General features: G+C 40.2%; 3 protein-coding genes and 1 long non-coding RNA gene across 11 annotated transcripts in view; 3 read left to right on the forward strand and 1 right to left on the reverse strand.

Moving 5' to 3' along the window:
- CCDC83 (coiled-coil domain containing 83) overlaps positions 1–634 on the forward strand; it is a 21,212-nt gene extending 20,578 nt beyond the window's left edge. For 3 of the 4 annotated variants that reach the window (XM_075742497.1, XM_075742499.1, XM_075742498.1), the window contains exon 12: positions 1–627. This exon is cut by the window's left edge and continues 89 nt beyond it. In XM_075742497.1, the coding sequence (XP_075598612.1) occupies positions 1–97 (97 nt within the window). In that variant the 3' untranslated portion in view covers positions 98–627. The other variant, XM_075742500.1, reaches the window with a different exon arrangement.
- Positions 635–6,403: 5,769 nt separating this feature from the next.
- Positions 6,404–78,969, reverse strand: PICALM (phosphatidylinositol binding clathrin assembly protein). 4 transcript variants are annotated; one of them, XM_075742483.1, is made up of 21 exons: positions 78,553–78,969; positions 46,395–46,537; positions 44,120–44,195; positions 43,067–43,169; positions 40,748–40,841; positions 40,121–40,232; positions 38,663–38,769; positions 37,419–37,460; positions 36,678–36,763; positions 35,313–35,436; positions 34,824–34,960; positions 32,208–32,308; positions 22,400–22,507; positions 21,336–21,467; positions 21,220–21,250; positions 20,283–20,382; positions 18,838–18,861; positions 16,739–16,798; positions 14,987–15,091; positions 8,747–8,849; positions 6,404–7,784 (listed from the first exon to the last, which is right to left on the reverse strand). In XM_075742483.1, exons 1-20 carry the CDS (start codon positions 78,680–78,682, stop codon positions 8,757–8,759), a joined length of 1,908 nt encoding a protein of 635 aa, XP_075598598.1. In that variant the 5' UTR covers positions 78,683–78,969; the 3' UTR covers positions 6,404–7,784; positions 8,747–8,756. The 4 variants fall into 4 exon arrangements, with proteins under 4 accessions (XP_075598598.1, XP_075598599.1, XP_075598600.1 ...); XM_075742484.1 differs by lacking the exon at positions 18,838–18,861; XM_075742485.1 differs by lacking the exon at positions 8,747–8,849.
- A 2,276-nt stretch (positions 78,970–81,245) lies between these two features.
- Positions 81,246–86,691, forward strand: LOC142599946 (uncharacterized). The gene is made up of 3 exons (XR_012833445.1): positions 81,246–81,382; positions 83,899–84,016; positions 86,609–86,691. It is a non-coding gene; the product is annotated as an uncharacterized LOC142599946 (long non-coding RNA).
- A 45,623-nt stretch (positions 86,692–132,314) lies between these two features.
- EED (embryonic ectoderm development) overlaps positions 132,315–144,179 on the forward strand; it is a 16,834-nt gene continuing 4,969 nt past the window's right edge. For both annotated transcript variants that reach the window (XM_075742437.1, XM_075742436.1), the window contains exons 1-6: positions 132,315–132,459; positions 135,169–135,321; positions 140,676–140,768; positions 141,676–141,741; positions 142,462–142,587; positions 142,706–142,787. In XM_075742437.1, the coding sequence (XP_075598552.1) occupies positions 132,331–132,459; positions 135,169–135,321; positions 140,676–140,768; positions 141,676–141,741; positions 142,462–142,587; positions 142,706–142,787 (649 nt within the window). In that variant the 5' untranslated portion in view covers positions 132,315–132,330. The remainder of the gene's footprint in view (positions 132,460–135,168; positions 135,322–140,675; positions 140,769–141,675; positions 141,742–142,461; positions 142,588–142,705; positions 142,788–144,179) is intronic.

The raw sequence follows: 144,179 nt of genomic DNA on the forward strand, positions 1-144,179 counted from the left end.
AAGCAGGAGCCACAAAGAAGATGGCATGATTGGTAAATCAGACGGGCACATCACAGCTCAGATGATCAAGGCCTTATCTAAAGAAAAGGTTGGTTAAAAATAGGCAAGCTGTGCTGTTAACACAGAAATGTAACATTCTCAGTTCATTAAATATTTGCTCTGTTCTTCAAGGAGCATGTGGCACTGTGCTTTGTGGAAACTGTTTCTGAGTGCGTGAATAGTGATTTACGAGTTTAATGAGAGGTATGTCGGCGTGCAGATGGCTAATTGAAAGGTTCCTTTCCTCACCACTGTGAGAACTTGTGCGCTTTTTGGGCTTCTCAGTCCATGTAGCTGCACATATATCTAATAAAGGATCCAAGTTAATATTTAGTTTTTGTGGTTCCCGCTTGCAGACTATCAAATGTGGAATTCCCTCTTGATCAGACACTGAATGGGTAGATGCAGGTTGCTATGAAATGTAGAACTGTTACAAAATACTTATGACTCTCCTAAAGCAGAACCTAATTTATCCAAGCATAATTCCACTATTGCTAGAAATTGAATGTTTGAATGCATTTTATCTGTCACCATAAAACCCCAATTTAAATGTATTGAAATAACCAAACATTAATTGAAAAATAAAAAAAAAAAAGCATAAAAATCATCAAAGTCTTAATTTTTTTTTAATTTTTTTAAATTTTTTTATTTTTTTTTAGAATTGGCCAAATATGTTGTGTAACCCTGTATCTTTGGTTTGTGGCTAGTCTCAGTGAATGTGTATCTTTTAGTGCATTGGTTCAGTGCGGGGGGGGGTTTCCGCTCTCATTGCCCATCCTGGACACCCTGCCAGGAGCACACAATGCAGTTACTCCCCACAGGCACAAGTAGGTTTCTGACCTATGCATTTCCTGTTTAGAAACTTGTGAAAGATTTGAATAAGCTGATTTAAACCCTTTATGGGTTCATCAGCTGTTTGGAAAAAAACTTCAAACATTGTAAACAACTTGTATCTATGCAGTGTCTCATCTTATCCTGTACTTCAGCACAAAAAAATTTTCATTTTTTCAAGCAAGCTCAGATATTCCTGCACAGCACGTGTCTCGACTTGCAGGCGAGTTGAACTGTTCTCTGGGCTCCACTGACTACAGCTCCTCAGAAACTGGGCTCACAAGGAGACATGTAAAGGTAGGAGCCTTAATCTCAGAGTAAATCTCACTTGCGTTGCCATGTAGTAAAGTTACATGAGTTTGGACGTGTCTCTGTTACAACCCAGCTGAGTTATGGCAAAGACTGAGGTGACTCTGAGCGTTAAGAGAATGGGGATCTGTACTTGCGAGATGGTAATGTTTTCAGCACAAGAGAAGCCTCCTCTTGGCGACACTGGCTTTCTTTGAGTGACCTGCGCTTCCCATGAAATGGCTTACGTGAGAGAGAGATTAGTTCTGCTCAGTGATTAGCTTTTCATTTAGTCGCAGAATTAGAATATGGTTTAAGCCGAACAGCTTCTCAGTTAAAGAAAGGCCTCTCCCCACCGCTCCCCAAAGGGCATTTACATTTCCTAGCAATGTAAATGTAGGGCCCATCTCTCAGCTTCTCTTTGCTTATGCCCATAACACATACCAACACGTGTATGATACGTGGCAGGACAACATCAACTTGTACCTTGGAAAAAAGAAACTTTGCCTCTTTGAGTCACTGTTTAGCCTTTTTACCAGAACTGCCTGTGTGGGTGAGAGGGAGTTAAAAAGAAAGCTGAAACATGCTAATTAGTGTTCAAGCCACAGGCAGCCTGCGCAAGCCAGAAGCAACAGCCTGTAGTGAAACATATTTAGTGAAGTGTCCCAAATGCCCTTGATTTCTATAGGATTAGTATTAAGGCCAGCATGAGGCTTTTATATGGAGAAGGCTAGGTTTTTGGCAAATGAGGCATCTGGATTTGACAATTTTGTTACTGGCAAAACCTCTGAGAAATGAGCAACATGTTGTAAAACAGAGGGCTGGTCTGTCTGCTTTCTGGTAGTAAGGCCAATGCTTCCAACTCCTGCTTAAACAACAGGAGTCAGGATTCACTACTCCAGTTAGGACAAATTTACAGGAGTCACCCTTAAATTCCCAGCATTATGAAATACCTTTTCTTTACTGTGCTTCTGTTGCACAAGACAACGATAGGACACTAGTTAGGCTACAAGATGCGGAAAAACAGCCACATGTCCCCACAACTATAATCCAAGCAAATCCTCAGTTGAGCTACAGTTAGGTATTTAACTGTCACACAACTCCTAAGAAACTTGACATTTCAGAGGAAAAAAGCCTCACAAGTGCTCACTGGAAATTCAAAGTTAAAGAAATATAAACATCGCCCAAGTTGCATGTAATTGTGTGGTAATAAAAGCCATTTTAATAGAACTGAGAAACATCAAATGTATAAAAATCACCATGGAGTGGGGTGGGCTGTACTGCTGGCCTGCACCAAGCGATCAAAGGAGCTGCTTACCTCAGCACGCTGCTGTTAGAACCCTCACTCGGCAATTCCCCTGTAGAATCGAGCAACTGGGTTATATTGCTCTATAGTCTGGCTGTGCAAGTATGATCTCTCCCCAGCCTGAGCTGCAGGGGAACGTAGGTTACTTTTTATTTAACTTTTGGTCTGGTTTTCAAGAGGTTTGCAGCCTCTGATGCAGCTAGGTTATATAACATGGCAATGTTTACACAGGTCCAGACCTGCATGTTTTGGGTAAATGAGGGTAGGAGACTTGTTCTGCAGCATTTGTTCTTGTTTGGCTGCTTTCTGAGGGAGAAGTTCTTAAACGTTCTGCTTCTGTGGGTTAAAAGGAGTTTGCCAGAGTAAGGTCAAGGCAGAAGCTAATGGACTAAAAAGTTACACTGCAGTGACAAGCCAGGAACGGAGAACCTCATGGCATTAGAGTCTTAAGCCACTGATGTTTTGCAGCTGGATGTTCCTCTGAAAAAGACCTTCCCTCCGATTTTGAGTCCAGGGTAGGAGAAAAGATGTTTCTCTGTAATAGGACACTTCAGAACTCATGTTCTGCAGACTACTGCAAACACGATGTTAGTTTAGGACAAGATGTGGAACTGAGATGCCAACAACCGTTCCCATGTGTGACCCATAGAACATCTCCACTGAGCCATGGAAAACGGATTTGACGTGGTGCTGGATCTTTTCCTCACTTTTAGTGATTAAAGTGCAGCAGGAGGCTAAAATTGTATCAAATAATGCTTTTCTAGACAAATAATACTTAGACAATTGCTGTAGCTGGCCTGGGGAAGTTCAGCAGAGAGCTATGCTATAAAAATAAACCCCAGACCTTAGCTCTCCTTGTATACTGCTGCTGCCGGATACCCAGAGCAATACGCTTGCATCCAGCACCTTTCAGTGGCATTATCGGCTCACACAACAGAACTCTTAAGGAAGTTGGCTGTTTGTTTTAAGGCTCTTTGATCTTTGCCTCGGGAAATTTCATCAGCAGAGAAACAAGAAAAGAAGTATGTTTTACTCAACTCATAGACTGATTTGTTATCTTGGGCAAGTCACTTCCCAGAAGTGAAATGGATATAGTATTTACTCAACCTTCAGCTACAGAAGGGTGCCAAGTGGGTGGCAGTGATGTTACACCTTCAGGAGAACTTGCTCAGGGCTCTCTCCTCCTCCTCACTCATTCTCCCGTTCCAGCCAGGACATAGCGTACTGATTGGCCAAGTCCCTTCAGCCTGCAGCTGGAACACGGAAAATATCAGTAACTCATCGATTTTTCTTGTTGGGCAAATTCAGCAAAAGATGTCAAGGCTGTTTCTGCTCGCCCCTGCAGTGGGAGCTGCAAAGGTCAAGTCAAAAGCTTGCCAGTAGGCCAAGGAGAAAGCTCTTAGTTTACGGACGCTCCCATTGACATTGCTTTTTCTTTTGTACTCAGCACATTTCTTCACAACCCCTTGTATTATCTTCCCAATCTTCTGCTCCCATCAGCATTTCCTATCTTTCCCAGTATTTTTGCTACCCAATTGTCCTTTTTCTACCACAATCTTTATCTCAATTATGTCACGGCCTTCAAGTTGCAATTCACTTATGTCGCTACAAAATCTATACCCAGCTCTGAAATCAGGCGCGTTGTGTGTAGTGAAAGCCGCATGTTTCGCCCTGTCCCTTCTTGCCAACGGGCTGTCTGGCAGCTGGGAGAGCCTGTAACTTACTCCAGCAGCTGGTTGAATGGACCAACTGATGTCATGTAAAACCTGTGTTTAAACACTTCTTTCCCGAGGTACTGTCAGTGTTAATTGATTGCATATCACAGTTCAGTTCATAACTTTGCAACAAAGAACAGAAACAGCAAAAGAATTTAGATATTTCTTCAGATGAAGCTTCTACTTTTGGGCTCTTAGAAAACACATAAAGTTACTAGCTGTTCAGGGTCTTGTTCTGGCAGGAGTAATTGTCTCAAGAGGTAAATCCAGTTGTTTTAAATCCTCCCATGAATAACAGGTCGAGGGAGGTGATTCTCCCCCTCTACTCTGCTCTTGTGAGACCCCACCTGCTCTGGGGTCCCCAGGACAAGAAGGACATGGAGCTGTTGGAGCGAATCCAGAGGAGGCCACGAAGATGATCAGAGGGCTGGAGCAGCTCTGCTATGAGGACAGGCTGAGAGAGTTGGGGTTGTTCAGCCTGGAGAAGAGAAGGGAGACCTTAGAGCAGCCTTCCAGTACCTGAAGGGGCCCACAGGAAAGCTGGAGAGGGACTGGTGACAAGGGCATGGAGTGACAGGACAAGGGGGAATGGGTTTAAGCTGAAGAAGGGTCGATTTAGATTAGATCTGAGGAAGCAATTCTTCCCTGTGAGGGTGGTGAGGCACTGGCACAGGTTTGCAAGAGAAGCTGTGGATGCCCCTGGATCCCTGGAAATGTTCAAGGCCAGGCTGGATGAGGCTTTAGGCAACCTGGTTTAGTGGAGGGTGTCCCTGCCCATGGCAGGGGGTTGGATCTAGATGGGCTTTGAGGTCCCTTCCAACCCAAACCATTCTATGAATTATGGAATTCTCTGATTAAAAGAAAATTAAAAACCATTGTGATGACTCTGACCCACCACTTTCCTTCACAAAGCTCTAAAAGGAACAGCAGCTCTCTAACAAAGCACTACATCCTCCACTGCTTGCAGGAGCAGGCAGCTTTCCTAGACAGAATTTGGTCTTCTAGATTAAACAACCTTTGAACTCAATTTTGAGGAGAACCAGGTTTTCACAATCCCCCATTACTGAAAATGGCCAGTGATTCAAAAAAAAACATGTCTATGAGCTGTGCTTTTTAAATTAAGCTCCAACTGAGTGTTATTCCAGCAATACGGAAAGCAAACATATTTATTAGAAACAAAGTAAATGGGAAAATAGTCCTCAGGAGAATTCTCAAGCCCGTTTGAAGACTAAACCAAAAGCAAGGTTTATTAGCAAGGCTGAACCTGCAGAGGAGTAAGTGTGAGTGAGCACCACAGACCTGAAAAGGCAGAGCACCAGGCAAGGCAAGCGGCTGGTTTTATCACAGCCCAGCACACTGGACAATGCAGGAGCAGGAAAGGCTGCTTTCATTTTTCATACAAGATACGGCTTGTGTTTCAGAATAATTTGTATCGCGGTAGTTACCGATTTAGCCAACAGGCCACAAATGTGCATCTTTTTTTCCAGCTGACCCCAACAATTCACATTTTTGATGTTCTGAGTGCAAGCAGAAACTAAAAAGAAGTTGTTCTCTGGTGGCACAGCGCCCCATTGGAATTCTCAGTTGTAAGAAGGTAAAGATTTAAGTAAACTGTATATGAAACTCCCCAGGCCTGGGCACATGGCATTATATGCACTGAAAGTAACAGGTTCAGGGTTTTTTTTTTTTTATTCATGCTTTTAGAAAGGAATTTTAAATGTACTGATCTGTACCCATCATTTCATGATGTAACACCCTTTAGTAAGAGCCTCAGGTAGCTGAGAAAAGTTCCACTTCTATCCAATCTCCCTGATGAAAACTAGTGTCTACAGATGATGTTCAAAGCTTCTCTGGCATTACCTTCTGCCAGAAGATGGGGGAAGATACCCAAATCATTTCTTTGGGGCATATCAACAGTACAAGTTTATTGCAATGAATATTTTGAAAAATTAGAAGATTGTGAACTATCATATTAAGTAAGGAATTCAGCTCTTCATCAGCCAACTCATCACAGCGGACCTAAGGCTGCCGACTGCAGCAGCACCGGGAAGATGAGGTATAGATCACCTCATTCATGGACGCGTGGTGCTGCACCTCCTGTAATACGATATGCACATATGAAACACATTTGGTATTTTATTAAGTAAACAAAGCAATTACCAGTGCACATTTTAACCAGCAAAAAGAAAAAAAAGCACCTCAGACTTTCATACCGTAACAAAAGTTCTGTGGAAGCTGCATTTTATTTGAAAATCCACCCATTTTTGCGAACATACATTTTAATATTTTAAACAAAAATAGAATCTGCAGAGACAATGCAGCAAGTATGCTTAATTCATGTACAGAATTGCTTTCATATCATTGACTATCCTTCCGAAGGCCCCACTCCACCCAAAAGTTATGATGTATTTACACAAAGCACCGATCAACAGTGCTACTTTAATTCTTCGTTAACTAAATACCCACTAGATGTATGCAAGGAAACTACTTCCCCTTTTTTACTTTTAAAAGGTACGTGATCATAAACATGGCGCTAGCCAAATGAAAAGGCTTCCCCCCCCAGCACACACCACCTCGATTTTATTTATTTATTTTTTTTTTTTTTTACAGAAAAGAAGGAAAGTCTTAAAGTGAAAGCAATTCCTCACATTCATTTTGGAAAGGCCTTATAATGTCAAATGTAAAAATAATGACATGCCAAGCACAAAGCAATAAAGTTCCTTCCCAACGCACTAATGCTGAATTAAAAATGTAGTGCTTCTTCTAGTCAGTTAACTGTTCCCTTGCAAAATCCTAGGCACAGAATTGACTATAAGGATTAATGCATTTTACAGCTCTTCCCTAATTCCCATATATACTGAGAATTCATTAGATTCAGACCTTTAAAATATTTAGTGCTCTGTATGTCAGCTGAAAAGCATTCTGAATCAGATTCATTCTTTGTGGATAAAAATCAGACATACTGTATACATCCATACTCATTTTCATAAGGAGTGTTTTTTGATACAATATTAATGTTAAATTGATAATCATAAATAAATACAAACAATAATACATAAGGAATGTCTACTGCAAACTGAATATATCTTTTTTTTTTAAAAAAAAAAAAGTTAATTTCCATTACTGCTGTGCCTACATTTGTGAGGACTGAAGAAAAGGTAACTGCAGAATTAAGAGTTAGGACTTGACCCTCCCCTGCCCAAAGTCTTGTTTCGAGTTACGGTAAAGGACACGTCTCCATTCCAGACAGCATTTCCAAACACCAATCTCGATTTCCAGAATAAAGGCTTCTCTTTGTGTGTTACCGATTATGGATATCATTAGAAGCTGAAAGTATTGACATGTTAGTCACCAGGACAAAAAAAAGGAGATCTTAAGTCTTAATTCATGGCAATTCTTGGCTTTGCATTGTATATTGATGTTTTCTTATGGAGATGTCCCAGGTTCCTTCATTGGTCTTCATCATTTCACTGCATCATTTAATGGAAGAGGAGAGTTTGAGAGACTGAAGTTCATTTTTTCCTGGAAGTGGGGGTTTACTGGTGAGCACATCTTTTTGGAAATGTTCCTTTCTCTTCCATCTAACACAGTTACATAAACTGAATCTGGAAAGATTAAAAACCCTCGTGTTAACATCCAACAGAAATAGGACTTCACTATAAACCTGTGTTTTCTTCAAATATTTCCATTCTTCAAATGCCCAACCTACCCCAACATCTGCAGTTTTAAACAGAAACAAAAATTTTACAAAATCGGGGCCAGAAGACCACCAAACGCCATCCGGATGTTTTTCCGACTACGGCAGCCTTTGGAACATCCCTTTGCATTAAGCTGGTCTAACCAACAATAAACCCCTCCTTATCCCTGCTATAGTGTCACCACCACCAGCGTAACACAGACCAACGTCATGAGGAACAGAATTCAAGGTCACTTTTCTCGCTGAACCAGAGGAAGCGCACAAAGAAAAGCAGAAGCCGTGTGCAATAAAGCCTACTCTTTCTTTACGCCACATATGCTTCAATTTTTTCATGTTTTCACTCAGTTTAGTATTTAATTCCCATCCGCCCCGATTGATAAAAAGGAACAGAAGAACTCCAGCGACCGTCTGTACCAAAATTTCACCCTCACACACATGAAACCAAGTATCTCCTCCTGCATCAAGTGACCTCTTGGGCCAAGCACTCTGGTGAAGCGTGGGAGCAGACTGCCAGCAGCAGTCAGGTGTCTGCCGATAACCACGAACCCCAAACGGTAAATACTGGGTAGCACCGGTTCCTTCTCCCCGGCTGCAGCAAAGTACCACGTGTGCTGGCTCCTGCAGTTCTGCAAGGAACTATCAAACTTTATTTCCAATGGACTGAAGCAAAATGACTTCATCGGGCCTTTAAACTGCTGCAGTTAAGTATACCAAGTTTCCACATCACTTCCACAATGCTTCCAACTCAACATGACTTGTTTCTATTTTCTTCAGAAACACTTCTAGTCACGTTAATAAAACTTGAATTAGAACTTTAATTTTGTTCTATATCACAAAAAACCAGCATCTCCCCAGAATAATGGACAATACCTAAGTTGTTCTACAAGAAATCCTGGAGAGAGAGCTCTGCAAAGGGATCCTTTCCTGAGGCTCTGTGAGGACTCTGACTGGAAGGGCTGGATGCTGCAGACAGCTAGTAGGAAAGACGACAGAGAAAGGGAAAGAAAAAGAAAAAAGATCTCAGAATGACAGAATATGAAAGCTGAACGTGTAATGAAAGGACAAGGGGAGGTTAAGAGGCAAACTTGGCAGAAATCAACTATTAGAGCAAGGTGTTTGGTCACATGGAAAACAGAAAGCCTCTTCAATGGTTGGTGTAATGCAGAAACAAGCTGGACACGACCCTCCAGAAAGGGAACTGTAGCTGGCATTTGCCGAATAAGCAGACAACAACCTCACACTGTCACAGCGGCGTTCTTCTGGAGATACAAACCACGAAGCCTGACACTCCTGTGAGCAGGTTAGCGCTCTCCCTGCTTTATTGGCAAAACTATGTACTGGCAGGGAGAGACAAGGCTGGGGGTCTGGCCAAGCGTGGCAGCTCTCCAGATGCCTTCTCCAGAAGAAATAGCTCTCAGCATCTTTTCCCTCTCAAAACAGGATGTGTATAAAAAGAAGCTGGAGAGCAGACAATGAGTAATTGTCAATTTGGGGCCTAGAAGGAGAACATGGGACATATTCTGGAGCTAGGGGGGAAAAAAAAAAAAAATATGAGAGTTTATCAGTTGCTGCCATTTTAGGTGAGAACTGAAGGCCAAGACGGATAGTCTATACTATCTATACTAACAAAAATCATCTTATAGCCACGTATTTAAAGCACCACACTACAAATTCAGCCATATAAAGCATATCATTTACAAGTAGGTAATGCTGGCATTCCAGCTGCTGCTGCTGCTGGAAGAGACCAATAATCTGCTGGCTGTAATTGCAGGACTATCTGCTATTTGTCAATTTATTTATTTTTTAGTCCTTTTCCTTCTTTGTTGGTGCTTTCCCAGTTCTAAATGGTGCTTTATTCAACTCTGTTTGCCCTCCTCCCTCATAGAGCTTGCATGGTTTTGCAGTTACAAATAAAACAGTCAACGTTCTCCATTTCAGATTCCATCACTGTACCAATTTACTCCTAATTGAGTCACTAATCACCAGTGCGTACTTGCACTTCATGCCCATTGCAAAAAAAACACATCGTAAGAAGATGTATTTCCTTTGGAAACACTGAATGCCTGCACACCTACGCATGACAGGGAACGTGCTTATGGGAACTGCTTGCACAAGTGCCCAGAATGTAAATATTGCCATAGCAAACTTAAGTTTTTCACATTAATGTTTATCGCTGAAACCAGGTGGGGAGGAAGAATTCTTTTAGGATCAATACTGGGTTAGAATCTTTCTCCCCCGAAACCCCACTCCCAGTATGGCACTCAGATCCAGTCCCCATAAACAGATCATGGAAGAGTCATGAGACGGAATGGGAAGTGCTTGAGAAGCAGTTTCAGGATGTCAGAATTCCCCTTTTAAACTCAGTTCTTCCCTTTGGAAAGCCACAGCTCACACATCCCACCACTCTCCAGGATTTGAGCCAGACTAAAAATAAAGTCCAACAGAGGCCTGACTGCAGCAAGGCACGCCTGCTCCAACATGGTTTCATGAGACATTCCCCCTCTCCATGGTCAAATGGCTCGAAGTCACGTATTTAAAGTCCCATTCAATTGAGCTGGTGAATCTCCAATTGGTATCAAGTCCAAAGCAACGTCCCAGTTTGAAAGCAGTGTGGAAGACCGGTAGGTTTAGAGCTCTGTCATTTGTGCATCATCAGCACAAAACCAGAAACAGAGGTAAAATTTCAGGAAGCCTGTTCAGGTTAAATACCAGGGGAAAAAAAACCCCAAAACTTGACAATGCTACTTCCTAGATACCACAGCCAAATTCAGACAAGACACAGTATCTGACAGTAAGATAGCTATTTTAACAAGATTCCTCTAATATATTAAAAAGGAGGCCTGTAAAAAAATGTGGAAAATATGGTTAGACAGTTTCCTACACAGCATCTATCCAGAATACCACTTATATCTGAAAACCAGAGCCTACCGTAGCAGTTTCTAAGCAGCATTTAAAACAGCAGCAGCGGCCATCAGTTTTTCTTGTGCTAATACATATAGAACCATGGATTTAGCCTCCTGACTGCCCAGCACTCGTGTGATCTGAAATGCAACGTACCGTGCTGGATCAGGCCCAAAGCTTAGCCTCACCCCACCGGCAGTCGTCACTTCTTGCTGTTTCCAGAGACAAAACCTCCCCAGCGTCACGGTAAGACAGGACTCACCCACAAGTGAGTGCTGTGCCGATTCCCATCGTTACCTAGATACTGGTTTCTCATTAAACAAGTCTGTCAAGCTGGTTTAGCATATATTTTAGGATTAATGTGCCAAAAGGAGCACCTGTATAATCTACCTTCTGGCATAAGGCTGTCCTGAACTTCATAGCCTGTTCTTCCACAGTTTCAAATAAAAAACCCCAAACAAAGCCCAAAACCAAACCACCCCCTCCGCCCCCCCGAACCAACATACTTCTTTGCACATTTACTTATTCTTCATCATCACCAGGCCATCGCTCCTACTACTTTTTCTGTACAGTTCAGTGCCGTTAACAACTGCAGTGGTACAATGCCAGCAATAGGCAGAGTAATTTCTTTATTCTGTTTTAAATCTTCAAATTTTCACTACTGAGCTGCTTCCCCTCCTACAGCTACGTCCTTTTGGGGGCAATCAGACCAGAATATGTAACACAAAGGCACACCATGGATTTGTCAGTATTGTACCATTTTGTATTAGCCAAAAAAGAGAATGGTTTTGGTGGCGGTGAACATTCAAGCACTGCTGTTGCGCATGACGACACTCAGGTCTTACAATGGGTAGTTACTGTACAGCATTCAGATCTGGCTTGTCTGAAGTGTTTTGCGGTTGCTGTATTGCATCGCTCTGGCTACTCTTTAACCTCATCTGGACCATTGATTCAGCCCATCCCTTCCTCACACGCACACACACACACTCTCCTTCCCGACAGCTAAAATGTAATCGCACAACTCCGACCATTCTCACTGTTATGGTACATACTGTTTTGCAGTGAGGAAAGCCTGCTATTTTATCATGATGAAAACTATTCTTTTCCTTTCTCAAGCAGGAAATACTGACCCTAATGCAAGATAAGGGATTTCAAAGAAAAAAAGGTACACACTAGTTTCTTTTAAAACTATGAAAAATTTCTGCACCTAGATTTTCAAAGAAGCATCTGCTCTAGTTTCACCCTCGATTGTTGCAAATTACTTTGCCATTAAAAAAAACCCCAAACTACCCTTGCTTTTGATAGCAACAATTAGAAATAAAGTTGCATGCATGTAAACAGAACACTTGAAAGAAGCAAAACAGGTATGTCTAGAGGTAGGGAAAGTATATTTATAAAGACAAATCCTTAAGAGTATCAAGTTAGGAAACACCAGTTTAAATTACAAAGAAACTGGACAACATTGGGATGCCTACTGTGCCAGTCCCTATACAAAGTAGGAGTTCCCAACATGCTACAACTCCACAATATAATTTTTTGGCAACACCTCCTTATCTGTCATTATGCTTTTAAGTACCTTCCAGTTTCTTTGCTGTAGACAGCCACCAAACTCTATCAGGAGACTTGAGGTAATTGATATAACCTGATACTTTAAACATAAATATTAAGAACAGTTTACTGTTTGGCAGTGATGACATCATGGACAAAAGTTGTGTTAGAATAGTGGTATTGAGTGATCCACGTGGGATGTAGGCACTTTGAATTGGGTGCCTTTCAGACAATCGTTACTCATTCTTTAAGATTTGTTTACTTACCCCAAGAACACACATTTTTATTTCTTTATTTCCATTTATGGCACAACAGGAGTATGAACTAAACCTAAACAGACAACTATGCTCTCAGGCATACGGTAAATTTAGTGTAGTAATACTGTAATTCCCCTCCGTGGCTGTAAGTTAAATGCCATCTCCACTGCACACAGGGAAGAAGCTCTTGCATGCAGCCTTTGTTTCATTTAAGTTGCTTTATTGATGTCAGAGCCCTAAAAACTCAACACCTGCAAGCAACGCAGACTGCGTGTGTCAGGGAAAACCCTTCCTGGTCACACAGCAAATGCTGACTCAAAGAGTGTTTTCTCTATCAAATTAAGTCTCACAGGAGCCAAACTTCTTATGAGATAAGCACAACAAACAGAGCTCTCCACACCTCACTTGTGACTATTTCCTCTTTCTCCTGTTATGACAGCAGCTGGGATTCTACCGAGACCAAGCCCTGCAATGTCAAATGGAGCAGAAAGTCTCACCTAGCTATTCAGACCTACCTACATCTGTTTATAACTGAATTAGGCAGGCTGGTGGATTTATTATTTTTTAAAAAGGAAAATTCAAAATAGATATTTTGGGAATTGCAGAAAAAAACTCCTCCTAAGGATCCTTTAACTTGTTCTGTATTTAAGAAGTGTCATAAACACATTTTTCCCCTTGAAATAGCATCAAACCCATGTGAAAGACACCGAATCACTTGTCTTAAATGACAGTGAATGTCCAAAGCAGCTCTCAGAAGTCCAGGAGAAAGTAAACTGAAAACTGCATTTCTAGCTAAAGAAATCTAACAGCGTCCTTTTCAGATAAAGTCTTTAAAAAAAATAATATCTATTTTAGCAAAGAGAGTGGACATACCACTTGCTAGCAGCACACAACAGAGCCTCTCCTGTTAAAGCATCAGATTCAGGCACTGGAGAAAGGTTTGAAGCTCTTTTCCTTTCCAAGCTACTGCCGAATTCTTTTCCCTCCACACTCCAGTCCCAAAAACACACTTACACCAACACATACTTAAATGAATGTATACATCTGCGTTTTTAAACAGTCACCTATAAAGACTGTTTATACTCTTTACAGTAAGTTCAAAATACAGTCCTAATATATGATATTTTTCTAGTAAAGTCACAATGTACAGTGTAAACTTTGACAAAGAAACATTTGACTACTAAGTTAAACCACACAGTTAACACTGGAGTCCCAATCTGCCAGCTGAACTTGGCTCTGCCTCTACATACAGTTTGCAAACTCAAAGTCTTAATGATCTCAGTATTTTCTGAAAATCGTATGGAGGTGTTCAAGGTTGTCCATCCCCTCTCCTCCCTTTTTTTTTTTTTTAATGTTTTTCGTACTGCAAAAAACTCTCTTCAGATGGCTACTGGGTTAAAAGAGTGAGTTTAGATAGAAATTTCCCAGTGACAGAGGTTTTCAAAACAAACAATAAAAGGCACATATTTAACTCCAGTATTGACAAAGGTAGTTCTTCTCAATGTTCAGAGTAACCCTTCAGCGCACTCTTTTATTCTGGTACATTAGGTAACGAATCTATACACGACATAGCACGAGAAGCAGAAAAGCAGGTGATTTAAGGAACGCTCCATTTAACATAACACCTTCCTTAACAGGGAAAGGCCAGCGAGATTTCTATAGCTACGGAGTATCTTCACTATGCTGTAAATATCATCTGCCGCAAAAACTTGGAGGAATGCAAAGACCTTTGGAGAACACGACAGTTAGAACTAGGTGAATGTGCCGTGTGCCTCCCGCAGAGTGGTCAGCACTAACAACCAGGTGTTGGGTTGAAGTTTCACCAAGCTTGATACCAAGTTCTTTTCAAACTCATCCATGACGGTCACAGACTTAAAGGCTTAAACACCCTGTTTGTCCCCTGCTACATGCTGTCATCTAAGCACAGGCTTTGCACTTAGAAGAGTTTACAGCTCCTGCCAGGCTGGGTTACTTTATAATCTAACACTTTTAAGTGTAACAGGTCATAGTACAGTGCCACGTGTACTCAGGGAAAAGCCGTAACAGCGCAATCTCACGCAGCCATGCTTGAAGGTAAAGCAGCAGAGAACATGAACTTTGGGGAAGAAGCCTGTCTTCAGCAAACAGCACAGATATTAACTATTCCCATCCTTTCCCTGAAGCGTTGAGGATAACCTAGTCATACTCCCAGAAAATCAATGCCTTAAAATGCTCTCCTCTGCTTCTGTAAAACAAACCTGATGCTGCCAGCCTGGATATAAGAAGCCAGGAAGAAGCAATCCTCACATGAACTACTGGGCTTGTGTAATACATTTGTCCAACACAAGGAAATATTAAAATACTTTTACAGAAACCAAGCCAGCTGTAATTTGTTCCTAGCACCAACTATTCTGAATGTACCCACCTGTGCTCCCGGTACAGGGCCAAAAGGGTTTGGTGGCCTCATGACTGGCTGACTGTATATTAAAGTTGGCTGTGTCATTACTGGTATGCCTCCCATCTGCGATGGCTGAAAAAAATCCAGACAACATCAAATCACACACGGCATTACTTCATTACATATATTTAAATAAATTAAATTAGTAAATTTTGGTCACATTTGATATATGCAATCATGTAAGTTCTTTCCACAGTTTTCTCAAATAAAGGTTATGAGAGAGGAACATTAAAGCCTTTTCGAGGAATATTCTAGATAACAACTGAGCCCATTTAATCTCTTGCTGCAGAGATCAGAAACACTAAAATACTTGTTTAAGCACAAGCATTTGTGCTGGTCCTCCAGCACCCAAAACTGAAGTCTGACAGTATTTCCCTGTCTGCCCTCAAAAGCACGAGAACAGTTTTACAGATATCAACGCAGACCTGACAGTTCGAGAAAAACTGAAAACTATACGTACAGTTAATGTTAAGTCATCATGCAATCAAAGTCTAGAACATTACTAACACTCTGGCTAAGCCAAGTTAAGAGTTTAACATATATTGATGGTCTTAAAAGTCAGGTTTTATTTATTTTACGTAGACGCCCATCTCTGGCGCTGTTTTTGGCGCTCCCCTCAGGCTTGGGTTGACACCCAGCAGCAGTTGTGCTGAAGCAATCTCCATTCCAAGCAGCTTTTCCCTGACTAATCCTGGTGGTACTCCTATCATAGCAACCAGCTGGTTGGGCAATCGCACAGCAAACCCGTTCAAGAAACCGACCCTGATGAAAGCACTCTACAAAAAAGTTAAAAATAACTGCTGGTGCAATGAAGCAGCCAAGGAATGCTGAGGTACTCACGAAATTGTGAGTCCCAGTATCTATAGTACCTACTACAGCTTTACTAAAGGTAGTTTAACCACAATGACTTTGCACAGAACATACTACAGGAGTTCATGGATAGGTAATGGGAAACATGATACTCTCTCGAAAGACCCTCAGGAACACAGTTGGTCTATCTGCAATTCACTTATTGAGCATATACAAATTATAAATCATTACTCTTATTTGATCATATGAGGATACATTTAGCTTATTTTTGTTACACTAATCCATGAGCCATTTAACAGAATAATTGTTCTCTCTCCTTTTATTCACCCAGTAAAGCTGTGCTACATCAAAACCATACTAATAAAGAAGAGTTAAGCCATATCATTTTGGAAATATTATAAAACTTGAGATAGAAACAAAAATTTCAACAACTTTTCGGAGCAACGAGCAGCAGGTCAAGTTTATGTCAAAAGCCTTCCCGTACTGGTGTGTCACTAATAGAATCAATTCTCAACCAACACTGCAACACATGGCATCGACCATTACAGATACCTTTTGCTGAGGCTAGGAACAAATATTTAAAGGAAGGTTTCTCTCCACCAATAAAACATTCCTGTGGTGAATCTACTTGCATGACACTTATTTCTACACCAATAAAGCCCACTAAGAATTAACAGTCTTAATTTTAAAGTTTATGAAAAACTAAGGTAAGAAAGGGCAGACTTAATTCCAGACAAAAACTAGTGAAGTAGTTCAGAAAACCAGGACTTAATGATCTGGTGAAAAATAACCCAATAGAAGCTGAAATTGAGTCTTCAGTAAAATAGGTCAGAAAACAACTGCTACCAAACTATAAGCAATCAAACGGTATACGGCATCTGACTTCCGAGTTGCAGGAGTTCCACTCACCATCCCGTAGCCCATCATTCCCGTTGGCGTCGTGGCAGGATACGCCATTACAGGTGGTGCCTGGTGCGAAAAACAGGAGTGAACTTAGAGGAGAAGAGATCAGCTGCACACTGGTAAGACATTGCCTTCTAAGGGTCAACTGCGGCATTTTGCTTGTTATGAATATAGTGAAGAATAAATAGGACTTGCAGTCTTGTGTTAAGAGCGTATCCAAATTATTTCAGATGGAATACAATACCTAGGCTGAAGGTTCTAGGCGATCTTGGCAAATCTGTAATTACATATTTGCTTTTAACCTGTTAGGATTCTGGCTGACTAAACTAAACTGCAAATATCGTTCTCTCAGCATCCTGTTTAAAGAAGAGAGTATGAGACACAGAGAAGTGAGAGAGAACATTCAGGAAGGAGAAGCTTTTTTTTTTAATCCTGTGAAGAATATACTTGTATTTCAAAATCAGAAGTAATGGTACACAAGGATTCTTAAGAGAGAATTTTAATGACTGAAAGACCAAATTACCATTGCTTCTGCTGATATTACCGGAATTCTCTTCTCTTTAGCCAGGATGTACACACTATGGGGATTCTCCTACCATGCTTCAATCCAAATTCAACTCTGACATGAGTATCCAACTTGCATTCCCTCTCACTCATCCACTCAGTACAGTGAATTTGAACAGGCTAAAAGTCCTCTTAGTACTTTTCAGATACATTTATATTACCCTTAACCTAAGTTAACTTTTATGAAGTTCCAGTAAGATTGCTGTCAACAGACAAAACCTGGGGTGAAGCTACGTTTTGTAAAAAACTTGGCAACACATACATAGAAAAACAGCTGATAACTCTTAGAAAGAAGAGTATATTAAAGACAGTTCTTCATACCCCTACTGTATTCTTTGTTCTACATTTTCATTATGTACTTTCTAATTTAGTATTAACTCTTACAAGGATATAAAAAGGGATTTTTTTTTTCAGACTATAAATTGGTGCTTATAAATATTTAGATAACTTGCTGTCTATTCACTCCGCCTCCTATTAGTCTCTCCTTTAAGAAAAAAGTCTAATTTTCATGCTGTTGCTGTGGGGATTACTATTCACGACAAGACAAAGACCATACACATTTCTTGGTACACAGAGATAATTGATACAGAAAAAGAGGGAAGTGACAAAATATTAATACTGGATTAATTAAAGGAGATAAACTGTAACATCAAGAATAGGACAGCTGCAAAGCTGCTTCTGAATTCAGTTCTAAGGTATCAGCTGCCTTTTCATAGGTAGTAGCCAGTGGCAGTGGCATTTCAATTGCCATCAGATGAGATTTCCCTGGTCAAGCATTATCTAGACTGTGTACTGTCTACAAAACTGGCAAAACTATCCTGAAAATCACTTTTTTTTGTTTTGCTTGTGTATCCGCACCTACACACACACAAACATGCTGACTATATTTTTGAGTGCTCAAGTATGGACCTATCATCCTTTAGTTAGAGTTATCCTGCAATAAAAACAGAATCCAGGGAAAGACCAATATCACTGTTGACATAAAGGAAAAAATCCTTTGAAATGAAAGACTGCATTCCTCAGACAGCAAGCGCAGGTTACTGCTTGCCCTTTGTAAACTGTCAGCATGGATTTTCTTTTTTCATATGAGTATTAATGACATATTGGTCTCTACCCACTAAAAAAAAAAAGTTTAAAAAAAAAAATCAAGATCTACCGTAAACGTGGATAAAGTGCCAAGTATCACAGAAGCCCGTGAGGTTTCATGCAGTTATTCAAACACAAACATTTTTATCTTCATTCAAAATTCACCAAGTGCATTAAAGGCAGCACAGACACACACCCCAGCTCTCTGGCAGCAAATGGTACAGTTTAAAGCAAGGAAAAATAATCTTGGTATTTCCCATGCCATCATTCGAGTCAAGAGCCTGCAGACCACCTATGAAGTTCATATATGCTAGGAAAAGCTCAATTTTTGGCACACCAAAGATTTTAAAATGAGAAATGTGTAAATAGCAAGAAGGTTATGAGATTCTGCAACAGCAGTGGTTAATATCAGCATGCCAGTCGATTGCAAAAAGGCTGTGGGTTGTTTCACTTACGTATTGTGGAAAATGCATGCCATTCTGTATTTCCCAGGGAGAACAATTACATAATGCAATAACACTGGATTAGAAGCAAATACTTACACAACAGAATATACACAGATAGCATTTTAGTTCACAAATACATTAAATGTTTCCCCCAACACATTCTTGTAATTCAAGTCATTTACTGAGACAACATACACCTGCGATACTGTCATCATTGTGAGGTTTGTAATTGTTTTGCATAGTCCATTTATTTGGTATATGCCTTTTTTTCCAAAGACAAGAAAGCCTTACTTTCAAAGGCATATTTATTTAGCAAGCAGCAGCAACAATAAATAGACCAGCAGAGGAAAACAAACTCCCACCCCCACCCCTGATTATTTCCGTTTCAAGGTTTTCATGTTAATAGAACAGTTTCACAGGAGGAGAAGTGTCTCAACAGTTTCTCTAAGTAATAAAAGCTGTTAAATGTAATGACTTATCACAAGAAGACGTATATACAAGACATGAGTTATTAAACAGATTCAAGCACACAAGTAAACTCAAACCACCAGTATTAAAGCAGGTGAGTAGTTACAGTTTCTTCAATATCTACACACCCTCCAGAAAGGTCCAGAAACATTTCTCCCTACATAAATGTAACGAGTTTCTAAGGGACATGCAGCAGGGAAGAGGTGGTGGATCCAGGGAGACAAGCTCTCTCTTTCCAAATCCACAACATTGTATTGTTACTCTGTAGATTCAACCTCCTCCCGTCAGTTACAACGTCAGATGCAATAAATCCTCGGGGGGCAGTTTGTTACCTGATCTGTCCATGTACAATTCTCCAGGTCATTGGTAAAAGCGTGAGTAGGATTCACATGCAAAAGTGTTCTGTTAGCATGGTGAAAGCTACTCATGTAAAGTCTTAACTTTTTTTTTTTTGACCTGTAATTGAGGGCCCTCGCTCTACACGCTGCCCCAAAATCCTTGCCAATACTACCTGCTACAGCAGACACTGAAGTTGATCACCAAAACTGACACGCATTAAAAACAATTGCACACATCAGGGCAGGAAAGCAGTAGTTACATACATTAAGAAACCTATAGCCCACATCACTGCACAGATACCTCTGCGAGTATCGAGAGGATTAATCTCTCGGCCCGTTCTTGCCCCCCGAGCAGGCTGAGTTGAAATGTACACATACGTGATGTGACTTGCCATGAGAGAGGCTGGTCAAACACTACTGACCTGGTTTACGCTAAACCTGCATGGGTCACATCACAAACTATTTACTAGAGCCACACAGCTAAGGAAAACAAATACAAGCAGTACACATCTCAACCTAACCACTTCTTCAGTTCTCTCCTACCCTTTTACTGCAACTGTAGATCACTTTCAAATTTCCCCATTATACATCAGCCTGCATATCTTATGTTTCAGGGAACTCACTATTTTAAAATGAATGTTTGCTTACCAACGTCGGTGCATTCCATGCAGTTGTAGGTGCAATCTTGGGTTGCCAGTTGGAACCACCTGTCAGCTTCTTTTCACCTGGCTGAGTCCAGTTTACATCACTTCAAATAAATTTTTTTAAGAGTTGTTAGAAAACATTGGGGTTTTTGTTTGGTTTTTTGTGGTTGGTTGTTTTTTTGTTTTTTTACAAAACTCCCTAAGGTAAACAATGTTTCCTCTTGGAAATGTGGCTTCTTTTTTCAGTGAAGAAGCTCATTTAGCAAAGGAGTTGATAAAAGGTGTCTGACAGCTTGTTTTGGCTAAGGAAAGTACGGTAAGATGTTCAACACGAGCCACCTCACTTTATCTAATCTCAGTCAAGTTCCCCAGTATAGGTAAGTTAGTCTAGCTGACTTTCCTTGGGTCAAGATAGTTTAGTTAGGATAACTGCATACTAGATTTCTGAATTATTTCAGAGTTGGCACAGATTGTCCCGGTAAGCCTGAAATTTGCTAATCGCATTCTCAGCTTTGTCGCTATTCTAGAATACGCCCTGCTTTAAAATTCACTTCTCTAAAGGTCAACCACAAGTCAGAGGTTGTAGTTTCACAATTTTTAATACAGCCCTGCACACACTCAGATCACACAAAGTATTTATGAACTGTGCTAAGATCACCTACAAAGAAACATTTTGATGAACTCATTTCCTAAAAATATACAAAGCTTAAAAGGAATCAGAGACAGGAGGACATCTTGCCTGCTGTTATCACTGTCACTACCACTCAGTCTACAACCACCTTCCAACAGATCTCAACAACCTTGTATGAGAAACAAAGTACAATCCAAACGCACTCTGAAGGTTAACATTGTGTTGGTACGCACAGGTTAGAACCTCTACTTTCATAAAAATTCACTATCAAGAAAATCAAAATGCTCAACGTTTGATTAAGCATACTTACTTTTTAGTAGTTCCATTTCCAATGCCCAAATCTGACAAAGAGTAAAAAAAGGTATTATTGACATTCTAGTCATTTAAAAGAATTAAGTGTTTACATGTTAGTGGTTCAATACTTACTGCCTACAAGGTTGGCTAAAGATGAATCCAAATCATCTGATACTAATTTGTTAGGTGGTACTTTGGCAACTGGAAGACTCTGGTTTTGAGAGGCCACTGTTGGTTTCAGGAGACCACCTAGTTCATCAAAGCCTTGGAATGATAAACACAAAAGAAGTGATTTGAATCACAGGCCTCCCATGAATGTTGTGACATTCAATTAAACAAACAGCAAGTTCAACACAATGGTTAAAATACAAAATTTAACCTAGTGATGCTACACTATACAAGAAGGATAAAACTTATCATGCCTCTTAATAAAGGACATAGTTACCACACAAAGGAGGTTTCACTTTACTAGTTTAACCTACGTGGCATCCATTTTACATGGAACAGATTTGCAATGACAGCAAAGCAATGAAAATGTAAACCAAAATAAAGAATAAATATCTGAAGTATTTCAATCTTATAAAAACACTTATGTATTTGCTTTTAGTGGATCACTGCTTTGCCCAAAAAGAATCTGATGTCAGGAGTCCAATATCAAAAGAACAGAAAGTATTTAACTTTCCAGATGCTGAAAAGAACAGGAAGAGTAATAACTATGATTACAATCCAAATTAACTGTGTACGTTTTGATAATTTATCATTTTTTGAAATAACCTTAACATCAAAAGAGTAACATGTAGACAAAGTAGTGCCAAAAATGAGTTGCAGAGATATATAAAATTAAGATGCAATTTATCTCTTCTGACCATACTCTACAAATACAGATTTAATCTCAGTTGACAGCATGTAAAAGTAAAGGCTGTTCACTGTGTGAAGATTTAATGCACAAAATATTTAAAGTGAAGGAAATCAATGTAAACACTTCAGCAGGATGCACAAAGAAATAGTATGTAAGGAAAAATTATTTGATTAATAAAGAAAATCTGGATTACGAACGCCGGTATTGACCTTTTAAAGTCAGCTTTCTTTTCTTCAGCTGGAACACTGTCACAGCAGTACAAGTAAATACAGATTAAGAAATTTATACTTCAAGAAGTTCAAAGGACATATGTCATCTATTTTAGTAAGTGTCTTACCACCAGAATCTAGGACAACATTAGAAGATTTGTTTCCAAACACAGACTCAAAGTCAACATTAAGGCCAGCTGATGGCTGTGGTTGAGCAACAGGAGATGGAGTGAACCCTGTGGGGAAAAAGAAAGAAGTTGAATGTTTCCATACAGCATTTCCCATGAATCCACCTTCTTTATGCAAGACAAGCCAAATAAATACGTAGATTATTTAAGTACTTGCAGAAAGACTAGGAATACCTCAAAGGTCCAGATTACACCCTGACACTGGAAAAACATGTAAGAGAAACAGCTGGAGGCAGTTTATTTGAAATTTATTTGGAGTTACTCCTCCAAAGAAAGGTTTCATCTCAAAAACTGGACAGACAGGCCATAAAAGACACTCCTGCCTCCAGCTGCTAAATCTCTGGACTAACCATTCACATCTTCCTTATTCTTTTACCAAATACTTACAATATAATTATTGAAGAAATAATCCCCAGGCTTCTCCAGGAAAAGAAGCTGGTTGGGTACAGAATCTGTTGCCAGATTGCCTGCCTGAAGATTATTCCCTCCATGTTTTATATTAGTTGAGCAGTTCTCTTAGATACAACTAGAGTAAGAACCAAACTATCCCAAGGTGCCTGACCGGTAACGCCTTTGATTAGACTTTTAATACCAATAATTTTTATAGTGCTTGCTTAGTTATTTGTGAACACACATTTTGCAGGTGACCATGTTTTGCAGATAAATTTCTAGTAATTATGGCAAGATACAGGCAGTTAAAGCCAAGTTTCAACTCCTATTCCTGTCTGAACTTACTTCATTTGTCTCCTATGTATCTGTAAAGCAGTGTCTCCAAACGCACAATTTTTTTCAGTACTGTGAAAATTTATTGCAGTACAAAGCATTGCATATGATGTTCGGCAGTATTGATAGTTCAGTAATATGGAAGCGAATACTGATTTGTTTCTAAAATTGTATTTTACATATCATCACACACACAAGCGTGCATGCACATGTTGATATTCAGGCAATTACAGAAGTAATTATCACTTCATACGAAAAGCACCAAAAAATGCAATGCCGTCTTGAAAACTAGCTCTTCTGGTTTCTAAGAGAAATTTTGATGATACGGAGAAACAAAAGAAAAGGATCTGAAATACTCCAGCAGTAAAACATTGCAATGAGCAGAAATAACTGATGAAGAATACTTCTTGGATTTCATTTAGCACCTCATTTCAATCTTACTGTTTTCTTGAAGTCAGTCATATTTCACCTAAAAAATTAATAGCTATAGGATGCTATCCTTGAAAATAAACTCCACAGAAAAACCAAATTTGGATTACTTGTTCCTTCCTATTTGTCTTAAAAGGAACATATAACTCATAACTCAAAAGCATCCATCACTAAGAATTTAAACAATGCACTTTTGATTAAAAATAAACCAAAGAAAACAGCATACAGCAAAACATGGGAAGCAGTAATGTGTGAAAAGATAAGGAGTAAATAATCAACAAAACAAAATGAGTATCTTTATGACAAGTATACCATCAAGTTGTAACAAGCCATTTCAGAGACTCTGAACTGCAGATTGGAATTCCTTTGATGGGATGTCCTGCAACTCTTAAAACGGTGCCCGTACTAATAGAACACTTGACTTACAATAGCTCATATTTTTCTTTAGAAAATGGCCTTAACTGAAACAAGCTGAGTTTCCTGCACTCATATTCTAAGGAAGTTTCAGGCTTTATGAAGCTAACAAGATGAGATAAGGCAGAAGACAAAACAATACATAGGACTCCTTTGAGTCAGCCTCTGAAAAAGATCAAATCCTACTCCTAGTATCAACCACCAACCCAGGGCATTTTGTCTAATATGGATGTTTTGAAAGGTGCAACGGTCGGTATTTTTAATGGGGTTCCTTTGAGAGAATAAACCAACAAGACTTGACAGAAACTAATCATCCTGCTTTTTGGATATGGAGCAAAGGGAAAGAGTCATACGTAGCGTTTAACCTTGCATTAAATGACTCCAGCTAATTTCTGTTCAAAGACACTAAACCAAAATGTGACTTTATGGTGCTTTTAAGAACTAACTCTTCCACAAACTATTTATTGAATGTATCCCTAAACCTTGCGCAGCAAGAATGTTAACACTCCCTGCTCAATCTGGTTTAGATAAATTATCATCTGTCACAGTCCACAGCCTGTCCAGCAACTGTCAGGATGGTATTCTGGAGCCAGCATCAGTACTGGGTTACTATACAGATGTTACACAGCTGCACATATGATTAGACAGTAGCTTAATGCAGCTGATACCTCTTTCTCACGTTCTGTTGCAAAGCTTTGTACTAGTTTAGTGCACTGTTTAAGAGTAACATATCGACAAAAATGCCATAAGCAGCAAGAACATCCCAATCCCTTTATCTTAAAAGCAATGAGGTAGAGTAAGATGAGAAGATACTTAGAACATGCAAGTCTTGTGTGTGCTATGTAGCAACATGTGAACTAGAAGAGATCCTGAAATGGGGAGATACTCATTTCATGTTTAGACTAAACAAGCCTTAGTTTAGCACAAACTGAAAAATATGTACCATTTGTGACAACACACCTAGCACAAGCACATGAATAAAAGTTGGAGCCACTATAATAATGCACTTCTGTAGCCAATATCATACCTACTAGTTCTAGGCACACAACACATTCAAGTTCCGTGTTTGTGGTAAGGCTGTATCCCATTACCTACCTCCAAATAGACCAGCTACAGAAGAAGGCTCATTGCGGAAATGAGAAGCATTAAGGTAAGCTTGAGGACCACAAAAAGAATCTGATAAGGTATATTACACAAGAGAGAAAACCAGGAAAGGAGAAGAGGAAGAGTTACAGAAAGAGAACCAAGATATACTGTTTATCTGCTATTCAAAAATTTAATTTCAGGTCAGTCTATAAACCCATGTATACTCTAACAACATAGAACCAATGGAATGAAATCAATACACATCAGACATACAGTAAGAAACAAGTTTACATGATCTATAACACAAAAGGGGAAAAGCACGGGTTCACAGTTACAACTATATTAAGATAAATACTCTTACTATTTCAAGTAAATGCCATGTTTTACACCCTTAAAAGAAATGAGTGTAAAAGCTTGAAGGCATTTTTCTTATACCTGAAGTATAAGGATACAGCCCAACAGTGGATTCATATTTGGTTGCCACAAAGGGATTTAGTGCAGTAAATGGATTGTAATGATCTAAAGAACCAGAAAGAGTTATTTTACATCCACATTCACATTATCGTAGCACCTTGTTTGTGCTACAGCTAAAACTGCATTTACATTTCAAGTATCAGTCAGGTGGTCACACTTTGGTTCTAGATATATCTTTAGAGAAGGAGACGTCAGAAAGGAATGCAATGTATCAATGCCACCTACTCCACCGACTCCAGGGTTGTCGAGTGATGAATACTAGCACAAACCAGCCAGTGCCACAAAAACCCACCAGGCTCATTATTCATAGCCCTGCACTGCCGCAACTTTTTCATGACTGCAGAACAAATTATACAGAGGAAACCAATCTGATTGAATAATAATCCTACTACAAAAAGTTGTGTTTCAAACACAACATTCTGCATTCACATGAACCATACAAATTTTATTGGAAGCACGGGAAAGACTGTTTAGAAGCACAGGCCAGATTATTATGCAGTAGTACCAGCTTAAAGTATTTGTATACTACTGCCTCAGCCAACTAATCCTCCCTGGGAATTACAGAGAGAAGTTAAGTACAAGAACTCTTGCTCTTGATCTTGCTTGGTTTTTTTCTTTCCACTAATCAAAGACAAGCTAAGAAACTAGTTAACTACGGTGACAAAGTGCAGGAGGTATTAATATCTCTAAAGAGATCCCTTCATTTTATCTCTGGTAACAAGTATCAGACATATCAAAGGTTTCTTATAAAAGAGACTGGATTATTCTGTGATCAGTTCTAGTGGGGTTCAACCTGCAAAAAGGAAACCAGTAGTGCAGTGCAATTGTCTTTAAACCTAGATTTGCATAAGAACAGAACTGACATGTAATTAATTGATTTTTAGTCTATGAAAGCTAACTTGATTCTTCATATTGAAAAATAATCAAATTACGACGTAGCTGCATCGACCGGAATGTCAAAGGGATTTCTAATGACAGCCATGCTGAATCACCTCCAAAGGAAGATTTCAACAGGTTTAAAAAGGTGACTCATTAGTTTATTGCCTAGTAGGTAAACAGTTTGAGTAGATCATGCACCAGAACATGCATGGCTTTATCAGTTTTGTTAATGCCAACACGACTGGGGGAAAAACATCCACGATCAAAAAATCAGATTAAGCTTCTATGTTTGAAAAGAACACTTCACCCTAAGGAACAATAAAGTATAATTTCATTTTCATTCTCAGGCATATGTAGTATTTTACCTTAAAATTCCCACACATAAGAGACTTTGTGTAAAACTGCACTCAAACAACTGCTTTAACTGTAAGTAAATTCCTTTCCATCAGGTAGAATCCCACCTACGTAGCCAAGCAAGGATTTTAACACCATTTTCATGGCACAATTACTAAATCGGTTCTAACATAGCACAAAATCAGCCCCAAATGACCAGCTATTAGTTTTTGAGAGGCCCCACAAATACACTTTAGAAACTGAAATAATGTTAAAATTTTTAGGAAATAGGAAATGAGTTGAAAATGGTACTTTACCAACAAACATTTCATGTGTGGGTGTCCTACTGGTGAAAGTAGATACATCAGAAGACACAGACAGATGAGCAGCATCATTAGTTTTTGTTAGGAAAGGATTTAGGTTTGGAATGGCATCATCAACACTATCAACAGTAGCAGAAAAAGGATCTGTTCAATTCCAGAGAGCAAGAAAAAGAAGAAAAGGGAGATGGATTTAGTTACATGCTGCTTCCTAGGTATAGAAGAGCAAGAGTTAAGAGGAGTCCAGGAAGTTTAGTTTTTCCTGATGTCTCTAAACTTGGGATGACCTAGCTAATTGTTTAATTTTCAAATTGTCCAGAATTATCCATTCTCTGCTCAAGAAAAATACTACAGATACTAGCTACACTTTTTTTTTTTAACTTAATACCAGCTTGATCTTATAAAGTGTGCTTCTTCTATAGTGTGTTTTATACTGAAAATTAGCGTGTTATTCCTCTTTAAAGAGGATCACTTTTTGCTTCACTCAGTCATGGTCCTGACACTTGCAACAAATTCTCTGGCATGGAGACTGCCTCTCACCATAACAGAGTCCCAGATGCTAAGTGAGGATTTGATGCAACACCATCCTGAGGACAGCTTTAAAACCCAAACAAACAAACAACAGAGTTGTAATTTTCCTTCTTCGTTAAACTGTGCTTATGGGGGCGGGTTTTTGTTTGTTTGGGTTTTTGTAGTTTGTTGTTGTTTTTTTTTTTCTGGGCATCATGAAATTTTCAAGAGCTATGAATACATTGAGGACAAAAGCACTTTCCTTACTACCTAGGGCATCAGGAGCAACAAGCTTGTTGTGGATATGCCATTAGCTGCAAGCAAGCAAAAAACCTGCTCTGCTTTGAGGGGCAACAGCCAGTGAGTAGTGACAAAGAAAATGTTCCTTATTAAAAAAGTCAGACCATAGTGGGAATGAAGGAAACATGGATCTACGTGAGTGCCTTCCTGAGGCACATAGGAGAGTGTCGAGGTTTCCAGAGGATAGATACAATTGCCAAGCTGAAATAGTCCTGTACTCCAGGACCCAACAGATAAACAGGAGAGGAGAGGCAGCTACAATACTTGCTGACAGAAGGAGCCGTGGTTTAGCTGTCTGTCCTTGATGGAAAACTCAAGAACTCACTAGTGAGAGCAGCAAGAATTGCATCTAGCTCTATTTGTTTTATCACAGTGCCTAGAACCACAAGTTACTCTTCTAGGCAAAACCACCACACAGAAATGTCTTAATATTAATTATAGGAGAGATTTCTTGAGCACTTCAGTTCTGGCTTTTCTTTTTTTTTTTTTTTTTGTTTGTCTGTAGTGTTGGTTGCTTTTTGGTTGGTTTGTGGTTTTTTTTGGTTTTTTTTTTGTTTTTGTTAAAAACCTGGTTAGATTACTGATTTATCCACAACTCTTGTAAATACTACCACGATGTGTGCAGCAGCTTTAAAGTGTAAGTTATTTTCTCTCCCTGAATCTGACCTCCTGATTGTTAGCTCTAAATCCCACACAGCTTGGTAACATGTAGATTTCAGTCATATACAAGTCCTAACGAAAATGAAATTTTAAAGCCATAACTACATTATTCTTTGCAGGCTTAATACATGCTTTGATTTCCTGCAAGGTCAAGGTATCTTATTCAGTAAGACCTGATTTCTCTCCCAAATTGCTTGCCTACATTACAAGAATGAGTAAAGTACCTTAAAAAGCCTTTTTCTAAATCATTCAGTCAGCAAAATGACAGCAAACACTGAATAAAGGATAAGTAGAATAAACTAATACAGTATTTGCAATATGCAACAGCAACACAAAACTTTGTGTTGTCTTATGTATGGTTTAGATAGTAATATTGCCACCTAATGCACTTGTGGACATGTCAATCAGCCAGTCACCTGAAAATGAGTCCTTGCTTTCAGGTACTGCTTAAAACTGTTGTCTGCTTCGAATGCTATTCTAGAAGCTGTAGAACAAACAGATCTGGCAATAAAACAGGGCAGATTATCCCTTAATCAGCTCCTGCTTGCTTTTTCTGTTGCTGCTTCACATTCTTCTGATTCTATTGGTTCTCCTTGTGATTGAAAAAAGTCTGAACCGATAGGCCAAACTGATTATTCTCACATCGATACGTTTGTTTGGCTCCTGAAGTTTAGGTACAAATTGATAGCTGGCAAATGTACCAGACACAGCTGGTACAATCCCAATAAACAGCTCAGATAAAACAATATGAAAGAAGCTAAAAAGGATAAAAAGTTTTTAACTATATTTGTTTGAAACTACTCTCCACTGGAATTATTTTACAAATGCACTTAACAGGAAAATGACTATATACTGCTTTCTGTTCCCAAATCCCAAGGTTGCATATGGAGTTTCAGGCGTTTTGACTAGTGAAACAGTACAATAGAACTTTAGATTATCAAGATTTTCTCGGAAATGTAATCTGTTCTCAGACTCCTCACTGGTCTGCCTCATTCTAATTCTAGCCAGTGTGTTCAATCTTGTCCAAGTTTCAAAACTTGCCAATGCTAGTGACAAAGGTAACTGAAAATTAATTGGGTTTGGGCAATTTATATCCTTGCATATTCAGATTTTAAAAATTGCTGTTTCTCCTGCCAGCAACATCTCAATGTTTGTAAAACCCAATTTCATCCTAGAATACACATGGCATCTGTTTGTGTCAATGGAATCACTGCACCTTCAGGCTATCATTAGGCATTAATGATTCAGGTGCATTTAAAAGAGTAATTTGAACTTTGCAAACTTCTACCTTTAAGTTACCCAACTGGAAGCATTTTATCTGAGAGAACAGTGACAAAGGTTTTTCAGTGGCATCTCTTACAGTTTGAACAAAGTAAACTGAAAACGGACAATTGCAGAACCCATTCTCCAGGAGTTTTTAACCTCATTAGTTTTAACATTTTTGGAAGCACGAGGCAAAAGGCAGCAACCCAAATATAATGCCTTTGAAACATCTTATCCTTTTATTACATACTTAAGAGTTGCTGTATAAAATTTTTAACCAGTAACTGATTTTAGTCCATTGCTATTTGTAGCTGGTTCGATACTCTTCTCAAAGTCACCATATACACCAAATACAAAGATCATCATGTCAGAAAATTACCTAAGGGAGGGATGCTGTGCAGTGGTTAGAGCACAGGACTGGAAATAGTTCAGGTTCCATTCTTGGCTCTGCCACTGACTTGCCGTATGACTTCAGACAAGTCAGTTAATTGCTCAGATTTCCCCATCTGCAAAATGTGGAAAGCACTTCTTATCTACCTCACCTACGTGAAGTTAGTGTCCATGTCTGTAAAGCTGAAGAGTTTTTTTTTTTTTGATGAAAGGTAACACAAAAAATGGTGATCCCAGAATTTTAGCCTAAAATTGTAGCAGACAATCCAAAAACTTTCACAGTTAATTAAATCTTAGAAGTATTTAGAAATGTGTCAATAGTAAGCAGATATATCGATGACTGTTACTGAAGACTCTTACCAGGAGTAACATGACATCGAACAAACACAGAGTTGCAGGTTAATAAAGAAATGCTAGATTGTGATATGAGCTTCAAGGGGAAGACAATCCTCCCACTTCTAGGACAAGCTGAAACAGAAGGTATTTTCCAGAAAGCAAACAAGATGAGCCAAAACATTTTTCTCCATTTCTAAACTCTAAGCCTATTAAACATTGAAATCTGTATGCATAACTCGATACACTCCTCACTGCATCTGTGTCAAAAGATGCTCTGCTCAGCAAAACTAAAGGACAAGTAAACTACTTTTATTTATTTTTAAAGCTACATATATTAGTATTGTCCCATCACTCAAAACTGTGTGATACTTCCCCACAAACAAATGCGAGAAGGTACACAAAACACACAGTAAAAATTAAATAGGAAATTAAAATACATACACTGCTTATTGTGATGATGTTAGATAACTGGAAAGATGTTTAGGAAAAGCTATAGCTCAAAAAGAAACAGTGAACTAAAGTTTCAGAACAAGATTATTTCGATGTCTACAAGACTTTCTGAAGCAGCAACTCCCAATTTTTCACACATCATAAAAGAAAGCATTTTTGCAAACATCTGATTTATAAAAAAATAATCTGGAAACAGCCATATAGTTCAGGAGTTTATCATTTTATTAAGTGTCATTTATGTAGGAAAATGAAAAGAAACATCTTTGTAAGAGATTTTTAATCCTCCACCAGTATAACCAACGGTGCAAGTAGGCAATATGTCACCTGTATCAGAAGTATTCTGGAACACCACAAAGTAGCAAAGACAAAACTGGCTTTGAGTAAATGACTAAATGCTCTATCGCTCAAACTAATCTTGAAGTAACACTTATGACTTTCTGGAATGCTCTTGCTTGCCTCCTTGGTTTAAGGACTTGTCTGTATCAATAAGTTAATCTAACCTCTCATTCAGTCCATCCTAGCAACTGGGCAGAACGACAATTTGGATGTTCCAAAGTCAGAGGGAAGAGTTCCTTATAAATGTTGTCACTTAAAGAGATCCAACCACAGCTTTTTGCTAATTTGCCTTTAATTAAATGAAATACAAGAGAATTTGTAAAGAGGTGCCTTATTGTTTTCAGTAACTAACTTAGGATTTTCTTACTTTCTATGCATTTGTCACAACTGCCTCCTTTCAGGTCTCATACAAGTTTTTCTCTATTATCACCTGCAAATGTGATTTAACATTAGATAAAATTTTAAATGTATATAAAAGCCACCCAAACCAACTGTACTCAAGTTCCATGTATGCAATATGGGCTATCTGGCAGATATCTTCACAGAATTGACTTCTCACAGCGAAGTTTCCGTGGCTTGCTATGTGACTCTTGAAGACAGCAGTTATGAGGCTGACAGAACTGGTCGACAATTAAAGTAACTTTGCTACTAAAACATCTCCTATCAAAAGTCTTTGTACATTATTTTAATTCATACCCAGATTTGACTTTTTTACTCTCTTGCACTTGTAGCTTGTCTTTGCAAGACTTCTGTTTTTAAGGAAGAAACAGCCCAGAGACTAGGGAAATCATTTACAGGAACATGGCCATAGCAATTAGAACCTTAATTCGATTCAGAGTTCTTACCTCCCCAGGTACTTCCTACTTGTGGGGCAGCAGATATAGGATGTACAGAGGGATGAAAAGTTGGCTGCAAATCAAGCAGATCATTTGGCAGCTTTGAAGTGCTACAAAGACAAATTAACACAACTGTTTGAACTACATCACAGTTTTCAATACAAGGTGAATGCTAGTAACTGTCAACAGTAACAAAAGCTTTGTTACAAATTGGTTGTTACAAAATGGATAGAACTAAGGCAAAAATCAGAAAGTTGAAAAGTGTTAATTTAGCAAGCTAAGTTCTATGTTATGCTAAGTGACTTTTGTCAAAGCTAAAACAGCAGTCTTGCCATCTTCCTCACAGTCCAACAATTGGGCTACAGCATATTATGTTCAGCAATCTTCAGCAACTTTTAAAAAAGCCTTACGAAAGCCCTACAGTATGACAAAAGCAGACTGACAGAATGAACTCTAAGAGGCTGCACCGCCAAAATGTAACATCTTAATTCCACAACTCATATCTTTCCACTATCAACCACTGCTGAGGAACTGGCTTACCTCTATGAGCTACTGAAGAACTCTGGGGAAAGCAAAATGTAAGAAGCCTTGAAACACTTTGTCACACGTTAGTCATGTGAATGAAAACTCATTTAAATGCACATTTTAGAGTATTCAAAACCAAATTGAAACCTAAGAACATCACAGGGAAATGAAGAATAAAGTCTTAAAGTCTTGGTGAGGCACTGGAACAGGTTGCCCACAGAGGTTGTGGAGGCCCCATCCCTGGAAGCGTTCAAGGCCAGGTTGGATGGGGCTTTGGGCAACCTGGTCTAGTGGAGGGTGTCCCTGCCCACGGCAGGGGGGTTGGAACTAGATGGTCTTTAAGGTCCCTTCCAACCCAAAGGATTCTATGATTCTATGAAATAGAACTGCTGCAATAATTTCAAGAGTTAAACAGGAACAGTTAAATTCATCCTCTTGCAGAATTAATTTTATACTTTAAATTAGTCCTGAAAAAAAATGGAGTATTGGTGCTCACCCAGAACTGTTCAGCACACAAAAGGAACCAAAATTTGCATGTATGGTCACTACTACAGACAGAAGCTAAGTCACTGCGGCACCCAAGCATCTTTTGAAATGAGAGAAGTGCATGAGTTTAAAGGCTAGTAGCGACATCCTAGATCTCTGTATATTCTCTTGCTGACCCAATCACTTGCATCATTCAGTTTTTACTATTTCATTTCAACAGTGATTGAAATCATGTTTTGCCACTACTGGTCCTATTAAAAAGCAGCATAGTCTAGCACAGCCCTGTAATGTGAGCAGCAGAACCAAGATAATTTTCAAGGTAAAGCTTGTTCAAGTTAATGACAGGGATTAATCAGACATTGCATCTAATGGCCAGCAACTGAACTTACGACCCAACATACGCCTTCATGGCAGCTCCTGAGTTTGTTGCTCATAGCAGTCATACTGCCAGCAACTGAATTTAAACATGAAGACAAACTACCATTTGGGCTTTTTTAGAAAAAAAATGCTCTTGTCTTCACTATGTAGCATTTCTGGCAGCTTGAAAAAGCATTATCAGATGTTTCTATGTTTCAGACCTCTTAACAAGCAAGATCAGATATTCAAACTTACTAGTTCAAAGCAGACGCCCATTTCAAATATTTCGGCCTCTAAAAAGCAATTTGAAAGAAAATCCTTTTTCAAAGAAGTCTTGCAGTTACTTACACTGACAGATTCTCTAGCTCCTTAGAGGTGATTCAGCTATTTTCCACATAGTATGTCAAATACTTTCCTACAATAGCCTTCTAATAGGGAAAGAAGGCTGTCAAAGTGCTGACTACTTTCAAACAACAGCAAACAGCTGAAGAAGACAAGTAGCTCTGACAGAACAACTAAGCAGTCCTTTAGGTTCAGGATCACACCCAAAGCAAAAATAAGCCTTCAGAGAGCTATTTCCTTCTACACTGATAAAAGCATTGTACCTACTGCTTGATTTGACAGGTATTTCACAGAACGAAGAACACACGCTTATACCAACAGTTCCTGCTAGTCAAAGATCAGGATTACCATGCAGTGAGTACTCTTGCACTATCTTTGCAAGTCCTTGCAGAAAGATGTTCCAGATACAACTCAAGACTGCAAAACTTGCCTCACTTCTTTCAAACCCTGTTTCAGGCTTTCTTTTTTCTCAGAATCTACCAAGAACATTTCATACCACTCTACTTTTAAAGATCTAGAAATACAACATTAAATTCAGTATTATCTTTATGACCTCCCAAGCTGAATTTTTATTTTACTTTTCCCAAATCAACTTGTAAGGTTCTTTGGGGACAAAGCATGTGTGTTTTACAGTTCCAACCACCTGGCTCACTAACTAAGAACAGCTACAAGTGCTGTCAGCAGTTGGTTCTTATCAGAAACCATTCTGCAAGTGGATGATGAAAACATACTTTTTACATTATTTATGGCAATAGGTTATTTTCCCATCAACTTTACCCATAATATCATTTCTTATCACATCACTAACGTACTCTACTCCCAACCAACCTTCTGCAATGTGTACTCCGCAGCAGAAATTTAGCGGAAACCCTAGTTGTAGCGCATCTCACAGTGAAGCAACACCATTAAGCATACCTGTTTGAAGAGCTAGGAGTAGGAAAAATATCAATGGCTGGTGTAGTCATTATGCTTCCTGCTGCAGTCGACACGGGAGAAGCTGCAGTTGTTAAAGAGGTATGAGGTTTCTTTGCAAGTTCTTTTAGACGTTGCTCCTGTTGGGAAAGTGAGCTGGCATAAGAAATCCAGAAACAACATTTGTGTATATGACTTTGGAAGTAAAACAAAGCAGAACTTAAAGAATTCCCTTTATTTATTCCACACACTAGTGTAAGCTACTTATAATTACAAGAGTCTGTGGTACCACAAATCCTTCAGAAACTATTCTGACAAACTCTCCACAAGTTGCACAGTATATGTACGTAAGATTCTACTTCCAGTGCTTTGCCAACAGTACACGTGCAGTATTAATAATTGTTTTTTTCCCTTTGCTCCTTTAAGAACCTTAATAAGCTATCAATAAAAACATAAGAAGAGTGATTTCAAGTAAAAATTCTGTATGCCTACCTTTAAAGCTTTTAGGCGAGCCTGCTCTTCCTCTAATGCAGCTTGTTTTTCCCTTTCATCAACTTTCGTGAGAGACAGGCCGGTGCTTGCAAGGGAAGAGACTGCATTGGAAAGGGTGGTAGCTCTAAAGTAATCGGACAGGAGAAAAGCTGGCTGTTAATAGGTGACACGTGATAGGAACATCTAAAAAACACTTTGCTTGTATCCACCCAGTCTCCTTCTGAACTCTTTATAACATTGGTGATATCTTACACTGTACAAGACAAAATGATAAGTTTAAATAAGAGATACTGTATGAACTGCAAAATGAAAATGCCTAGAACATATGCCATCTACTCTCATATACTGCATTTTGGATTTTCCCCTTAAATGTTTCCCCTCCAAACTGGATCACAGAATTCATGTTTGAAGCCTTTGCTCTTTTCCTGTTTGCCTAAAATGGAATTATTTGTAGATGCAAAAGAATCTCTGATAATCTGGGCTCCAGTTCAAATTGTGGCTAATTTAACAATTTTAGTTAAGAAGCTATCAATGCAACTAGTATATCCCAGAGAAAAAGTTTGTAATTTATCACCACATTTAAGAGTGTACAAAAAGATTTAAAAGATTTTAACTTAAGTTTTAGAACAAACTAAAGTGATCTTACAAATGAAAGCAAATATTCTAAAATAAGACCTAATATTGTCACTACCATAAAAAAAAGAACACAAAATATAACTGCCTTATTTTTTGAACATGCAATAAAAAAAGTGCTGTTTAATTTTGCAAGTCTTCCCCCCAATATTAAGTTTTTTAAAATTTAGTTAGTTGCCTAGAAGACTTCTCTAGATTGCACTTAGTGTTTTAGCAAGCACATAAAATCAGGGACTGACTTTCACTTTATACAGTATGGCTTTAATCCCCAATTACTTTAAAAATCTATTCTTAATTTAAGGACTTCTGGAAGCATTTTATTGCCTTTGACAAAAAAGGGATTAGAGTTGAGATGTAAGAATCTAAGGACATAAATGTTGCATACCTTACAGAAGTCTGATTATTAACATTAAATGAACATTTACAGGCACTAAGTGAAAAAAACTTAGTTTCTCTTCAGAAGTTCGAGATGAAATGCTAAAAGTATGTAACTATTACACGAGGGATTCTACAACAAGTGCTTGCAGCTCCTTAGATTCCAGTTCTGGAAGAAGCTATCTTAAGCACTTCGCAAAAGATATGGTAACTTGCTATTCTACCATTGCTATCATAATACAGTCTTATCTTCAACATAGCCTACACTAACCTTAGTTTACAATGAAATAAAAAAATAATGGATTTAACATTTGATTCAACAAATTTAAAAGTTTAAAAGGACAAGGGCATAAGCACCTGCTTGCAGCTGTGGAATCTTTGATTTTCTTCCCTTCTAGAGAAGCTAAATGTTGCTCCAAAGCATCAAGAAGGCTACTCGGTGCCTGCAAAAAGAGAATGCAACTGTAGGGCAACTGGTACAACAGCTCACAATACTTATATCACATCTTGGCATCCTGTACGTATATAATGACTTCAAATACCAGGTGATGTACTTTCCTCGCTACATTACTCTGTCATAATGACTCACCAGTAAGCACTGAAATACGTCAAGAGACATTAAAATTAACAGCTAAGAAACAGCAAGTAGGCAGTCGGAAGGAGTCAGTATTTCAAAAGACACTAAGGAGGAAATTGTACCTAAAGTAATTTCTATGTGTATGCTCTGCAAGCCCTCACAATGATTTAAAGGGGCATATAGCCAAAAGCAAGTTTGCTAAAAACCACAGCTTCATAATATCATGTAAAAGTTTCATTATGTGAACTCACAGATACAAATTGTGTCTTCAAGCATGACAGAAATCAGGTTGTCTTAAAACTCAATTAGAGTATGACAGAAACAATCTATAATGTTTTACAATAGGATCACTGCATATAAAAGCCAGGCTCTGACAGAGGTTAGATTTAATCACAAACTTGGAAATAATCTGGTGACAACATACACAAGAAAGCATAAGTGAATGCCATAATGCCAAGTTTTTCTGATTATGCAACCCCAAAGCAGACATGTACTGGCAAACACATAATAGGTTTATCTACCTGTGAGAGATCTGGTATGTCTCCTCTGTCAATTCCAACTTGCTGTAATAAAACAAATGAGCTTTAGAACTTGTTTGCATTTGTTCAAGGCAGAGATGCTCAAAAAGCAAACAACATTAAGATAGTCATGTGAAAAGCGCAAACCTGTCCATGTACATTTTAAATCTCCACAATCCGAACTTTATGACAGTTGGAAATAATAAATTCTGCTGTTAAATCTATACACATTTGAAGTAGGCGTGCTGACATACTTTAACAGATACAACCTTAGAAATAAAACACAATAAGAATCAAATGTTTCAGAATTTTAAGGCTAGAGAAGTTTGCCTATTCCACAATTTATGTGGTACATTCTTAGACCCACTTTTATAGACCGTATTTTTGCTAAAACAAAGCACCTTCAAAGTTTTGTAAAGAAGTTATTTTCTAAAATGCGTATCAAACTCAAGGTGTTCTGCAGCAGGATATATGTTGTTAGAATAGAAAGATTAATACTCTCTACTTCAGCTGATAGTGTTATCAGCTGAAGATAGCTGCAGGTGGTACCTCTGATAGAGATATTCTGCCAGGACAGACAGCAAGCCAAGCTTTAGGGCTTAATTTTTTGTTAAGAGAGTTATGAATAATGAAGGAAAGCAAAACAAGAACAGGAGCACATCTCAATTGAGGAACTCCATAATACTAGGACATCAATTCAGCAATGCTTCAGAAACAAAAATGCAACAGACTAAATACAATAAAAAACCCCCAAACAACCCCCAAACAATACATTCTGCAGAATAACTGCTTTTTCCTCTGTAAACACACCTACAGCCAAGACATCTTTAAAAAAATAATCACATGTTCATCTACTTGTCTCAATTTCTTATTTGTGACACTGTTATTTCATTCAAAAACTTGTATCGAATTGTGGGTTTCAAACTAGAATACAGCTAGAACCATAGAAAGCAGATCACCATGAAGTTACTTTGCTTAAAGCAAGCTCACAATTATTATGTAACTGAAGAAATTTTAAATGCGTATTTATACACCCTCCTTCAGTAAAAGATAAACCAGTAAGTATTTTGTATTCAGGTTTTTCAATACAGTCCTCCAATGAACTAATCGCCAGAGTAGAGGCTGACAAGGTGACCCTTGATATAACTGCAATTAGGCTGGCAGGAAGAAGTAGCTGCTTTATGAGAAAACAAGCTCTTTATAAGCTGTTTCAAATAAAGGGCAACATTTGGCTGACTAAAGTTTACCTCTGCAACTTTAAGGAACTCCGAGATCCGTGTCATTCTTGTGAGGAACTTCTTATATATATCAAGGCCTTCTTTGCATTGGTTCTTTTTCATATCAAAGTATTTTTCTATAAACAGTAAGAATACTTGCATTAAATAAGAAATCAAGCATTTGGCAAAGGATATGTAAAGTAAAAGCATATAAATCAAGACAAACAGAAAATGCCTGCAAATCTGTTTTATTATGTTAACTGCAAAAGTCGCTATGCCTAACTTGCATCAAAGGACAAAAGCTCCATTGAATGTGAGCTAATGATCACATGCATGCAATTACACCTTACCTTGCTGGTACTAGATCTCACAAAAGCATAACCACCCTGAAGAGGACAATCAAGTTTAAGAATAGGTCACCTAAAGAAATGTAAATTCATCCTCTTGGGGGGGGAAGTAATTTTACAATCTGGCAGTCAAACATCTACTCCATTCCAGTGGCCACATGTAAGGTAAGATTTTGATATTGTCTGCCGGACTGATGCCTTTTGTTATGGTGTGGTCCACAATGAGGTGCAACTGACTGCAAAACATCGGTGATGAAAGCTAGAGGGTCTGACACTCATTCAAACAGCCTTTCAAGGCCTGTTTCTATATTAAGCTTCACACAAAACATGAGTGAAAGCAACTGCATGCTAGTTGTTCTTACTGAGGGAAAAGAAGTAGACAGGTGCTTCAGACTGGAAGCACGACTGTCCTTTACTAACTAATTCTGGATTTTGCTTTCCATTTTGCAAGCATTAGGTAATAATAGCACTTGGGTAGCTTCATCCTATCGCAGAATACAACCAAACCAAGCAAATCGGATTACTTTCAACTTAATTATTTTCAAAATTTAGGCTCCTCTGCATCTCCAGTGTGTGGAAGTGAAAGGGCCTGAAGTCTGAATTTGTAATTCCCCTTGAAATACAAGGTATGCTCTAGAAACATAAGCCAACCAATCATTAAAACCAACCAACATTAAAGTTTTGATAGCCAAGCAATCACAGATGCTGTGACTGCAAATTTGTAACTGACCATAACTTACTTCAAATAAAGAGAAACAAAATCTGATCTTGTTTCTTAAAGAAAAAAGCATCAATATCATGGTTTGGGTTTGCCATGTAGTTCAATGAGGGGATAAAAAAACAAACAACCCAACACAAAAACCTCAACAAACACTGAAAGAAAAAATTTAAGTGAAGAAAATCTTGAATTGGTTTTGCTTTCAGAAATTTACCCACCCCTATATACAATGCAATGGAAAATGCAATTGGACAGAAAAACCTTGGAAATGAATCCGACTTGGAAATAACAGTAATATTTTGATGTTTTACAGTAAGACAATTTCGACTTCTCCAAAAAAAAAAAAAAAAAAGGCAGCTATTTGCAATTGTTTACTGAGCTCCCTCCCCAAAGATTAACATTGCAGAAAACAGTTATATTTACCCAAGAGGTTAATAATCCCTTCATTATATGCCGCAAACAGTCTAATGGCATCTTTGAAGAGGAGCATGAAGGCAGCATTAATTACACCATTTGTAAGTTCATTGCTATTGACCTAGGAAGATCAGAAAAAAGTTAATTTAACTGAATTGATAACTTATTGGAAAACTGCTAGTTGAACTTCAGCACTCTATCCCAAGGCATGCTTTCCAATCATCTCACTGGCTATTAATGGAAAGTAGCAGCATAGCAAGTCAATCCAGGATCGCTCAGCACAGAATTAAATCAAATCATCTTGGCATACATTTCTACTAAGTTAGTTATGGTAGTTAACATTAAGATAAAAGACAGAGGACAAAAATAATAAATTTTTAAATGAACAAACAATTCCTACATAACATACACAACAAACAACACTAATTTAGCGCAATACATTCTCTCCAGTGAGCATCATATTTTTTTCTGATTTCTCGGGGGTATATCAATGAACAAAATGATTTGTGCTCTTTAAGCTGTGCAGATAACATGGAACCAAGTTCAAGACTTAATCTTGACCTATTCTACAAGCTTGTGCAGGTTTGTACAACAAAGTCAATAGTATGTTAGACATGTACATGCTGCTAAACTTACATTGAAGTCAAGTAGTGCATCCATTTGATTTTGTATAATTGGTACAGTTTTTAAAAGTTTTTCTGTGCTCATTGTTCTCATCACTCCATCAGCCCTGTTGTGCAAAACAAAAGAAAATTCTTCACCTGAATTTTGAAGGCAATTGTTAGTAAGAAACAACATAGAAAATAAAATAGGTCAGAGAAAACATTTAAATCATTGCCATTCAAAGCAGGCATTTCGATGTTTAGGAATGCTGTCTAGCCAATACAACTGTAATAACTGCAGTGTACAAAATCAACAACTTTTATTTGGCCAAAATATGAATCCAAGATGAATTTTTATTCAGAGGAAATGAAACTGATAGTGCTCAGAAATACAGCAGATCTACGATGCATCAGGTAACAAAAAAAAAAAAAATGCTCTGAAGGTTATTTCTGAAGGAAATGTTTACCCACGCTTTTTCCAATCAGCTGATTATTATTTCATGTCAGTTTGGATGATTTTCTTTTCAAGTAAAAGCAGTAAGAAAGAATAAACAAATGTGACAACATGTTTTTCAAGCTTTTTCAGAAAGATTATAGACTACATGACGCTTCCTTTTAATCGTTGACTCCCAATATTTGATTGTTTATTTGTTGTCCAGATTAAATAGACTAAGATGAAAAATATCCAAGAAAAGCAACAACCAAGGAAGAGACTAAATCACCTCAGTGATGAGAAATAACTTTCTGTAATGTAAGACAAGTCAGACAGCCTTGCAGTTGCATCAGCATGCACACAGAAAACCAAATGTTTCCTGCAAGTGCAAATCTCAGCATGTCTGCACAGAAAAGGTTGTAGCTGTTCTCCAGGCTGGAAAGTGATGGGGAGCACGCTGCTTCCAGCTTTCTACTTGTGCCATATACTCCCTCCTAACAACAAACAGCAACTGCAATAAACCTAACATGGTAGGGCACGGGAGTGGAGCCCCTGAGAAAAAAAAAAAAAAGAAAAAAAAAAAAAGGTGTGGAAAAGGTAGATTGCTGCCACCAGAAGAGTTATCCCTGCTGGCTCACAGGAGGACCTCCAGGCACATGCTGTGGGCTAAATAATTCACCTCATTAGGTCTAAAACACCTGATTAATAAAGCAACAGTGTAACTCTGTAGAGTATCTGCAGCCACCTGACCACACGCATATCCTATATGCAGAAAAGGCTAAGTGGTTTATGTTGTTGGGACTCCAACCATCTCTAAAGGCAGAAACAGTGAAAGACCACCACAATTTCCCTTTTACTTTTCCATTACATTTCAAAACAAAATTAACTGTACAGTATTAGCAAGGACGTACAAGGGATTTGGACAGTCTTCTCGGGCCAATTTCAAATGGCTTTGTAACACTAATGCAAGATATCATTAGGCAGCCCACTACTGCAGTTAACTCATTTAACAGTTTTAGGCTGAGATTTTTATGGGTTAGTTAAGAATTAACTTTCAAGCCTCAATATAAATTATCCTGTGTATGGATGATAAAGGATACCCAAATGTAAAACCGAAATTATTGTTTTTAAAATTTAAGAAGCCCTGCATACTGAGATAATGGACAAAGATGGAAAGACTTTGAACCATGACCAGTATATCCTCTCCAGCCTTACCAGTGAAGGAGATCTCCAGATTAATTCCATCGTTCACTGTAACATGCAATTTACCCAACTACTGGTGCCCTGCACTGCGTTATTTTACCTGTAAACAGGTACCTAGTCTCAAAACAACTGATTTCTTTTAAAGGAGCTCACTTTCCAGGGAAAATTTTAATTCCTGCACACAAACTCTTCTGAGTAGCATCTACTACAACGTTCTGTTAAAAGTATGAATTGCACTACCTTTACAAAGGTAGTAAACTTGTACAGATGTTCTGGGACAAGAATAGAGAGACACTAGGAAGGACTGCAAGGTGTTTCACAGAATACCTGTCATTTAAACATTCCAGAGCTAGAAACACAAGTAAATTGCATAGTCCCCTATACTACACACAAGACAAAGTAACTTTGTGATCTATCACGGAAGATTTGTCCAAACTTCCACTTTTTTGATATATACTTTGATGCATACCATTTTTCATTTCTTTATATTAAACTGTTAATGTTTAAAGAAACAACAGATTTTAATAACTGAAGTAAAATATTTTTGCAATATGCATAACTGGGCAGTTGAGCCTTTGTGTGTCCTGGCAGATATACAATTGAGAGAAGCAGACATTACTGTCTGTGCTAAGTTGGAGCCAACACTGGCATTCTCCACTTGAATTACAGGACATAAGACAAAACTTCAAGATAAGCAAAACAAAATACAGTCCTTACCCTCTTTTTACTTTTGTGAAGTCAAAAGCCACTTGTCTATAGGAAACTGCCTTTTCATTCAGATACCTACTATACCGTCTGATAAACGTTGACATGTCATAACCTAAAAAACAAGTTTCAGAAGCTTATTACTTACTTAATCAATTACAGATCAAGAACCTTACTCTAAAGAAAGTGCAAGATATTAACACAAGACAGCTTTACTATATTTTTGCCTGATATTGTATAGTTAATCCGTGTTACGAAGAACTGTGTACATCATCATAGTCACCATGTAAATCAAACAGACAATACTGCAAATATCTAGACGACCTGAACTATGTAGAAGCTTACACTTCACTTCCTGAGGAAATTACTTCTAAAAGCAAAACAAAGTGTTTTTATGCAAGTTATCTCATAGTATGATAGAAATTATTACCAAGAAGATTACATTATGCATTCACGAACATGTTCGTGAAAAATTAGAAGCAGCTACATAAAAAGTAATAAAGTAAGAAACCTCCTGAGGAAAAAAAAAAGTGTATGATCAGAACTGCACTGAACTGCAGCATAACAGTTTGCAAGGGTTTTTCAGTTGAAAAATCTGAACCAGAGAGAAACTTACTTGCCCACAGAATTAGTCTCAAAGACAGATGGAATGGTCTTTAAACAATTTCCCAAAATGTTGTTTGGGTTTTTTTTTTTTTTTGACACAGACTTTGTCTCACTGACATGCTGTATCTGATGTACATGTGTATTTTTTGAAATTTAACTTACTAACCAAAACATACTTCTCCAAATGGAGAAAATCTTCAGAAATAAGAGGATCTAAATCAGATCTGTTTAGCTAGGAAAGTTAGAAGCATTTATAAGTAAGCCTCTCCTAAAAGATGCAACAAATTCCTCCAGCAGACAACTTCCGTCATGCCACAACAGCATTTTAAATTAAGAAATGCAGCCTGGGGTAAAACAGACAGAAAAATTACTTCTTAAATGACACGGTCCATTAGAGTTACTAAGTTGTATTCACTGTCCTGCAGCACACTACTAACTTTTGATTAAAAGGTGCCTTACCTTGCAATCCACTTTTGTCTAGGAAATTGCTCAAATTAAACAATGTGTTTCTGGACGCCAGATACTGGATAAAACGCTAGATGAAAGGAAAAATTTGAATGCTTTTACTATATTACCAATGAGCTGCAACTGAAGTAACAGAGTAACAGAAACTCTTTTTATCCAGCTTATGCAATTCAGCTTTTATTCTTTAAGACTGATTTCAAATCTGGAAACTATTACAAAAACTCAGATAAATTTTCAAATTAAGCTAGTTATTTTTATGTAAAAAAATCTGTGAACAAATCAGTCACGTAGATATTGCATGAAGGTTTCTGACTGAAATACTTTATTTTAAGCCAGAATATGGAACTGAAAATTTCTGAATAAATCCCCCCAAATACTTTCTCATTTTATAGGCTCACAATTGACTTCAATTTTATAACAGTTGATTTCATTTTAGCAATTAGCCAAGGCATCTTTGCTCAGCATACAATTGTAACAGTACTTACCTTAAATATGAAAAAAAGGTGATATCAAGATGAGTTTGCTTATAAATTAAATGTTAAACAAATACAAGAATCCATATAAAACATTAACACAGTATGACACTTAGTACATCCCATTCATTACACATAATTCCAAATTACGTTTCACAAAGTGAATGATGCTATTTTCATCTTATAAAGACACATTTCAGGTTACTGGCACCACATCTTAATGCAGTAGGAAAAATAATTTTGTCTTATGAACCATTGTATAAAGAGCTGCTACAAAAGTAAACCAATCATTCACTTCCAATAGCATTTTGACACGAGGAAAAAAATAGTTCTGATTAGTGTAACATGTACTATTGAATTATTTGCATTAGTATAAATATATAGGTTACACAGAAAAAGACTAGAGAAAAGTACAGGCACTCAGTACTTAGCTATAAGTGAATTAAGCAAAAGCTGGAGGACCAAACACTTCAGTTTTTTACTAAGGGATTTACAGATTCTCTATGTACTTCTAGACATTTTCATAAACACTTGATTTCCATGTTTAAGTACTATTTCTAGTGAAAAGTTTAATCTTAGGCAGCAATCTTACCCTCATTACTTCTCTAATACATTTGGCAAGAATAAAACTGTCAAACAAATTTTACTTAAAATAGAAAGCATTTTAGACAGTGGTCCCATGAAATACCTTTAATTACTATGAAGCATATTGGTATCAGTTTAAAATTTATATGACTCAAAATGCAAGCACAGCAAAAGTATACAGACTCTATTTTAGAAAGCGTCAATTACGCCAGCAATAATGCTTAAAGTCAACATGAGAAGTTTGCCCTCTTGTGGCTTACTTAGCTTAAAAGAATAGATTTTCACCAAGACCAGAAATACACTGTAGCTAACCCGCAACAGAAACCAGTATACATATATGTATTTAAAAAACAAAACAAGCTTAAAACCCCTCACAACCCAGCCAGCCAGAAGAAGCAGTTACACAACCTAGAAGACTAAGAACACTGAATGCAACTTGAAATGAAGTTTTGGTCCTCTCTACAAAACCCTACTTGTAATTTTCTAAAACCATCCCTCTTAATTCCAAAATCCATATAGCTTACATTATATTGACGGTTTGCAGTAAGAAAGGAATGTTTACACTTTCTAAGAAAGCCTTAAGAGTATAGTTTTGGGGTTTTTAATGCAGAAAATTCAAGTTCCTGCTATGCTTGGCTTGGTATTTCAAAAAATAAGGCCCTGTAGGAATTAAAGTTGTGGAAAAAAACCAAGCTTATTCCTTTTCGTGTAAACTGCGGTTTTGTTTGTTTAGTTGTTCTACAGTATGTGGTGTAATTTAGATGTTCACACTCAAAGCCCGCTCACAGGCACACATTTGTCTTCGCTGCAAAAGGTTGGGGGTGATGGTGGAAATCAGTTCAGAATTGAGTAATCTGGGAGAAATGGCCACCTGGATTAGCCAGAGCATGAATCTAAAAAAAGCTTCCATTTTGAGCTTTCAGAATCCCATTCAAGTCACTTTCTGTTAATTTTGTTTGCTTGGTTTATTATTAGAATAAAACCACAAAAAAGGTACCTCCAGCATTCAGGACAATTCTAGAATTACAAACTTTAAAGCAGACACAAATTAAGTAGACAAACATATAATGAGACCTGTGCTTATGCAGAGTTAGACACAAAAAGGTAAAAATAAATATTTTCTTACAAAGATAATTAGTGGGAGCATTTAGCTGACATTTATAGGAATGAAGTGCTGTAACTATTCTGAGACACATCATTTTTTGTATTACCTCATTTCCATACACCATTAGATGATGGGTTGTGATGAGAGATTTGAAGACCACCACCCAGCTACTGTTGGTAGTTCTTTCAAACAAACTGTCTGCCAGTTGTGGGATGTTCACATTCATCTCATTTGTGCACTGGATTAAATCTGCAACACAGAAATTTTTTATTATTATTATTATTATGAGTTCTGTGAAGGAAGATCAATAACACATACAAAAAATCAGTACACTCATTTTATATAGTAATGTTTTCTACGAAAACTGAGGGGCTTTCCAGTAAAATAAATTTCTTTAAAAGCACTGTGGCACTGGTCTACCAGAACCTCGTAATATAAAACTCCACTCTGCTCACTGCCAAGATTCCTGGTCCTCAATTGCTTTTGCAGTTTCCTTAGAAGGTCCTGAAACAGAAGTACCATAATGACTTACACTGTCTCTGACTAACAACTCCCAGCTTTCAAACATCTAAAGCATTAGTAGCAAAATAATTCTTACATGCTACCATTTAATCAAGTTTTACTGGAAGATTATGACTAGAATTAATTGTAAACCTCATATTTCTGGCCTCTTTAATGGCTAGTAAACCTTTCTAGACATTGTCAGTAATAAAAGATTCAAATACTGCTTAGTCTTGGCACAATGCAATCAATATCTTCAAAAGGGCAGAGCAAATGTTACATGAAGAAATAAGCCTCTATCTACAGAAGCTGACAGATGAATTTAGTTACAACAAAGTGGGTGATTAACTGAAAAGATGGTTAGGAGCACAGCAAACCCGAGGTTGGGTAGCTATAACAAAGCTATCCAATTTTTACTCAACCTGGACTTCCAGTAGACAAGATCTAGTGACCCTTCAAATAGATGTAAAAAGAAAAGTTACCTTGTCTGTCTTCTAGATTTGCTACTGTTACAACTGTATAACCAGGAGGAGCCATACTGTCCTGGTTTTAGGTGAGATTGAGTTAATTTTCTTTCTAGTAGCCTGTATAGTGCTGTGTTTTGGATTTAGTATGAAAATAATGCTGGTAACACACTGATGCTTTTAGTTGTCATTTCTACACTAATTCAAGGACTTTTCAGCTTCTCATGCCCTGCCAGGTACAGAAGGAGCTGTGAGAGCACAGCCAGGACAGCTGACACAGACTGGCCATATAGCCATATACCATATACCATCATGCTCTGGATATAACTGGGCAAGCTAGCTGGGATGCAGATTCACCGCTCGGAAACAGATTGGGCAACAGGTTGTTTTCTCCCTTCCACATGGTGAGCAATTTAATTTGTGCATCACTTGTTTTATATACATTATAATTGTTATTACTATTATTATTCTCTTCCTTTGTTATCCTATTAAACTGTCTTCATCTCAACTCATGAGTTGTTTTTTTTTCCTCATTCTCCTCCCCATCCCCTTGGGGAGGGGGGCAGGGGGGAAGGAGTGAGCGAGCAGCTGCATGGTGCTCAGTTACTGACTGGGGTTAAAGCATGACACACACTTATAATACAACCAATATAATATGTAGCAATCCAGTAACTTATTTCCAAATGCCCATGAAGGAAGCAATGACTTAAGATCATGACAGTGACAAATATAACAGAAGCAACTGTAACACCTAAATGTCATATAACACAGCTTGCTAGCATTTAATACGAAGCTTAATGCAACATAGTACTGATGACATTTTACTATTACCACCCCAAAAATAAAACAGTAATTTTCACTCAAACTTTGAAGACAGCTTTATATCCTGCTATGAACAACCATTCATGAAGAAGTGCTCTTGAAAGAGAAGACCCTCCTTCAGCCACAGAAGCAGGTAAGTATGGCTACCATAAACTCAGAACTAGTACAGTCAGAACTGAAAAACCTGCTATTTACAAGTTTAAGTATTAAAGGAAGCAAGCAGGAAATGATTTTCAAATTCAAAATCTAATGAGATGGAGAGATTAGCCATTCCTTTATCTACAAGTAAAACTGTGATGACTACAGGCATTCATGACCTCATTTATAAGTCAGAGTTATCTATTATTGGATGATGATTTGGTGTTGTTAAGACAATGCTAGGATATTACTCAGCAAGAGACATGCTCTGAACTGGATCATTAAAATCAAGCCCTGCAGCTTCTTGATCATCAGGTCTTCCCACCTAAGTAGTAACAGAAGCAGTTTTGTGCAAGGCTATCTGGCAGGAACGCACATCAAATACAAAAGTATGACATCCTGTGATGCATAACTCATACATTTTGGCATAAGAGGCACAAATGCATATTAGAAAGTGAGAACCTCTATTCTTAAATGCAACATTTGCCAACTAGTCAACAGTAACAAAGAAAGAGGTGCCACTTGAAAATCCACTATCTAAAAATTATAAAAAAATTATATCCATTCTAGCCGATATTTTGTGCTGGAAGAAATGTTTTCTAAGACATCATTGGACTTTCAAATCATGTTTTGGTATCTGCTGCAGTGTGGAAAAGAAAACAGGCTCTGTAACCCAGCAGAAAATCATCCCTCACAAGAACTGATGAGAGTTTATGTGAAAAGCATATGAATGAACTTGGGAGGGGGAGGGGCAGGGGGAGAGAGGGCAGGCACATTAGGAGGAAAAAGTAGTAGCCAACTGGGAGAGAACACAGGCAAGAACAGAAGTACACGGGCAAGCCTAGCCTTGAATGGAAGGAAGTAAATTTGCAAATGCAAACAAGGGATAAGAGTCACTGTGATACCAGTTACTACAAACTTAAGTTTAGCAAAACATGAAGTTTCTTTCACTACAAAATGCAGGTTGATCAACACAGATGCTTAATAATCTGGTATGTCCCGATACTCCGAAGTGCCTACATCATATATTTCAGAAAAGTTACATCTATCTAAAAGCTTCTTCGAAAGTATTCGCATTAGCAACGCTAATTAGGTAAAGAAATATTTGTACAGTTAAATCCAAATTAGATCAGCCATTTGTTTGCTAACCATAAGCAGCATAGTGCAGATGCAGCAGAAGAGAAGACTGTACCCTGCATCCCACACTGCTGCACTGCCTGTTCAGGAAGACTGTCACATACAGTGTTCTTGTCTGTTTATCCTATTCCTACAGACACCTTTCATTAAGGGAGAGGAATAAATATATAATTTTTTTCACATCCTACACTTTACACAACTCATCTCACACCCACCTATGAAAATACTAGCTATGTATTTTGGAACCTAAGTGCCCAAAGCAACATATCTCAAGATTGCTAGTTACTGGGTATGGTATGAGCAACACGACAGGCAGGTATATAACCAAAGGGCAAGGCACTAAGGGGAATAGCTTTAACCCTAGAAAAGAATAAAAAAGTAACAAAAATATCAAGCAAACAAAACCAGATAATCCTTGGCGAAAGTGTGATGACTGTTTCATCTTTGAACTTCTTGTGATAGGAGAGAAGGAAGAGGACTGAATACTGACCCCCATCAATACTACAGAAAGGAAAGTCACTCTCCCTGTTGACCTTCTGCATTAGTGCCCACAACACCTCACAGCTGAAAAACTCTCCTGGGAAGTACAAACCACCTTCCCAACTCTAAAAGCTGCTACAACTTCCATAGCATAAGACACATGGCATACAGGCATTAAATAATAAACATTGATCATTGTTTCAAAGAAGGCAACAGTTAGCAACAAGAACTGCAAGTTAAGCTTGTAGCTGGCTGCAAGAGGGAAGCTTAGAGAGCAGTGAATGCAGAGTCGTGCCCACGGATGCAGCTGGAGACAGCCCAAGGAAAGGCCATCAGGACAGCCAGGGCTTAGAGAACATGATGCACAAGAAGCAGCTGAAGCAGGTGGGTTTATTCCATCTGCAGAACAGAAGGCTAAAAGCAGGGAGGGGGAATGTAAATGCTATCTTCACAGTCAGATGTTTCTTAGAAGTTCACAGCAAAAGGATGAGAGGCAGCAGACATGCTGCAACAAGGGAAATTCTTATCAGATAAATAAATTAAAAGTCTTCACAATGAAAGCAGTCAGGAACTAAAGCCCACAAGCAACCAGACCTTTTTTAATTTGCTATGGTTTAAACTGGGGCATGACTAGAGGACCTTCTGAGGTCCCCTCCAATCTAAAGTAATTTACACATTTAGGTACTGTCCTTGGAAAGAGAAAGAAAAACAAAAACAGAGAAGTGACTTACAAAGTAAGTTAAAGTCCAAAAGAGTAGTCCAACAGGAGCATATTTCTAAAGATTTCAAAACCTTAGACCTATTTAAGTGATTGATAAGACTTATGTTTTGAAGAACTCCATTTACCTACCTACATTAAATCATACAACAAATTTCAGCAGAGATATCAAAACCAGATTTTCATAGAATCACAGAATGGTTTGGGTTGGAAGGGACCTCAAAGACCATCCAGTTCCAACACCCCTGCCATGGGCAGAGACACCCTCCACTAGATCAGGTTGCCCAAAACCTCATCCAACCTGGCCTTGAACACTTCCAGGGAGGGGACAGCCACAGCCTCTCTCGGCAACCTGTTCCAGTGCCTCACCACCCTCACAGGGAAGAATTTTTTCCTTATATCTAATCTAAATCTACCCTCTTTCAGCTTAAACCCATTACCCCTTCTTCTATCACTACACTCCCTGATAAAAAGTCCCTCCCCATCTTTCCTGCAGGCCCCAAGGAAACCAACAAGTCTAGTTTGTTTTTAAATAAACTAAACCATATTTTTAACAGTTAAGGTTTTTTACCACTAAATGACTTTCACATAATTCAGCTCTTTTTGGGTTTATAGCTTTTCTCCAACAAAGCAAACATTTTGCAAGGAATCATAACAAAGATGTGGTCTGCAAACATTTTGGTAATATTGAAGATCTGCAATTCCACCTGTACCAAAGCAATTGCATTGCCTAACCCTGTGTGCTGGTTTTGGCTGGGATAGAGTTAACTTTCTTCATAGTAGCTGTTATGGGGATGTGTTTTGGAATTGTGCTCAAGTTGATAACACAGGGATGTTTTAGTGACTGCTGAGCAGTGCTTACACAGAGCCAAGGCCTCTTCTGCTCCTCACACCACCCCACCAGTGAGTAGAGAGCGGACACAAGAAGTGGCACAAGGAATTGGGAGGGGACACAGCTGGGACAGCTGATACCAGTGACCAAAGGGATATTCCATACCAGGTGATGGCATGGTCAGCATATAAAGCTGAGGGAAGGAGGAGGAAGGGGGGGACATTCAGAGTGATGGCGTTTGTCTTCCCAAGTAACCATTACACATGATGGAGCCCTGCTTTCCTGGAGATGGCTGATGGTCTGTGATGGGAAGTGGTGAATGAATTCCTTGTTTTGCTTTGCTTGCATGCGTGGCTTTTGCTTTAGCTATTAAACTCTTTGTTTCAACCCATGAGTTTTCTCACTTTCATTCTTCTGATTCTCTCCCCCATCCTGATGTGGGGAAAGTGAGCAAGCAGCTAGGCAGCACTTAGCTGCCAACTGGGGCAAAACCACGACATCCTGAAGTTAACTAATACAAAACATGCAGTAAAACACAGTATAATACTCTAGGAAAGAAAAAGAATGTATTTGCACTCCTGACCAAGATATCTATAGTCTTTACAGCTGTCCAGGCTTCACTGCAGGAAAAAAACCCCAAATTATTTATTGCTTTACAGAATTGAGTTATTAGGTCAGAGAAGTATGAAGGTGAAGTAGTACAGTAAAAGTACAGTAAGACTGAAGATTCATATCCAAGAAATTATCATCTACACAAAGCAGCTACTACAAGTCTAAGATGTTGAAGTACAGCATCTACTGCACACTAGGCATGTAGATGTGGATTAGCCAACTCATGGTAAGTGATCATATGATTCTTGACCCATGGCAAACACGAGGCAGTCAGGCTAGAGAGCAATACAAAGGCATCAGCCACAAATTATCCTAGAGAACGTGTGTGCTTTCAATATGTTCCTGTGACCTAACTCCTCGTGCAGAACCTCAGTCTGCACTAAGCAGCCTCATAAGACAAAGCTATGAAAAACTAGTTTACTTCTCCACAAAAAGAGCCATCAGGTAAGCCGAGTACGTTTTTACGCATTTCTTTCCAGAATCTTACCCATATTAATTTGCAGGAAGATTATAAAAGTTTGGCTTGAAAATAGGCTTTGCTAATTCAGACTGTATCATCTGCAGTAACTTGAATAGCAAACTGAACATAAGCTAGAATTACATACTTCATGTACTGAATATTTCCAATGGTTCAGCTGTACCTCTCATTTTGAACAACGTTTCTATTCATAAGTATCAACCTGAAAATATTTACAAGAACCAGATCTTCCAGGCCAGAAAGTGTGGTCCACACCTCTAGTTACTCCAAAATAGGTCAAGCAACTGTGACAGATTTCCATCTCGCTAGCTATTGCTTTTTAATCTATTATACCAAAGATGCTATCTAAAGTGAGCACATAATTGACAACATTCTCTACACAACATGCTGACAGTTGTGGTTTGGGGTTTGTTTTGTTTTTTTTTTTTTCAATAATGCAAGAGATCATATCCATCCAGTAAGCAGGCAACTGAAATATTGATCTTTCAACATTAATAGGCACACACAGTGCTAGAAGTTAAACACATTACATTCTTCAGTAAAAAAACAAACACACACCAAAACTATAAAGGAAGAGTAAGGTAAGTGACATTCCAGTTAGTTAATTCTTTATTTACATATTCCCTCAGATACAGATGAAATTCAGATTAAATCAACCCCTCATATAATAAGTTTAGGCCAAACACCAAAAATTTTGAAAATGCTGAACTGCTTTGCCCAGTAAGTCACCTGCCCATTTTCTACATCTCATTGAATCTGAATTCACGTTTGCTAAAATAACTGAAGACATAAGACAATTCTGGTGCAAGACTCAGTAGCTGAGCTTGCTCAAGACAAACTGCTGCAAAACGCACTTATATGGAAATTACTTGGGAACAGAAATTATTCTAGACTACATACTGCCTTCATAAATTGGGAAGCTACAGCAGAACGACTGATCTATGGAACAGCATCTCCAAGTAACAGTTGCAGTGAAGGAACTCATTACCCCAGTGTTGATAAAAAAAAAAATAGTGAAAACATTGTAATATATAGTTCATACAGATTGGTTAAATTTAGTCTAAAACAGAACCCCCAAAAAATAATCTTCAGAATAAGAGCACTTCGCTCTTCCTTCACATCTGTTTGTGGATATTACAGTTTTATGAAGTTGACTGGAAAATGATTAGGACACAAGTAGTGCAATCCTGGGAAGCAGCTCATACACAATACTCAGACTAACTACAACTAGAAAATAAAATAAGTCACAGGCCCTGCCAGAAACTTAAGAAGTTTGCACTGTAAGAATTAGCCCAATTTATCTATTTTTAAAAAGATATTTAAAAAAACAGAGCTTAAAAAGAAGAGCTCCACAAGACAAGCAGACCAGTTTACTACTGCTCCTGTTTAAAGGATCCAGTTTTCACACTGAAGACACCCAATATGTGAGCGGCTTCGCTTGGATGACATGTTTTCTTTTGATCCCTGCTAGAGATACTACTGTTATAAGAACTCAGTGTCCCCCAAAACAGCTTCTTACAAGAGTCAGGCCTGTGTATGACATCCACCCATGGTCACAGAAACTTGGGTCACAAATGCAGCATTGAAATCTAGTGCAAGATTCAATATGGAAATGGCCATCTGAACTACAAAAGGGGTAAAATTTGCCTTAAAGCATATTTTAACATCAGAAACTAATAAAACACTAGAAGCACAAGGCATGATTAAAGACAGGCACATATTCCTTCACCACATTAAACAAATATTTGATTTCTACCAAATCAACATAAAGATACTATGGATGATTAATCAAGTAAACCACATGGTAACAGCCTGAGCTTATATATTCAGAATAAGCACATACGTAGCTCCAGGTCCAACAGGAGTCTCCAATTTATTCTGTGATTTTCCACAAACACACATTAAAACAGCTATGCCCAGTAACAACTCCTATATATGAATAGTTCTTTGATTACTTTTTTAAATATTATTAAAGTACCACCCTATTAAATTAAACAAATAGCTAATTTCTTTGTACCATCACCTTCGGGCAGATGCTTATGTTACGTATCTCTGCCCTACTACAAGGTATTGTCAAAGCTTAAAGGTCATTTCAAATCAGACTACAGACTTTTCAGATAACATATGCTGCTTTATTTCAGATAAACTCAATGCCCAGACAAGAAAAATACTATGATAAAAAGGGATACATAATCACATACAAATTAAAACTTTCACAAAAAATTCTTAATAGTCTACTCTTCCAGAATAGTCAGAATCTAAATACTCTAAAATACAACCTACTGGAAGTTCAGCATCCCAGGAGAAGTTACTCAACCAACTCTATGAACTTGTCAGGAAGCTCTACTGTGCTTCAAGACTTCATCTTTTCTTAACTGGATGAAAGCCAAAATTTATTATTAGAATTTAAATACATATTGACAGATCCAAATTATAAGATAAGCATGCATCAGATCAAGCCCAAACACATAGCAAAGCCATTTCTTTTTTAAATATAAAATAAAATAGAAACATTTCTTGAATGAATTGAGCAATTATTCTTATGAAATTATGTCCACATAGAGGAGTTCGGCAGAACACGATTCGTTTAGCATATGGATTAGCTTTCAAACTGAAGAGATAGCATACTAGTGACTGACATTCCCACTTGCACAAGGGAACACTTGTGGCTAATCATTAATGGTGGAAAAACAACCAACAAACAACCCCCATATAGGTATCTGCTCTGCTAAGACTCAAGTTCAATTCCCTTCTCTAGCTGACTAGACTTCAATTCGTATCCTATAACTCCCAAGTTATACCACTTTCCACTATATTAGGGTCTCATTTTCTTGTGTTAATATTTCTCTCTAGACAAATATTTGATCACTAGAATAAAGCAACAAGTGTGAAGTGTTCCCTCTTTTGGTCAGCAATCTCAACTGAAGTGCAAATGCTGAATATAAACATCTGTTACGCAGTTCCAAAGGTAAGGCATTGCCAAGGCGGGGATGAGAATGTCAGCAGAGACACGACTGTTTCCCACAAAGACACACGATGTAGCTGCAGCTAACGCTGTCAATTGTCTTTAAGAATTCAGCGAAAAATTTCAAAGATCAGAAGTCAGCAAATTTGCACCAAATTGGTTAACACTCTGAAGCGATGGGGTTATGCCAATAGGAAGTCTGCCACTAGACAAAAAAATCCCTCCTTTGATTTTGTGTCAGGAGTACAGTTACAGCAAGCACTCGTGGTGGTATAAAGTTTAATTTACTGTTTCTAAAGAACTTTCATGGGCAGGTTTTTTTTGTTGTGTTTTTTTTGTTTGTTTGTTTGTTTTGTTTTTGTTTTTTTTTTTTGCAAACCACACAGTCATGCTACATCTTTCCTTTCTGGGAGGACATGGAAAAATGTCATGCAGTAGGGAAAATAGGTGTTATTGAGGAAAAAAACAAACGAACAAACAAACGGACACTCTAGTTAAGTTAATGGAACATTTGACAGCAAATCTCAAATGAAGCAGAAACTGAACTTAGGCACACACTGCAGTGACTGCAAAGTTTTCCATGGTCAGTTTTTATTCTGTCATTTGCTGAACTAAAAATGTCTTTTTAGCCTAGGTGGTTTGTGTGAAGTTTAATATGAAAGAGTAGAATTATCTAATCCGTCTACACTAGATATTTTTTCTAGTTGCATTGTTTTCTTCACATTTCCATAACAGAACATCTTCCTACCTTGAACAGAAGGCAAGTTAAGATAGCTCCTTGTTTTCAAACGTCCAATATAAAGTACCAAGGAGAAGACTTTTTCAAATGGCTGCTGCTGACGACAAGTATTTTGGATTACGGTGGTTATGTTTTCCATTCAATTTGACAAGCTGATTATGAAGGTAACAAGCATTTAAGATATTTCTTATCCTAATTTCATCCAGTTTCAAGGAAATATTTTTTAAAAAAACACCTTGAAATTACTTCACAAATACATACCAGTTTTATTTGAAAAGTTTATGAACTCTAGCAAAGTCCCTTGAATATATTTATGGCACATTTAACATGTACTCTTCTTCAATATTTAAACACTAGAGGATTTAGCTGTGCCAAGAATGGATTTTGGACACTTGTAAAAAACACAAGAAATCAAAAATATTAAAATAAGAACAAAATACAGAGGTTGGCTGTAAAATCTATTATTAAAATCTACTTCTATAGATTAACAGTTCTGATGACAGTGAACCCTGACACATTCAAATCTTATTTTACACATTCCAACTGACATTTTAAATCCAGATAACTTAATGTATGCATATAGTAAATTTCTAAATAATTTCCCACCTCTTCCATAGGTGGTGTTCTCATTTAAATATGGAAAATAGGATTAGAAAGTTCCTGGATGTAAATAAGTAATTTTCATTAGAGAACCAAACAATCTGTCTAAAAAAAAAATAATCAAAGTAGTTTTGAACATTAATTCAAGCATGCAAAATTGAGGAAGGTATCAATTTTAGAAAATTGTCAAAGAGATGCATTTGGTAACTACAACTGAAGCCTGTGCCAAAACAAAGAAACCCCAAATGGCACACTGAAGCGATCAAGCTAAAAAAACGGAGTGATGTTAAATTTCAGTCTGAGACAGTAAATGACATTTAATATGACGGAAGAATATTATATAACCAGCATGTATTTGAAAAGTGAGTGATACTTAAATGTTTTCACAATTACTAGAAAATACCTACATTTGCAGTTTAAAACAAAATATGCCATAAACAATATTTGTTCTAAATAAACCCATTTGTACCAAACTGCTTTACTAGAAGGAGTTTTCTACAGCAGACTTCCCAGTGGCTTCACCCAAGTCACCTTGAGGGGGGACAAGGAAATCTGGACCATGCATTTCTTATAATTAACAATAAAAAAAGAAAATCCAGTTGAAAATTCTTCCTCTGCATATAATGTTATTCTAAGAGCTAGATACACTGACTGAGGAAATAATTTATGGAAGAGTTAAAGAAATTTGAGAAGACCCACTCTGTTCAGGGCTTTCCATGTTTAAAAAGGAATGCGATTTAATCTTATTTATATTAGATAAGCAGGATAAAAAAAGGCAGAAGGCAGGTTTAATATAATGTAGAATAACTTGTTCTACAGCCAACAACTTATACTTTCATTTCATCAAGTTGCATCTTGTCTTTTTCTTCCAATTCAAATAAGACTATCATACTCTCTCTCCTACCTAAACTGGCAATTTCTAATTGCAATTCTTAGAATCTACTTTAAATCTCTATCAGTAACCCTGTGAACTCAGCATTATTGCCTCAGGTATCTCTAATTGTCAAGATTTACTCTTATGGCAACTCTTTGACTAACCCTTACTACTTATGTTTGAGAACTGTAAAAAGTGATTAAGATACTTTGTGAAAAATAGAGTACAAATGGGTTCAGCTGGACAACTGCTTCAACAAAGATTTCTCTGAGTAACATTAGGATTGTCTACCAAAACCCATCAGCAAACAAAGCATCAATAAATTTAACTTTTAAGTTAAAAATAAGGGAAGCACAACTCAAAAACCAATAGGTAAGTCATACTGACAAACAATACTTTTTAATTTTTTTTTAAATTTTTAATCTTAATTCCCACATGCAAGTAGGTCCCAAATCACCATTTTGATCCACCATTCATAATGGTTATTCAACGTTCTCCACAGTTACAAATACTACGGAAATGACAAATCTGGCTAAGCTACCTTTACAGAACCAATTTCTCAAGACATAGCAGAACATTGCTTCCCAAACTTGCTCAGTACCCATCACTCTTTAAAGGCTAACATTAACATAGCTAAACTTTGTCTCAATAGCCACATACTGTAAATACAATACTCTAATTTCAACTATATTTGTCTCATTAATCCAGAAACAGGCACAAGCACAAGCATACAATGACAGCACGTAAACAAGTTAGAGCAGTTTAAAAACAATATACCAACACCACAATCCTTCCTCTTATCTGCTCAACTAATCAGATACGTTTCTCCTTGGAAAAAATGACAGTTTTAAGCTGTTCCATTCATCCTGTCTCTTTCAGACAAGAGAGGTTGCTGGTATTCTGTTAAACTCAATTTAAGAAAATAACCTGCCAGGTTGTCACAGCAGAATAAATTATATATACTTAGGATCACCGAGTTATAAAATAATTCATGTCGGAAAGAACTTTTGGAGGTCATATACTCTAATCTCACATCTGAAATGGATCCATTTAGACCAACTAGGTTTGCTAAGTTCCACTCAGCTACTGCAGAGACTTGACTAAACTTACAGGTTGTTGGAGCCTGGATCCCTCCAAGGAACGACCTCTCGAAGACAGCCTATTGTGGAACCAGTATCAGTGACAACTAGTTTTGTTCAGTTTTATGACTCTTCCTCTCCCTTTTTATATAAGGAAAAGGTTATCAAGCTCACAACCAAACAGATTTGGAGCTAATGGATCTCGTTTATGTGGCCACTGCTACAAGGTAACTCATTCCTTCATTCCCCCAACATTCCTCCTCTTCAAGTTGAATACAAACTGTAGCTTAACTCACCTAGATCTTGATGCAAGTTCAGTATATTACGTAAGGTAGTTTTTTAGACCAAGACAGATTCGTAAGAATAGGTCAGGATGGCTACGCAAACAGTTAGTCTAGGAGAATCATCAGTGGGGAAGCAAGAGTGAGCCTTAAATTACACTTTCCTTCCAACTCCCTTAACTAACTACCTTTTATATTATTTCAAACACCAGATACTTTATCTTCAGAGTCCCTCATAACTTAGGTTCAGCCTATCACATCTCAATTGCTATCAAATCACAGAAATCAATAAAGTTTGTAAAGGACCTCAGTTAACATGTAATCCCCATTTCATCTTCAACATAATTACACAAAGGATGTGTTTTCATGACAACTCACTGACACAAAACAGAGTGGTCCCATTCCTGTCTCCACCTGTTAATAGTCACACACTTCCATTGCTTACATTATGCCAGCACTGGGGTACTCCTCTCTGAACCATATTAATTTCTCAGAAAAAAACAAACAAAACCCTAAGTGGCGGTGGGTGGGATGATGGGGGACAACACACAGGGGGTACACAACCCTGCATATTTTTTCAGTTGTCCTACAAGATCAAAAAATGGCTCACAGAAGACCAAAACTGGCAAAAGCCACTACAGAAAAGATGATGACATGCAAAAGTAAGAAGAGGAAAAAGGGTAGGAGACAAGTCCTCCCACTTACAGCAACAATGAGCTACTATATTACTCAACCATCCAACTACCGTCATCTGCTGTTGTCAAAAAATGTCTGCCTTGGCCTGAAGTCGTTACTCCACATCTCCGTAATTCCAAGTTTCCTTAGACCTATCTTATATCCCAAAAGCCCGATGTTCTTGTACAGATCAAAAAAGGAACTTCCTCCTGTCCTTCTCAGTGGAGACAGAATATCCACCCTCTGCATAAAAACCATCAACACAATGGAAAACCATTATTCTCTGTTACCTAGTTTCTTAATAAAATAAATATTTTTCTTGCAATGTTTCCTAACTTTCCAATCATCTTAATTCAGCTGCTCTCCTCTGGATTCTCTACAGTTTCACTATTTTTATTTTTTTTTTTAATATGGTGCCCCAAGCTGGCTACTGAAGCTCCCCAACACCAAATATAATGGAAACAACCTTCTGTCTCATAATATGTTCCTCTATAGACATACGGAAGGATGCCCATCTTTCCTGCAGCCTTACATTGGTGGTTTGCAATGAAAATGAAACGAGCCAAAGCCTCCTGTAGTGCTCTCACACTTTCAGATAATCCTTTTATACTCAACTTTGACACCTTCCTTACCCATTTAGAACTTTGTACTTGCAAGCATGCATGGAGTACTACTCCAATTTATCAGCGTAACTTTGTCTTCTAACCTTGGTCTGAAAAGCAGCTGCAAACATTTCCAGCACGATGCTATTCTCCATTAACACACGGTGTATTCCAACATAGTGGTTATTAATGAAAAGCATCATTAGAACCAGATACAGACATATTCTCCATTTTAAATATCCTCCAATTTCATGGCGAAGTGATGTAAGCAGCCTGTACTGAAGCAGTTCTCCCATGCACTAGAGTCATGCAGGAAAAAACTGCCAAAAAAACCATCCTTGTTAGCTGCACCTACCAATATCAGTTGTGGTAACAGGAGAGAATTATCTTTGTTAAAATCTTAAAATATTAATCAATGCAAAAGTATCTAAAAGATATTACTTATCTTCCTAGAGATAGCTGCTAAAAAATTTAAGAGATTATTTAAGCTACAATTAAAAATTTCATTTCAGATGATATTTGCCCAGTCCTGCCAATTTGTATCAACTAACATAAGTAAATAGTCCTTAGCATAATTTTGTTGGGGGGGGGGGGGGGGGGGGGGGGGGGGGGGGGGGGAGGGAAGAGAGAAGGAAAAAAGGCATTCCTTTCCTCTCGTAAAGAATAACTGTACAACATATCTGGTCACAATGACTCTCCATTTTCTCCCCTTTTAGACAGGCATGTGTTTAAGTTTATTACGAACTTAAAGGTTATGGATCTCTAGAGTGGAAGCAGCATGGAAGGAAGCAAAAAAATATTTAAATTAATTACCATTAGTGATTCCACGTATTTCTGCAAAAGAACTGTTTTGACACAATGAGCTACAGCTCTACTAGGGATTTTTCCTGGTATTGGGGTTTTTTTAGTCACAGCTTTCTTAGTATGACATTTTAAATACTGAGTTATAAGCTCTTTTTCAGTACAAAAGTACTCATTTTTATTACAAATCCACCACAGAGAGATAGGTTTTAAGCACACATATATAGCGATGTTGTTTATATAAGGTGAAGTCATGCTCAATAAATACAAGCTAAGAAGTCCAAAGAAAAGGGGTCCACAGCTATAGTGGGCACAAATTCTGAACAGCGATTCCCAACTAATGTTCACATCAGTGGAGGTCTCTGTCAGCTCAGCCTACACCAAAGAATCCATGGCTCACTCAAATAGTCTTGGCTGAGGACGTGAAAGCTTGACTTTGAATCCCTTCATACTTTGAAGTGATAACGTTGCTCTCCTTCTACATACCATGGTAGCAGTTTGAAAGACCTCTCAAAACCTACAATTATTTAACTGAAACACGTATACAAGTTTAACAAATTTGAACTAGGGGGAGACCTGTCAGCATGAATGATCCAGGTCACAAAGATAAAAAATTTTCTGCCAAACACTGTTGTCAAATTTTTACTTTTATTCCTGCATACCATGTATATATTGTTCGTAATTTTAAAAAAATTTGTGAACTTCTAATTGCCTGTGTTTCATAAAAAGATATGGATGTATAAGATTACTTATACAGGTAAGATTTTTCTCCCCCTCTAATTTAAGCAACACTTCTTATGACAGCTTTTCAGATATCCAAGTACTTTTCTTCTGCTAAAGTATTATCCTCGCAAAGTTCCAAGTTTTATCAATATTGCATTACTCTTAAGAGAAGACCTTAAGTTCTCCCTCTAAACAAGACAACTACTGCTTCAGCACCCTAAGGCTGAGATACATGCAAGACATGCTAAAACCACTGAACACTTTTGCTCTACATTTAATTCCTACAGTACCTTTTAAAAGCATTTTATCGTGAAATCTAGTCCAAAATAAGTATTAGCACCCACACATACACTAGCACATTATTCCCACTGAAAAGTATCCGTAAACTTAGAACCTTGATCCTATCTTTACAAACATGCTTAATAATGAGCCTATGAATCATATTCTAAAGGTGATTCTTGATTAAAAGATGAAAAATGCCTGTATCTGCCAACGAACATGACAATTCTTGCATAAGCAGTACATTCCATGTGAGTATTTAACCCATTCACCTATTTAAACCAGGGAGAAACAAATATTCTTTTTCACTGATCATATGCTAGTTTTAATGCATTCATGAATAAAATTATGAATAGTTATTTGTTTAACATTAAGTCAGTATTTTCAGAGCATATAACTGCAAACACTTGAGGATGAACCCACTTCGTTAGGTTCTGACAAGCTGGAAAGCAGGTACATACCTTAAGGGGTCTGTATGAGCAACGCTGTTTGAGAATGCGTTAGGACAGATGGCTGGGCAGCCTTTGATTTTGAATGACAGCCATCTGATTTAATATTGAAATAAATATTTAATATATTAGAGTATAATATTAAAATACTATATTAAATATTCTAATAAATCCAATATAATATTTATAGTGTGGATAGTCATACACAGTGGATGGAAGCACAACAAATTGCATCAGGTAGAACATTTCTATTTTGATGAAGACTAATTACTTTGAAAATCATACAGCTTTAACACTACTTTTATCTCCTACTGCAAACACGAAGCTATTTCAAGCAGTCTGTGTACATGTGAGTTTATCCTGTGATTTTACCTTAAAGTGCATAGAGAAGGCACATAACATGGTTTATAGATAGTTGAGAGAGATCAGCATGTGATGCCGGAGTATTAACCCTCAGGTCTCTTCATCACCACGTACACATTAAATATGTTACCATGCTGTTCTCTATCTTTCTCTCCGACCAGAACAGTGCCCAAGACATCTGACTTTGCATACTGTAAATTTTTGGTTATAGCATGCACTTATAGCCCTTTCCTTCTGCTCCAGAGGAATTTATTCTGTAAATATTCCATAGCTATTACACTTCCATACAATAAAAAGAAGTTGTGGTAACGGCCATGTGTTAAAAACAAGATTTGTGAAACACATGTACAAGCTGTTGTACTGCCAATAGTATGCAACCAATCCTTGCAGATTGCTCTGGAATACCTCGTAGACTCACATAAACTACTAACAAATGCCCTTACCTGGCAGCTTGCTAGCAGTGGTACAGTAACATTATTGTAGCCCAGCCTACTGGAACAGAGAAACCATTTTGTCAACAGCAGACACTGCAGAACAAAAAAAAAAAATCCTCAATCCTCTACAGTTGTTTGGCAGCAAGACAACATTTATTTTTTCCAAGAAGGTGGGTCTTTAACATAACTAGGGTTGACTTCAGTATCTAACCCTCCTCAATCCTGCAAAGAACTTCTGATCTCAACTTGTAGGAGTGAGTCCCATAGTTGTTGATGCCACCATTTGTGATAAAGCTAAATGGCCTGACTTCAAAGCTTCCAGTCCCAGAGCTCATCTGGTTCATGTGGGATTCACCTATTAAAAAGTATACCCAAAGTCAGTCAAATTACCTATGCCGCCTTCCGACATCCGTGACTTCCTTAAAACTGCACTACAGAAAAACAGAGAAAACACGCCTGACCATGCACAGCACATTTTGTCAGTAAACACCTCTAGCAGTTTCCAAATCTAAATATATGTATCTTCTAAATACACAAAGTATTCACACGAGTGTAATTTAGGTGTTTCTTAGATGTTTAACTTCCACACCACTTTATTCTAAAAGGTGCATCATAAAATAATTTTGTAGTAGCGGTGTACCATCGCTCTACAACATAGCAAAACTGAAATCATCATTGAGCATTAATACCAGCCTGACCTCTTGGCATCACATCTCACTAAACAGATTTTCAAGCCAGAAAATTCTCCTGATCTTCACTATTTTGTAACTAATCACAGACATGTAATTCACATTTTTTCCTTTGAATGGCAGTGCTGCATCTTTAATTAGACAGTTTAATAGACAAAACCAAAGATAAATAATCAGCACCATCTCATCTGAGGTTTTCCTACTTCAATACTTGTCTCATTTCCCTAGCTCAAAAGTCTTACTCACTCTAGCAAAGTTGTTTGGGATATCTGTTATTCTCTCCCATTTTAAAAATACTTTGGAAATTAGATTTCCTTCTAAACAGGATCTAATTCAGAGCAAGAATAGCACATTTTTCCTAAATGCCTTTGGGAGCCATCAGGAAACATGTATTTGAGTTAAAGCACTTATGCATCTGCATTTGCCTCTCTCCATCAGCACTGAAACTGCAGGTGAAGACGTGTATATCCACCTCCGTGCAGCAAGGTTTTCTGGTCAGACTATGACCGTCTCTACATCAAAAGTTTTCTGGTTTCTGGAAAGCACTCATGCCAAAACACGTCTTCTACTATGCAGCCTCCCAGACTGTAATGCCTGCAGCACACTAAGTGTCCAGCTGTCCTCAGCAAAATGGACATTGTATAGGACAATAAATGCAATGTAATTGTAAAAACATTGAAATGTGTAGTAGGACATATTTCTTGGCAGATACCATCCTCTACAGCTTCACCTAACCTTCTGGCAAAAAAAATCCAGACATACAATTTTGTGGAAATATGCCTTCTTTTGTCAAGAGTTCACGCTAGTTTGTTGTACAAAATAAGCTGTCCTGTCAAGAGATGCTAATGGTGCAACAGCGCCTGTTATAGATCCTGTTGCCCCTGCAGTATATTGGCTAAAAACCAACACTCCACATTTAACTGCTTTCCATATACTTACAAAGAATAGAAAATTGGGAGTTTAACCTGATAAAGGGAAACATCTGGGGAACTTTTGCACCTAACACCAAAGAAGTTTAAGCCATATCCTAAATTGGTATGATTATTAAATTATGCTCTTCCAACATTATAAAGATGGAAAAATGACTTTAAGTAATTTGGGTTCATTTTAATACAGGAAGTATCGAAAGCCCAGTACATAAACTTACTGAAAGCAGTGCATTTTCTGGCACGTAAGAAACAGAAGCAAGTGCAATCTATTTAAACTTTTTTAAAAATTAGTACTATTTCCTACATGACAGTGCTACAGGCTTTTCCTTATAAATAGCACAATGCCCACCTGTTGGAGCAAAACTCCTCAGACAGTAGGCGTCAGCGCAGATTCTCACTATGAAGAAGTTTTACATACATCATGCCACAATCCAGACATGCAATGTTTCATATTTTGTGTGGAAAATCTGTATATCTTACTTTTCTGTTGATCCCTCAGGAAATATGCACAGCATGCCTCCACAGTACCCTGTGAGATGATCGCTTGCTGGTTTAGCTGACTAAACAGCAGATTTTAACAGGTCATAACGAAAATTAGCTCTGATTTAAGATCATTTATAAACCATGACATAAGAATTAGCCTAACAAAAGTAGAAAAAGGAGAAGAGTGGGGAAAATAAGGCAAAGTCAAGAAAAAACACACTGCCACAAAACAAAACACGCATTTCATGAGGGAGTTTTGCTGAGGAATCATTTTTTTTTCCTCTGTAGTTTCTATAAAAAAAGCTAGTCAACCCCAAACTAGTAACCTGTAAGATTTTACCATAAGAGTTCTCTCTCCACTGACAATGCAGGGTTAATGACCAAATCTCAATTAAGAGACCAAGGAAGAAAGGAATTTAAATTATTTGCCTATTATATCATAAAATCCATTTTCTTAAAGAAAAATCCTGACAAATTATTAGAATGTGCAAAGCAGCAAATCAAACTTCAAATATTTATCATTCAATGAAAATCAAACACTAACCTTCTACAAAGTGACTGGCAGAAAAATCACACAAGCCAGCACACATTTACACAGTTGGGTACTTGGGCTAGTATCTCAGAGATCAAACAGGCTAAGTTTTGTACTCCCTGATGTTATACAAAACAGTTTAAATCCCAGTTTTGCAGAACGTGTCTGAGATTTTTGTTTCTCTATGCTGAAAAACTGAAAGAAAAATAGTCAGCTTCGTAACAAAGCATGGGGACTGAGATGATAGTATAAAATCTGAGATGAATTCTAGACATGAAATTGTGTTGCTTTCTTCTATTCCTTGCTTTTTTCCCCTAAATCTCACAAGTGATTTCTTCATATGAAAGGCCATAAACATACCAGCCATCCCTATATGACTTCTGTCTAGTCCTAAGTGGAACTAATTTCCATTCTTCCCAGCAGGAATAGGAGAAAGAAGCATAACAAAAACCATGAAGCTGCTCCTTCCATGCTAACATATTTGGTGACATGCAAAATTCAAGTAATTTTGGTTAAAAAAGTGGCATTACTTTCTAAATTAGCCCTTTTTTAAGTAACTAAAATTCAAAATATCTGGATCTAGAGTACTTCGTGTAGCCATTTTAAATGCAAGTTCCACCAATTCCACACCATCTATTTTACATTTTGCACTTACAGTAGGTGAAACTCATTAAAGGGTACTTGTCACTGCCACTTTCATACCTTTTGGCCAATACAGGATCAGCTTTTGACATGAACTGTTAGCAAACTGGATTAAAAAAAAGTACTGGAGCCCAAAGAAAAAAAAATTTAAAAGTCACCTCTCCCCCCTGGTCCTCCCATCAAAACACAGGTATCTTCATAAAACTCTCAACTGACACTCATGTACTGTAAGCATGCAGCTGTCCCATGAAGGGAGGCAGTCAAGTAAAGGAACAGCTAAAATCCTCCATGCTATTAATAGAAATGTTGGAAATGCCTGCCTAATTTAGCTTTTACTTCCTTCAACTTAGACTAACATCTCCCATGAGACATTTGGAGCTCCCTGAGCAAACAAAACTCATCCTGGCTCATCCCAAGTACAGCTTCAACGCACATTTGAATAGCACCCTTTGACAATGGCACAAGAGCTTAAGGATCAAAACCGTCCTTTACAGCCCATGTCAAATCTGCTCAGAGTAAAGTTTTAAAATATACTGGGATATAGGTTAGGGTGGAGCAGGAATGGGCTTCATTGAATGTGGAGAGTGAAAAGGCAGTTGTATTTTCCAGCACCGTACATTACGCTTTACTGATTTTCAGCAGATAAAACAAAGGACCTTACAAAGGGGAACCCACCCTCTTACAACAATGCCGTTATGTCTGAGTTTCATAAATCCAGATGAGCTCCTCCCTTCATCCCACAGTTTTAGAGATCATTCGTGAGCACTTTATTAGAGACCATGCGGTTATCAAGTTTCACAAAGTTTTAGAGCAAACATAGAGCTTCAAACCCTTGAGTTTGAAACTGGACTGGTAAGGGAAGTTGTACACAGAAAGAACTCCTCTATATCCCACAGCTTTCAGACAGGAATTTCTCTATTTACCATGCACAATGACATGTCCCTATCACAAACAGCCTCTAAGATAAACTAAAGCCAAGAGCAGAAGTAAATAACATCTGCCTTTTTGTCCCCAGTAAAAAAGAAAGACAACTTCACCCAGATTCTCTTTAACATGAAATTGTTTCAAAAAGAAAAGCTCTAACAATGCAAAACATAGCTATTCCATTTGTTTCAAAGTAAGATTTGTTCACTGGTTAAAACCTCAGAGAGCTGAAAAGAATATGGAGCTATAGTAAAACTAGGTGTTTTAATAACTTGTGTCAGCCCTACTACATACCAAGAGGCTGACCACATTCCTGTCTACAAAGGCTCCTCATTAACAGTTTAAAAGAAGGACAAAAGTATCTCCTCTAATGCACTGTATTTTACTTACAGATAATTAAATCTGAAGAAAGTCTCCTCATAAAATAACTGTGTGTAAACAAAAAGAAAAACACCACAACAGATCAAAACAGAAAATGAGCCCCATGAAATGTAAGAGTTTCAAATTCATAACAACGTAACTCCAAACATCAGAGGTTGATGTGCTGTTCCCTGGTATTTGAGAACAAGCACAAAAGAGTCTCTGTATTTCCATCCACTTACACACCAAATTCAGCACTGAAACAAACTTCACATATTCCATATTATTAATGCAAAGTAATTTGCTAGGGAATTTACTTAATTTATGTTTGTGGTGGGTTGACCCTGGCTGAGGGCCAGGTGCCCACCAGAGCCGCTCTATCACTCCCCTCTTTCATTAGACAGGGGAGAAAAGGTACAATGAAAAAAAAAACTTACGGGTCGAGATAAGGACAGGGAGAGATCATTCTCTAATTATCATCATGAGCAAAACAGACCGAACTTAGAGAGGGAATTCATCTTATTTATTACTAAGCAAAACAGAGTAGAGGAATGAGAAATAAAACCAAATCTTAAAAACACCTCCCCCCACTCCTCCCAATCTTCCCGGGCTCAACTTCACTCCTGGCTTCAACCTCCGCCCCCCCCAGCGGCACAGGGGGACGGGGAGTGGGGGTTACGGTCAGTTCATCACGCGGTGTTTCTGCCGCTTCTTCATCCTCAGGGGGAGGACTCCTCTCATCGTTCCCCCGCTCCAGCATGGAGTCCCTCTCACGGGAGACAGTCCTTCACGGCCTTCTCCAACGTGAGTCTCCTCCACGGGGTGCAGACCTTCAGGAGCAAACTGCTCCAGCGTGGGTCCCCCACGGGGTCACAAGTCCTGTCAGCAAACCTGCTCTGGCGTGGGCTCCTCTCTCCACGGCTCCACAGGTCCTGCCAGGAGCTTGCTCCAGCGCGGGCTTCCCACGGGGTCACAGCCTCCTTCAGGTGTCTCCACCTGCTCCGGCGTGGGGTCCTCCACGGGCTGCAGGTGGAATCTCTACACCCCCTCATCCTTCCTCCATGGGCTGCAGGGGAACAGCCTGCTTCACCATGGTCTTCACCACGGGCTGCAGGGGAATCTTGCTCCGGCGCCTGGAGCACCTCCTCCCCCTCCTTCTGCACTGACCTTGGTGTCTGCAGATGTTCTTACATCTTCTCACTCCTCTCTCTGGCTGCAAAAGCCCTCTCTAACTGTTTTTGTCTTTCTTAAATATGTTATCACAGAGGCGCTGATTGGCTTGGCCTTGGCCAGCGGCGGGTCCGTCTTGGAGCCGGCTGGCATTGGCTCTATCAGACACAGGGGTAGCTTCTAGCAGCTTCTCACAGAAGCCACCCCTGTAGCCCCCCCGCTACCAAAACCTTGCCACGCAAAACCAACACAATGTTTTAGCTTTAACTATCATAGAATGATTTGGAAGGGACCTTAAAGATCATCTAGTTCCAACCCCCCTGACATGGGCAGGGACACCCTCCACTAGACCAGGTTGCCCAAAGCCCCATCCAACCTGGCCTTCAACACTGCCAGGGATCCAGGGGCAGCCACAGCTTCTCTGGGCAACCTGTTCCAGTGCCTCACCACAGGGAAGAATTTCTTCCTAATATCTAATCTAAATCTATGCTCTTTCACTTGTCCTATGACTCCATGCTCTTGTAAACAGCCTCTCTCCAGCTTTCCTGTAGGCCCCTTCAGGTACTGAAAGGCTGCTGTAAGGTCTCCCCAAGCCTTCTCTTCTCCAGGCTGAACAACCCCAACTCTCTCAGCCTGTCTTCATAGGAGAGGTGCTCCAGCCCTCTGATCATCAAGGGCTTAATGACATTTGATAGGCTTAACAATGCTATTGTGGTGGCAAAGCATTCCAACTGAACAGATCTGGAAGAAAGTTTGAGGTAGCTACCTATTAGCTTCCAAGAACTTAAAAATACAAGCCTGTATCCAGAACATCATTTTCCCCCAAAGCACATAGTGCGCTATCCCTGTATTTCAAACAGTTTACAGCAAGGAGTTGTGCATCTTGAGCTTTTCTATCAGACAGCTAATCAAATGCAGCAACTTACTATTCATTTCATATCCTTGTTATAAATAACTGTGCAAAAGTGTTTATATTTGGTTTCCATTGACTTTTCTTTCATTCCTACAATTAAAAACCACTTCACGTATATTTTTGATACTTAAATTTTATTCTGCAATGCTATACTGTGACACTCATGACTGAAATGCAAGCACTCCAGGGAAAAAATAACTCCTATTGAATTTAAGGCAGGTTATTAATACATTACAGAAGAATTTATTACAAGGATAATAAATCCTGATTTAGTAATTTGAATAAAAACCAGCTAATTAGAGCATGTCTATACCAATGAAAGCAAAGTGATATGGACTTTCACCCTGATAATTAATTCAAAATTAAAAGCTACCTGAGGATTCCAGTATATTTCTAAACAGTAAACAAATTTGGCTTGTCAAGAGGAAAACTGGAACAAAATGAAAGGAAAAAATAACACATGGATATTGTTCAGAAAAGTATTTTTTCCTGTTTAACTGCAACTATGATTTGAACAGTACTAGTTGTAATTACTTTTTATTCATCATGAGCTACAAGTAAACCACCTGAATTTCACCCCTAAAACTTACAAATTGACATAATCACTTATCTAAATATTAAACTTACATGTCTCTTGTAAAACAGAAGAAAAGGATGAAGGCATTTCACAAGTAAGCTAGCTTTACATCAACACAGAAATGAAGAATTGTTTTGTGATCTACAACTGTATGTAACTGCGATATGTAACGAAGCAAATATTCCTAACAGACTGATTTTTAATTTAAAGTTATTTTCAATCTCTTCATAACAGTATATTCGCTGAATTACAAACACCAATGGTTTCTGGCAAATAGAAAAAGGGAGAGACAATTAAATCCAATCAAATTACACAACCATTCTCCGTATGGTGGCTTAACCATCACAATAGTTTAAACAACTTTTAACATTTCACATAAAAAAATATCAGGTCAAGAATACATAGAATTGTGGATGAGAAAAATTCATGAAGTTTGAAATAGGTTGCAATGATGCCTATAACTATTACAGTAATATTGGGGGGCGAGGTGAAATTCAAATTCAAATTCAAGTGTGACCCAATTTCCAATTAAACATCGACCAATTTGTCAGTAAGAATGGAGATATAAGCCAAATAAAACAAGTGCAACTGCAAACAAATGTAGGTAAAATGCTGATATGATTTCCGAACATATGGGGAGAACAGGGGAAAAAAGAGGGACACAATGCTACATAACAAAACTAAAGCCAAATCAAAAAGCACACATCTGAAAAGCAAGAGACAGGTACAGAAACATTGCCATATCACATTACAGCTCATTATCCACCCCAGAAGAATCCAAACATAGCCAACAGCAAAGTGAGTTCCAAGCAGCCCTTAAGAACACCAAGGAACACGAAGACACCTACTTCTACTGTTTGATAGCCAAGACACTCAACCTTTTGATTTAGCAGAGAAAGCAACAAGTCACAGACAAAGCTGCTCTGAGTGGTTTCATGGAAATCGAAAAATCTGAAAAATAAATAGATTTAAAAACATGTTTGCTTCTGTTTGTAACCTTAGTTTAAAGCTTGGTATATTATCCATTTTGGGTCTCGAAATCCAGTTTACTATTGGAATTTTAGGAACTTGCTGTGCAGCAGAAAACCAGTGGGTTGTTTCTGTTAGGGCCTTGGGAGGAAACATGGGGGGAGGGATGTGTGTTTTGTTTTTTAACAAAACTAATTGAGGAATGATATGAATTTCATTATCATCTTTTTCAACAGGGTAAGACTCCCAGTTTTTACAAGTCATTAATGTGGAAAAACTTTTTTAATACACTATTTGACTAGGAAATAATGTTATTAAAGATTCACAATTTGCGCTTTAAATCGTATTAACTACTAAAAATCAACAAAGGTTACAAACAATAGAAATACTTTGTTCATGTCATAACATACAGCTTGCAACTGGAATAGCTACTGCAAGTACCACATTTAGAGTAAATATGTGAAACACCAGAGTGCAGTTTCAAACCATGCAAACTTATCACTTCCTACATAAGCAAAAGAATCTCTGCTGCTAGAATGGCATCACTGCTACAGCGTACGGATGTTGTGACTGAAGGACTGCTTGCTTGGGAGGAAGCAATAAGGAACATTAGGATTTCCCTCTGTGCCACCACTCTTTACTCCAGTAAGGGTGGGGGTCTTTTTATGCTTCGTGCTAGGAATTTACACTCCAAAGTTAAGTTTTGGTGTAGATCTTGTAATTTTACACCATCTCTTTCAAGTTAAAACTTTTAAAAGCCCAATTTACTCATGTTCAATATTGCAAATGATTCAGATAAGCATTACTTTAATAAAGCTCCTTTAGCAAAATAGCATAGGGTTGTTTAGTCAGAAAATCCAGAGTATTTGTTAATTCTTTATGAAATGCTTAACTTCATTGAGTTATTTTCACACAGTTAAATACAGCTTAGTTGCCTAATTTCTCAAATCTCAATGCCCGATTTGTCATGTATTGCTCATAACTTGGATTTGATTAGTAGACTTGAGAGCACCACACGCTGGCACTGAATTTACTAACATTATTTTGAAGTTTAGAAACTACCAGCTAATTGATAAAGCTCTGATGTAAAGCTACAGGTGAAACACAAAGTGCAACAGTATTTCTACTTCCTTTGAGTTTAGAAGGATACATAGTTAATAAAAGTTCATACCCTGCCTGCTCAGATCACATTTCACAATGGAGAAAACTACTAGAAGAGCAAGAAAAATATTAAAACCAACAATTTTATACCAACATCAATTTCTTTCCTTTCCACTTGGTTGCAGCTTTTTGGCCAGTTATTTCTCATTTACTTGTAATCCGGTGCAGACGTAATCAGTAATGAAATCTCTCTCCTACCTAAGCCTTTGGAAGACAACATTCAGCTCCAAATTACAACTACTTCTAGCATTAAGACTTCAACCAGCAGGAAATCTTAATAGTTAAACTCACATACTGATGGACAAGAAAAAAAAAACAAACCAACAAACAACCAGCAAACAGTTCTTTAACACAAAGCAAAGTTTTCATTGCTGCAGCAGCAAAGTTTGCTAAGATACTCAGAAGTAAGAACACATACTTGAGATTATTGCTTTAAACTTGCATTATGAACTATTTGGAAATGTTTAATAACTGTCCCACTACAGGACTTCAAGATTTTATAAACAAGTCATTTTTAATACCTACCTGATTTCTTCTAAAATGCTTGAGGAACAGCTCCTGCACAGTTTACAGAAAATATAAGAACGTGCATATATGACCAGTGGTAGACCAATAGGCTATTTTTTAGGAAGTAATTGATGTTTGAGAATTAATGAATTGAAAAGATTATAGATATTGAGAAACTTAAATTTAAGAAGGCTGTTAAAAGAATTAAGCTTTCAAATACAAAAGGTGTCTCTGCTCCAGAAAATGTATTGCATTTTCCAAGGAGAGCAAGAAGTCAGTAACATTTTACAAGTGAACTTTCCCAGCATTCTACCAGCATCACTTGCTACTGTGGTGTACTGATCATGCACTTTACATAACGCAACATTCACCAAGCAAAAAAGAAAAGCTTTAAATTCCATGTTGGATAAGTCATCCCTTCTGTATTATTATGCAAACTAGTGTTACTTTGTGAGCCAAGTCACTAGGAACAACTTAAAACTTTCACATCTACAGATCAAACTGATCTTCAGATTAGGAACTAAAGACTGAAATAGATCATTAGGTCACAGGCTGAATTGCAAAAAAATGCCTCTTTCAAGCATCACCTTTAGAAGATATGAGATGACTCAACCATGAAAAAAAATAAATCACAACTAGAGCTATAGCCCAAAGTTACATGACACCTGAATAACCTCAGCTGATGGGAAACAATGGCAGTATGAAGAGTCACAGTAAGCTGATTGCAGGTGTCCTACAGCTTCTCCTCCTTAGTTCCTGCCTCTTACTTCATCCAAAGTAGAATACTGCTTCAGGCTAAGTAAAATAAAACAACAGCTGCAGAACTAAATGGCTATTCTTTCCGCAAATGAGCAGCTGTGGTAGAAAATCAGCCCTCTGGCAGTCTAGAGGAGTATGACAGTTCTCGTACTCTACTAAAAGGCACAAATATTCCAAAGGAGTTCTAGTAAAAAGTTAGGAAAAGTTGTCTAAGGAAGAAATTATAAAAGAATCATGGAAGAACAGAGAGGAAAAAGGAATACTTCAAAAGAAAGTTGTAATACTGCAATTATCTGTATTTGAAATAATTACAGTTACACAGAACAGTTCTAAGCAAAAACAACAATGGATTGCCTCCAGAAATTTAAGTCAACTGCAAAATGGGAAGCAAAGCCATGAGAAACTTCAGGTAATCTTGCCAAAACCAGAAAGAAAATATGAATTTGGTGAAGTACTACGATACCATAAATGGAACGTAGACAATCTATTTCTCCCGGAGAACACAGTAGTATCCACAGACACTAGGAGTTAACTCACCACATCACTGAAATAATCCAGTTACGCTTCAGTCCGTAAAGGCAGGCAAGCACTTAACATACTGTTTTTTTCCCAGCTTTACCATACATCTCTTGTGAGATACGGGGAAAAGCAATAATCCTTGTCCCTCAGTTCTGCAAGATACCCTCTGCATACCATCTCATTTGGAAGTGGAAGCTATTCCCAGCACAGACATAAAGGGAGTCTTTAGCTGGACTTTTATTTGTACTAGTAGTAGCCTCTAGACAAAACCAAAACAGCTGACACTAGGGACTTGAGACATAAGTTCTCAACAAGCTCAGTTAAGTTTACTTTCACTTGCACAGCTTTTCACAAACATCTGCCCAACACAGGGCATGGTCCTGGTTTACTGCCTTCCTTAAAAATACAGATTTTTCTTCACAATAAGAAGTCAAGGAAGTTACACTCTGGCATAACTATAGAGAGATTTCCTGTTAAGAATGGATAATTACAGCATTGCAACTTCCTTCCAAGCCATCCATCCACATTCTCCTTTAAAGAGCACTACTCCATTAGCTACAAGCAGATAGGGTTACTACACCATTCAAGAACCCAACCCTAAATGTGTCTCACATCAAAATTTTTTTTAACTATACTCCACAACATGCACATGTACACAAACATTTTTATGCTCCTGAGATATAGCACTGCTACAGCTGTATCACTGAACTGACCTAGCAAAACATTCTACTTGGTAGTAACTATATATTTTCTCATTTCCCTAATATTAATTATCCACCACACATACATATGCAAGCACACACGCCTCCTTTAGAATCATGTAAAAAAGAGTGAAACCTGGCAACAAGTTATCCAGCATCATTTACATTCAAACAACCTAAAGCATTTGTTCTTAGCATCACTATACAGCACCGAACACAGCAACAAAAAGCTAAACACGAAAGAAAGGGGTATACAAATCTCAGTGTACAAGTTAAAACCCACAAACCAGTTTTGAGTTATCACTGCTCAGAGAGGTGTGAAAACTAGGACAAAGTCCTCATGAAACTAGGTTTTCTGTAAAAGAAATTTCACAAACTATGCTTTGAGGGTTTCAAGATTATTAAATCTGTCTGATTACTGTAAAACAACTAACCCATCGTTACAAAAGCAGCACCTACATTACAAAATAGAATCATTATCCCAGCTATAAGACTGGGCCTCCAAAACAGGAGAAAAAGCTGAGAAATATCCTAAGTGCAAGTATATGACCCTAAGATTGTTGCTACCTATCATAAGCCATGTCCACTTGTAAATTAGAATTGTAATTCTTTCTCCCTCAAACCAAACAAACAAGTAAGCTTTGTAACAGGAGACAAAGAACATTCTTTAGAGTAGATTATATTTTTATCATTATGGGCTACAAATGCCTTTTTACATTCTTTGATTATTGAGGTAATGGTCACTGAGGGAAATAGAGATGGAATACACAAGCCTAGGATGGGGAGCACTTCAGCTTTGGAACACCATAGACAGTGAAGAGCAAGATAAATAAGGATAGGAATAATCACATGCACAGATACCTATGTTGGATTCCCCCCCATTTGTATGATTTAATGTGAGGCTGAGCTACTTAAATGTGTTTGTGATAGCCCAAGCTTCATAAAGAATTTCAGAAATGGGACAGTCAGAGATTTTGAGATCTGTACAAGTAATACAAGTACCACATTAACAAGAATGTATTTCATGGTCACAGAAAATGCTACAAATGCAACAAAACTAAGACTTCATTCCAGGACAGTATTAGAAAACTCAGCTTATGAATGCATCCAGGACACAACCTTTAACAAAGTAAGTTTTATGTATCATTATCACAATAAACACTAACTAGAAAACTATTTAAGAAGCATGCCACCTATGAAGACTGGTATATTAATTGCCATTCACAGTGAGATGTCAGTTCACAGGACTTATCTAGTAGTTAAACTGTTTATTGTAAAAGAAAGATACGTGCAAATAATTCAGAGGTGGGGCTTGAGTCACAGCTTGTGCAAAAAACATTCATTTTTAAACATACAACCATAAACGGTATGAACAAAGAAAATTTCTAAAATATGAAACTATGTGTCATTTCCTGATGCCAGGAACAGAGACTCCCAACAAACTTCTCGGGGCAGCATACAAAACTTATCTACCTATTTTAAGCACTAAATGACTAGTAGTAAAACAAATTTAAAAAAAAAAAAGTAAGTTTGCTTTGCTCCAATAAAAGAATTCCCTGAGAAAGAGGCAGGAACTGTGACTTTTGACAGGGAAATACAGAAATGGGCTTCTCACCCAGCAACTACCAGACAGCTTTCCAAGCAAGTTCAAACACTCTCTTCAGCAGCATCCTATAGGTCTCAATTAGGATGTCCCCCAGCAACCGTGTTCAGAACACCACCACTGTATACACACGCCAATCTGAAGAGCAGTTGTCTGGTCAGTTTGATGGTCTTTTTCATAAAGCTTATACCGTGAAATAATTCAGCTGCTAAATGCCCTATTACTGAAAGTGTACTTTTAGTACTTTTCCAGGCTGACATAGTTTTTTTTTTTCCAGAAAGCCTCCCTTCTGTTGTGTGAAATCCAGTAACACCATGACTTCATACATAAGCCGTATGACAAGGTGTTTTCTCTACCTGAGACTAAGTTACTTAGAGCCCAAAGATTTCCTCAACCTTCTGACACCCTGGGCTGACCATAAATAGCAAAGCCACCCAGTTACTACTCGGTCTTCAGGCAAGAGATGAAATGGAAGAGGGAATACCAGAAAGAAACTGAGACATAGGTTCTGGGGCTACCCTGAAACAATGGATCACATCCCTCTTTGGTACTTGTAGAACAAGAATTTCTTAAACCTTTAAGTCAGACGCATTTCGGTGGAAAGAAAAAATAATGACAGTACAATTAATCTTAGTACAATCATCTGGTCTTCTCATCTGGATACAGAGCAACTCAGAAGGCACAAATTCAAGACGCATGAAGACCCAACCTTCTCCTCACAGACGTGAGTGGGAGGAAAGGAGAAAGCATGCATACAGAAGGCATAGCCACACATCTCTCTCCAGTATCTTTCCTTACATATCAGGGGAAGTGAAAAGGGGAGCAGGGGGAGAAAGAATGGTTCTTAAAAGGCCTAGACTAAATAGATGCAAGATAATCAGGTATTCAAACCAGGAACACGCTCAGTCCTGTGACCTTACAGCTTAGTGGAAGACATACTAATATGAACTTCAATGCTCATCATTTTCTTCATAATCACCTGGATGGAACACAGTTGATAGAAAGCCTTTTAAGCCTTCCCGCTTTGGATCTATTTTTAATAGAAGCTGAAAAATGGCCAGTCCCTGTATAAGATGTTAGGCTCAGGTACTAAGGGTCTAAAGGAGTCCTCTTAGGCCCATCTTCGCAAGCAAAGGAGACAGACTAGAAAGGATAAAACTAAGAACACCACCTTTACTGAGAGGGATTAGCTCCTCAAGTACTCATTTCACATTATTCTATGTGGAAGAGTTACAAGAATCATAGAGAAGCTTTTTTTTTTCTAGTAGACTATCTGGGAAACAAGATAACTGATCAGCTATTCCTTCTTGAAACTCTGGCACCTCCTCTACAGAATGGGGGAGTGCTGCCCTAGCAAAGCATAAATGAGATCAATTAGTAAAGAAATTACAGCCCATTCCTCTGCTTGGCCTCCATGGTTCTCTCTCTCCAAGGAAGGGGTATAGGGCAAGCCCTGTCCTTCAGAAGCTCACATTCTCCAGGGCCCTGTGCATAGGGAAGAGCTAATAAGGCCCCTTCTGGAGAGCAGACACACTGAACAGCCTCTCCCGAGCTCTCCATCGCCACGTCCCCGATCCTACCTCCCCCCCCCAGGAGAATGCCCTATGCTGAAACACACAGAGCTCCTCTTCGCCTGACGAGACTTCACGTCCCCGCGAGGCCGGTGGGAAAGGAGGCAGCCCCACAGCGGGTACTCCGCTCCACAGGACCCCAGGGCAGGGGGGAGCCCGGCGGGACGCGCGGGGAAAGCCCTTCGGCCGCCATCCCTCCCGGTACTCACAGTCCAGGTGCTTCTTCTTGGGCCCCATGACCTCGTGGGTCGTGGCCTTGCAGACGGTTTTCGAGACCGCCGAGCCGGTCACGCTGTGCTGCGCCGCCGTGATGCGGTCGGTGAGGCTTTGGCCGGACATGGCGGGTTGCTGGCGGCGCTGGAACCGAGAGCGGCTCCGCTCCCTCCTCAGGGGCCGGGACGGGAGGACTAGCCGGGGGATGGAGCTGCACGGACTCCTAACCCCGCCGTGCCGCAGGCGGCCCCCCGCTCCGCCCTCAGGGACGGACCTGTCACCCGAGCAGGGACCCCTCCTCCTCCTCCCACCCCCCTCCCCCAGCCGCCGTCCCCTCCCCCTGCGCGCCTTCCGCTCGGCCGGGGACAGGGGACACACACTGAGCTCCGCAGGAAAATGGCGGCGGCGGAGCTCCTCCTCGGATCTTTCCGGGCCGCCCGCATCACGTGATCCCCCGGGCGCCCCGCCCACGTGACACGCACCTCCCCTCTTCACCGCCTGCGCCCCGTGCGAACCTCCTTGGGGGGGGGGGTGTCACGTGGGGCCGCGCGCGCCCCCCGGGCGGGTGTGGCGGGCTGGGGCCGGTCGGGGTCCGTCCCCTCAGCGCCCGGGGGCGGAGGGCAGGAGGGCGGGCTCAGCCCCCCGAAGCTGCGCCATGCCTCGGGGGGGGGGCCGGTATTCCTTCCCCTTGGGCAGGCAGCGGGCGCGGGAGTCATCGGTGGGCCCCTGTTTGGGTAAAAATGTGTAAAAAAAGCATGTGGGGCGTCTCCGCCCTGAAGGGATTCTTTTGTGTCTCTCAGCTTGGAAAGTTTTGTGGGAACTCCTTCAGTGTCACCTTAGACAATGACAGTGTAAAGGGAAAGTCTGTTCGCAGGCAAGGAGGAGTTTGGAACTGTGTGGCTGCTGCGATGGCTCAGAGTTATTTTTATTTGAAAGCTTGCCAAAAATTTCTCAAACGTACATCACAGCAAGCATAAAAAATCTGGTTTTCAGGTCTTTCACGATCAGCCTCCCACTGTTTTGCTACTCAGCTAACGCTTCTCAGGGCTCTTGGACTTAGCTGGTGGCTCTGTCCTTGGCTTGTTGGGATTTTGTACAAAGTTACTTAATGTTTCTGTTCATAAAAGTTAGCTAACTGTTCCTTAAGGTGCCTTTTGTAAGCCTGGTACCTATATGACCCAGACGCAGTGGCGGACAATGAGGAAAAGCTACTGGAGTCATTACCTCCTACTATGCATCACCAAAGTGCAGTCACAGCCTCCCACCTACCTGCAACTTTCATTACTTGTTACAACAGGGCTCTTCCCCTTCCTGAACGCAGAGCAGCAAATAATACAGCGAAACCTCAGGATTCCAGCAGCCAAATGTTCTTCCTCTCCCAGAAGTGCCTCCTGATGAGTCATCTTGGAACTGTCCTTCATCCATGAAGCCACTGAAATATTTTTTAGGCAACTTAAACAGAAGCAGTATACAAATGATACTCGTCTCTGTCTGCTTGACAGGATATATAAGTAGGATTATCTGTTTATAATACGTAAGGAAAATCAGTGTCAGAGGAAGGACATCTGGCGAAAGCTGAACCCAAATAATGCCATTGCTGTGTGTGTGGAATGAGCACTTGCACATGTAGAACTTGCTTCCTTCATAATGCCAGGCTCTTTGAAGATACTGTCGTGTTTGTGTTTCTTGGCTCCTTCTGAACTGCTTCTGGAGTCCCAAAGATCCATGCTGGAGAAATAAATCACTGATGTATACAGCAGCGCACTCTGAGATAAGACAGCGTTAGCATAAAGCTTCGCACCGTGAAAATACTGAGACTGCTATAGCCTATTGTTACAGCAACACGTATCGCTGTGAATACATCATCTTTTTGTATTGTTTACAAATTATACTGTAAATCATGGATATAAATAATTTTGACACTGCTGGTATTTTTTACGCTAACTTCAGCTAGGAGCAGGATTTCAACACCCCACTTCAAGTTGCTATTTGGAGAACTTCCATGGAATTGGCCTAAGTAATTCAGGTTCCCTCAGTTCTTCTTATGCCCGTCGCTTTCTCCAGGAAGAGCGAAACTATCCAAACAGAGGAAGCTTGTGACTCTAGGAGTTACTGAGACCAGATTTGGACAAAATATCTCATTCCTAAGGGGACAAAAAGTGACCTCGGTCTTAGAGGTCCTAAACCAAAAATAAATTTAGCCTTTTTACAGCTCTTCATACGCACAGAAACCTCACAGTTTTACCCCACTCACTTAAAAAGTCTGCTCGTTATTTTTGTTCATAAGCAGAAATGGGAGACAGAAGTGATGGGAGAACTTATTTTTGTAATTGTTTGTTGCTTTTTAATTGCTTGGGAGCCACTTGATACCATTACTGAGAGGAGCTTGAAGCACTGTGATAGATAATATCTGAGCACCTCCCAAAGATTTGGAAATTGAAATCAAAATATTATCTCTTTTCCTTTCCAACCTGAAGAAAACAAGTTTGATTAGTTTATAACTCATTTGTTTTTGTTTGTGTGCCTGGGTGTACTTGAGAATGAAAGGAGAAAGGAGTATGTATCTGAAGAGAAACTAATGCAAAGATAGGAGTCCTATATTTAGCAAAGTGGCAAATATAAACAACATTCTTTTCTCTTGTGAAAAGTTCTTCCAGAGTCTGGATCCAGCTCCTGCAAAAACGCTGTATCTTGCTTTCACAAGCCTCCGAAAGTGTCGGTGTTCTGCTGGCATCCAGCTATCCTGGAAGGACAGATGAGCTGACAGGGCTGTTTCTCCCCATGGGTATTGTATAGCGCTGAAAACTTCGCCTCAGCGTGACCTCTGTAATTTACTATGTATATCACTTTCTTACAACAGTGTCATTTCTACTCCGTGCGGTGCCTGCCGCACTGTAATGCCTGCAATCCCACTGGGTGCTTTGGTGTTCACAGTGCTGCTGGCATCCGTGACTTCCTCCACACTTCGTACTATTGCAAACAATTAGGCAAGCTTTGAGTTGGGGGACACTTTGAATCGAATGTAGCTTCGGATTTAAAACAGGTGTTTCAGGTGAATATCAGGTCTATTAGAAATTAGTCCTTCTGGGGCACAAAAATGGTGAGGCGCAAAGCCGAGCACAGGCTCGTTACCAAGGACTTGACAGTGTGTCTGGAAACAGCAACCATAATCTGGGAAGTGAAGGGAGCTGATAAAAAAAGTTGCAGAGATGCAAAAAATTTGAAATAAGGCTGGGAACTGCTGAAGGGAATGGTCAGAGGGACAGTGATGCGGCAGGGAGACAATGGGAAGGAAAGCCAGAGGCAGTGAAGCCACCTGAATAAGATTGGGAAACACTTTTTCAGTATTACAGAAATGATTTAGAAACATGCTACAATCCAGATGTTTCCCATGACCGGTTTCAAGGATCACCGTAGTTTCATTTGCTGTTAAGGGTAATATTTTCCCCAACTTTTAAGGAAAGGTGAATGTGATGTCAGGCCCAGGGATTTAGCATCTGTTTCAGTTAGAGACATGAGATAAAGAAAAGAATATGCTGTAGGAAACAGAAAACACCATCTCTTTGGCTTCCCGAATGCAGCTTGTTATAACATATGCCCGTGTCTATGGTCTCTCAAGACTATATGGTTCATTTCTTGTGCACCTCTGGCAACGCAGAACTCCAGAGCAGCTGCATGGCTAGAACCAGGCCACTCATGGACTGTATAGAGCAATCTGAAGTTATTGATGCAGCTCTGAGTAGCCTCGTTTTGCACAGCCTAGTAGAACTCTGCCTGTTTAACTGCAATAGAATAATTTCAAAACCATTTTCAAAGAGTTTGGCAAAGATTTACCCAATATTGCTTTTCTATGAAAGACATTTAGAGTCATACTCCAGCTTGACTATAAAAATTCAATATAATTTGCATCGCCATAGCAACTTCATCAAATAATTTTATGGGCAATAATTAATTTCTTCTTGTAGCACCTCTAAGAAGATAAACATGAAGAAACTGGTACATAGAAAAGTTACGGTCAAAGTGACACTTGTTAGTGGCACAGTGAAATAAAGTAGCCCACGCACGTGGTTCTCATTACCCATGCTGCCGACACAACCAGGCAGCCAGCAGAGGTATGTGCAGACTGGCCAGACTAGATGTGAGGGGAGGAGGCGGCATGACCATTGAGGACTGCGAGAGTATCGCAAAATAGCCACAGCACACAATGGAGTTGGGCTACCAGCAGGTCGAGGGAGGTGATTCTGCCGCTCTACTCTGCTCTTTTGAGACCCCACCTGGAGTACTGCATCCAGCTCTGGGGTCCCCAGTACAGGAGAGACATGGAGCTGTTGGAGTGAGTCCAGAGGAGGCCACGAAGATGATCAGAGGGCTGGAGCACCTCTGCTATGAGGACAGGCTGAGACAGTTGGAGTTTTTCAGTCTGGAGAAGAGAAGGGAGACCTTACAGCAGCCTTCCAGTACCTGAAGGGGCCTACAAGAAAGCTGGAGAGGGATTGTTTATCGAGGAGTGTAGTGTAGTGATAGGGCAAGGGATAATGATTTTAAACTAAAAGAGGGTAGATTTAGATTAGATATAAGGAAGAAATTCTTCCCTGCGAGGGTGGTGAGGCACTGGAAGAGGTTGCCCAGAGTGGTTGTAGAGGCCCCCTCCCTGGAAGTGTTCAAGGCCAGGCTGGATGGGGCTTTGGGCAACTTGGTCTAGTGGAGGGTGTCCCTGCCCATGTCAGGGGGACTGGAACCAGATGATCTGTGAGGTCCCTTCCAACCTCAACCATTCTATGATTCTATGATTCTACTGTTTTAATTCATAGCCCTTTCCACTACTCCAGATGTGCTCGTTTACACCTCCAACGTTCCTCTTGCCCACACATAACATAGTGACCCGACAGGTTTTACTTTTGCTTCTCTTGTATCCAATTTGTATGAAATTGTGTTTCTGATCCTTCAAACTTTAAGTACTCAGTTCCTTTCTTTCCTAATGATCATTATTCCATTCTCAGTCCATTCCTGCTTCAAATACATCACCACCTTCCATCTAAATACCCACCTTGAGCCTATCCAGAATGTTCCTGCTGAAATCATCTGTTGCTCTGCATTCCTCTTACAGCACCTGTTTTTCTTCTAGCTCCTGTCTGTCCTCACATCCTGTCCAAACCTCTTGTCCTTGCAGACATCTCTGTTTTAATTCTCTTCCCTCTTTCTGGAAATGGTGCCAGCTTTGATGTTTCTTTTGTTCCTCTATCATTTCCTCTCTTGTGCCTCTCTCTATGGGACCAATATCCACCATCCTTCCTCGTAAGAAGCATTTTGAGCTCTGTGGCTTGTGTCACCTTCTCATGCAGCTCCAGTTCACTAGTAGTCGATGTCCCTTGCTGTTCTGTTCCCCAAAAGGAAGTGGACTTTGTCAAGGAAGAAAGTAGCTGCCTGAGAGCTAACGTAACTTTGACATGAGAAAAGCAGGTAGGAAGGGAGAAGAGTCAGTACTGTTTCATGGGAGGGCAGCAATCAGAACTAATTTTATTAGGGGTAGGGTATCTGGGTAGGAGCTCCTGTGCCATATGAGAAGATCTAAGTAGAGGTGGAAAACAGATATGATGCTTCTGAATTCTGTTGTGGGTTATAACACCTTTCTCTCCTTGCCCTGACACGAAACTTGCACATTGCTAAATTGATCGTGTCATTAATGCTATAAGCAAATGCCTTCAAAACCTGGATTGCTACCTGGCAGACAAATGCGTGTAACAAATGCCTTTTGGAGTGCGAGATAGAAAGGAAACAAGCTCCCCTACATTTTGTTCACACTTTCCAGTGGATGTGTCAAACACTGACACCTCTGATGAGCGAGAGGTATTCCGTCCCCTGTGTCTGCTACGCATTGCCCATCAGCAAGCATTCCTAATGCACTCCTGCTGCTCTTTCCTAAGGACTTTTTTTTACACATCCTTTCTCGGCAGCAGGCACTCTCACAGTAACTCGCTCAGAGGCTGCAAGAGGAAAAACAAACCTTGCAACACAGCCTTACCAGCCTAGGTGCACCAATGTACTTCCCCAAAATTTTTGGAGACCGTCTTTCATACAGGAAAAACAAGTGGCCCGGTCCCAGCTAGTGACACTGTCTCTATCCCTTCCCCCTAGTTTCATCTTGAAAACCTAGAGCCTTGCTGCCAAATACTTCTCCCCATCATTCCAAGCTGGCAGCGTTCCTGAGACTTGGCAGGAGATAGCGTTTGATAAGAATCCTTCTCCGGGCACTTCTGAGAGGGCACTGTCATTCCTTTCACTCCCCTGCCAGTTCACAAACACCAAGCCAGCGGGGCGAGTGCAGGAGGAACTGCATTCCTTTTGGGCTCCTGTAACTCAGAAGCAGCTCCTATAATTTTCTTCAGTCACCTTTGAGCTAAAAGCAAGTATAACATGCTTCAGCCCCAAAGGAATATTTTTAAGGAAAGTTATAAGCAAATGAAAATGCAGGGTATGAATGGAACAGCCACTTCAGCCTGCTGCCAAGCTATAATTGGTACTTATGCTCACACTCTTGCACACACATACGTGCAGCAGAGCTTAATGGATTCCCTCATTAATGTTGAGGCTCATGTGCTCATGCTCTATGTCTGGGAAAGCTTTACACCCACATGAATTTTGATGTGGAGCTGAAACAAAAATGTTGATGCTGGCAATGCCAACTATAGAGACTAAATAGCTGGGTCCAGTCCTGCCAATGCTGACGTGAATGGGGCTTCTCACCCAGAAGAAAACCTATGTGTGAGAAGTATTCTCACCATCTGTCTCTGCAGCAAAAGTAAATCCTGCTTCCCTTCCTCAAATGAATAAATCCATTTATGCCAATGAGTTGTTTTCGAGCCCTGTACAGGTAGGTCCCACTCCCTGGTCTTTATGTGAGATCTGAATCTTGCCCGCTGGAGTGAGTCAGGCTATCAGTGTTTGGCTCTGTGCTTCGGGGGTCAGTGACTGCATTTACATGTGGGCAGACTTCATGCTGATTAAATCAAACCGCTGTACTGAAAAGGACATTAACTAAATGCCTCCCAACATTTTGATGGTGTATAAGCTATTCTGAATCTTAAAATCAATAGAGGATTTGTCCTAATTCATTCCAGTACGCACAAGTACATAAAGGAAGGTGCTTTCCATTCAGTGGAATGGAGGAAATGCATAAAAGAAGAAATGAACTGGATATTTAAAATTACTTTGTTTTTCACAAGCTGAGAAGCAAAGAATTACAAGTAATATTGGAGTGACTGTTCTCGCCTTCCCTGTCATTGTGTTTCCTGGTTTTATTTCTTTGAGCTCTAAAAGTAATACTTTCAGAGCAGCAGTGGTGCAGGCTTGTCTTGATAATGTGCTTCAGCCATGACCCCTGTCTAGAAACGATTGGATTATATGTTCTGCTTGTTTCCTCTACTGAGGCCAGGGACAGATGCCGGCCAGATGTGACACAGCGCTTCTTTCACAACCATATGTCAGGCACCCACCTTTCTGCCAGCTCCTCGGCCTTGGGGAGATCCCACAGTGGAGGGCCAAATGCAGGAGAATACACAGTTATAGTTCTTCCTCGGGTTGTGCCTTCTCCCTGACTCCCGCCGCTGCTTGCAGATGGACTTGAGGTACCAGAGAGAGGATGATACGCTGGGAACAAATGAATTGCCAGCACTACAGAAGAGGAGTGGGAGAGGGGCTACAAAAAGGCTAAAATTCCCTTGGTAGCCTCCTGGTAAATCCAGATAGGTTTAAAGCTACAAGTGAATCTGGCAACGAACTTCTGTGACTTCAGTCCAGAAGACGCCTACTGTGTTGGAAGTTGCGTGATGAGGACCTTCCCGCTGGCAACTGGCTGCAGGCCAACAAATTCACTTTCTACGGATCACAAAATCACTGGAATTTTTACTGGTCATTTTTATGTGAATGCAGGACCAAAGAGTGGTAGAGGATCTGTATCTCATTTTTATGCGTCCACCTATCCAATTCTTCTCTTTGGACCACTTCTGTGTGCTTTCACTAATCAATTAAGCCCTCTCTTGCCTTTTTATACAGTGTCCCTTTTCACTGGAAAGCCAGACGTGTTGGCAGTGCTTGCTACCGGAGGAATAAAGAAGGAATAATGATCCAAAAGAAAGGATTATACTCTCTCAAATTGCACTGGGATATTCTCAAGTCAAACACTCACCCTGCATGTGTTGGTATTCACTTTAAACATTCTCCAAGAGCCTGTTCATTGCTGAAGACTTTGTGCATTGCAACAGCAGCTGAAACCTAGGAAGAGCTACAAAAGCAAGATGCTGATGAACATTCTGTGCACCTGTGGTTTTCAGCCCTCACAACCTAAAAACCAGCGAATGATAAAGGGCAAAAATGAATATCAGATGCGTTGAACTGATTCAGATTACATAACCTGGTTGGAGGAAATAGGAGAAGGTAAGTAGTTTGTGCAACAGCTTGTTGACCTGAAATATCAGATGCCTAAAAGAACATTTAACTAAGAACAGCTGTAATGAAAGCAGTAGTGTAGGCAGGTAAAACCACAGATCAAATACTTTGTAGGTCCATATTTCATCACACGCAGCATGCTTTCTGATGCCAAATTTTGTTCCTATTGAATCTATGGCAAAATGCCCACCGACTTCAAACAGAATAGGTTTTGTCCCTGCAAGCTAAGAGTACAGCCAGCAATACCAATGCAGTATAGAAATGAATTTTGTAGGTGAGGAGGAGGGAGTTGGTACTGCAAATTTAGTGCCTGCCTGATCTTAATGCTTTTATTTTCAAATTAACAAAACTCTTTTGCTCTTGGGACATTATATCAATCATTATTTTCTAAGGTCCACAATATTTTAAAGTCTGTTGGCTGGAGTGCTCAATGCTACTAAACATTATTTAGTAAATATTTTTAAAATAGTTAAAGTATTCAGAAACATTAGAAACATTCTTTGCAAAACAGAACATTTTGGTATTGCAGCAAGTTTTGTTCAGTAAAGGTCTTTAAACCTTGGTACTGCTATTCTCTTTCTCTTACCTCTTCCTCTGTCCCATGACATTCTGTTTGCTGAAGTTTATTCAAACTTATATTCTTAAGCCTTATCCTGAAAGTGGATTTGATAAATCTTTGTAATTGTTTGACATCTCTTAGCATTATGGCATGTACCTGAGCATGGGTCTGTGAATGGATGTGAAAATGAAGAGCAGAAAACAAACTAAACTTTTTGTGCAATTAACTGATTTTGCATCAAAATAAGTAAAATTGCCAGCAGTATATCTGTAATATTTTAAAATCAGATAAAAATAGGATTGCTGTATTCTTTAATTAGCATAGCTGAAAGTTAGCCAAATCAGCTTCGGACACAGCAGGAAACGTACAGTTTGTCCTGATTTTGTGGGGAATGAAAAAATGTAATACTTGGCACATGAACTAACTATGCTAACCGAAAATGTTATTAAAACATATTCAACTAAATCAAATATGGTGGTTTACCAGAGATTAGTCCACATATTTTAACAGAACAGAAGAGCACAGTTTTAAAGTTTTGGACTACTGAAAGAAACAAAATCTAGAGAGAGTGATTATCAGTGACATGAAATTTTTGAGGAAAACTACTTAATATTGAAATCGGTAAGCAGAGTAACATCAGTAACATCATCCCCTACAAACAGTTTTGTTGATTTGGGAATCCAGTCTTTTATTGCAACTGAAATTGCAAGGTGTTTCAACTTGAGTGAACATTTTCAAATGTTAAGATGTTAAAAGCCACCACTTTTTTAATTTCTATGTGCCCAGTTGCATGACATGGGTTTCGATGAGGTTAGAGGTATAATATTAACATGGGATAAATTGTTTATTAAACAGGAACAAACATCAACTGAGTAAACATCTTAGTGCTTACAACGTCTAGCCTAGATGTAATCCCTTCCCATGCATGATGGAACTGCAGTCTTACTGGCAAATACTTTCTTGTGCAAATTTCAGGGCAGAATTCTAATGGTTGGACTTGATCTTAAAGGTCTTTTCCAACCAAAACAATTCTATGATTCTGTGATTCTCAAAAGCACATCCTTAAGCAAAGATACTCTCAAGAGAAGGTCTTCAAACCAATCCTGTTACAAAAAGGTAAAACTGATTCTTCCTGAAGCAGTGAGGACTGAATCCAGAGAAATTCCTTGAGAAGGGGTATTGCTACCCTCCCTGCAAAGTTTTACTGCTTTAAATTGGAATTTGAATTCCTGCCAGTAAGGTTATGAAGAGCAAGGAAGCTGGTGAAGGGTCTAGAGCACACGTCTGATGAGGAGAAGCTGAGGGAACTGGGGTTGTTCAGCCTCGAGAAAAGGAGGCTGAGGGGAGACCTTCTCGCTCCCTACAACTACCTGAAAGGACGTTGTAGCCAGGTGGGTGTTGGTCTCTTCTCCCAAGTAACAAGTGATAGGACAAGAAGAAATGGCCTCAAGTTGTGCCAGAGGAGGTTTAGATTGGATATTTGGAAAAAAATCTTCACTGAAAGGGTTGTCAAGCATTGGAACAGGCTGCCCAGGGAAGTAGTTGAGTCACCATCCCTGGAGGTGTTTAAAAGACGTGTAGGTCTGGCACTTAACGACGTGGTTCAGTGGTGGACTTGGCAGTGCTAGGTTAACAGTTGGACTTGATGATCTTAAAGATCTTTTCCAACTTAAACAATTCTATGAACGATATTCAATAAATCAGTGCATGTGGCAGCTCTCTCACCATTCACTTCTCTGTAGGCAGCCCAACTCAGTTTGGGAGCATCACTGTCCCCTATACTACAGGGCTATGTGCAGACAGCTAACAAATTTACATTTACTGGCCTCTTCTGTCTTTAGAAATGCTTACTTTTTTTTATTTTTTTTTCCCCAAGAACTTAATTATGAGGATTGCCTCATTCCTGGTTGTGGCATTTCACAGCTTTAGAAGAAACAGTTACCTGAAGAAGCTTTCCAAATTGCATCACAGAACATATCTCTTGGTGTTTCTCTAATCCAGATCATTTTGTTTCCTAGAAAGGACAGCTTATTGTTTCATAGGACTGACTTTCCCCTGCACAGATGGTTTGCCTGTTAAAAAACTATCCTTCAGAAACCACAGTAGAACATGAGCACTCTTAGGAAATAGTTCCCAAATTTGGGTTTCTGACTCTTCATGAAGTTGTAGCAGTCCTGAGTAAGGTTGTGTCCGTAAGATGTATCTGATAGTCACACTGGGTGAAGATTATTATAGCCCATCTGTTTTACAGACAATAAACACCAAGACAGGAGGCACAAAGACAAGAAAGACCCTAAAGACTTGAGGTGAGGGAGAAATCTTGCCTTTCCTCAAGTCAGAGCCACTGATTCACTTTACAACACACTCCACAGAGCTGTGACCTCTTTCGGTGAAAGACATTCATTGGGCACCCTTCCCCAAAGATCCTCAGATCTCTTTTCCACCCCAACCCCATATCCCATTGGTGGGGGCAGGTAGGATGGCTCAGTGACCCCACAGGCTCTCAATTACTTCTCCCTGATACATACTCTCAACAAAAGCAGAATGCACCCAGGTTCTTTCATAAACAAAAAGGGGGGTGTGGGAAGCATTTGTCCCCTTAGAGACGTGCTAAACATCTCATGGGTAGATGGAGCATAGCTGAAAACAAAGACCTAATTCCAGGGCTCTTGCAAAAACTTCTGGCCAGCACTGTCTCTTAAAAAAACAGACTGGGGGAATGTAAACATGTGTTTGGCCAGTAAAGGAGTCGTTATATAAATGTTAATTATGAAGAGAATTTCCCATGAGTACAGGGCTTTTGACACAACTTTGATCCCATGCAAGACACAAGTCTTAGGAGTCACATGCTCTGCCTTAAAACTGTGCTGACACTCTGAGCCCGAAAAAGCTGCAAGGGCATTTGCTGTAGCACAGGAACAGAAGAAGCTTTGATGATTGAAACTGAAGCTTGCACAGCATCATGCTGAAGCAACCCTCTGTTTAATTAAAAATTTCCATTGGTCAGAACATGTGAGTATCTGAGTATGATCCCTGGGTGGCCCATGCATGAAAAAATACAGGAAAAAAATTTCTAACAAGCTTCCCAAACTCTCTCCTGTTCCCCGTAATCTAGCTGAAACCAGCCGTAAAATCCATGTACCTCATCCGCTCAGCCAGCTATTATCTTCTCTCCAGGTTTCAGTGCCTTCTTTTGGTCTCCCTTCACCTCCTGCCTCTTCCCAGAGGTCTTCATTTTTCTTTGCAAGGCTACACCTACAGAGTACACTATAGCAGCCTACTGAGCAGGTAGGTGTAGTAATGAGATGGATTGCTGAGCTAGAATACCTACAGTGTGTACTGCAACCCAGCTAGTTCATTCATTGTATGGAGTAAATGTACCCTTAGGTCTTCTCCGTCTCCTTCCTGACATTTTTTCCTTGCTTCCTATGCTCTTCTCTTGCTTCTCTCTCCCCCCTTACCTTCCTCCCTCGGTCTTCTCATGCTCCTAATCCAGACATACGCTCTGCTACTCTCCTCTTGGGACACACTTTTTTAAGTAGGATTAATTGAAAGCTGCTTTTCCCTTAATGAACAGCAAACAAAATAGCTAATAAAAAAAGAATTACATAAAGGATATACATTTGGCATAGTGTGGGCTATGGAGTTGTTACATTTTTGTTGTTATGGGTGTGAGATTCTTCTCTTTGCTCTCAGCATTTTGAGCTGTTAGGAGCTGACTTTCATGCTTTTTTCCTCCACAGCCAGGAGGAATTCAAGTCAAACTGAACTTTCCAAAGGAATGCTGGGATTCTCACAGGGGTAACATGACTCCGGGCTCCCACAAAAATCACAAGAACGGGGGACAACCTTAGGCTTTCTTTGCTGTGAATAGTGCCATTTAGTGAAGGGAATGACTCACCATGTCCAAAGTGAAGCCTGTCCTTAGACCATCGGGGTGAAGGCACCAGAGGACTAGTTTAATAATCAGCCTGTCGGCATTGCTGGTGGCTTAAGCAGACACTGTGACAGTCCTCTCCTCCTCCCACTACGGCCATCCCTTCCTCGTGTGCTGCCCTTGTGCATGCAGCATCTGTGCTGCTGGGTGATGAATCCAACCAGGGAACTTATCTGACCAAAATATAACACTGGCCTTTTTTTGCAGGGTTACTTTTCCAGTCGAATCAGAGTTCCCTGATCCAATATGTGATGTGGCTCCGAAGCGTGTCAGCACAGAGTAAAGGTGATGAGAGGTGGGACTGTACAGGCAAGAGTGGGAGTTTAGGGAGGTAAAATTGTGCAAGTGGTCTTTGGCAGTCTGGTGACTGAATATTGAACCATGCTTTGGGACTGAAACCTTCTGTCTGCCTTGCCTGTTAAACTCTTATTGCATGTGTTGCTCTATAAATAATGTCTTTTGAAACTATTGTGAGGCTATTTTAAAAAAGAAATACAGTTACTGAATTTTCAGTGTGATTTATCTTCCAGCCCTCCTCCCTCCCCAGTCCCCTGCGGCTGATCATCTCATTTATGTATTTAACAAATGTGAAACAGAATACTCCACTGCTTTTCTCCCTGTTCTTAAAAAAAAAATGGTGAGAATTCAGCCTTTCAAAATGACAAAGCAAGGCAACAGGACTTCTGCCTAGGAAGAAAGACAGAGATCTTAATTTGAGGCTTTAGAGGTTTTCAAATAGCAAGAAACAGTTGAAGCATTTAAAAACCGGAATTCTTAAGCAACCTTTTAATTGAAGGAGTGTTTTATATATCAGAATATCTGCCCATATCCAAAGGGCTGTATAGGAGTTCTGTACATGCATTGGAGAGAATTTGTAGTCACAGTTCTGAAGATGACAGAATTTGAAACATATTTATTTGCAGTAAAAATCTGCCTCTGAAGGAGAAGATAATGGTTTGTTGATAATATTGATTCTGAAATAAAGAAACTCCATGGTGTCAGAGGGCCAGCTTTTCCAAGAAGAAGATTCTGTGAGTGCCATCAGTACCTGCAGAGTAGGCAACAAATTATGCACCCTGACCTATGGCTTCTAGCCATGTTACTTTTTCTTCTAGTGATGTAATAACAAGCTCCAAAAGGGAGTCAAAGCCTCAGCTGTATTTAATATTGACTTACAAGCTTTTGTCACAGGCAAGCATGATTTCCTGATGTCTTTGACACTCAGGAAAGAAGGATGACTGAGAGACCTATAAATCTCGAAGTCTTGTTTTAGACATAACAGAGCAAAGGAGAGAGAATTATGACAACGTAGCATTTACATGGTCAAAGTACTACAGTTGTAATAACAGCCCCAATACCCTTGTAAAGCTAAGGAGTAAACACTATTATCTCCATACAGAAGCTTGCCAAAGGTGATATGCCCTGGAATTTATTTTAAGTAAGACTGAACTCTTCAGTTCCTCTCTGGAAACTAATAAGCAGTTGCAAAGCAAGCCTGTAGCAGAGGTAAGAATAGATCCTGGGACTTGCTGGGTTTCAAGCCCATGCCACCTCACAACCATCAAAATTTCCTGTACAAGAGGTAGCTGGGAGCTATATTAGAAGCTGGTGTTTATTGTGTTGTTGCTGCAGAGTGGACCAGTTGTCTGGAATTTGGCTCCTGCAAATTGTCCTTCATTTGGCGTGTCCCTGAAAAGAAGTAATCCTTGTTTCCACTTCTGATGATAAACCACAAGTTAAAACAAGCAGATTTATTTTTTTCTTGAATGCCAACCGGTTATTATTATACAATTTGTTATCAGATCAAAGCAAACATGACCTTAGCCCTCGGACAGTGCATCACAGCGCCATACCTTTCATATCGAAAGGAGGAGGAAGGGGGAGGAGAATACATATCCTGCTTTGCTCTCCAGATGTAACTGCAGGTATTTTAAAACATAATTATGGAACCGGCTAAGCGCTTTGGCTTTCAGACTGATTGGGTGTTTCGCCTCCTCGGTCTATTTCTGGGTGGTGTAAATATTGCTGTTCATGTAGCAGGAAAGCAACTGAGCCACAGCCTTGCTGGCTAATGACTCAAAAATGTGAGGACAGATAGAAGCCATACCTATTTCTGAAGTCACTTGCTCAGCAAATCAGTGCAAATCTATGCAGCCTTTATACCTTAGCAACAACCCTCACTGCATAGAGGTGATTTTACATGTGAGGGATCACGTTGGGACAAGTGTCCTTCCCTCAACCTGCCCTTTTCTGTGCGTTACAAGCAGCAGACAGACCAGAGCCCAAACTTGCGACCTGTAGGAAGCCTTTGCCAAGAACAGAGGATACTTCGCCAAGCTGTTAGCTCTGCTGTTGACATTTGTAATTCTTTGCATTTTACATTAAAGCCCAGCTTCTGGAATTGAGTGGTTAGGTGAGAAATTCAGCTTTTGTTTATTTCTTTGGAAGGTTTCTAGTGTTGAGGTTTGCAAAGAAAAGACTTATGAATTCAGGGCTCACAAGTTAGAAGGAAGGGGAATCCTCCTCCACAATTGATCCCTATATGAAATGTAGAGATTTTTAAGCAAATTTCATGGTAATGAAATCTGACTCATGATGTTTTAAGATCTGGTCTGCTGATAGTGCTTCTTTTAATGTCCTTTGCATAGGCCCACAGACTCCTTCACATCTGGTCATGGACCAAGCGCACAGTTTGTGCTGTGTAATAGCAGTACGACAGGTTCCCTGATACCTGCTTACATCTCAAAAGTCATGTCAGGTAGGCAGTGCTTGCACCTCCACAACTAGTTATTTTTCTTCTGAGCAAAGGAAGAGCTTTAGGCCAACATGGATGGCACTTCCCCCAGGAGGTGGCTTTTCCCCACTTTCCTTAAAACAATGTTTTCATCAGCATTAAGAGTGAGCTCAGCATACAGCGCTGCTGTTCTTAAAATGGCTCTTCCTGTAAGGCTTCAGCTCAGCATCACTTGGGCTCTGAAGGTGATCCTTTTTTCACATGCTGCTCACACTTTTCATTACAACATTTTGAGCAATTACGGAACGCTTTACAGGCATTAATGAATTTATCCTTCACAACACCCATCAGAGGTGTGCAAATGTGTTTTATTATCCTTCTTTTACTGATGGGAAAAGCAAGACATGGAGATTAAAGGTGATATTCTCTCATTTGTTTCCATTCTTGGAAAAGAGCCAAATTTATCAAATCCTGGCTGAAGTAGGGGAAGGAAAGTCAGGATGTGGGGGCAGGTCTGGGGCAAACTCCTACTGTTCCTTGGAGCCTGTTAAAAGCAGCTCTGCCACAACCTTTGGAGGTCAGGTCTCTGTGAGGTCCTGGGGATGACAAAAGGAGGTAAGAATGAGTTTTCTGACGGTATAAATTTTCCATCAGTCTGAGCTGAAGGTTGCAGTTTGTCACTGCAGAGACAGGATGCAGCCAGTGACACAGGGTTTATAAGGAGCCTGTGTTTACAAGGGCAACGAGGTGGCTATGAGAAGTGACAGGGCTTCTCGCAAAGTTCACTGAATTGAAGTGGACCTTGAGAGAAGCAGCTGCTGGTAAAGGAGCGAGGAACAAACACCGTGAAGAGCAGGATGGTGGAAGGTTTGCTGTGACACCAGTGAACCCTCCCTGCTCTTGCTGCAGCTGAAGTCTTCTTGGCTCACAGAAGGAAAGGGCAATCCATTAGGAAAGAGAAATTTATGCTGAATAAATCAAGCAGAATTTGGAATGCATTTGCAAAGACCATAACTCCCAGTAAACAAGATATGTAATCTAAGTACAGGCGGCCAAAACAGGGCCTCTAACTGAAGACTGTATCCTAGTGGGTGAATGTCAGTGATAGATTGGTATTTTCCCTCACCCTTAGGAGAAGGCTTTCCTCATGGGAGCTGGGTTGGATTCCCTGAGCAAATTATGAATTCTATGTAAGATCAAGCAACTCCTATACTTAAAAATCATCTGAATGAGTCTCTGAAACAACTGGTACCTGGCAAAAAATCTGTGTTCTTGCACTAAAATTTATGCCACAAACCAGTCTTTCTCTATCCAGCTGTCTGTCTCAGTAATGAGTCCATTTTCTGGAAAAGGAAGAAGAAGCCTCTATCCATCATCTGTTTAAGACTCAGTTCACCTAACGCTGTCATTCTAGAGGAACAGAAAGAAATATGTGGTTCCTCTGAACTCTAGGACATTCTGTAATTTTGTTTGGGGTTTAGAAAACAAAGTGATAGATGTCTTCTAAATGTCAGAGATAAGACAGATAGGTGTTCCCTCCTTAACCTACCATTTTCTTTTAAAGTCTCCCTATCTGTTTATTGTCTGGCAGCCCTGTGGCCAGGACCCCCGACTTCTCAGCACTCCCAAAACTGTACTGGTAACAGCGCCAAGCTCTGTTGGAAACACAGGCAAAGAGAATCCAGTCATCATTTGCATATCTCCGTGCCTTCACGTCCTATATCCAGGGGAATCATTAGCCAAGATGTTCTGTCCTGACAGTGAGATTTCTTCTTCTCTTTGTGTTTTCTGGTTCACTGATCTTAGTTAGCCTGGTATCCAATCTTCCTGTTTATATTCTGATCTAATCCCTCTGATGATTATGGACATAAAATGGAGATTTCCCACTCAAGCAGTGAATTTTTTTTACAATGAGGGTGGTGAGGCACTGGAACAAGTTGCCCAGAGAGGTTGTGGATGCCCCATCCCTGGAGGTGTTCAAGGCCAGGTTGGATGGGGCTTTGGGCAAGCTGGTCTAGTGGAGGGTGTCCCTGCCCATGGCAGTGGCTGGACTAGAGGTTCTTTAAAGCCCCCTTCCAACTCAAACCATTCTATCATTCTATGGTTCTATGACACAAATATGTTCATGGAGCAGCTCAAGATGTTTCTTGACTTATGCCTTTTTTGCAAGGTGAAGCCTAGCACACATTTAGATCAAGATTGCCAGGCTGCGTTCCCTCTTTCTGGTCCCCCAGAATCTCTTCTTGAGGCTGCCCTTTTTTCCTCACCTTTTTATTTTCACTTGTCCCAACTAAGACCCCACCCCTCTGTGGGACCTTCTACCTCCTTCTGGCCTTGGCCAAGCCAGCCAATTGTGTTAACAGGAGGATTAAGCTTGACTGATCCCCAAAAATGTGAGGCTTGTTTCCGCTCGTCCTTCTGCTCCTGGACAGAATAGCACTGCTGTTTCAGCAGCGTACCAGAGTGGTGGTGCTGTTGGGAGTCCTTTGCTCTTTGTTCCCCTCCAGTTCCTTACTTTCACATTTTTAAACCTTTTTGCCATCTCTTTCTTTCTTTTCAGTCACTGTTCCCTGTAGTCATTTGGCTTCTCCTTTTCTCTGCCTTCTCTCTTTCTTCAGCCCTCCTTAGTTTCTGAAGGAGGGCTTTGAAGTTGTTTCAGAGTTGGGCTAATGCCTATCCCTAAAACACATAGACAAAAGGGTCAGTGGCCAACCTGCTGAATGAAAAGCCATCTCCTTTTGTTTGTACCACACATGGCCTCTCCTAGCTTCACCTGATGGCCCCATGCTCTTGCTCTGGAAGAGACAGCAAAGAGTGGCCTAAAGAGTTTGTCTGTTCAGTGTTACGTAGAAACTAGGAAGGCTTTCAGGAGCTCTCAGCCCTTGTGGATTTAGGCTGGATATTCAGTGTATAACAGTTCTCTTGCTGAGAGCACAACAATACAAAGTTTTTGTGGATTGCAGGAAGGGGGATAAATAAAAGCCAGAGGTGGTGGGGACATGTAGACATTTTCTTTGTCTCTGCACTCCATTCTCAGCTTCATCCTTCTTTCCTCTACCTCTCTCCCCACCAAGGCCACACTGTCTGCCCAGTGCAGTGGAACTCTCCTGCTGACACAGATGGAACAGTGGTGTTATAGTGATAGCGGTGTTTCAAACCCCTTACACAACTCTATCATGTCAGATGCTTTCTCTGCAGATTTAAATGCACAACTCTTAAGCCAACCTACAGTCTGTCTTCACATCCCTTACACATACACGTGTACCCTCTTTTTCTGAGTCACATTTACCAGCACGTTCTTGCTACCTTGTGCTGTTTATATCACAACGGGCATCCCAGTAGATTTGTGGCTGCTGTGCATCACTGGAATAGGACAGCCAACATGCACTGGGGTATCCGTGCAGCTGAGAGAAAGAGAACTTACTTTTCTAGGTTTACTTTATGGAGGATAAGGGAAAATATAGACCCTCTCTGGAAGGGATCAGGAGAAGGTTACCTGGGATATGGAGAAGGCTGAGGTACTCAATGAGTTTTTTGCCTCAGTCTTCACTGGCGAGTGCTCGAGCCACACCACCCGTCACAGAAGGTGAAGGCAGGGACTGGGAGAATGAAGAACTGCCTGCTGTAGGAGAAGATCAGGTTTGAGACCATCTAAGGAACCTGAAGATGCACAAGTCATAGAATCATACAATGCTTTAGGTTGGCAGGGACCTTAAAGGTCAGGTAGTTCCAGCCCCCCTGCCATGAGCATGGACACCCTCCACTAGACCAGGTTGCCCAAAGCCCCATCCAACCTGGCCTTGAACACTGCCAGGGAGGGGGCATCCACAGCTTCTCTGGGCAACTTGTTCCAGTCCCTCACCACTCTCACAGTGAAGAATTTCTTCCTCATATCTAATCTAAATCTATGCTCTTTCAGTTTAAAGCCATTACCCCTTGTCCTATCACACCATGCCCTTGTAAACAGTTCCTCTCCAGCTTTCTTGTAGGGCCCATTCAGGTGCTGGAAAGCTGCTATCAGGTCTCCCCAAGCCTTCTCTTCTCCAGGCTGTACAACCCCAACTCTCTCAGCTTGCCCAATAAGTCCATGGGACCTGATGAGATGCATCTGCGGGTCTTGAGGGAACTGGCAGATGAAATGGCTAAGCTACTCTCCATCATATTTGAGAAGTTGTGGCAGTCTGGTGAAGTTCCCACTGACTGGAAAAGGGGAAACATAAACTCCATTTTTAAAAAGGGAAAAAAGGAAGACCTGGGGAACTACAGACCAGTCAGTGTCACCTCTGTGCTCGGCAAGATCATGGAGCAGATCCTCCTAGAAACTATGCTCAGGCATATGGAAAATAAGGAGATGATTGGTGACAGCCAACATGGCTTCACTAAGGGCAAATCATACCTGAAAAATTTGGTAGCCTTCTACGATGGAGTTACAGCATTAGTGGATAAGGGAAGAGCAACTGAAATCTACCTGGACTTGTGCAAAGCATTTGACACTGTTCCACATGACATCCTTGTCTCTAAATTGGAGAGACATGGATTTGATGGATCGACCACTGGGTGGATAAAGAATTGGCTGACTGGTCGCACTCAAAGAGTTGTGATCAATGGCTTGATGTCCAAGTGGAGTCAGGCTGGATGGGGCTTTGGGCAACCTGGTCTGGTGGAGGGTGTCCCTGCCCATGGCAGGGGGGTTGGAACTAGATGGTCTTTGAGGTCCCTTCCAAGCCAAACCATTCTATGATTCTGTGATTATTTGTATATGCAGTGCTTCATATGAAATAGCTACATATTTGTAATGGGCCAGTCTTATGCCATTTAAACAGCTGTTTAAACAAAAGCCCTCTAACCTAAACCCACTTAATTCTGGCTGCTATTACATTTGTTATCCACCTTCAGTCACCGTTGGAAACCTATCGCTTTTACGGTGACTGCTAATGACTGATGAGGTGCCCAAGACTGAGCTATTTCCCGGGTCATATAACCCACGCACTGCTACTGATCTTGTTAACATAAGATATTGGCGAGCGGAGTTGCATGTGCTGCCTTGAGATCTCCAAGATGTGGTTTTTAACAGATGCTAATCCTGAGCTACCAAAAAAACCCATAGGTACAGGAAAGGCAGATGATGTTCTGCAAATCGTACACTGGGATCTAGCCAAGTACAAAAGAAACTAAACAAAAGCCACAGCCAGGCCTTTGAAAGTAAAACTGTGTGAAATATTTGTTTCTGTTAAAAATACTCCAACTGCTTTTTTGTGTTAATCTTCCTGCAAAATCATTTGCCTCTATGGCCTTTTTTTGGCCCACATTCGGACACAAAATGCACACCCTGGATGGCTGCCAAAATGGTGAAGTAGCTTCTCCTAGGTCGCTTAAAGAGGACATCTGAGCATTGTTGGTTGGATTTTGTCACACAGTGATAGGAATATAAGATTTTTTGCTTCCCTAACAGTACAGCCTCTTGCAATACTTCAAGCAAAATGTGTTTTCATTGCTTTTCTCAGAAGGGGCTGCATTATGAGCTAGCCAGAAAAGTAATGCCAAACTGGTTATCTCACACAGCTTGCAACATTATTAAGAAGCTGGTTCCCTTGTGGCTAAGATTTTCCAAAGATACTGATGATTTGAACGCACTAACATCTTCAATATCCAAGTGGCCTCCTTGAAATATCTCAGAAAACATGTTTTTGGAAAAACTGTGCTCCTCAGCTGGGAAATTGAGCCCTTTTCAGTTGTCCAAATGTAAATGGGTAGTACCAAAAATCATAGACACTTCTAAAAATCTTGGCCAAGTTAATCTTTGCCCTTATAGTTACAATATATATTTTTAAAAGACCCTGCAACCTTGTTTGTATTATTAGAATCCACTTGCATTAATCCTGCACCCTCCTCAGGCCTGTCTTACTTAGATATGAAGCAAAATAAGAGCCCATTTGATACAGAATATGGGAGTACTTCAGCAGAATTATCAGTGCTGGCTTGAGCCTATTTTCTGGGGTAGACATGAGTAGTATCTTCCCTCTCCCATTAACTTCCTAGCTCCTCAGTAAAACACTAGAGAATTAGATTCTTCTCTGTTGCCAGTTTGAACAAGAAACATTTAGTGCTGGTGCATAATAAGTATTTCCCATATGCAAATTTGCTTACTTGCTGTCCCTAACTTCATGTTAAGGGAAGGGGTCATTTATTTTCCTTAAATCTTTCCCTGGGAGCTATTCAAATTAACAAGATGCTAAGTGCTTTACTGTGGAGGGTCTTTAATTTCCTCAGCTGGTACAGCTGGAAAATCCACATTTATTTATTCTGTGCTTAAAGAATACTGGGACAGAGATGTATATTTGCTATGTAAAATATATTGCATGTATCATCATGCTGGGTCAGTGTTAAGAAGGTTAATGAAATGTCTAAAGTGAATTTTCACATAGCATTTTTTTAATGTTGTAATGGATAAACCACAGAGCCAAGAGTATGTTTATGTAGGATATCTAATCAGTTGTTTTCCTTCTATATAGTGCATATTATGGAGATGTTCTTACAGCACTTGGACAAGATTATGCTCTTTATAAATACTCTTTTAAAGGCAAATTTGAAATTTCCTTGTAATGTTGTTTTGCTGGAGTAATGAGTAGTAGAGTTGATGTCTCTCTGAGTTTGCTTTAATTTATGCTAGAGGCCAGACTGGCTTTAGTTGCTCTTAGGATTGAGGTTTTTAGAGGAGGCACACCTATGTCACCCTTGTTGGTCCAAAAATCAGTGGAGCTCAAGGGATCTGAGTCTATCACGTATAATAAAGACAGTATTTCTGGCTAGCTTCCCTGGTCCAAGACATCCAGACCAAGGCATACGTAATGGTGATTTTGTCTCCTAGTATTTCTTTGCAGAACTCCTTGAGCAATGGAATTTCTTGAAGGTCATCAAAAGAGGTCAAACCCAGATGTGGACTGTTCCTGCTGGCAATGTCAGAAGTGGAAAAAGCTTTCTGTAACTTCCCATGCTGCAGCAAGAGAAGGATTAAAAACTAAGTTATTTGAACATCATGAAATTACCCCCAAATGGAGCAGTGGATATGTTCATAGGGAATTTTTGCAAATAAACAAATAAAAATGTCACCACTTTCACATAGTGAGGCTTGAAAGGAATGTGCCAAGATCAAATAGCAGCTGTACCCGCTGAAGCTGGAACTGAAACAATCTGATCCACTTCATTTGGTACTTAACAAACAAGAAGCTTGATTGATAAAAATGTGCTTAAGTCTTTCTAGCTCTGCGGTGGATGCAAGATCCCTCTGAAGTGGCTTTGCAGGAGCAGGCTGTACTGGCAGAACATGGGGACCGTTTGACTTTTACTAAGCAGTGGGTTTGGCACCTGCTGAACAGATCATAGAATCATAGAATGGTTTGGGTTGAAGGAAACCTTTAAGGATCATCTAGTCCAACCTCCCTGCCATATCCAGGGACATCTTTCACTAGATCAGGTTCCTCAGAGCTCCATCCAACCTGACCTTGAATGCTTCCATGGATGGGCATCTACCACTTCTCTGGGCAACCTGTTCCAGGGTTTCACCACCCTAATCATAATAAAATTTCTTCCTTATATCTAGTCTGAATCTCCCCTCCTTCAGCTTAAGGCCATTACCTTTGTCTTGTCACTCCTTGCTCTTGTAAACAGCCCCTATCCTGCTTTCTTGTAGGCCCCTTCAGGTACTGGAAGTTGCTCTAAGGTGTCCCCAAGAGCCTTCTCTTCTCCAGGCTGAACAACCCCAACTCTCTCAGCCTGTCCTCACAGCAGAGGTGCTCCAGCCACCTGATCATCTTCGTGGCCTCCTCTGGATTTGCTCCAACAGCTCCATGTCCTTCTTGGCCTGGGGACCCCAGAGCAGTGCTCCAGGTGGGGTCTCACTAGAGTGGGATACAGACATGAGGACCAGTACTACAAGCCAAACACGTAGTCCAAAAAAACCTTGGGAGGCTAGATTTGGGGGTTTATTTCCATCCTGCATTTAGAAGCAGAAGCTGCCATCTTCAGTGAACTTGCCATTAGCACGGATGAGAATGATACGGGGCAAGTCTCTGACCCAGTTTCTGCTACTGTAAAGCTAAAGCAATTCTGACTGTAGGGGTGCTTTTCCACGGGTGAGCACTTTTAGGCATTTAACTGTATATTTAGTCTCTTCAGTAGAATCATTGATGTCAGCAGCAGTCAAGCATGGCCTTAGTCGGCCAGTTATTAGATAAAGAAGACAAGATTGCAGTTTGAAGGGAATTTGACACACACAGCACCACTGTCTTTCTCACAGCAGTGCAGTGTAGAAAGATAAACTGCCCTGGTTTTAACAATGTAGGAACCAGGCATCTGAGACGGAGATGGTTTCACTTGTGTATTTTTAGTGGCATCACAATCTATTTGGAAATTTGTTTGATTGTTTTTTATCTTTTAAAAATCTTGATATCAGCTTTCTCCTTTGTTTCAGCAGAGAATTTTTTAGCAGTTTCATCTAAATAAATATAAGGCATGGGATCTTGAACAGATATGGTTTTCTTCAGGGTATCTGCCAGAAATTGGAGTTAATGGGTAGCAACAAGAGAAATAAATGAAAATTCTACACTTTGAGCAGTGGACAAAATTCTTTGTCCTGTTAAGACTCATCTTTTGGTTATTTTTATATAAGACTTTTGCAAGTTCTGCAATCTCTTTTCCAGGATAAATGTAAAACAGACAGACACAAACTCGTTTTATACCTTCTGCGGTCATCAAAGCAAAAAAGAATGACATCAGCCTTAAAAATATCTAGGTGACCTAGATTATCACCTGAGAAACATGTTGCTAGGACCAAAAATTTGGCAATTTTGCAAATTTGAAAATTCTGGTAATTCATAATAGCAAATAACCCAGCCACAATGGTCAGAGCACTCAATAATTTTTGACATTATAACTGGATACGCACAACAAGTCAGTGTATGCCTTAGCAAAACTGGACGACAGGAATCCGACAGCTCAAAAGGAGGCTTGCATTACGCACGAAGGGGAAAAACCTGTTCAAGTAAACGGTTTCATTTGTATCTCACAGCAAATTAGATTCCTTCAAAATCTCCTCAAGGGAGTGTGGCATCCCGAAGCCTTTCATCAGGGGCCCCAGACTGGGCTCTGCTTCAAACTTCTTCAGAAGAACAGAACAAACATCCTCCTTCCACTGAGCCGGATGTTTTCTGAAGGTGGAACAAGGTATCCACTGTAACTCAAAGGGAGGAAGGATCACATAACACCAGGCGTAAATGTGGAGTTACCAGTTTTCACAGGCTTTTTTATTATTATTATTACTTTTTTAAACCAGGAAGCTTTTCCACGTCCCTGTTAGAGCTATGAAGTTCTTTGGGTTTCCTCTGCTTTGGATCTACTGACATTCAAATCCCAGGCTCTCAAACACAGTCATTGTGTGCCAGGTACCTTAGCAGAGAGAGAGGCTGGTAGAACATTTCACTCTCATAACAGCCCTATGACAAGTACAGAAATGGTGTACGTGGAAAAATATTTATCAGGAAGCATTTGATGTATTTTTAGGTTCTTCTTTAAAGCAATTTAGTGGCTGGAAAGCAAGTTCCCCACACACTGCCAGCAACTTCTCCGTAGACTTCAGCTTTGGAACCTGGTGCTGACCTGCTATGCCTAAACTTCTTGAGGGTTGTCAGCAATTCAGATCAGGGTTGAAGCACCTTATGGCACCATGCAGGCAGTGGTTCCTGCTGTTTTCTTCCCTTAACTCAATGTCCTGTTGTCAGGCAATAGAGCAAAAGTTGTTTCTATGAACTTCTTCCAACTTTGATCACTCTCCAGAATTAAATAAGTTTGTATTCCTGTTGTAAAGTTCTCCAGGATGATGGAACAAATGATGGAAAGGGTCTTTTTCTCTGAAAAACTGAGTAAGTTTCAAGTGGGAGCCTCTGTGACATTCGGGCACTTCAAAATAGCTCACATTCCTCCGGACTTTTCTGTCGTTGATTTAATGGTTTTGCATGTTTTGCCTGCATATGCAAAAATACTTAGATGGATATGTTGTTTTAAGCATTCTGGAAAATTAATTATTTCATTCATGCCCAAGAGAGGAAAGGTCCTGATCAGCTCAAGGGATTAGTAAAAAGAGATTTGAAGTTTTTCATCTCCTGGTGACTCACTTTTAGATGGCAAGTTGTAACGACTTCAAGACTGGCCAGCAGCACACTGAAAAATGTTACACACTTGCAGTCCCATTTCCCTACATGGGACTGTCTGTCAGAAACCTTGTACTGCCTGGCATTTCCCAGCTAATAGACTAAAAAATAAATGGTGGGGAGATGACTTACCTCTTTACCTGTAGAAGGTATGTCTCAAGGACAGAAGAAAGTCATTCTATAGTCCTTTGTGATGGATTTATTATATTGGTAATGAAAGTTGTTTTCTCTCTTACACCGTCAGGTTGCCCCTGTGATAAACTCTTGCTGACAGAATAATGTGTCTTTTTGGACTTGATTAAAAAAGAAGAACTGCATAACCAGCAGCAATGGAAGCTTTAACATCTCTTCCATCCCACATGTTCCAGTCTATATGGAGGAAACAACCTTTCAGAGAGAGAAGATAATTGCATTAATACCCTGGTTGAATATTAGCTTTTCTGTTGAGATGCTAGTGTGTCCTAGAACAACGATAATGTTACCTGTCTGCTAGGAATGAGACACAATTCTCTTTGTAGAAGCTGAAAAAGCTAATTATTATTATTTTTAAGTGCCTACTTAGCACTGTGAATTAAGTTCCCAGAGGTAAGCACTTATCTCTTAAGCTATGATGAGGATCATAACTTGAAAATGTCTTTCTAGACCTACACCATAACCCAGAGACACTGAAGTCAATATGAATCTCTCCATTGACTTCAGTGGGTGTTAGACTAGAACAAAATTGTGAAGTCCAGCACTTTGACTTTGGAAGAACAGCCAGGTGGAATGGTAGATGGGTGAAAGGACAGATAGAGAAAGGAAGAATAATCAGTAATAACTGAGATTATTAGCAGTCAGTTAAGAGCTTGAGTAATTTTTTCAGAAGATGATGATCAAGGTTCCTACATGTGCACAAGACACAGGCTGCAGCAACAAAATGAAGCTACAAAAAAATGAGAAGTGATGTCCTGAACCAAATTAGAGCAGTTTCCCAAGCAGTCCCAATCATTAGCTTGAAGTGTTGTATGGAACTGCTATGAAAAGGAGAGAACAGACCAAGAAGCACTGATAAAGAACAGACTCTTGGCTCAGCCAGCTTCGGAAGATAATCACAAGCTTTCTGGAAGCCAATTTAAGTACCATGCCAGAGCACAGTCTAATTTCTCAGTTAAGCCCTTTGCCAGGAAATAAACCATTTCATTCAAGAGGTTATTGCATTAAGCAGAAATAACTAAGGCTGAGATTCCAAGTACCAGCTCAATGCTGAATGTCACCTCACTTGACAAGGAGACCTTAAATAACAAGAAAGGCATTCAAAAAGTGAGCTTTTAATTCACAGTTATATTTTTAGCTGGGTCTCCTGCTTACCTCTAGATATCTTGTTTCTTATCAGAATGAGTTAAATCTTCATGGAGCAGAAGATGGAGGAAAGCTGAGCTGCTGTGGTGCATGACTTTATTTACCGAGTAGGATCAAATGGGTGAGAAACTGGTGATGCTGGATGGGAGGCAGCATTCCCTTCTCTGCACAGAGCAATGCCCAAGTGTGGTAGTAAGCAGAATCTATTGAAAAATACAAAATACCAAATGTATTCAGAAATACATTAATGAGTTTGTTTTACTCTGACTTCTGCAATCAGAATAATTTACAAATAGTTGGATGACAACCAGATTTTTTTTTTTCCAGAAGAATGCTATTTCATTGTTCTGCTTTAAAAATTTCCGTCATTCAATTAGGGAGCTGAAACAATGTCTTGGACAAAAATGACATGTTCGCTGCAAAGCAAACAAAAACCAAACACAAGCCCAGTGGTTTTTTTTCCATTAAAATAGCTGTCTTTCTCCAGCTGGCTATCCCAGTATAAATCCTAATGGAAGCAAGGCACAGTGGTTTCTATATCTGTAAACTCAAGGAAAAATGCAGCTGGGGAGGGCAAAGCCGATCTGGCCCAGGTACCTCCAAGTGAAGAATAAATCCCTTTTGCAATGAAGACAAAGCCTTAAGCAATCAGCCACACGACATGAGTAATGGATAGTAAAGTACGCAAACAAATGATTCACAAATAAGCCATAGGCTGAGAATTATTAATTGATTTACTCACTTGATTCTGACACATACCACATTTTAAAAGATTTCCTAACAAAAAAAAAAAAAGTATCCTAGTGTTGCACTTTTTACCCAGAACTTTAGTGTGCCTAGAAAGAACTGCATTGCTTTGAATTTTGATTTTTTTTTTAAATGGAAATTGAATTGAAAAACCTTCCCTTGAATGAAACATGAGGCCTTGACCACTTTTTTATCATTACGATTACAGCATTTTTCACAGAAGTAGGGTGTCAACCTCTGAGACGTGGCTACGTTCCAATTCAGATGTTTTTCTTTCTTCCTGAATTTTCTCTGTAGTTTCAGTTGGGTGACGTATTCCTCACTTCCCTTCCTTTGTGTAATCCTAGTGGCACAGAATGGGAAAGGCTGCTGTGTTTCCCACCACAGAGATTGCCTGCTACTGAAATGTAACTGGAAAGGGATATCTGTACAAAGCAAACCGCATTTGTACTCTTCAATGCATTTAAGAGAAGCTGTATATCTAAGAGTCCGATTTTGCCCACAGTTAATTAAGCATTCTGGTATCCTCTTTAGATAATAGCAGTGCAGAAATGGGGAGCGGTGTTATCCTGAGGGTTGATAGTTGTCCGTTCTTCATCTGGAAAACAAGGGTTCTTTTCATCATGCCTAGAAAATGACAGAGAGGACCACGATTAGCTGAGGAGCTAACTCCAAATTAAAAAAAAAAAAAAAAAAAAAAGGCAATCATCTGCAGCATAATAAAGGACAAGAACTCCAGAGGAACTAACAACTTGTAGATGGTCCATCTTAATGATACATAAAAGAATCCTCAAAGAATTAAAAAGGAGGCCACTCTGGTGTCCACTCCTCTCTTTTACATTAAACCTTCTGCTGATGCCTAAGTGTGAAAATCTTTAACAGCTTTCCCTGCAGTGATGTCTTCTCAGTATGTGGTGCCTTTTGCAAGCAAAGACATAGTTCTCACATATTCCTTCAGTACTGTTCTAAGGTGGAAGGCTACTTCTCTTTTTTATAGGCAGGAATCTGAGGCACAGGCAAGTTAAGGGCCTTTCTAAAGGTCCCTGAAAGGTCTGGGCTGGCGTTTTTCCACTGCACCACAATCTCCCTCCTAACTCAGCTACATATCTGGGCCTGGAATGAGCTTGGTTGTTATTTTGGCAGCCCTCAACTTAGAAGCAAAGGATGAAGAAGCACTCAAGATACTTTTCAGAGCCTAAGAAGCCATTCAATAAAACCAGGGCAAAGTCAGTCTTGATATTGCTAATATTTCACAGAAAATCCACCTCATCCCAAGATCTTATTTTTATAACCTTTCAGGACTTCTTTGTATACTATAAAGAGAGACTCAGCCATCATTCCTTGAGGATAACTTCTAAATCTTCTTCAAAGATGTACCGGGGCAATACCCCAGGATCTAAATGCTTCAAACTTTTGAACAACTCTGATCTGACATTTGCGGCTTAGGCTCATCTCTGCTCTGAAGGTTAGAAAGCTATTCCCATCCCAGTGGTGTGATTTTAATTTTAAAAGCAGTTCTCCTGGCAGGCTGCTCTCCCTCAGCCGATTACGTAAGGTAAACTATTGACATATGCAGACCAGTTGAGGCCATTTTCTCTGTTAAATTCAAACCTTGCTTTAAAAGTGCAGTTTTAACATGTTGTTCTTTCTGAAATATTCCACAATATGTGCTTTCACGTTTGGTTATATAACATTACATTCTTTTACAATAATAAAGTTGAGTGTATTTTGGAATTCTTCACAGACTGAAGCAGTTTAGCAAATGGGACACATCCAGATGTGAAAACGTTCTGTGGGTTGGCTAGACATGTTACTAAACCTTTGACTCAGACATCCAAATGATGCTCAGGATGAATTTAGATTTCCTTTCTGAAAGGGACCTAGCGCTTTCCTAGTATCCACAGGAGGAACCGGGGGTTCCTGTTTCTGATGTTGGGGTCCTGCAGTTTACCACAATTTAGCATAAACTTTAATGAATGTCAATTCAGTAAGACCTTAAAACTGTTCATGAGCTTCATTTAGGTATTTATATAGTTTCCTAATGGCCTTGACACAGGAGAATGCATCATTAAATAATAATGTTGTATTGAACCCAATGTCTTCAAGCTTCAGACTAGAGGGAGACATGACTGGTGATAATGTGGAAAGAAAACCTTGTTTTGTAGGTTTTCATGTATGGGCAAATTGCTATGACTTTTCCAAATTCATAGGTGGGTACTAAAACATAAGCAACAAGGGAATCTGGTATTCTAACAGAACACATGAAATCATTTGTAAGTACGTGGGGCTTTTCTGTTTCAAGGATCTCACGAAGGGATGTGACATAGGCAAGGATATCACTATACAGCACCCTCTTGGGTGGAGATGGACAGCCAATGTCCTGCAACGGAAGAGTTTTCCAGGGGACACATCTTTCCTATGAAGACATTTTCATGACCCTGTGGAACAGAAGGCAACTCAGGCCAAAGCTGTGGTCTGCATCTCAGAATAGACATTTGAGTGTACTTACATAGCTCTGCCAGGGGTGTGACATCATAGACATGCGTCTTGGCACAGAGGATCTATGAATCATAGATTCATAGAATGGTTTGGGTTGGAAGGGACCTTAAAGATCATCTAGTTCCAACCCCCCTGCCATGGGCATGGACACCCTCCACTAGACCACGTTGCCCAAGGCCCCATCCAACCTGGCCTTCAACACTTTCAGGGATGGGGGCTCTACAGCTTCTCTGGGCAACCTGTTCCAGTGCCTCACCACTCTCACAGTGAAGAATTTCTTTCTCACATCTAATCTAAATCAACCCTCCTTCAGCTTAAACCCATTACCCCTTGTCCTGTCGCTCCATGCCCTTGTAAACAAACAGTCCCTCTCCAGCTTTCCTGTAGGCCCCTTCAGGTACTGGAAGGCTGCTGTAAGTTCTCCCCAAGCCTTCTCTTCTCCAGGCTGAACAACCCCAACTCTCTCAGCCTGTCCTCATAGGAGGGGTGCTCCAGCCCTCTGATCATCTTTGTGGCCTCCTCTGGACTCTCTCCAACGGCTCCATGTCCTCCTTGTCCTGGGGACCCCAGGGCTGGACGCAGTACTCCAGGTGGGGTCTCACAAGAGCAGAGTAGAGGGGCAGAATCCCCTCCCTCGACCTGCTGGTCACGGTGCTTTTGATGCAGCCCAGGACACAGTTGGCTTTCTGGGCTGCAAGCACACACTGCTGGCTCATGTTGAGCTTTTCATCCACCAACACACCAAAGTCCTTCTCCTCAGGGCTGCTTTCAAGTCATTCTCCACCTAGCCTGTAGCTGTGCTTGGATTGCCCTGGCCCATGTGCAGGACCTTGCACTTGGCCTTGTTGAACTTCATACGGTTCGCACAGACCCATCTCTCCAGCCTGTCAAGGTCCCTCTGGATGGCATCCCTTCCCTCCAGCGTGTCGACCATGCCACACAGCTTGGTGTCGTCAGCAAACTTGCTGAGGATGCACTCGATGCCACTGTCCATGTTGCCGACAAAGATGTTAAACAGTGCTGGTCCCAGTACCGACCCCTGAGGAATGCCACTCATCACTGGTCTCCACTTGGACATTGAGCCATCATCTCCTTCTACATTTTCATATGTTGCCATCCCTGGTGCACCTACATGACCTGCCCATTTGATTGCTATAGCATACTGCCTCACCTTGGCTCTGTACTGTCTCCACGCATATTTAGGCTTATGATCCCACAAGACTTACATATATTGGTCCTATATTGTCTCTGCACAAGAAGAAATTCGATGGACTTCAAGAATTTCATTATAGCCTCCATGTGCCACTTATTGCTCTTGTCCTTCACCGTATTGGCTGCCTGACAGTTGATTTATCTACAGCCTGGAGAAGTTAGAGGACTAAAAGGTCTCCACTAGGATCAAATAATCTGCTTCACTTGGCTTATTCCAATCTCAGATTCTGGTCTGAATCAGTCAGGACCTGTCCCGTTAACTCAACAGCATTTCCACTGGTATGAAACAATGGGTCTATGTCAACAGCATGCTGCTCTGGCTTTACATCACACTGAAATCAAAGCAGCCATCATGTCATCAGCCTGTAGAAACACAGTGGTGAGTTCATCCACAGTAGTTATTTTAAATCTGCTTTTTTTTTTTTTTTTTTCTTTTTCTGAGCTGACTTTGATGGAAAGCTCTGGGCTGACTGCCTTTGAGTTTGCTATTTTATGTTGTTTGTTGTTCTGCTTCCTGGTTATTATTGATATCCCATCATTATCCAAATACTTTCTAACCACAGGAATTAGTGCAGCTACAAATTCTCTTTTGTTTTATTTCTCCCCTTTTCTCATAACTTATGAATCTTTATTTATTTGTAGAGGCCAGAAGGCACAAAGTGTTTTCATCCTTTCCCTGCATATAGGCACAATACAATGATTTACCAAAGACTTTAGATTTATTACCTCACAGCATTTATTATTTTATTTATTCACACAATTCTTTTTTATCTATTCAAAGGATTCATCCTGGCACAATTCAGTTTATTGCAGTGGCAAGATTCTAATTCAACTGTTGAGCTCTGGCTTTCTTTATCCAAGTTACTATTTTAAAAATATGCTTATCATCTCCAAATATCCTTCATTCACAGCTGCGAGATATCTGGGTGAGAACGAGAGACAACTTCAAATTGCATGCCAGATCTGCTTTATTTACAGATGTGCCATGTTCACGGAACGGCCACGTGTCCTTGCCAGGAGTAAGAGACATATATTAATGTCTGCACTCAGCTTTGCAACGACGAAAGCTTTCTTTTCAAGGAAAAAACTCTGGACATTTCATGCACTTATATGGTATTTTGTAGCCATAGTACTTTAGAGCCAAAGGAAATGTACATGTCCAAGAGAGTTTGCTGGATATACAGACAGTATTCTTGGAACTGGGCTTAACTGTAATCATCAGGGAAATCACTTTGTTGCTTTCCTTACGCTAGTATAGCCAACATGCAATGCAGCGCGAGCCTCCAGCCAGACAGGAACTTTTCCATTCTTTCTGAAAATAACAATTATTTCATGCACGATAGATCAACGAGCAGCACATATAGACACAAACATACAGACTTTTGTTCTCTTTGCACTTTAGCTCTAGGAGGTCTTACGCTCACAGGTATATTAATCTACCAGGTGTATTCTGGAGACTTCCAGTGCTGCTCCAGATCTGCCTCAAGGGTTGAGTGTCATCTCACCTAACATTAGGCACCTGTAGCATAGGTGTCTACAGCTAAACTTAGCATCTGAATTGCCTTTTGTAGTCAGTGGAGAGAAACAGGTGTTTTCAGGGACCAAGGTTAGGGACCTTTTTATTCAGAAGTGGTTTGTGTTAGATATTTAACCCGGATGAAATGGATTTTGCTCTAAAATCCACTGACTAGATCTCCACTGACTATAAAGGGAGTTTGGGTGATTGGCTCGGATGTAGACATATCTGTTACAGTGATGTCTGAGCCCTATCCCTTCTGTCCAAAGTGAAACCTCATCCAGATTTAACATCTTCGGTGGATGTGTAGTGGGTTTATAGTCCCTCTAACTAAAGGAAGTGTTTCAGCCTTCACTACCAAAACCTGTTTATCGCTTTCTCAGTCACCATGTACGGTACCACAATCTTGCTTGTCAGTCAGACCCATATGCTGGGAAGTTGTGACTTCTTTGACCTCTTTTGATTTCATTTAAATACAGACTGTCTCAATTGTTTAGGTTCCTTGAGGATAAAGCCTTTCCTGTGCATCGCACAGACAAAAATTCTGTGTAAACTTTAGTTTTCTTTTTCATGAGCAAGCTGCAGAAATTGTCTAGAATCAAACTACTTAAGAGTGTGAAACTCATGGATGACTCTACTCAGAATATGGATAACTCTAACTATGCAGTTATTACGTACAATCTATACATTATATGCATAGCCACATCTATACTATTTTACTTCCCCATGGCTTCCCCCTCTGTGTTCATCAAACCTCAGCTGTATCTCTTCACCTTCACTGAGGTCCACAGCTTTTCCTTCCTATGTCTTCCTATCATCCATATTAAGAAAGCAGCTCCTGCTTCTGCCTCATATTTGCCACGTTTTCAGAAAAAAAACCTGTTTCCATTAAATATGCATCAGCCCCGTTCATTGTTCTTCTTCAGATTCCTCCTCGTAGCTCTCCTTGGCCCTGATGCCTAGAAAATATTTGGCAATACATACTGTCTTGCTGACTAATGCAGTTGCATCGTTTCCTCACTCTCCATATAGGTCTATTGTCTTTTTTCTTGGATTAAGATCGCAAAGCTGTTTGTCCATGTGTATACAGTGCTGAGCTCAACTTCTCCTGAGCCACCATAGTACAATCAGTAAATAACAACACTGAGATAAACAAATTCTGAAAAATCCGGGGTAAATAACTTTTTTTTTCCGGTGGAGATTTCCACTGTCCTCTTTTATAAACACTAGCACTGTGCTTCCTTTGTTATAAATTCCTCATTCTTCTGGTTTTGATTCTTTCGTGCTTCTAGTTGAAAAATTTCAGCTAGGTTCTGAAGCCAACACACTGTTGCAAGCATGCACTTGGTTGGTAAAATTCTTTTATTTTGTTTGTGTCTGTAAATTACCACAGTTTAGGAGAAAAGGTCACCACCTTTTCTGCCCAAGTGAGGCAGAAAACTTCCATGCTGTAGCAGGTTTCTACCGTCTGTTGCTCAGACAGAAAGGGTTACACTTCAAGTGGGCATTGATGAGACAAAGTTTATTGGTAGTCTTTTGTTAGACCAGCTGGTTTAGCTTGAAAAATTAGACAATTTTCCAAAATATAAGCCCTTCATATGTCCCAAATATGTCAAAAGTGTGATGTATATAAAATGGTCTAACATATCTCATGCTGTAGAAACAAGAAACAGATAACACACACCAGGAAAGGTGAAATATACAGCCAAGCCCTGAGATACCACTACATTTGGTCTAGAAAGAGCACAGTCAATGCTACATCGATAATCTAAGGATTATTTTTACCAAAGGATGCTATTCTACTTGAGTAGATGGAGTTTTTGAAAACAGGTATTCAGACACCCCATAAGGAATTACTTCAGAACCAAAAGAAAACCTCCACTAATTTTATGGAGTGGCTAACAAGTGCCATCCTAGCCTGGAACCCGGATGGAGCAGTTATGGCTGTGGTTACAGTCATCTGACGTAAATATCCTACTTGGAAAAAGTCCTCCTAGACCTCCTATTCTACCCTCAAACAACCCTCACTTTTGAAACTAGGGTGTCATTTACAGAGATGCAGTTTCTTCAGGTCTTTTGTTTTGTGTTGTGTCTCATTTCTGTTTTATCTCCAGTGAAATCTAGATTAGGACATAAGTGGTGGATAAGGTGGAAGAATGAAACTACCACATGGCAGTAATTAATAATGCAAATATCTTTGAGAGGTGAGAACTATGTATTCACTGAACTTGTTTTTCTCAAATGTGTGAAAAGTGAGCACTGTCAGGAGGCACAAAGAGTTGATGAGGAGCCTGTCAGCATTAAACATCTGCCTGTGCCTGCTCGAGGGTTAAAGCATCTGTCAATGCAGACTGTGGCTGAATGGAGCTGCTCAGAAATGCATATAGATGGCTATAGGGGTTTCATCAGGAATAGAAATCCGTACAAGTTCCATCCCAGAGCAATCAGTCAGCGTTCCCTCTGAACTCTGCCAAACGTTTTGTAGGCACCTCCACAGCTTTGCCTTCTCTTGTGCACCCTGTTCCTCTGGATAGCTGGATGCTGCTCTATGCTGAACATGCTTTATGTGTTGGGAAATGCTGTTGATCTGGCAAGATGCCTGAAAACTTTTGTAGATGGGCAGGAATGTTTTATTCTGATAAAGAAAGGGCTCCAGATGTAAGAATATCAATTCTCAAGAAATAGGGAGGAAAATACCTGGTGGAATGGAAATAACCCTCAAGGACAAGGGATGTGTTTAAATAGTATTTCTAGCTGTCTTTTGTGCTCAGCAGCAGCACCTTGTGCTCTATCCATTATTTTGTCTGTGGAGGAGGACCTAATCTTCGGCTTGGTGTTTTATCATCTGCACAAGTAACTTTTAGGAGAGGCAGTGAACTTATCATCTCATGGTAGTCATTTGACTGCTGCTTCAAATCTGTTGATCCTGACGTTCTGCTAACATCTGCACATGACTTTCTCTATTACAGTTCCAGGCACTGTGACTTTCCTTCTCTTCACCAATGTCTTGATCTGACGTGATGTCTGTGAAATTAGTCACCTTTATGTAACACAGCACTGTTCCAAAAATCAAATTTTTTCAGTTTATACTTGAAAATTTCAGATCTTATTTAATAGGATCCACTCAACAGGAGCCTATTCACATCAGGTATGAATGTGGTCTAAGAGGAACTAAAGACTGTAATATTAAGCCTTGAGTTAATCTATTCTTTTTTTCTTTTTCAATTGTAAGGTTAATAGTCTTGGATTGCATTGCATCCCTTTACTACACTCTTATCAAGACACATAGGACAGACATCACCCCATCCTAAAGTACATATCTAAATTGCCTGAAAATCCCTGAAAATACTTGAGTAACTGTGTTCCAGCACAGAGTATGTATGGTGACAGTTGCTATGGGACAATTACCTATTTGTACTGCCAACGAGTACACTTTGTCCCTATAGCTCAAGCAGCCTGAGCAGTCAAGCAGATGGGTCAAAATTCACAATGGTTCTACATGTGCAATATTTCTTTCTTTCTTCATCCCTAAAAACCTAAGGAATAAGGGTACTAGTTGTTCAACTATAGCACATATGTTAGGATTACATCTTTATTTACATAATCACATGCTATTTTGTCCCACAGAACAGGGTACAGAATGATTTCACAGGAAGAAGGAATTAGGACAACCTTCCATCTGGCATCTGCTTAGCTTTCCAACCTATATGCGATGTTTTGCATAGGATATATAGGAAATGTAATGGTAAGATGCCTGTGAATCCTTTTCATGGTGCAGTCAGGGAGTGAGGGGAATGGTAAAGGATGAGAAGACAGTGGAGAGAAATTACATTATTTTTAAGCAAGGATAAGAAGACAGTGGAGAGAAATTCCGTTATTTTTCAGCAACGGTTTTCTTCACAAAGCATGCTGAGAAATAACAGAGAATGGGAGAAAAAATTAGATTATTAGCATAGACTAAGGAAGTAAGTTATAGGAGTGTAGAATAAATGGTAGCATGACTCAAAAATTGTGGATACTCATTGTAGAGCTTTGAAGGAGTTTAAGAATCAATGAGATGACAATAAAGCTATACAACATGTTTGTGAGTGCTCATCCAATGTTTTAGTGTTGAGAGGACAGGGGAATTCATGTTTATTTTGTGTCTGGAAACTCCAATATTGATCTCTGACAAGGAGCACCAGCAATATCTGCTTCATTTAGCCTTTCACTGTTTGCTTAGGTGTAAAACAAAGGCACTGTCAGCCCCATGGTTGCTCTAGTAGCACATCCTTGCTGGACTTAGATCAACCTCCTCTAGCTCAACTCCCCTCCTGAATGTTTGTCTGTATTGTGCGGACGAGCACAGTGTAGAGCATCCTCTAGTAAGTGCTGATCCATACTTGCAAATCCATATAGTAGAAAAATTCTTGTTTTTAACCACTGCCATTTTTCTGGACAAGATGCTCTGCAGAAAGCAGAAGTAGAAAAATGCATCCCATATGAAAGGCATATTGTTAGACCAGCTACTAGATTTAAATCTAAAGTGTGATGTTTTATGTTCTTTCCAAAAACCTATTTTGGCCTTGCCAATGGTAAGTCTGGATAGCCTTGGAATGCGTGTACATGTCTAATTTTCATAGAATCATCTTTAAGTATTGGTCAAAGTCATATATTGTGGCTGTAAGTGTTCTACCCAGCAATGTGCAAAGTTAGAAAGCACTTATTTTGCCTAGTTGCAAATGTTCCTCAAGGCTACTTCCTCCCAGCTGAGAACTGAGAGTCCCTGTGCTGATCAGTAACACAAATTCACTGTCACATCTAGATCATTCCTGGGTAAGAATGAAAGGAAAAGCTCTTCAAGGGCTAAAAGTTTCTGAAACTTTTCAGTTGCAGCACCCTCCAAGTGCTAACCTTTACCTAGCAGCTAACTCCCTTGTATATATTCCAGGATAAGTATCTGGCAGGTACATATGGGCCACTGCCCTTGAGTCCTGTAAGTCTACCTTTAAGTCTCCACCCTGGGTCTCCTGGGATTTCTTCTCTCAGTCCCAGCCACATATGTTACTGTCTTAGGCTCCATAGGCCAACAGCCGATCCGCCAGAGTCTACAGACAGATGTTCTCTTCCAGAGCCGTTGGTGGAAGAAGTGACCACTTCTACCTGTGTCATGGTGTCTCCCCACCAAGTTTGCTATTCTTTTTTCCCTTTTAAAATACCAACTCCATGAGTTTCTTCTGGTGAAGCAGTAGGAATGCTTCCTAACCCATTTGAGTGAAAAACAGCCAACTTGGCTTAGAAAATTTAAATAATTTTCACAACCTAGGTCACTTTGTCAGAGATGGGTTTAGAAGTATTTACATGAACAACTCAGCTGACAGATATGAGAGGTCAGTAATCCATGGAAGAGAGGCAGCAAAGAACATTTGGGAGTGATAACTTCTTCCTGTGTCACAGCTGACTCTAGAGGAAGGTATGGGGTCACAGACTAAAACTAATCAGAAAGAACACGGGCAGCCGATGTACACAGCTAGTAGCAAAGCCATGCTTTGGTGCTTGGGATACCGGTTAAGCTACAATTCAAAATGGAATTATAAACTAGAAAGATGGTTGATATATAATAGATCCTTACACATCTTCTGAAAATGAAATTTATGTCTCACCCTTACATTATAGTAGTCTGACTCCATCAATAAAATAAGAAGAGAAGAATCAGGTGACAGAGAGTTGGACTTGAATGAGTAAAGAGCTTTGAATAAGTTCTTTTCAAGGAATAACTAAGCTATTTGAGAGAAGTAAAAAACCATCACAGGCCAGAGATGGGAGAAATCAGTACTTACTCCACCCATGTTCGTCATGGCCAAGAGTTAACACTGAGTAGCCAAAAGTTCGTAGTAGAAGCCACAGTACTCAGCATGGCTTTGCCACGCTGCCAAATGGCAGGAGACATCCTGGTCTTCACAGCTTGGTGTCCTACTGCAGTGCTTGTAACAAGTTATACAGACCTGGGAGCGATGGCGGGGACAGTGTCACCTACACTGTCATAAATGCCAGAAGCAATGCTGTCCCCAGAGCTGCTCTGGTGAGAAGGATTAAATGAGAGAATAAATGCTCTTTCTACTTGCCATGACTCTCCCGAAGGAAAAGCATCATAAAACAGACATCAATAAAACATTTTGTACCCGAACTCAACTCTTGCTTATGTAATAAGAAAAACAACTTGTATTATTATCTGTAAAATTGCCATCTGGGGGCTGCTCATATTCTATTCCTTGTATGGAGTGGTGTCCATGGATTGATTTATGAATGTTCATTACTGAGCTGGAAAAGAGGTGAGAAGTAGGGAGGTAAGACTTGCAGACTAGTCAGTATTATTTAAGGAAAGAGAGACCTGGAGACAGAGCAAAGAGTTTCTGAAGGAATATTCTGGTATAATGTACTCAGCTTGGCCACTGTGTCTAATAAAGAATATAGCTGAAAGAAAAAGGTTGAGAGATGGGCAGTAAAAATCACATAAGAATGGAAAACCATGGGTATTAAAGGAAAAATGCTGAAACTTAATTTTAGAAACTGGACGACGAGGGCAGACTATGATGAAGTGCATGAAATGAACACTTGAAAGTGGCACACTGGGATTCTTCCATTCATGCGCTTTTCACAAGTTGCCATTCATTGAAACAGAATAGCGGTGAGTGAGAAAGGAGGGAAATATTATTTCCAACACTATACAACCTCCATTGACTTACAAGGCATTAGGGTGAGAGATTAGCTGGGCTGAAGAAAGGGTTTTCTGAATTTTTCATGAGTATTTTCTGAGTATTTTCATGAAAAATGCAAACATCCCCACTTAAAGGAATAGAAATCAAACTGTGGTATGGAAGAGAAAGAAACCCTAAAATTCCACAACATGAATGTAGCCAAACTGTAAGTGATATCGTTAGGGAGAAACCACTAACTGCAAGTTTTCATGTCCCTGGTTTTATAGGATCTGGCCATTACCAAGGATAGGATACTTAAATAAATAGATCAAAATTCAGATCAAACATGATAATTCCTATGCAAGCACCAACACTGTGGTGGGCATCCTGATTACAGATGATGTCCGAAAAATGCAGACATCTATACTGAATCACCTTGTTTGGCGTTGAGTGCTGACAGGTTGAGATAGTGGAATCTGCTTAATCTTGATATGGTGTTCCTAATTTTTTTGTAAAAGACCTTCAGATCCTCCCTCTCACTACAGTGACACTTGAAGCATCTCATGCTGCAGGTATTACATGGGAAAATGCGTGTAATAAAATCTTTGGCCTCAGATGTCTCTGAAATGGTACACTCAGTATGAAAAAAGGCAGAATTTACTGGGAGGTTTCCATTTCCTTCTAGCCTTTTTGTCTTTGCAAACCAGAACACACTGAAGTCCCAGTTCAGCACAGTGTTAAACTCTTTGATAGAACTACAGCAGGTAATTACAGCTGAGAAGGTGCAGAAATGCTGTGTATATCTGTGTAAATCTGGTTTTAATACTGGACACACTTCTTCAACCTAGAAACAAGGTAGATAACTCTGTTTTGATTGCTTGTGGCAGCTGGCTATATTCCAATATCTATTTAAAAAATAAAGCCATGACAATATGAGCCATAGGGCCACAAAGATGATCAGAGGGCTGGAGCACCTCTGCTATGAAGACAGGCTGAGAGAGTTGGGGTTGTTCAGCCTGGAGAAGAGAAGGCTCCAGGGAGACCTTATAGCAGCCTTCCAGTACCTGAAGGGGCTACAGGAAAGCTGGAGAGGGACTGGTGACAAGGGCATGGAGTGACAGGACAAGGGGGAATGGCCTTAAGTTGAAGGAGGGCAGATTTAGATTAGATATTACAAAGAAATTTTTTATGATCAGGGTGGTGAGACACTGGAACAGGTTGTCCAGAGAGGTTGTGTATGCCCCTGGATCCCTGGCAGTGTTCAAGGCCAGGTTGGATGGGGCTTTGGGCAACGTGGTCTAGTGGAGGGTGTCCCTGCCCATGGCAGGGGGGTTGGAACTAGATGGTCTTTGAGGTCCCTTCCAACCCAAACCATTCTATGATGATAATTCCTGGGATTATATTAGAAAACAGATACATGTGCAATTATTTTCTTTACTCAAAAGCTTTTGAGACTTCTCCTTCTGGAGGATGTGTCATCACTTTTTAGTAGGAATTTATTCCTTTACAAATTGCCATGAATCAGAAGTATCGTGCATATGAAATGAACATGCAGAAGGGGAAGCCAGACGATCGGGACCAGCAGCCTGATGGGCCAGTGAGAATGCTTAGCTGCTGCGAGAATCTGTGTATGAGTGTGAGAATGATTAAGATATTACATCTTCTTTAACTGTGAAGTGCCATTCCCTGGGTAAAACAAAACAAAGGCTACAGTAGGTGATCTCCACTGTTACAAATCTTAAACCAAAACAAGGCAGTCTTTCTTTTCCTTTCCAGTATTTAAATATCTCATTGTTTAGCCAAGAGTAGAATAATGCTGTTCTGCAGAACATTATCCTGATGTGCAGCAGCTGAAGATTTAGTCAAGGTTGCTAACTGGGACCTTCTCCCTAAACCTCTGGCTTCCAGTTCAGGTCTTTAGCTAAGTGGCTGCATTCCAGTGGGTATCTTCAGGGACCTCGAAAATATGCAGATCTAGAGTTTTCTTTGTAGTCTGTAGTCCAAGATGTAGGCAGGGCTCCCTCAGCAACAATTTGAAAATACTGTCCTAATCTTTCTACTTCCATGTGGTTGTACTGAAACTTGACTTTATAAATAAAATGGTCAGCTTTGAGGTGATTTTAGCTCTACGGATGAATTGTGAGAATGGTGTTGAACTGTGGCATTTTGCTATGAGGTCAGAGAAACTTAGGGTTGTGAGTCATAGTCACTGGCAGATTAAAAATGGCTCTAGAGGCTGACACCTGTAATACAAACACAGATTTCAACGTCCTTCACTGCGCTGACACTGGAACTTGTCCAGTCCCTTGATGAGCTGGTTCTGGGCACCAACGTGGTAGGAAACTACTTCAGGGAGAAAAAAAAGTGGAAGCTTTCTGCTGATTTATTGTCTTGGAGTGGGTCATCAAGGGTCATATGAGCATGAGAGTTGGCACTAGGAACACGGTGGGATCATATAGCCAGGGACTGATCAGGGCTGTGGCAATTAGACTGGCTTAAATCATCACAGAACTGTCACCAGAGTTGGACTACTGCTGAGGGTAAAAGAGCCCTGTGGCTGTGGATGGAGATCCTTTCCTGTGCTCAGCTGTGCCAGCTGCTGGTCCTCAGCCTCCCACCAAATGGTGCTGCTGCCCGAGATCTGCCAGCAGAGCTGCCCAGTTCAGTCACAGTGAGCCAGGACACTTATGTTAAAGGAATTAAGTGAAGCAAAGTATTTGAGACTGAAGTAGGCTGGGAGACTTGGTGGTTGGTACATCTGCCAGTGGGCAAGGGACAGTGACCTCCAGAAGAGGGACAGGGCAAGAGGTTTCATGGCCTGCGTACACAGCATACTCACAGCAAGTACTCCTGTGGTCATAGCTCTTTATAATATGTAAGCTGGTTTCTACCCTTAAAGAGCTTGGGTGTTTTATCTTTAAAAAATAATAAAAAAACCCAACAGAGACAGATTACTACGTGGCTTGATAACAAAATTTATTCTTATCACAGAATGGTTTAGATTGGAAGGGACCTCACTACCCCCACAGTGAAGAATTTTTCCCTTATATCTGATCTAAATCTACCCTCTTTTAATTTAAACCCATTCCCCCTTGTCCTGTCACTCCATGCCCTTGTAAACAGTCCCTCTCCAGCTTTCCTGCAGGCCCCTTCAGGTACTGGAAGGCTGCTGTAAGGTCTCCCTGGAGCCTTCTGTTCTCCAGGCTGAACAACCCTGGTCTCCACTTGGACATTAAGTTGTCGATCACAACTCTTTGAGTGCGACCATCCAGCCAATTCCTCATCCACTGAGTGGCCCATCTATCAAATCCATGTCTCTCCAATTTAGAGACAAGGATGTTGCGTGGGATAGCGTCAGGGAAGAATTTCTTACAGGGAAGAAATACCAAGTCTCTATTTTAGCGGAGAGACACATTGCAAAAAGAGATGGTAAGAGCTGGAGCCAGGCAAATTTCACATGAGAAATAAGGCAGAATTGTTCAGCTGTGAGAGTGATTAACCAGTGGAACAGCCTACCATGGGAAGCAGTAGATTTTCCATTTCTTCAAGTCTTCAGCTCAGGACTGGATGTCTTTGTGGAAAATACTTTTAATAAACATGAGACACTAACTAACTCAGTAAAATTTTGTGCTTATTAAACAGGAGGTCAAGCTGGATGATATAATAACTCTTCTACTCTTAAAAATCCACAAAGTGTATTTTTGAGCTCCACGCTGGAACTGGTTAGGGTAAACATTCATACGCTTTCCTTGTCAGTGGCAATGTTTTGGCTGCAATATTGCAGCTCCTGATGACCTGTTGTCCAGAACAGCTTCCTACTGCTGAGTCCTCCTCTGAGGTCAGTCTGACTCTGAAGCCCCTTAGCTTTGATTACCTCCAATTCAACATTCTTTGTGTTTAATTCAGATCGTGTTATATAAAAGCAGAACTACAAATTATGGCAAAAAGAAGTATGCTTTAGTACCAAATGAAAGGTAAGTAGAAAGAAGTACATTTAGTTAGATACAACATATGCTACATGTGAAGGAAGGCTAAGTAACAAGCTTTTCATGCAGTCTCAAATCTGCAGTTTTCTCAGCAAGTCATCTAAAAAGCTCTCAGAGTCCTTAAAAATCTGGGGTTTTTTCCTCCTGAAAATAATACAGCAGCTCCTTAAAGAGCACTTTCCCTCAATAGGGTCCAAAGTCCATTAGTGAGGAAATCAGCATTATTATTTCCTTCAGTTTTCTAAATGGAAGTGAAAAAAAGCGAGTTGCCCATAGCTAGTCAGAAACTAGTGAGAGTCTATATCTCAGATAAGAATCTGACAAGATTACAAGTATACAAATATCTTTATTCTATTACAAGAAACCCAATTTATTTTCTTAAAAGAGTTTTCTGTGGCTATCTTTTGATGATAATCCTGAAGGAAGCAGGCTAAGGGATTTTCTTGCTCACAGTTGGATCTGGCCCTGATGATTTCCACCAAACACAGTTGAACTACAGAGAATATGCAGTTAAAAGCTGTAAACATTTCTAGTACCCTGTGTAGTGCCATTTCCATCCACTTAGTAGCTCCTTTAGATGTAGTTAAGATGTTAAGAGTCAATCCATAGCCAGCAATGTGGGTAATGTGCAGTCCACCGGCAAATGAATGATATAGAATCATAGAATCATTTAGGTTGGAAAAGATGTTTAACATCATCAAGTCCAACTGTTAACCCTGGGCAGCCTGTTCCAATGCTTGACAATCCTTTCAGTGAAGACATTTTTCCTAATATCCAATCTAAACCTCCCCTGGCACAACCTGAGGCCATTTCCTCTTGTCCTATCACTTCTTACTTGGGAGAAGAGACCAACACCCACCTGGCTACAACCTCCTTTCAGGTAGTTGTAGAGAGCAAGAAGGTCTCCCCTCAGCCTCCTTTTCTCCAGGCTGAACAACCCCAGTTCCGTCAGCTGATCCTCATCAGACTTGTGCTTCAGACCCTTCACCAGCTTCATTGCCCTTCTCTGGACACGCTCCAGCACCCCAATGTCCTTCTTGGAGTGAGGGGCCCAAAACTGAACACAGCACTCGAGGTGCAGCCTCACCAGGGCTAAGTACAGGGGGATGATCACTGCCCTGGTCCTGCTGGCCACACTATTTCTGATACAAGCCAGGATGCTGTTAGCCTTCTTGGCCACCTGGGCACACTGCTGGCTCATATTCAGCTGGCTGTCGACCCCCAGGTCCTTTTCCACTGGGCAGCTTTCAGGTGGGAGAAGCTATCAGGCGGGTAAGAGTAGATAGGAAGTATCTGATGCTCAGCCTGAAATTCGGCATGCAGCTGTGCAGCTGCTTTGCACGCACAAAGCTAGAGGCCTGCCTGCTGCTGGAGTATTTACCTGAAACCATGATTAGGAACGGTCAGCATGGATGCACTCAGACTGACTGTGCACATGGCTGCACAATTTAAAAGTAGGCCTTCAGTTTGAGGCTGAACTAAAAAAATATAAGGCTACTCCTATTCTTGTTTTACAATATTACAACGCAGTTTTCATCTACAAAAGAGCCACAGCAAACAGCCAAGCATAGGCCATGATACACAAAAAGGATCCAAAGGCTCTGCAGTTTTTGCAGTCAATTTTTTTCTACTAGCCAACTTTATAAACAACCTCCCATCGACAAGCCAGCATACTCACTATGGAAACATTGACTCTTAAGTTTCTCAAGGACTATCAGAAATATGTAGCTACCCTAAGCTCAAATCTTACTTTGACACTAAGGGTAAAGGAAATAGGCCAATGAGACTTTCCCCTGATTCTGCTGCTATGTAATGTGTTTGACTATTTTATTCCCTACTAACTCCTGTTAATTCCGTGCTTCCTTCTTGTCTTGTCTGCCCTGCACCTGGAACATGCCTGTATAGAAGGGAATTCAAGAGGCCACTGGCCTCATTGGCCTTATATAGGATCAGTTATGCCTAAAATATTCCTGACTGACATTGCTCTGACGCTTCTCTAACCTTAAAGTCTCAATACATCATCCTCCATGGCAATCTATTCCAATTCATTATCTATTCCTATAGTTTCCTATACATAAACCAAATCTTTGTTACTGTAATTAAAGCCCATTGCTTCTTGTCCTATACAAAATGAATTATTTCTTCTTTTCAATGGCCTTTCATTTCTTTCATGTGTATTATCATATCTCCTCTCGGTTTTCTGTTTAGGGTAAGAAGTTCCAGCTTGTTCCATTTTTCCCTGTCAGGCCATGGTTTCAACCCTCTCATCATTCCTGCTGGTTCTTCTCTGGACACTCTCCAGCTGAGTCAGATTGTTCTTGAAGTGTAGTGCCTGGAACTGGATAAACAGATGAGACCTTAGCTGCAGTAGCTGATATTGTTCAACTTTTTACCTGTTATAACCCCCTCAGCTTCCTCCCTGAAACCTGGTCCTTACTTCTGTGTTCTCTGTCCCATGCTTGTGCAGTTGAACACTTCTGCCTAAGTGTGGTATCTTAAATTTTCAGCTATTTTCAGGCCCTTTTAGAAATATGTGAAGGGCTTTTGGAATTCTAATGCTATACTCCAGTGTATTTTCAATCCCCTCCCACCTCTTTGTCATTTCCATGTGGAATGTGCCCATTTTCCATTCCTGCAGCTAAATTTTTATTGAATAGATTGAATGTCGCTGGAAGTGTACACTTACAACGGGTTTAAGAAAAACTCAGCCCTTGCTGCTGCTCAGAGGAATGGCCCCATGCACCTCTCTGCTCCTTGAGGCTGGGTGTAGTACTTAAAACTACTCTGTTCTTTTTGGCTTGGTTTTCAATCTGATCGGATCCCTGATCTGGCTGACCGCATATCTAAACAGTCAGTAATGTTGGCTCAAGACAGGGATTGGACGTAGGAGAGACGTCTCGAAAAAAAGTCGTTTCATTGACTGGCTGTCATCCAGCTAAAAAGATGTTTCGGCCCAGACAAGATTCTTGCTTTTCACCACCTGATAAAAAGGACACAGCAAGTCCCAGCAGCGTGCCCTGGGGCTGTTGCCTTCTGTATTTCTAAGGGCCTTCCATAGCAACTCCGTACCTGCTTTCCACCCCCAGCTCCGTGTCCTCTCACCCCAGCTGCCTGGGCAATGTTTCCTAGAACCTCTGGGGCAGTATCTTTCCCTTGTTTTTCTCCTGCTGTTGTTCTCATGCAGTTATTCTCATGACCTTGCACCTGCAAACCCCCGATAGTGTTCTCGGCAAGTTCTCATGGGAAGCAATTGCCACCAGCGTGAGAATCATCCCTTCTTCCCTCCTTTTCCTATCCTTTGGTTGTAGCTTTTGGTTTACATTGCAGGGGGCGCAAAGCTTAACAACCATCCAGCGGGCAGCGCCTACAACATAACTGGTTACAACCAATAGCATCTGAGCGGGTCCCAATAAACATTACCCAAGATTTTCCTCGTTGTAGAGAGTTAACAGGTTTACATGAACAGGTGTGTCCAGAGGAATGGTTCAGGAATGGAAAGCTGCCAGTCACCACAGATACAGGAGGATCCTGGGGAGCGGGGTTCTGGGGAGAAGAAAGAGCAACAGCAAAACCAGGAGGTGACAGGACACAGGAGCTCCAGCAGCTGCTGGTGTGGACTGTTGCCCCCTTAGCACTGCTGGCAAATCTCTGCCTGCACACTGTTATAAGGTTTCACAGTTACTTTGGAGTTTTTCCAGTACAACTACTGAAAAATTAAACTGAAATATGAGCTGAAAGAATAACCCATTTATTTAAATATAGATTAACCTTAGGTGTCAGACCATTTTTCCCAGCAAATAATTCCCGCACCGTGCAGCTAAAGAAAGCCTGAATTAGAAAGAGTAAGTATGTCTCTAAGGCATTTCTAAATCATCAGACTTTGTTGCAGCTAATCATTGCACTGGTATTTTAGCACTGTGAGTAGCTTCTGAAGATGATGCCAGCACAGTCATCATGGCTCTGTGTGTTTCAGTGGAAAATATTTTGGGCTAAGTGTTGTGCGTGGCTATTTCAATAGAAAAATATTTAAGGGAAAGTGTATTGTCATGGTAAATTACTTAGAAAAACTAGGGTGGGGCATGGGAAAAAAAGGCAAAAGTTATGTACGAATAGGAAAAGCCAAAAGCCACAGTTTGCAAAATTTTATTCAATTATCCCTATATTTTTTGCATTAGCTGCTCCTTTGGTGAGTGATGCTTACACAGAACAGACAATGCGGCGCAAGGCCTGAGTCTGTACTAACTTCCCCACAGACTAACTATGTAACAGGGGTGTTTATCCAAGAGGATTCCCTGGTGTTAAGGACAGAGCCAGGCCAAAAGCAGCCTGCCCGAGAGGCACCAAGAGGTAACAGAAGCATGGGGCTTCCCTGGATGGTCCTGACCTGTCGCACCTTTCCCTGGTTGAATGCAAAGCTTGGTGGTTTTCTGGAAGATGTGGAGAAAATACTAGGAGGTAGCTGCACATAAAATCTGTTCACTATACAGACAGGGCAAGCGAAATACAGTTTATCTGAACATTAGGTTCTTATACTGGCTTTTCAGATTCCTTGATGCTGTGGTGATTTAGTATTTTACTATTCACACTTCTAGGAACAAGTTCTGAGATGGCCAAAAGGATGGGCATTAGCCCTTAGCATTCAGGACATTTTAAATCGCTGCTGATACAGGCATAACATGCCAAACCAGCAGCGGAATTCCTGTTGTTATTGGACTTTGTCACAGAGCCAGTGTGGGGCTGCAGATCCCTCACATTTCTTCCACAAACTGGGGGCTAAGGTCCCTTTGTAAATATGCTTCATACTCTGTAAATGCGCCTTGCTGGTTGCAAGTGAGAGCTCCTTTGCACACAGAACAAGCTATTCTGGAAGAAAGGTCACTTTAGACTAAAGGCTCGGTTCACATGAGCTGTGGGTCCATGAGGATTTATTTGGTGACGATACTGGCTTAAGTAATTCTGGCTTTTTTCCTCCCACCTCCCTCTCTTCCCACCAATTGTTCATGTGCCACTCCCTGCACTGCGCCAGCAGAACTGTTTGTGTAGCTACACTGTGAACAAACAAGGGAACTGATCTAATACAACCAGGCAAAATGGAGAAATGTTGTTTGTTTTCTTCTGCCAGATCGTTCGACCTGTGTGATTCATTACATGGCTATATAAATCACTCCCTGGCAGAGAACAGGAGTCCAGGTGGAAGCAGAAGAAATCAGTTGGATGGGCAGGAATGGGACTGCCTGAGCAGGTTGAGTTTAGGCTTTACTGATGTTAACCAGAAAGCTGGAGAGGAACTTTTTACAAGGGCATGTAGTGATAGGACAAGGGATAATGATTTTAAACAGAAAGAGGGTAGATTTAGATATTAGGAAGAAATTCTTTACTGTTAGAATGGTGAGGCACTGGAACAGGTTGCCCAGAGAGGTTATGGATGCCCCATCCCTGGAAGTGTTCAAGGCCAGGTTGGATGGGGCTTTGGGCAACCTGGTCTAGTGGAGGGTGTCCCTGCCCATGGCAGGGGGGGGTTGGAACTAGATGGGCTTTGAGGTCCCTTCCAACCCAACCCATTCTATGATTCTATGATTCTATGATAACTGCACATTGTTGCCCCTCTATCATCACAGCAGCAGAGTTAGAGTAGCACAGGCAGTCCCACACCTTAGTCAAACTCTTTAACCCTTGAAAACAAACCACAAACTAAAGTGGCACACAGGGAGATTTCAGGAGATTCAGGATGAGATCCTGTTTCTCCGCCATCCTTCACTCCTGGCTGCAGCTTCCAGCCTTCCTTTGCACCAGTTCTGGCGGTCATCAGAAAGTTTACAGAAGTCTGGTCTTGTTCATCAGCTAAAGAGAAAAGATCAAGTTACTTTGTGCTTGATTGGTTTTCTTCCGGGTTAGCGAGCTGAGCTGGCTCACTGATGGCCTTTGGAAAAGCAGAGCCCATGGAAGGTAAGTGGTGGAAAACCGGAACTAGGAACATGGAAAAGGTTTGGAAAGGAGGGTGGGTGAGATATCCTTCCCTCAGGAGTGTTGAGCTGTCAGATCAACTCAGCTGTCTCATCTTCTGATTCAGATACACCTTCCATTTTTATGCAGGTTGTTAGCTCTAGCAGATGGGTAAAATATATGACTTTTATCCCTATCATCCTGAACTTCTGCAGCAAGATTTAAATGTGTGAGCTGTTCCGTGCTTTCAGAGCATGAGTCAGCTAAAGGTTTGACCCATTAATCTTTCAAAAGTGAGAGGGGGAAAAAAGACAGCAGCCTTTCTGGCTGTTGCACTCCTATTATGCAAAAGGGATGCCACTGGTTTCTATGTTAACGCTTTTTCATTGGTTTCTAAATTTGCTGTTTTCATAAGGCAAAAACTACAACTTTAGCTGTCAGACTTACAAACTCAACTGGTGTTCTGAAAATCCAGCTGTGTTTTCAAATTCTTAATAACCAATACCGGTAAAACAGCCTCTGTAATTGGAGATTAACTGACAGGGCTCTTGACAATACATGAAGCAGAACAGAATCCTCCTCAGTTGCCATGGCTATGGTTTCCCATTGAGCGAACAGAATTTAAAAAAAAATACTTTTTCCAGTTAATTCAGCAATTCTGACCTATACGCACATAGAAAACAGTTAATAAGGAGGAATGCTTTTATACAGCAGATGCCAGTACCAGGTAATTTAGGTGCAAGACTATCTGTGTACATAGGTAAAATAACTGTATAAAATAAATATAGAAATATGTATAAAATAAAGCAGCATAACGTCAGGGGCAGCACAAAGGCCAGGGCCCCACTGTAAATGCCAGAGCTCTAAAAATTCACTCGTAGCTGCTCCACTCAGTAACAGGAGAGGTTTGAGGGCAACAGGTACTCCCTGGGGAGCATACCTCTCCAGCCTTTTCCATGCTCTCCGTGGCAGTGGGAACAAGCAGCTTAGTTTTCCACGGCTCTGCTCCTTGATCTGTCTGCCCACTAGTTCTCTATTTCAAATATCCTTATTTTTTCAGCACAGCACAACCCCTTCCTCTTTACAATGGCAAAATTCAGTGTTATCTACGCAGCTGAGAAACCCTGAGCTAACTCTGCTCAGGAGGTTAGTCTGTTTAAACCGATTTCTTATATTCTTTCTTAAGTATTCTCTACTGCCTATTCTTGGAGAAAAAAGTACTGGGCTACGTGGACCAGCTGATTGCCAAAATCGCCACCAGAAGAATGCAGGAAGGTGCAGATCCTTCTGTTTTATATAGATTACCTGAAACATATCAAGGAAGAAAGATGCCGGGGAAGATGTCTTGCTGGAACTGTTACAAACGAGAAAGAACTGGTCAAAGATGTGAAGGTGCAGTCTTGGCTGCAGCAAACACAAGACAGTAGAGTTGAAAATCTGGAGAGAAATGAGCAAGACAAGTAGTCAAATCACAACTCTGGACTTCAGGAAAGCAGATTTTGGCTTACTCAGGAATCTTCTTGGCAGGATCCAACTGGAGACTGCCCTAGAGGGCATGGGGCCCAGGGCAGCTGGTTGATCTTCAAGGAGAACCTCCTCTAAGGAAAAGAGCAGTCCATTACGATGTGCAGAAAATCAAGCAAGTATGGCAGGAGGCCAGCATGGATGTACAAGGCAGTCCCAGCTGAGCTCCAACACAAAAAGGAAGTGTACAGAAAGTGGAAGCACAGATGGGCTGCCCAGGAGGAATACGGAGACATTGCCTGAGCATGCAGGGCTGATGTTAGGAAAGTCAAAGCTCAGCTGGAGTTGAAACCAGATAGGGAAGTGAAGGTTAACAGGAAAGGCTTCTGTTGGTATGCTGGCAGCAAAAGGAAGGCTGAGGAAAATAGGGGTCCACTACTCCACGGAGCAGGGGACACAAGTGACAAAGGACATGGGAAAGTGATGGAGCAAATCCTACTGGAAGCCACATCCAAATAGCTGGTGTACCGGCCTTTCATGTCTTCTGAGAAAGCAAAAAAAGGCAAGTGATTTCGACTAAGAACTATCTAGAGAGGCCAGAGGGGTTGTCACCTGGTGAAGGAAGTCCTCTAGCATCCAGAAGACAGAAGGCATAGACCAGGCTGGGTCCAGTAAGCTGGTGATGGAGACTGAACAGGTTGGTTCTGGGTGTGTGTGGGGAACCTCCCTGTGCGCGGGCCAAGAGGCACAGGCTAGCTGAGGCTTTCACTTCCCTTATGTTTTGGATGAGCCAGTGAAACGTGGTGGAGTTGAACGTATAGTTGGCCATCTGTAGGACGTCAGTTGACAGCTGCAAAAGGAAGGGGAGCTGTCTTCTCTCTGGTAGCTCAAGGGCACCTGCGGGGAGAAGTTTAAAACCCTCACTGAAAACTTTGTGCTTGCCCTTCTTTCAACAGATCTGCAGCACAGTCATGATTTAGTCTTGAGATGCCAGTCTAAAAACATTCCGTCATATTTTAAAAACAAGCCTGTTCTTTCTTTGTATATTTTCCCACACTTTTATCACAACCTTGATCTCACAGCACAGTCCCGAGCAGAGCTTTTATTAATTGTAAGCTACTACCTTTTGCTATATATTATGTAACGCTTCATTGGAGCCTACAGTTCTGCAGAAGAAAAGAAAGAGGCGGTCTATTGCTAAAAACACTATAGTACATGCACCATTTTAAGCATATCTCTTCCTCTTTATCTCTGAAGGTTATATGAGATTAAATTTTACATACAGGGCACGGGTCACCTCTGTCACTGCCCTCAAAGCAATCACTTTTTGAGACTGGAATGTCTCCCTCTGGGAGGAAAGACTTTTTTTCTGACGCTACAAGAAAAGCAGATAAGACGCTGTGCCTGTGGGCAGATTACTTTTCCCCTTTGGTAGAAGTTTTTTTACTGTTCAGAATTATTGTGACTCTGGGACCCATGGTTTCTGAAATAAATAAATAAAAATGTGGCAACTGCAGTTATTTCATTTATAGCTGTAATAGGAACTTGCCAGGGACTACAGAAGCAGGCAGCAGAGCAGAGCTCTTCCTTCACCGGCAACACCACTTTCAGACTAAAGGACTTTTGTAGAGCAAGAGGAGAACAAAAAAAGAAAAACCACCACCAAACAACAACAACAACAAAAAAACCCCAAACCAAAACCCAACAAAACAACAATTTCAAGGGCTGCGAGGATGATGAGGGGACTGGAGCATCTCTCGTATGAGGAAAGGCTGAGAGAGCTGGGTCTGTTTAGCCTGGAGAAGAGAAGACTGAGAGGGGATCTCATCATTTTGTATCTAAAGGGTGGGAGTCAAGAGGATGGGGCCATACTCTTGTCAGTGGTGCCCAGTGACAGGACAAGGAGCAACGGGCACAAACTGGAACACAGGAGGTTCCATCTCAATATGAGGAAAAACTTCTTCACTCTGAGGGTGACCGAGCACTGGGACAGGCTGCCCAGAGAGGCTGTGGAGTCTCCTTCTCTGAAGGGATTTAAAACTCTCCTGGACACAATCCTGTGCAACCTGCTCTGGGTAATCCTGCTTTAGTAGGGGGGTTGGACTAGATGATCTCCAGAGGTCCCTTTCAACCCCTGCCGTTCTGTGATTCTGTGATTAAGCACAAGAAACAGCACTCCAGAGCCGCGCGAAGATGGCCAGAGGAACCGTTAACACCCGTGGCGACAAGAACTTGTTTCTACCTCACACGCGTCCTTGGCCGGCCCTGCCTGTAAAGTACTACTAACTGTTAAAACAGACAGGTTAATTTAACGCCGAGACCAGACCACCCCTCCAGCCAGCTGCCCCCTGAGGCGCCGCGCGCCGCCGGGCGCGGGAAGAGCGCTTTTTCAGCAGTGTGGCAGCTCACCGCTCCCAGGCCGGGGAACGGAACGCGGGGCTGCTTTACGGCAGGCGTTTCGACCTCCCCGTCCGCGCTTTGCGGCTGCGTGGCGGGGTGGGGGGCGGGGAAGATGTCTGAGCGGGGAGAAGCCCCGGCGGCGGCGGCATCGGCGGGAGCGGGGGGTGAGATGCCGGCGAAGAAGCAGAAGCTGAGTAGCGACGAGAACAGTAACCCCGGGGACCTGTCCGGCGACGAGAACGTGAGGCCGGGCGGGGGAGTAGGCGGACTGGAGCTGGTGGGGGAGGGGCGGTGAGGCGGGAGCGCGCGCGCGGCGGCCGCGGGGCCTCGCGCCGGGGGAGGGCGGGAGCGCTGAGGCGAGGCGGGGGGGGGGGGGGAGCGCCGTCCGCTGTGAGGGGACCTCCCGGGCCGGCCCCCTCGGGTGTCCGGCGGCCTGAGGTCTCCGTCCGACCCCGCCGGGGCGCGGGCGCATCCCCAGAGGGAGAGGGGGGTGTCAGCCCGCCCGCCTCGGCCCGGTGGCCGCTCCTCGGGGCAGGCGGGCCGTTGGAGAGAGGCCCCGGTGGGAGAGACACTTACTTTTCCTCCTCCACGTGGGTGAGGGAGAATTTGAGGCCCAAACTCTAAGCAGGCTCTTGACTGGAAGTTCTCTTCAAAATGTCAGACTGTGGGGTTTTCTCACTGCAAAACAGCGAAATTTTCCGTCATTCTTGCAGTTTTGTGTCGCGTGGCTTCACCGTCGCGTTGCAGATTAACACACGGGATAAACTTACGTGTGCAGCCCTTTGGTGAATGAGGAATAGAGGATAGTGCTCATAAGCTTCTGTCAGCAGAAGAAGGTGGCAGGGGCTGAGGACTGTAATCTCTATGTTAGGCTAAAATCTAGTGTTCAGAACAAAGGTAATATGATTGATATAGCGTAGCTTCACACTTGTAAGACAAACTTAATCTGAGATACCTAGCAGTCATTTTAGGTAGTTACTGAGTGGGGGATGTTATTTGGGAATTGGCTTTATGCAGCACGAGTTTTTTGCTGGTTAGAGCACTTGTTCAGAAAGCAAGAGATCTGGACCACATCCCCCGTAACCTGTGGAAGTGTTGCTTGTGAGGTGACAGGCAGGTTCAACGTGCTGCATATCACTGCTACTGATTTTTTATTTTTTTTTTAACTGCTCAGCAGTGTTTGTGAATCCAAGTGTTATTCGGTGACAAAGGCATTCAGGTTTGTTTTGGTATCTGTTGTAGGCTATCAGTGTCCATGGAGTGTGGGCTAGCTGGTTATTGAAAGTGTGACCTGTCTCAGTGGTTAAGACTCCCTTTTCAAGAGTTTGTTACTGGACTCCACTACTCCTGAAAGGCTAGGATTCTGCTTAAAAGTCGGCATACTAGTATTGATTTGGAAAAAAGAGTGTGTTTTGTTCCACAAGTATCCCTGATGCAAGTTTGTCAGTTATGTTGTACTTGCATTATACCAGGTACCTGGTGGTCTTGTATTGACAATATCTGACTAGTCCAGAGAAAACCATTCTTGTGAAGTATTACGACTCTGGCTAGCAAGCACACTTGGGAGATGAGAATTTGTCAAGCTCTGAAACTTCTTAGGGTAAAGGAGAAGAAACTGGAAGACTTAGAAATTGTTAAACTCAGTGTTAGGGGAAGGTTGGCCCTTGTAGGGGTGCAATGTGAGTGGAATGATTGCAGGTTTGGGTAGTTTACTTAACAGACTTTTTTTTTAATCTTTCTTCCTTTTCTTCCTCTCGATGTCCTGATTTTCAGAGTTCTTGGGCAACCAAAGGCTGGTGCACCTCTACTGGCTACTGATGATACAGATATGAAACTGGGACAAAGAATAAATGTTTGGTGGGAACTGGTGTTTTAATGTTTCTAGTTAACCTTATTCCGTATTCGCAGTGGAGTTCCTGATGCAGCTTCGTGCTACACTTAATCTCCTCCAGTGACAGGCTGTTGTCAGCCTCTGTCTCCCTTAGTTCAGATCTAGTAATCACATGGCCGTGGTATGATTTGTTTTCCCCCTACTCTGACTGAAAGTGAACAGACTACTTTGCCAGTAAAAAAACCCAAACAAGCTGAACTTACTCATATGGAAGCACAGGGCTGCTAGTTATGATGCAAGAGAAGTTGAAGTGCGCTCTGATGGGTGATGCTGTGTATGAAATTGTAGTTTCTGTTAATTGTCCAAAGCTGATCTAAAACTGCTCGGCAACTGGGTGGGTTGTTTCGCACGCTCCTTTTTTCAGTTGTCCCTGCCCTTACCTTAGCTCTGGCTGCTGATGGTTGAAGGGCCAGTTGGATTAGTTAGCTGATCAGACAGCAAACTAATTTTTTTTTTTAATTTTATTTTGGTTTTTTGGTTGTTTGTTTTTGTTGTTTTTTTAGCTTAGCTTTTAGTTGAAGCAAGTATCTATAGGAAAAAGCAGGAGGGAGAGGTGGGGCTTCCTCTTCTAGTGGCAGTGCTGACATTGCAGAACAGTGCTGCTGTGCTTCTGGGTGTCCAGAAGTCTCTCAGAATGGTTAGATTCTTGGTATGGCTAAGCATAATGTTTTTATGCAAACAACCTCTTCCTTCAGTACTTCAGAAACACTCATTTCATCTACATCAAAGATGTTTTCTAGGGAAAGCAACCAATTTATCTTTAGACATTTTTTTAAGAGCAGCTACTAGTATTCTGAAGAAACTTCACTAGATCACAGTTCACGTCTCTCCCTCTTGGATTAGTCCTTATGTGACTCATGTTCTGTTTCTAGGGAGGAATGCTATTATGTTGCGAATAGATTTAAATACGTGAATCTAAGTAACACCAGGTCCTAGGAGATCTTCTATTCTTAGGGAGGAGAAGAAAAAGTGAAAAAGCCAAGTGCTGCAAAATTAGTTGAATTTATACAGCAGTTAATTATATCTTTATTACATTCTATATAATTTGAATGTTTTCAGGATGATGCTGTTAGTATTGAAAGCGGTACTAACACCGAACGCCCTGATACACCAACAAACACTCCAAATGCACCAGGAAGAAAGAGCTGGGGGAAAGGAAAATGGAAGTCAAAAAAGTGCAAATATTCCTTCAAATGTGTAAATAGCCTAAAGGTAGGTATATGTGAGCTTTAACATGGGATGCTGGGTACCGCTTGCTGGCAGTAATGTTAGTGTTGACTGTGAGACAGTGTCAGGATAGATATTTTTAAATATCTATATACAATTATGTTCCATGGTCATTTGAAGAAAGTACATTTCTTATTTGGAATAGCTAAAATTTTGAAGAAAAAAGGATACTGTGAAATAGGAAACAGTAGGTAGTGCTGCAATTAACCCAATTTTTATACAGGTTTGCAAAGTTGTGTATGATGTTATAATTATGTATTTCACTGAAGCTGTATAGTTGCTTGAGATAAAGATAAGAAACTGGATAAACAAATTCAACTAAAACAAAACCTGTGACAACTTGATGCAAAGCACAGAGCCTGTACGTTTTTTTCTACTGAAATGTATGTAAAAAATAAAACCCAACCTAACAATCTTGGAGTAGCTTTTTCCTCACACTTACCAGATATTTTCTGTCCTCTGGCAATTGTTGTAAATGCTATATAGTGCAATTTGGTTAATTTACCGTGAGCGTTTTAATGATGTGTTCGCACCTGATCTGGGTCATAGTTACCGTCCCACATAATACCTGGTGGTATTAAGGGATGTGGATTCATGGTCTTTACTCCCTGTTCTTGTGTTTTAGGGTATTATTGTTTTCTTCTGCACTGGTGACAGACTATGGTGAACTGAATGAATTTTCTCTTTGATTCTTTTACACTGTTAGAATGTTGTTCTTTCATTCCCCAGCCTTGTGGGGGATGTTTATGTGGCAAAAGCTGTAAACGTGCCATCTGACTTGATTTTTATAAGATCTCTAAATAAAGGAAAAATTGTGTCTGGAACAAGATGGGAGTTTTGTTAAATTTTAGATTTAGCTAACAAGAGGATGTGTGCAGTTTCATAGTGGATATTTTCTGCACAGTTGCTTTAAGAGGTTTTTGTCATTCCCCCACACATAGCTGTTGAGCTGTGCTGATGAAGCTGTTTCCGAACTTTGGCTTCAGACTGCCTCACTGAAATGCTGGGGCAGCTGAGCGGAGCGAATGAGAGGTTTACAGCGTGGAAACCTCGTAAAGGAGCTTTGCCACTGGAGAAATTGTGATATGAAGTTATACTGACAAAAGTATCTGGGAAACAAGTTGATCTCAATGTGTTTTTTTTTTTTTAAAGTATAATAATTATCTCCAGTCCTTTCAGGGTGTAGGAGGAAGGGAAGCTCTTTCATTTTCACCTAGGTAGGCAGCTGTTCCTGTGATTCTCATGAATCGCCCCCGCAGGTGGTGCTTTTTGTGGCTTCAAGTCATGCTTCAAATGCAGGCGCAGGCCTTTCAGCACCCAAACATTTACCAAGTGCTGAGTTTTGCTAAGTGTATTTGTTTTCTATCCGCAGACCAAATATTCCAAAGTAGTTAGTGCTTTTCAAGTGTCTTCTGGAAAAACAGAACAGTCCCTCACCCAAACTTCAACCCAGGCCCCACTGCAGGGTGACCCTATGAAGTCCCTGACTTCTGTGGGTTTGGATCAGGGCCTGGGAACAGATTCCTGTGCAAGTGGAATCAAGCTGTGAGGGAGTAAATGTAGCATTTCAGCTAAGTGGGATATTTTTATTATCTTTTTTTTCCCTCCCCATTTCTCTTTGAACTGAAATTAACGCTAATAATAATAAACGTGCATGTTAATACAAAGACTAGGCAGCAGCCTAATTTGGTAACTCGTTTTTTACTTCATGTTTGAGGAAGCTTCTCTTTTCTTTTTCCTATTCTTCCATACTAATTTTGCAGATACTGTGGAGATAAATTCTAACGATTGAATGTTGTATATGGGTTCAGAAAGGCACTTGTGACTTTTTGGAGATCACATCATATATCCCATAGTTTATATGTCTTTTGAACTATGCTGTAAGGTGCATGTACTGAAATAAATGAAAAGTCAACATGTTTTAAAGACATGGAAGTGAATTTTAATGTTCTTTAGACATGTATAAATTATGTGTTTTTCCACTTTCCTACTCTTGCTTTTCCCTCTTAGTTTGCTTTTTAGTTTTTTCCTTGGGGAAACAAAGAAATATGGCCATTACTGTCTGCTTTGAATGTTAAATGGTTATGATTCAGCCTGAAAAACTCAGTACTTGCTAAATACACTTTTTAAACACTACTGTGGAAGTTATTTTGGGTGAAATTTAAGCATCAGGAAAACAAAAATATAACTTGGAGAATGACAGGAAATAAAAAACTGCGTTTTTTGCTTTTTGCAGGACTAAGTTACTGTAATGTGTACCGAAAAAATCTTTGCTTTCTGTGGGCTGAATGAAAATGTATAGTTTATAAATGAGTATATACAGCTAACAGACACACATCCTCACATGCATCCATACGTGTTTTGCTTATAGATCTTCCAACAAAGAACTGTGTGTATTCTGCTTTGATGCGCTCCCTTTAAAACAATGCCATTATTTGCCCTACCCTTTGCTCTTGCTTGGGGTGTGGCTTGGTGGTTGTTAGCAGTCCAGTGTTGTCTCTCAGCTTCTACTCGCTGTCCCATGAGCTGGGAGACGGTAGCCAACCCATGTGCAGGATTGTAGCTTGTTGATGTGTAAAGGAGAGGTAACTAAAACCTTGGCCAATAATGGCTTCCTTCCATTTCTGGGAACTGGAAATGCATGTGTGGTCAGTTGGCTCCTCACTGATAGTGTGGGTGACAGAGTATTAAAACTGTTCCTGTAGTTGCAGGTGATTATTTTTTGTGTTGGCACATTATTTGCACATTATTGGCACTTTGCTGCCTTCAGTCTAAAAGCAGGTCCAGTCTTGTTGTCTGACTGAACCTGAGTTGGTGTTTAGTAAGGGCAGAAGTAACCATTGATTATTGATATATTTCCTTTTGTAACAATTGTAGGTCTAGTTTCTCCTTTGCCTTCTTTCTCTTAAGAACCTGAGTGCTTTGGGTTTGTGCCCTTTATTCATAAAAGGGTCAAGACGGCATTTCACATTTCTACTTTTGGACCAGCATCTGGGTTAAACTCTTCTGTTTGCACAGACCAACGGACAGATTTGTGTGACGTACTTGGCATCTTAGGGTAACTGTAATGGGCAGCACCTAAAAGTGTAATGTTTTTAAAAACCTGCTTCATTGTTTCACACTTGGGACAAAAAATTAGAGGAGACAAGTATTATCAAAATAGTTATGTGCTTTCTCTCACCAGTGAGGATGGTGGTAGTTTAATTGAGGTGAGTATAACTTCTTCACATACCTTCCTGCAAAAGCCTCTGCCTCACTCCTTCATCCATTAAACACCAGAAGAAATTGCGATATATACGGTCAAGCTCTTGGAGGCTGTAGCACTCTGCGAGGAGTGTAGTGCAGATGATCTAAGTAGTCTAAAAACATTAGTCTTGCAGAGTAGTTTTTCCAGGGAAAGAGGTTGTCTTTGAAAAAGCTTACTAAATACTCTAGGTATGTATTGTAACATAGACACAGCATAGCCCTCTGTTGTATCTCTCTACTTAGTAAGTAGCACCCTAGTCTGGGTTCTACCTAGAAAATCACAAACTTATCACAACCTATGCTGGAAAAATAGCCTATCTTGAGGGGGAAAAACATCTTCCTCTTCGCTTTTGCCATTTCACTAAACTTACCAGAGACAGTGCATGTGACAAAGAACAAAGTTATTCCAGAGAAACAAGTGCAAAACCTGCTAATATGTCTCTAATAAAGTAGTAAGAATTCATGCATTTTACCTGTGCTGTCCTCATGTGTTGTGTCAAAAGCCCTCAGTATTCACCAGCATGAACTCTTTCACACAGAAATTCAAAACCAACTAATTATCAGTGGAAATTTTTTTTAAGTATTCTGTATTTGACCTCTCAGCCATTCTTTTCCAGGAAGACTTAAATACACTCAAAAAATAAGCCTAGAAAGTAAATTCATAACTTTATTGGACTCTAAAAATCATGGCTTTGTGTATGCAATTTTATGGCATACAATTTTCCTCATTCTTCATCTCTAAACTGTGGTGTTTTATAGATGCTGAATACCTGCTTCTTCCTTCTGTCATGGGGTCACTAATAACCTTGCTACTTTTCCCTTTGCTAATATCCCTGCCTCATCACATAAAGACACCAGTCTGTTCTTTCATGTTATGATAAGTAATACTTTGAGTTAAACTTTGAACAATTCCTTTTTAATCTGTATTCAGCTTCGAAAGTTGTTACCTCTCTTTAAGAATTGCAGGAGGGCCTTCATCTCTGAAAGGTTTTCTCCCTTCTCTTTCTAGCTCTTCTAACTAGGTCTGTTAGAAGATATTATTAACAGATATTGCCTTTCTCAGTAAATAATGCTATTTTAAATTATTCCAGACTTCCTTACTTTTCTGAGTAGTGTTGGACTCCCCACCCATACCCCCTCCTCAGATTTATTCTTTGGTTTTTGGATAGGCCAGAGCTGCCAGGGCTAATATTTCTCATGTCGTCTCTGAAGCATTGCCATTCGAGGGCTGCTTAACAGCCGTCATGAGACACTTCCTTCCTGCCTGCGCTGTCCCAGACAGTCCCCTGTGGGGAGGCACTTTAATGAACATTATTCTTACTGAAAACATCCTGTCAGGACAGGCCAAAATACTGTTATCAATTATTAACAAGCACCACCATATTCATCACAATTCATAAACATATCTGCTTTTTTTTTCTCTATTGGACTGATGTAAGCTGTATAAAAATAATGCTTGGCATTTCTCTGGTAACTGGCAAGGCAACAACGCTTTGTAGACATGAACTTTGCAGCAGCATTGTGACATGCTGGAGGGAGTTCGTCATGTCTGTGATAGAGTTGCAAGACCTGTGTTGTAAGAGTTAAATGTGGCCCCCTCTCCACCCTTATACCAGTATAATTCTTCTTGGTCCTAATAATTCTCTGTGAAGTTGTAAATCCTTGTGTGGAAGTAATTATAACAATATAAAATGCATATAGATGTGGCCTTAGATGCAGAAGTTGCCTTGTTGAAAATTTCAAAACAAAGTAGTAGAGCTGCAAATGTAACTCAGGAGTTCTGCCAGCTTCTGACCATAACTGAGACGAGTTCTTCCCCTTCACTTTTTAAAAGCTTGGGGCGGGGGGAAGAGATGAGCAGGGGAGGCAGGATATTCCTTTAACCTCCCTTAAGACATCCAAGTGAAAATGTAATGTTACAAAACTGTTCTTTTCAACTGTTCACTATCTGAAATTATACTGGATGTGAACCCAGTATTTTGAGGAGGAAAATATATCAATTAAACTGTTTACCACCACAGCTGAATTTCACAGAAATAATATGCCTGTGGGTTTTATTTTTTTTTGTCTCTAATCTTACTTTACATCTACAGGAGGACCATGGTCAGCCTTTGTTTGGAGTCCAGTTTAACTGGCACAGTAAAGAAGGCGATCCCCTCGTTTTTGCCACTGTAGGCAGCAACAGAGTGAGTAATCTGTTTTTAACCATAAACCTTTCCCTGTGGTTCTGCTTGCATTCTTTTTTTCAGCCAATCCCTTTACCTGTGTTTAGTACAGGCACAGAATACTTCATTTAGAAAGCTTTATTTCTGAGGTATGTAGCATCTGTTATCTGGGAGAGTTGCCCCCTTTGAATTGTTTTATGAAGTCATGTGTTAGCTATTTGAGAATTAGCCTGTACAATAAGGAACAAATCCTTCAGTAATATAAACATGGGATAAGGAAGAGAGGTGCACAAATGTACCTTCTTGCTAAAATTACTCTTCTTACATGTTATTGTTTCCAAAAGGTCGTATGGTCTAAAATGAGATGAGAAGTGTCTGCAAGGATGCCAGGCAGCTCAGTAGCTAAATTAATGGCCTGTGTGGAGTGAATTTATAGACTTTTTCTGAAGAAGGATCTATGTCATTTCAGTCTTGAAAATAGCTCCTGAAGTCCATTCCATGCAAGTGTTGTGAATAAACAAGAAGCCTTTCATTTCCAGGTTTGTTCCACCTGGCAGTTACCAAAAGTGCTAAGCTAAGATTAAACAAAGTATCAATGGCTCATTAAAAGACCAAGTCATGTTAGAGATGACTGCAGTAACTAATTCCAAATAGAGTTGAATCTTACTAAGACAATTAAAGTAATAGATTTTAACATCTGGGAAGGACTGCTGACAAGTCCTGGAGTGGTGCTTTACTGAGACTGCTGTGAGTATTCTTTTGTCAAACCATTTCCACCTGTTGGAAACAAACAGATGATGGATGAAATCAAAGTCCTGAAGGCACACTACCTCTCCCCGTCAGGAAGTGAATACACAGGTGCGTTTGATTTTCCTCTGAAATATCACAAGTAAGCAGCAATCTGTCCCACTTCTGTTTTTTCCTACAGGTAACTTTATATGAATGTCATTCCCAAGGCGAAATCCGTCTGTTGCAGTCCTACGTGGATGCTGATGTATCCTTTCAAGTTAAAAAGCCACTTGTTTGCTTCCTCTTTATGAAAAATGAAGAGGCTTTGTAGGAGAAAGCATGTGAAGGTTTTCTCTGTGATTTAATACTTTGCTTATGTGGCACATTCCTTATGTTAGGTCCAAGTCTTACCTCTTTCCCACATCCTAGAGTCCCTCCTATTGAAATAATATAAAAATGCAGACTCATGGAACATGCTGTATTAAAATACTCGAAAACTGATTCTCCATCAGTTTAATCTTCCCAACACTAATATTTGTGTAATGTTTCACATTTGGTGCTTTACAGTGGTCTCAGCTTCCCTGTGAATTGGGACTGGGTTTAAAACCAAAGAATTAAGTTTCACACTCTGAAGCAGTAGTAACTTGTGTTGATCATTTGCAGTGCACAAGTCAATAACTTGTGAACTCAGTCTTGATTCATCCTCATTTTATTCCCAATCTTTGGATGTTTTGGAGAAAGAGGTTGAAAAGTGATGCCAAGGGGGAGAAGGTGTTCCTTGTATATTTTGGAACAGAAGCAAGAAAATATATGTTGCATATATTTGCAGATGTATAATCGAGTATGTGTCTTTTTCTTACTGGGTCCAGAAGAGACTCCTGGACACTTCCATAAAATAGCAGCAAGTTTACTTAAAAAAACCCACATTGTTTTAAAAAAATAAATCTCCTTTTTCTTTTGTGTTCCTTAACGTAAGATGTTGTAGGCAGATGAAAATTTCTATACTTGTGCATGGACATATGATAGCAATACAAGCCATCCTCTTCTGGCTGTGGCAGGGTCCAGGGGTATTATTAGGATAATTAATCCTATTACAATGCAGTGCATAAAGGTGAGTGCTCAGAGCTTCGAGATACAGCTTATGTTTCAGTAAGGCATGAAACTTATGTCTTCTAAATATATGTAAACATGAGGGAAAATGATAACTTCGTCTCTGAATTCTATCCCAGCACTACGTGGGCCATGGAAATGCAATCAATGAACTGAAATTCCATCCAAGAGATCCAAATCTCCTTTTATCTGTAAGCAAAGGTGAGGAAAAAACCCTCTTTTGTTTTTGTATAAGTCAGGATAATTTGGATTGGCTTTTGGTCTTGAAAATGGCCGAAACCTCCATGATTTTTTTATGAATGGGACTGAACAAGTTTACCTTTAAATTGTAGAGCAAATCTGGCTCTTTTATGGCTATATATCTTGTACGTATTAAATCCATGGCCTACAATAAACATAACTCCACCTGTGGTGCAAAGGGATTGTGAACAGTGCTCCTTTTAGGAAAGAAGAAACATGAGCATTGGGGTTGCTCTTTACTTTCTAAGTTAATTTTTTTCAGTTGTTGAATCATGTTGCCATCTAGTGGGGATGTCTTAATGTCACAGACAGTATTGACCACTGGGTTCCTGGGGAAAACTTCAATTCTGTATTGCTCAGGAGCAGCTCTGACTTTGATTGGACTTTGTTTAAAAAAAAAAAAAAAAAAAAAGGCATATTAATGGAGAAGTGAGTTTTTGGTATGGTGTCTTATGGGCTTGTCCAGAACATCTAAACAGGCACAACTTCCTAATTTTGACTGTTTTGTTAAGTAAGGGGATACTTGATCTGCCGCAAGAGCAAGCCTTCAGGAATGCTCAAGTTGGAAACGTTCACGTAAGGGGACTTTTGAGCTTAGTGTGATGTGTGTTAATGATGAAGCTACACGAGAATAGGATTCTTGCAGCTGATTCTTGCAGCTGTCAGGTTTGTGCTGTGGGTCTCTAACGTTGAATTTCTTGAGTTCTGTATATTGTTTAGGTTCTCTTTTTAATAACATTTTGACATCAGCCATAGTACTACAAGTTTTAATGTGCAATCTCTGGACCAGGTACTATCTCCAAGAAGGTGTGAGGCAGGAGGATATTGGGGTCTCAGAACTGCTTGGCTGAGAGATGAGTAGAAAAAGAGGGAAATACTTGGGACTGTGTGGCCTTCCAGTTGGTGTTGCTGTAATTCAGTGCAGTGTACTTGTGGAATCCAAAAGGGAAATAAACTAGAGGTTCCCATTTCCAAATGGGAAATACAGCAGAGGTTCTTTGTTAGAAATTGTTAAAACTCTTTAAACAAGAGGATTAGTCTGATTGATTTTGGAATATATATTGCTTATAGAAACAGTTTCTCCCACCCCTACAGTCTGTGGTTCATAAAGAATAATATTTTAAACATTAAAAGAATGGAAAATCAAAACTTCTCTGAATGCTGATGTAAAAATGGTTAAAGGGAATTCTAGCATTTTTTGATGTATGAAATTGTTTTTGAGATAAGAGTGAACACAAGCATATTTGTCTAAGATCAAACTCTTTGCTTATCGGATGATCTAAAGGTCCAAGTATGTTTTTGCTAGAAGCTGCCCCTTAGGGGAGGGGGGTGGGCAGACTTTCCCAATTACAG

This window comes from Balearica regulorum, chromosome 1, assembly GCF_011004875.1.
Source record: "Balearica regulorum gibbericeps isolate bBalReg1 chromosome 1, bBalReg1.pri, whole genome shotgun sequence".
NCBI classification, from domain to species: domain Eukaryota; kingdom Metazoa; phylum Chordata; class Aves; order Gruiformes; family Gruidae; genus Balearica; species Balearica regulorum.

Excerpts from the sequence above, each read along its gene's own strand:
- PICALM (XM_075742483.1), bottom strand. The coding sequence starts at position 78,682 with ATGTCCGGCCAAAGCCTCACCGACCGCATCACGGCGGCGCAGCACAGC. Across the intron at positions 32,309-34,823 it reads ACTCCTAGCTCTTCAAACAG|CACTTCAAAGCTGCCAAATG; the intron begins GTATGCTTAATG and ends TTGTCTTTGTAG. Across the intron at positions 18,862-20,282 it reads CATGGAATGCACCGACGTTG|AATGGCATGCATTTTCCACA; the intron begins GTAAGCAAACAT and ends TGGGAAATACAG.